Source organism: Salmo trutta, chromosome 17 (genome assembly GCF_901001165.1).
Source record: "Salmo trutta chromosome 17, fSalTru1.1, whole genome shotgun sequence".
Classification (NCBI taxonomy): Eukaryota; Metazoa; Chordata; class Actinopteri; order Salmoniformes; family Salmonidae; genus Salmo; species Salmo trutta.
In genome coordinates, this window is record NC_042973.1 from 49290829 (window position 1) to 49403281 (window position 112453).

Here is a 112453-nt window from a genome sequence, read left to right on the forward strand (position 1 = left end):
TCCACTGCATAACAGACAGTGTGCAGCACCCCAGTACGAGTGTGTAAGTCTTTTGTGTTTGTGATACATATGCCCACTAGATGTCATTCTTGTAGCGGAGGCTTCTCAGTGGAGGAAGGAGAGGACCATCCTCCCCAGTGAAATTTCATAAAAATAAAAATAATGAAACATTTAAAAAGTTATCCTTTTTAGATAAAACTATACTAAATATATTCATATTTCACCAAATAATTGTTTAAAATACACTGTTTTGCAATGAAAGTCTACAGTAACTTCAACAGCACTGTCTGGGCTTGCACTATGGTGTAGCCGGAGGACAGCTAGCTTCCGTCCTCGTCTGGCTACATTGACTTCAATACAAAACTGTCACGACTTCCTCCAAAGTCGGTCCCTCTCCTTGTTTGGGCGGCGTTCGTCGGTCGACGTCACCGGCTGCCTAGCCATCGCCGATCCACTTTTCATTTTCCATTTGTTTTGTCTTTGTTTTCTACACACCTGGTTTCTATTCCCCAATTACATGTTCATTATTTAACCCTCTGTTTCCCCCATGTTTGTGTGTGTGTTTATATATAATGTTCAGGTTGTTACATGTTGGCTGGTATTGTTTGCCAGGTTCGTTATTACGCCCATTATTTACGAGTGACCGGTAATTTCACGCACCTTTAGTATTTGTTTTATACTGGTGCTGTTTGTGGAATAAATTACCTTGTACACTCATCTCTGCTCTCCTGCGCCTGATTCCATGCACCAGTTACCCACAGCCTGACAAAAAACTAGGAGGCAGGTAGGCCTCACCCCCTTCCATAGACATACATGGTAATTATGACCACTTCCGGAGGACGTCCTCCAACAATCAAAGTTTTTGCAGTATGAACTGACATGTTGTCCATCCAATCATAGATGTAGGATCAGAGAACGAACTTAGGTTGTTGTATTGGGATTGTGCCACAGAGCATTATGGGGGTTCTACGTGTTGGGAAGCTTGGTGACATTGTTGGATAGAGATTAAAAGTGAAGAGTGGTAGTTGAGAATTTCTGGGACATTATTCGATACATTTTTTTTTTTTTTTTTACAGGAGATGTACTTTATATTCTAAATTGTTTTCTGTGTGTAGAAATTTAATTTTGTGTCCAGTTAGTGCAATTTATTTCAATTTGCCTTGCTAACTTCAGTAGCTAGCTAGCCAGCGAGAGTGCCAGCGAGAGTGCGCAGTTTTCTCCGCCAGAATGGTAGAATGCCCTATGCTACCGTTCTACCATTCTAAACATTAGAAATCTGACATGCTGTATGGGATGAAAACGACACAATTTTTCAGTCTGATCAACTGTAGGTTACTAATAAGAGCAGCTGCATACAGCCTATGCACCCTGTCCGTCTGGTCAGGGTAAACTAATTTGTAACGTTATGTATATATAATTAATTTGTGTGTCAGGAAAAAATTTGAATGTGATCTAAATTGGGCTGGCTAGGCTGCCTATACGTTTTTAATCCAAAATTATTACCTGGAATTAATCAATCGACATAAAAGTGATGGCATAAAGCAAGCTCAGCCCTGTGAGTTCTATTGTCCATCAGTTGTTGTCTATGTGTCTGGGTAGAAGAAATCCCCCTCCTAATCTAGTCTAAATATGATTTATATGAACAAATATAAGGCAGCTGCAGTTTGACAGGTATTTTTCAGGAGTTTCTAAAAATTTGTTTTGGAAAAACTGGTCCCAATCACTGTCATACCTTATAGGGTCCAGGCCCCAGGGTGTAAAAATTGCCCCACCGCTCTGGGACCTATGGCGCCACCAGTCTGCATGCAGTTGTCAGTTATCGTCAGGAATGTGGATGATCAGGGCTTTATTCAGGAACATTTCTTCGGCTGCTTTGATGTGTCAAGTGGGCGAGATGCGCAGTCTGTGTTTGTCTTTATGAATTTTGAGATGTCTGAGTTTAACTTCATAGAGAAACTCATTGTCAAAACCTACGATGGCACAGCTTTAATGGAATGTATCTGCTATTTGTATTTACAGCTACAGTATGTCCCCTCTTGTTCCCTGATTAAGAGGTGATGACTACTCCACTCCGCTACCATTGTCAACTTTCTCCTGACATGAACTGAAGCCACAACGTCTCATGTGCGCACTCATCCACTGGCACGTTGAATGTTTCCCTTCCAAGCACTGTGAGTACCCTTATCAATTTTCTCTCATTACTGTATGTAGACTCAATCACATACACAATCACATTATTACACATCAAAGATTTTACTCCTTGCTTGGACTAACTCATTCTTAGCTCTTTTGTCTGACTGTGTAGTGTCTTGTGTTATTGTTTTTTTGTCTTCCCAGTAAAATCCTGTCCTGCACTGGTCAAGCCTCTGAACACCTCAACTCATGCCACATACCCTCATTCAATCACTGCTGTGATCCATTTCCAACATTGTGTAAATAGCCCCCTCATTCCCTTTCCCCATAATATTGTACTATAAAGGCCTTTATTAAATGCTTTACATTAAAATAATTAGTCTTTGATGATTTTTGGAACACACTCTGGTCTCCGTGTGTGGGTCTCCCATCCTCCTAAATTTTTTAAGTCACCAGCCTCCACTGGCCTACACATTTCTAAGTTACCAAACAGTACACAAGCTCTCAGTTCCAGTTACTGGCTAATAAAGAAATTAACTCACATCATCTTCATCATGTTCATCAGCAGATGAGGAAACGTCTTCCTTCTCAGAATGATCTAATTCAACATCATCAGAGGAGTTGTTGATGCTCAGTTTGCTCCTGGTCTTCTTGATTGACATCCATGTTATTGCAGCGTCAGGAAACACAGAGGCGAAATTTTGACAAAATGTTGCTGTTATTTTTTTGTCTGTGTTTTGAACACTTTGTTAACCTGCTTAATTAACCAGGAGCGTGCAAATAATTCCATCTGCATCTAAATGGAACTGTGGTCACTATGGAAACCTAGGAAAACACTATGGAGCACCACTAACGACAAACCAGGGTGTTGCCAGATAAGATTTATTTTCTGTTATTTTATACCTCAATGTTCTCTACATTTCATTGCTAGACTACTCCGAATCATAGAGTTGGCTCTAGCTTACTACTCCACAAATTGTTATCCTTAAAAAAAATCCACACATTGACTTTATGTTTCAAAGAGCTTTAGCCGACTACTTGAGTAAATTTGGTGTGGAAAGTACATTGCAGTCATGGCTGTCCTCTTGTGGACATTCAGAGCTATGGAGTTGATAAGCTATTGTATGGGCCTCATGTGCTGTGTGAAGTTCTCTCTCTCTCTCAATTCAATTCAGTTAAATTCAATGTACTTTATTGGTATGACATAACAATGTACATATTGCCAAAGCTTACTTTGGAGATTTACAATATTAACATAATTAAAATAATAATAATCAATATTGTCAACGAGACAACAGTAACAACAATAATCAAGGGTCAAAATAACCATACCTTGAGCAATAACAATAAGAATAAGCATAGATAACATGTACAGGTTGGTTGGTCTGTCAGACACTGTCCCTCATCTTATGGCAGGCAGACATGTAGTGCGCTGCCAACATACAGCTCTCTGCGTCCTCCCCCAGCAGGACGGGTATACTATTCTCATCAGAGTGGTCTTTGAAACCTTGAATACGTTTTTCAGATTTGGGGAAATTACGCTCTCTAATTGTTTCATATTTTTTACATTTTGTCAGGAAATGCAGCTCTGTCTCAGGTTCTGCTGTGGTGCAGTGGTTGCACAGTCTTTCCCCTACAGGGAGCCAGGTTTCCCTGTGTCTACCCTTCTCAATGGCAAGGCTGTGCTCACTGAGCCTGTACTTTGTCATGGTTTTTGTAAGGTTTTGATCAGTAACCATGGTCAAATAGTTTCCATGGTGTACTGTCGATTTAGGGCCAGATAGCACTGCATTTTGCTTTGTGCTTGTGTTTCCCAATAAGTAATGTAGTTTTGTTTTGACTGTGTTGTATTTTGGTTTATTCTGATTGATTGGATGTTATGGTCCTAAGGCTTCAGTGTGTTAGTAGAACAGGTTTGTGAACTCAGCCCCAGGACCAGCTGGATGAGGTGACTATTTTATTTGCTCTGCTCTTGGCATTGCAGGGCTTGGTAATGATATGAGAAGGGGTCACTGTATTTTAGATGTTTCTAAAACTTAATCGTTCTTTTTTTAGTGTTTATTATTAGTTGATATTGACCTAATTCTGCCCTGCATTCATTGTTTGTAGTTTTCCTCTGGATATGTAGGAGAATATCACAGAACTCTGGATGTAGGGTTTCAATTGGGTGTTTATCCCACTGGGTGAAATCTTGTTTTGCAAGTGGACCCCACACCTCCTTTCCATAAAGTGCAATTAGTTCAATGACACATTCAATTCATTTTAGCCAAATGTTTATAGATATTTCAATTTGAATGAGCTTTTTAATGGTGTAGAATGCTCTGCGTGCTCTCAGTTAATTCACTGCCTCATTAAGGTGTCCAGTTTAGCTTATTTTTAAATCTAAGTAATTGTAGTGTGTGCAGTACTCTATATATTTTGTATCAATTGAGAACTTTGGTCTAATTCCCTGAGATCTGGATCTTCTCTGGAAAATAATTTTTTTTTCTATTTTGAGGGTTTACTTCCAGGGCCCAGGTCTGGCAGTACTGCTCTAGCAGTTCCAGGCTCTGCTGTAGGCCATGTTCTGTGACAGCAGGCACAGGTCATCTGCGAAGAACAGGCATTTAACCTCTGAATTGTGGAGACTAACACCAGGGCTGAGAATGTTTCTAGAACAGTTGCCAATTCGTTGATGTAAATACTGAAGAGAGCAGGGCTCAGATTGCAGCCCTGGTGAAGGCCTTGCCCCTGGTTAAAGAATTCTGTTCTTGTCTTTCCAATTTTGATGTTGCACGTATTGCCAGTATACATGGATTTAGTTATGTCATGTTTTACCCCCTACACCACGTTCAATAACTTTGTAGAACAGTCCTGTATGCCAAATGGAATCAAATGCTTTTTGGAAGTCGATAAAGCAAGCGTACATTTTGGTATTATTTTGGTGGATATATCCATCTATCAGGGTGTGTAGGGTGTAAATATGATCAGTCATGTGATGTTTGGTATACATCCAATTTGCCTTTTACACAAGACATTGTGCTTATTAAAGAAGTTTAGAACTCTTCATTTATAATACTACAGAAAACCTTCCCAGGCTACCGTTCACACAAATGCCTCTGTAATTGTTTGGGTCAAATGTGTCTCCGTTCTTAAAGATTGGGGTTATGAGTTCTTGATTCCAGATGTCAGGGAGTTAAACAGTTTTAATATAGCCAATTTGAATTTTGCACCAGTGAATTTGAGTATCTCATCTAGGATGCTATCAGGTCCGCATGCTTTTTTAAATTTGAAGGCCTGAAGTTTCTTATAGAGCTCCTGGTCAGTAATTGGGGAGTCCAATGGATTTTGATTGTCCTTTTTAGCTTTTCCTAATCCATTCAACTTGTCATGAATTTGGCATTGATCTGTGTTTGCATCAATTTGAACAGTGTTGTAGTGTTTTAAAATGGGTTGTCCATATGTCACCATTTGTTTTGCTAATTCCATTCATTTCGATTTTTTCGAAGTTATTTTTGTTTATGGACTCCTCAATTAGTGTCAGCTGCTTGCCGTTGTACTGTTCTTTTGGGGTTCTGAGTGTACGTTTATAGAGTTTTAAAGTCTCACAGTAATTAAGGTGTAATTCACCATTATCTGGGTCTCTGTGCTTTTGGTTTGATAGTGTTCTACGTTTTTTCCTTATAATTTTACAATCTGCATCAAACCAGTATTTTTTGGGTAGTTTTTTTAATCAATTTCAGTTGTGCTTCTTTTGGCATTTGCCTGAATATATTGTTGATGTTTTTTACTGTTAGATTAATGCCTTGTTTACTGTGAGTGGATGTGGTATCCAGAAAGTTATCTAAGAGTGTTTGGATTTTTTGGTTACTGGTTTATTTCTGGTATTCTTCTGTGCTGTTTTTGGCCCATCTGTATGCATTTCTGATGTTGTACAGCTTACTGGGCTGTGAATGTCTTGTTGTTTCCATGTCTGTTCTTTTGAGGAACAATGTAATTTGTCTGTGATTAGACAGATGTGTTAGTGGCTTGACGGTGAATGAGCTGAGAGAGAAAGGGTCAATGTCTGTAATCATATAGTCTACTGTGCTGTGGCCAAGAGGTGAGCCATAGGTGAATCTCCCAAAAGAGTCCCCTTGTAACCTACCATTTACAAAGTTTAGACCCATGCTTCGATAGATCCCTTCCGTTGTTGTTGATGGTGCTGTCACTGTTGTTTTTATGGGGGAGATTAAGACAGTTAGAAACAGTATGGCCTGTAATAAAACTATCCCCTCGCGTGGTCTTTAGATCAGGTAGAGTTCCTGTGTGCGGATTGATGAGCACATTTCCAGGGCCCTGGAAATGGCACGTGTCATCCTCAAGGGTGGGGAATATCTCCTCAGAGTAATATGGGGATTTTGAGGGAGGGATATATATTGCGCAAAGTAACACATAAGTATATTTTTTTGGAGTGGATCAATTAGATTTTGTAGTTCAGATTTATACCAAATTATGAGTACTCCAGAGTGTCTGCCTCTATTGACAGAGCTGTGTTTCTGTGAAGGCACAATTACCTCTTTGTAGCCTGTGGGATAATGAGTGACAATATCTGCCTTACACCAGGTCTCCTGCAGAATGATGACAGCATCTTTAAGATTTTTTTTTTACTCCAGTGCTAAAGTCTTCAGTCTAAAGGTTTAGGCCCTGAATGTTCCACATGCTAACTGATAGCGATTTCATGTTGCAAAAAGAAAGACAGTCCAAAAAACATTAACTACTAAGTTGTTCAGAGCGAGATAAACAGGATAACAGTAAACATCTGTTCTCTTTTTCTTTTTCCTTCTTCCTATTCATTGAACAAGTCAACTTTTAGTACAATAGCTATGTGTGTGTGTGCGTGCGTGCGTGTGTTTAGTGCAGTTTAGTGCAGATGTATTGGAGGAGCTGTTTAATCCTACAGAGTTTTCCTGTCCTCTGAGGGCCTTTGCATAGCTGCGCTGGTCCTGCTGTTGGGCCCTGTGGAGTGGAGGGGGGCCAGGTCTGGGCCGGGGGGCTGTCTCTGGTCTGGTAGAGGTGGTGGTCTGGTATGGGGTAGTAGGCTGGGCCCGGTCCAGTCTGGCTGCGCCGATGGAGGTGGTAATTCTCTGGTGGTGGGTGGGGCCTGTGGGGTGCACTGGGTCTGGTGTGGCATTGAGGGTGCCTGGGGCTCCTTGGTGGAGGAGTGGTCTGGTAGGGGTCTCTGGGTGGTCCTCTGTCCAGTGCGGCATGGGTTTTTGTCTACCAAGTGCCACGTCCTTTAGAGACTTGGCAAACATCCTTAATGTTTGCTTCCTCAGGTGGGAGTGATCGTGCAGGTGCTCTGGGGTGAATGTTGGGTGGTGAGCAACGTGTACGTTCGGGAGTAGGCCACACCCTCTGGTGATGTCAGCGATGACTTTCTGAATGGTACGGGGATGAAAGTCTTTGCAGGACAGCAGAGTGGAGATGGTGATGTGGGAGTTGGGGAACCACTTAGAGGCCCTCTCTGCTACTCTGTTGACCAGGCTGCCTACTCTCTCCTGCTCCTCTCGCAGGTTGTTGGTGCCGGTGTGTATAATAATGTGGCCTAGTGTGCCAAAGTCAGGCTTTGACAGGATGTGGAGTGCATTCTGCGTTTTTGGGCACCATCTTTTGGACACCTTGTGGTGGGGGAAGAGTTTATCCTCTTGGATTAGATTCCTATTTGAGTCGATGAGGATGGCAACCTCAGTGAGTTTTACCAGAGGGACTCTGTGCTGCAGCACCCTCTTGATGACAGACAACTCCTTTGCCATCTCCTCCTTTACCTGCACTAGCTCTCTCCTCATGGTGGCCTTTACCTCCTCCAGCGCTGTGGTAAGGCTCTCTCTCAGCTCCTGGACAGAGTTCTTCAGCTGTGTCCTGCACTGGTTGATCTGGTTCTGTAGAAGCTCTGTGTCTGGACTGGTGGTGGTGTAGCTGGGGGACTGCTCCTTCAGCTCAGTAACCCATACCTCTAACAGAGCCGGCCTGTCTCTCAGCAGGCTGATGGTGGTGTGGTCATGGCTCTGGAGGTCGTAGGCAGGTAGGGGGGAGGATAAACCTGTTGCGGGCCTGGGCTCCTGCTATTGGAGTGCCTGAGGTGAGGGGAGAGGTCGGGGTGCTGTCCTTGTCCTTTTTGGTTTCCGGTATCTTCCCTAGGGTGGGGAAGTCCTGCACAAAAGAGCTAAAATTGATTATTTCCTTCTCTGATTTGATATCTGCAGGATTTTTTTTTTAAAGCATCTGAAAGTCTACTGCAGGTGCTGCTGGCGCTGCCTCAGTGGCCATGTTGCTATGGTTACCACCAGTAAATAGTTTGAGCTAATAAATTTGAATTTAGCTTGCTAGCACAAGTAAGGAGCTGTTCGTCTGCGTAACTGCCTTTCTCGCTCTCTCTCTCTCTCTCTTTCTCACTCTCCACAGTTGATGGTACAGTAGGGGGCCAACAGCGCAGACAGCAACCTACTGTACGACTCCAACAATATACACTTTCTTCATGACATTTCTGATGACAAAGGAAAGGAACCATTCCCACATGGAGAAAGTGCAGTGCTTGTAGTCCATCTCTCTGAGAAGATTCCAGAGCGGCCCACACAGTTTTCCCACACCCATTCCCTCGGGCTCTCAGAACTTAAGAACGTTAGAACTTCTGCCACCTTGTTCAGTGATTCACTGGAGAACATTGTGTCCTCGCCTTTTTGTGTTCGGACTCGGAGGTAATTGAGTCCTACTCTCATGATTTGCCAGAATTCAAGAACAGCACCAATGGCTAAATGGCGACAGATGAGACCTATTTATTTTCCCTCAAAATACCAACACCAAATTCCGTCCCCCAAAAATAACAACACCATCTATATGTATAATGTATGTACTCTGTCAACAAACGGCACCACTTCACAGTCCCAGCCTTTGACAGGGAGGGTTTTCAGCAGGTCCTGTTGTTGAAGTCAAACTGCCTGTCCCTCTTTTCCATCAGGTCCCCCTAAGAAGCATTGATCAAGATTAATTGCTCAAAAAGACCCCATCAGCAAGCCTTGTCCACTCTGATTAGGCACCGGCAACGTGCACCCCTTTGTCAGTGGGCAAGGTGTCCAGCGCTTTTGTCTGGGAGCACAGAACCCAGACAGAAACCAGACAAGCCCAAGCTGCAGATTTACACAACAGATTACGCCTGTCAATGGCGGCTCCGGCCCAAATGGAGCGCCGGTTTGGATAGTTTGGATAGTCACTGTGTGTTTACTCTGTCCAGGGTTTTCTGTTACTCGTCTGTAGCCATTATCTGAGCTTCTGGGTCCCAGCCGGGCACTTTAAGCCTATCATTTCCATGTGGGGTTGTGGGGAGAGGGGACTGCTGGGAGAAATGAAAAACGTGACAACAAAGTTCTCATGTACTGTATCTCTGGTGCTTCTCATACTGTTAATTAGATTAGACAATGTGCGTGAGATGCAACAAATGAAAAATGCTGTCTCACAATACCTAGCCTAGGGATGTACTGTATTCATTGTAGAATAGGTAGGTGGCCTAGAGGTAAGCGAGGCAGCCCTATATAGCCAGAGTGTTGCAAGTTTGAATCCCAGTCCAGGCACTAAAAGAATGGGAGACTGAACTTTCTGCTGGAGGGCTGCTGGTTTTAGATCTCCTACCCTTATGCTTTGGAGCAAGGAACTTAACATAAAACTACAGTACCTCTAGGGCAGTGCAGTATACTGAGGCTGGCCCTGTGCTCCTATGGAAAGGAGGATGATAAGAGGCTTCTGAAAGTTACTTCTGGGTAATGGTCATTTAAAGATATTAGACTCACGTGAGAGGCAAATATTTGACAGAGATAATCCCTGACGGAAGGCACTGGACGTACATTTTAAGCATAATCACTCTTAAATTGCATTCTTGTGCTTCAAGGCCATCACATTTGATTCACACACAACACAATCCACATCTAGGTCACTCCCTGTTGAGCCTCAAAATGAGCCCTCCCAAATCTCTACGATTCACCTACTGTAAATCTTTAAGGGTAAAGTTCAGATATGAGATTATTATTATTATTATCCATTCATAACATAATACTAACAACAGTGGGTTGTAAGAGATGAGACATTCCTGAAGGGGAGATTTGGGTTGGCTTTCAAAGTTATGATTATGACCTTACCATTTCAAGGGTTTGTATCATTATGGGATTATCTTCTAAAAGTCTAAATCGTGGGGGTGTGGTACTAAGATAACATATGGAATTGTTTCAAAGTGGTTTGAAAAATATATTGAATTTGGCCTTTACTACTATAGAAACGCATTGATTAACACATTCATAAATGGCAAAAAGACAGTTAGAAAATAAATCATAAGGAATAAGGTTTGGAAGTGTCTGTTCTATATCTAGGATAAATATTAAATTGAGAAATATTATCAGGAAATGTTTTTTGTACACATATTTAATCCCTTATTTTTGTTGGCAGAAAACTACTTCCATACCGTTTGTTTGTATGGGTTACCTTCAGACCAGTCCCGCGGTCGTAGAGCGCTGGAATTTGAGAGGTCATAATAGTTTGGACACTGCAGACATTTTCGTGAGAAGACCAACTTTCAGGATGTCTCATGGTCTGACAAAAAACCGCTGCAGCTCTGCCACCTTCTACCGCTGATGCGGAAGGCCACCATAGGCAGATGTGGTAGATTGAGACTCAGCCCATGCAAAAAAACTGATATCGCTAGTTTAAACTGACGGATTGTGTATTATGTTAAATTCTCTACTAATGAGCGTGAGGTTAGAATGGGCCTCCAGGATGCTGATTTCATTGAGGAAATATAATGTGGTGGTGGTCAGAACAATGTGCAGAACAAGGTACAGTAAGGATAACAATGTTTCTGTATGACAATATTATGAAACTGTTATGATGTAGGGCCTATCTTACAGTTCAAATAAAGTGCTACCCAATGTTCTTATGGCAATGCAATGGCGCCATAGAGTAGATTTCATCCCTTTAAAAACAGTCGATTTCAGCCCTTCAAAGTCGAAGAAGAAAATAAAGACAAAGATGGATGGATAGATGGATGGATGGTCTTTGTCCGAATATTCAGCAAATTCCACTGGTGCAGTGTATTGTAACTACTACAATAAAACTATAGATACATCTAAACAGTGTGAGGATCATTTCCTTTCTTTCCATTACAAATAGCTCCCTTCTGCTGTAGCTGACCTATCTGTCTCTCTGCTTCCAGGAGCTGTCCGAATCCCTCAAAGAATCCCAGGCAGCTCTGAGTCTGTACACCCTGGATCCCATGACTTGGATGAGCCCCGTGACACAGGACAGTTCCCAGTGAAAGGAGGCTTTAATATAAGTCCTACACTGTAATTAATCCTCTCTTTGTCAAAGCAATATCCATTTAAAAAAACTTGTAGGCAATTCACTAGTCCATCCCCCCCCTCCTCCTATTCAGTTGATTTAGAAATAGATAATGTGACTACATTATCTATTTCTAAATCAACTGTATAGGAGGAGGGTGGAATGGGGTGGGGGGGAGAATGGGTTTAAGGAAAATTGTGTGTGTGCGTGTGTGTGCATGATGCACCCGAAAAATCTGAGGAGGCACAAAATAAATGAGAATGGCTGGGAGTGGTCCAGAGGCCTTGTCCCTAAATTGGAGAATTTAGCATTTTTTTCAAACACCCGAAACACCTTTTTTTTCCTGCAATCTAGAGCCATAGAATTAAGCATAATTATTATGTAAAAAAAATGTTTATTTTCTACATATCTAAGCATACCTCTTGAGCTGTCTGTATCATCCTGACTGGTGGTTAGGGGGACTGTAGGCAGCAGTCACAAGATTTTCAACTGTGATAAACATCGGAACAATAGACATACTGCGGTGAGGGGATTTAAAAGGCACGAGACTCCAATGATATCATGTGGATATCAGAATTAGGACCAGAGAGGAAGTCAATCTGAAATCTTAACCTTAACCCTAACCCATAATTCAGTGTTTTGCAATGATTCATCTAAAATGTAATTTATTTGATGGGCGATCTATGATTTATTCATAGACATCACATGCCTTATGTTGGTACTATAGTCCACACATTGTCCACTCTATGGGATCAATCCAACCAATCACTTGGCTCAATGGAACAGAATGTGAAGCGAGGACACATGATCATAAGGGCAAGCAACAGATGGTTTGTGTCCCAATTATCTCTCCTTCCTCCCAAAGTTTGCCCTTGTTCACTTCACTTCCCTTCACTGATTTGAAAGGAAATGACTGATATAAGAAATATGGTGGAAACACCTACTAGGAGATATTATTGGCCTACAAAGAACTCTTTTAACATCATCTGAGAGTAGAAGGGCAGATTCCTGGATGTACATTGTTATCTCTACTGTGACGTAAGGAGCGAGACACAACATGATTTGCAGACACGCATAATGCTCCCTCGAGAGTCAACATGTCTTCTCAAGTCCCAATATTATAATTGTTTCTGTTCAAAAAACTTTGGTGTCAAGGCTGAGCAGGCTAACGTCATCGTTCTTGTTTAACAGTTGAGTGTTCTTTCACTGTTTTATCTCAACACATTTGAACTGCATGTGGCCTAGGGAGGCTGCGAGCTGACTGGGTGTACAAAGGGTTAGTGTTTGTTAAAGTACAGTGGGTACCAACTGTTTTGCTCCAGGGAAGAGTCGGAAGAATGGCTTTTGTATAGGCTTTTTTCAATTCAGTTTATGACTATATTGGAAGTAAAATGTGAAGGATCACGAATGTGGTTGATGATAGATAGTACAATGTCAGAGAAAACTGACTGTCTAAGAATAACCTATTCACATTACTCATTTATCCTTGTTACTTTTCTTCTCAATGAGAATGCTACTATGGTAAACAAAAGAGCGTGTGGGTTATGAAAATTACATTGTGAAAGCCAATGCCTAAACTTTCCAATGGCTGTCGGGCATTCACACTCGTGACGGCCTCATGGAATCGGGTTCCTTTGTTAGGTTAATTAGTTATCCCATGAAGAATTCAACAGGTAAGGTTCACGGCAAACCACCAACTGTGACCGGCCCGGTGTTTACCATCCCAAGATCACAACAGATCAGTTTAGAGAAAGGTGTAGAGGTGATGTTATAAAGTCATCATATAAATGGGTAACATTTTACTTAAAGACAACAGGTATGATCCATTCTGATCTGGTTATGATACATTGTAAGACATGCCATAAGCATATAGCCTATGAGCCCTTTTTAATGTATTATCTCCAGTGTAGACCTGTCATTCAGGGCAAAAAAAGCCCCACATGTTTTGGGTGTGTGGGGCTTGCCTGTTTTGCGTGTTATTTTGGCATTAATACATGTAACATATCAGTTTGCTAACAATGTAAAAAAAAAAATGATATCATTGAGTTAAAGCCGCATGCAAACATGGTCTCCAAAACGTAGGTGTTTCAGCCTAGCTCAGTGCTTTCTGTGGTGGGGCAAGCCAGGGCTTGAAAATTTGAGCCCTTTGGTTGCTGCCATAGAGTTACATTAGAAGTGCCCATCCAAGAAGGCTCAAGGTCATTGGCCAGAGATAACATTTTGTCAAAATCACGTTATATCTACAGTAGCTTGGATTGGACTGATAATGTCAACATCATACTTTCAAAATCGTAGCTAGCAGTCGTCATCATGAATCAAGTCGTCAATCTACTGGCAAATCCTTTTTAATACTTGTCATATGAAGAGAAATAATGAAGAAAATTATAGATAAAATGTATCGGTGCTCATGAGTTGCAAATTCAACAATGAGTGGTTTGAAAGAAATCAGTGACAGTGGCTGTGTGGTCCCAAATTTGGGATTAAGTGTCATGGTTGTCGTAAGGAGAAGCGGACCAAAGTGCAGTGTGTGTCGTTCCACATTTTATTTACACTGTGAAACTATGCAATACATAAACATAAACTACAGAACAAAACAACAACCCGTGACGCAGAGGTGAAACATACACTACTCAAAAACAATCTCCCACAAACCAAGGTGGAAAAAAACCCTACTTAAGTATGATCTCCAATTAGAGGCAACGAGGACCAGCTGCCTTTAATTGGAGATCATCCCAAACAAAACCCCAACATAGAAATACAAAACTAGACCCTGACAACCTAGAAATAGAAAACATAGAGAGAAAAAAACCTGTCACACCCTGACCTACTCTACCATAGAAAATAACATCTTTCTATGGTCAGGACGTGATATTAAGGGCCTCTTTTCCAAGTTTAAAATGATAAACATTCAAAATTGGCCATGCTGTCAATGAAGCATGATTTTTGCCGCGCTCAAAACAACTGTTAACTCAGAACTGCGAAAACTTGACTTCAGTGAGTTCAAGACAACTGGGAAGTCGGGAATAAATGAGCTCCGACTGGGAAAATACGTTTTGAGCGGTCATCCAACACAGAATTGTAAATCCGGCCTTTTTCTAGAGCTACGACCTGAAGATCAATGACTTAACATGATTCAATTTAGTTTTTTTTCAAAGTTCCAAGTTGTTTTGAAAGCACCATAAATCCAGAGAATGCAAGACTTTGACAAAATTTGTCCACGAAGGACCGCCACGCCACCTTGCTGTTCAAGTAAGCACAGCACAACAAGGTGCTGCATAAATTATGTAATATGCCAGGGAGATATGTATACTGTAGCTAAGAAAGTAATACTAAGTGTATGCTGTGTAGTAAGATGTTAGTAGCCCATGTGCCTCACCCTAATAATTTGGCATTATTACTCCTCTTAATTTCGCCTACTGTTCTGACTTGGTGGTGCACATGTAGCCTATAACCTGTAATCATCGACTGCTTATATGCCCCCTTTATTTATCCTACGGTTCTGACTTGGTGTACAGGCAGAACACTTTAATAAGAACGGCCCATATTCTGAATTCTGTCGCTGTACATTTCATAAGTGCTAAACAAAAAGTTATATTGACTATGTCCATCCTAGCTCACTCGTTAATGTCTTAATCAAAATTATGGACTGCCTCTTATCTGCTTGTTGTCCCCTTATGCCATAGTTTGTACATCTCAATTGTAATTATAAACCATATTTGTTTAAGCAAGTCAGCCATATCAGGTATGTTTTTGTAAAAGGCAGTCAATGAGGCTAATAATATCAGTTAAATTGGTACAGCACTCTCACTACACACAGGTGTAACAAATGTGGTAGTAGTGCCCCAATTATTACATGTGTATAGGGGACACATGCTGGAGTGAGTAGTCGTGCTGTTCTTCGCTCCGCGGGTAATATTACATTTCCTTACATTCCTTACATTACAACGGAACGATTTGATTAGTGTAATGTTAACTAGTTAGCTACATAGTTGTCTTTGCATCAAGGATAAAGGTGTAGCTAAAGGTGTAGGTGTAGCTTTGAGAAACTAACTTTGAGAAACTAACAAGGTTAGCTAGCCAGCTGTATTCGTTCGTTCGCGCCGTTTTCCAAACGGAGTCAACATCACAACACCACAGCCACTGCTAGCTAGCCAACTTTACCAACTAGCGGTATTGTAGAAACTAAATACATTACAACGGAACGATTTGATTAGTGTTAGCTAGCTACATAGTTGTCTTTGTATCAAAGATAAAGGTAAACGCAGCCACTGCTAGCTAGCCAGCTCTACCAGCTAGCAGTACTGTATCATTTTTTGTCAATAAGATTTTTTGTCAAACGTAAGCTTTTGAGTTGTGTAATCCACTTGTGTAGCTAGCAGGATTGACTTTGTGTTAGCTAGCCAACATTTAATTACTTCTGCGTTATGAAAGGAACTAGACACGGACACGAATGATCCATTGGTAGTTTGTTGTAACCAAGTATTGGTGCTAACCGTGTGTTATTGGATGCTAGCATGCTAGTTAGCTACGGCGTCATAAGACACGATGCACTGGGTGGGTTTCACGAAAGAATACTGTACCAAGTTATCTAGCTGAATAAACTAAGTTTGAGCCTATTCCTGGAAACATTGAACCACTGTAGTTTACATCAATTATAATTTCTAAGTGGAAGTTGGAATAGTTATATTTGAGTGTTTCAGCGAATGGTTAGTGAGGGAGGACCTGCTCTCTCCCTTCCCCAGTTGTTTAGTTAATTTTCTTTCCAATCTCCTTTGCATTAGCGTAGCCTCTCCTGCAGCCTGTCAACTATGTGTCTGTCTATCCCTGTTCTCTCCTCTCTGCACAGGCCACACAAACGCTTCACACCGCATGGCCGCTGCCACTCTAACCTGGTGGTCCCAGCGCGCACGACCCACGTGGAGTTCCAGGTCTCCGGCAGCCTCTGGAATTGCCGGTCTGCGGCCAACAAGGCAGAGTTCATCTCAGCCTATGCTACCCTCCAGTCCCTCGACTTCTTGGCGCTGACGGAAACATCGATTACCACAGAAAACACTGCTACTCCTACTGCTCTCTCCTCGTCTAACCACGTGTTCTCGCATACCCCGAGAGCATCTGGTCAGTGGGGTGGCGGGACTGGAATCCTCATCTCTCCCAAGTGGACATTCTCTCTTTCTCCCCTGACCCATCTCTCGATCTCCTCCTTTGAATTCCATGCTGTCACAATCACTAGCCCATTCAAGCTTAACATCCTTATCATTTATCGAGAGAGTTCATCAATGAGCTTGACGTTCATCAATGAGAGTTCATCAATGAGCTTGACGCCTTGATAAGTTCCTTTCCTGAGGATGGCTCACCCCTCACAATTCAGGGGGACTTTAAACTCCCTACGTCTACCTTTGACTCATTTTTCTCTGCCTCCTTCTTTCCACTCCTCTCCTCTTTTGGCCTCACCCTCTCACCGTCCCCCCCTACTCACAAGGCAGGCAATACGCTTGACCTCATCTTTACTAGATGCTGTTCTTCTACCAATCTCACTGCAACTCCCCTCCAAGTCTCCGACCACTACCTTGTATCCTTTTCCCTCTCGCTCTCCTCCAACACTACTCACTCTGCCCCTACTCGGATGGTATTGCGCCGTCGCAACCTTCGCTCTCTCTCTCCTGCTACTCTCTCCTCTTCCATCCTATCATCTCTTCCCTCTGCTCAATCCTTCTCCAAACAATCTCCTGATTCTGCCTCCTCAAGCCTCCTCTCCTCCCTTTCTGCATCCTTTGACTCTCTATATCCCCCATCCTCCCGGCCGGCTCGGTCCTTCCCTCCTGCTCCGTGGCTTGACGACTCATTGCGAGCTCACAGAACAGGGCTTCGGGCAGCCGAGCGGAAATGGAGGAAAACTAGCCTCCCTGCGGACCTGGCATCTTTTCACTCCCTCCTCTCCACATTTTCTTCCTCTGTTTCTGCTGCTAAAGCCACTTTCTACCACTCTAAATTCCAAGCATCTGCCTCTAACCCTAGGAAGCTCTTTGCCACCTTCTCCCTCCTGAATTCTCCTCCCCCTCCCCCCCTCCTCCCTCTCTGCGGACGACTTTGTCAACCATTTTGAAAAGAAGGTTGATGACATCCGATCCTCATTTGTTAAGTCAAACGACACCGCTGGTCCTGCTCACATTGCCCTACCCTATGCTTTGACCTCTTTCTCCCCTCTCTCTCCAACAACCTGCCCGCTTGACCCTATCCCCTCCTCTCTTCTCCAGACCATTTCCGGAGACCTTCTCCTTTACCTCACCTCGCTCATCAACTCATCCTTGACCGCTGGCTACGTCCCTTCCGTCTTCAAGAGAGCGAGAGTTGCACCCCTTCTCAAAAAACCTACACTCGATCCCTCCGATGTCAACAACTACAGACCAGTATCCCTTCTTTCTTTCCTCTCCAAAACTCTTGAGCGTGCCGTCCTTGGCCAGCTCTCTTGCTATCTCTCTCAGAATGACCTTCTTGATCCAAATCAGTAAGGTTTCAAGACTGGTCATTCAACTGAGACTGCTCTTCTCTGTGTCACGGAGGCTCTCCGCACTGCTAAAGCAAACTCTCTCTCCTCTGCTCTCATCCTTCTAGACCTATCTGCTGCCTTTGATACTGTGAACCATCAGATCCTCCTCTCCACCCTCTCCGAGTTGGGCATCTCCGGCGTGGCTCACTCTTGGATTGCGTCCTACCTGACAGGTCGCTCCTACCAGGTGGCATGGCGAGAGTCCATCTCCGCACCACGTGCTCTCACCACTGGTGTCCCCCAGGGCTCAGTTTTAGGCCCTCTCCTATTCTCGCTATACACCAAGTCACTTGGCTCTGTCATATCCTCACATGGTCTCTCCTATCATTGCTACGCAGATGACACACAATTCATCTTCTCCTTTCCCCCTTCTTATAACCAGGTGGCGAATCGCATCTCTGCATGTCTGGCAGACATATCAGTGTGGATGACGGATCACCACCTCAAGCTGAACCTCGGCAAGACGGAGCTGCTCTTCCTCCCGGGGAAGGACTGCCCGTTCCATGATCTCGCCATCACGGTTGACAACTCCATTGTGTCCTCCTCCCAGAGTGCTAAGAGCCTTGGCGTGACCCTGGACAACACCCTGTCGTTCTCCGCTAACATCAAGGTGGTGACCCGATCCTGTAGGTTCATGCTCTACAACATTCGCAGAGTACAACCCTGCCTCACACAGGAAGCGGCGCAGGTCCTAATCCAGGCACTTGTCATCTCCCGTCTGGATTACTGCAACTCGCTGTTGGCGGGGCTCCCTGCCTGTGCCATCAAACCCCTACAACTCATCCAGAACGCTGCAGCCCGTCTGGTGTTCAACCTTCCCAAGTTCTCTCACGTCACCCCGCTCCTCCGCACACTCCACTGGCTTCCAGTTGAAGCTCGCATCTGCTACAAGACCATGGTGGTTGCCTACGGAGCTGTGAGGGGAACGGCACCTCCGTACCTTCAGGCTCTGATCAGTCCCTACACCCAAAGAAGGGCACTGCGTTCATCCACCTCTGGCCTGCTCGCCTCCCTACCTCTGCGGAAGCAAAGTTCCCGCTCAGCCCAGTCAAAACTGTTCGCTGCTCTGGCACCCAAATGTTGGAACAAGCTCCCTCACGACGCCAGGACAGCGGAGTCAATCACCACCTTCCGGAGACACCTGAAACCCCACCTCTTTAAGGAATACCTGGGATAGGATTAAGTAATCCTTCTAACCCCCCCCCCCCCACCCTCCCCCCAAAAAATATATAGATGTACTATTGTAAAGTGGTTGTTCCACTGGATATCATAAGGTGAATGCACCAATTTGTAAGCGTCTGCTAGATGACGTAAATGTAAATGAGTGGCAAAAAGCCACTGCTAGTGATGGGGAAAGGAAGCTTGTGACTACTTTATTTTTGAGAATCTTCAGGAGTGTCAATAATTTTGACCCCTATCTTTTTAAGAAAAAAAGTATTACTTGTTAACAAAATCACTTTCATACAATGTAGATCAGTTTTTTTGTTATTTATTTTATGCAGTATAGAAGGTTGCCAGGTGACGTATGACCCCTCCTGGCGGCCATGTTGGAAAACCCCTGCATCAATTCTTAAGACAATAACAGTGGCTACTCCAAGCTGCATGATATAACAGTGCCAAAAAAAAGTTGATTCATCATCATGGTCAATTTCTGTGCTGTATTTGGCTGCTCTAACGAGGCAGGAAAGACAACGGGAATGTTTTTATTCAAGTTTTGGAGGAGCTATTTTTTTCCCCATAAAAATGCGCCTTATAATACAGCATTGCATTCATCTATCATCACATTTTCAGACTGTGTAAGACTACTATTCCTAATGTGATTGGATAGTCATAATTTATTAGGCTAATAATATAACTCAGTCTAATCACTGTGTATGGCTGAGCGCGTAGTGGCATAGGCCTATAGACTACAGTATTTCAGAGACTTTTCTTTTCTTTCCTTTACACTGAAAAAAATGTGGCCTTCGATAAACACATTTAATGCAATTCTACTACACTTTATATGACTGGAGACATTAGCAGAATATTTTTTTATATGACAAATCACAGGGTTGCCTACTCCGCTGACACTGACAAACAGATCAATAAAATTGACGTCTTGAAAGCAACCATCTAATAATATAGGCCTATGAAAAGGGGAGACACACATTTTACAATATGACATCCATCTATCCTGGAGAAGGACATTATTGTCCAAAAAAACTCCAGTGGCACTGAACCAATGACAAATTGTTGAGAACTTTATCCATAAGAGAAGGAAAAATGTATGGACATTACAGCGTATGACAAAGACCTCAATGGGATAAGACAACCTGCAGTGTTGACTATTGGTTGTTCCAGCCCAACAATAGATTTCATCTTTATATGACACTAAAACACCTGAATGAATTAAACACAACCAAACAATCAGGAGCCCTGGTGGTATAGGTGACCTGAAGAACTGATATTCTAAAACCAGGTGTGCTTTTCATTTGTTTATGTACTGTAGGTTCACCAGCTGACCTCTATCAAGACACCTATGTCAATTGGAGTCCCACTGTGAAGATGACACAATTCTGCAGCAGCATCAGTTTCTACTTCAACTACTTTGTCCTTATCCAGATATGAAAGGAGAAATCCCTCAGTTAGATAAAATGGTTGTCATATGCTGTGCCTTGGTCAATCTGAATGATTCTGTTGTTCCATTTGAGTAGAGAGCACCTTCACCTTGTCGTCATGACCAAAGTGCCTCGAATGAAGGTTGTAGCAGAAATTGCATTAAACAGTAACACAGTCTCTGTGTAATTTATTGATGTACACATATATGAATATATCAAATGAAATTAGGAAGAACATGTAAAATACTATTGTTTATTATATTGTAAACATACTGTACTATAACAATAGGCTATATTGTTGTATGGGTGAAATTAAAAGTATTTTGTGTGTCATCTCTGCTTTGCCTTGCCCCATTGAATAAAATGCATTTCTTATAGCCTAACTATTATTTATATCTTTTACAATTTAAACACATTTAGCATATGTAAATGTTGTGGTAGTCTTAGGCAAACCATCTTCATTAATTTTAGTGTCACAGTGTGCCACTCAGGCTTTCTGTGAGAAAAGCATCTGGCATTGAACTCGGTAGTAGTTCTGTGTACATTTTAAGATAAGGATCCCATCATCTCCTACTTCTAGACATTTCACTACCTAGGATTGGATTTGCACTAAACAATTTCATGTCCGCACAAGGAATGTACAAAATCTATACTGAGTTAAAATACAGTTCATATAAGGAATTCAGTCAATTTAAATTAATTCATTAGGCCCTAATCTATGGATTTCACATGACTGGGAATACAGATATGTATTTGTTGGTCACAGATACCTTAAAAAAAGGTAGGGCCGTTGATCAGAAAACCAGTCAGTATCTGGTGTGACCACCATTTGCCTCAAGCAGCGTGACACATCTCCTTTGCACAGAGTTGATCGGGCTGTTGATTGTGGCCTGTGGAATGTTGTCCCACTCCTCTTCAATGGCTGTGCGAAGTTGTTGGATATTGGCGCGAACTGTAACCCGCTGTCATACACGTCGATCCAGAGCATCCAAAACATGTTCAATGGGTGACAAATCTGGTGAGTATGCAGGCCATGGAAGAACTGGGGCATTTTCACCTTCCAGGAATTATGTACAGATCCTTGCGACATGGGGCCTTGCGCTATCATGCTGAAACATGAGGTGATGGCGGCGGATGAATGGCACGCCAATGGGCCTCAGGATCTTGTCACAGTATCGCTGTGCATTCAAATTGTAATCGATAAAATGCAATTGAGTTCATGGTCCATAGCTTATGCCTGCCCATTCCATAACCCCACTGCCACCGTGGGGCAGTCTGTTCCCAATGCTGACATTAGCAAACCGCTTGCCCACATGACGCATGGTCTGTGGTTTTGAGGCCGGTTGGATGTGCAGCCAAATTCTCTAAAACGATGTTGGGGGCAGCTTATGGTAGAGAAATTAACATTCAATTCTCTGGCAACAGCTCGGGTGGACATTGCTGCAGTCAGCATTGCTTTTGCTCGCTCCTTCAAAACTTGAGACATTTGTGGCATTCTGTTGTGTGACAAAACTGCACGTTTTAGAGTGGCCTTTTATTGTCCCAGCACAAGTTGCACCTGTGTAATGATCATGCTGTTTAATCAGCTTCTTGATATGCTACACCTGTCAGGTGGATGGATTATCTTGGCAAATGAGAAATGCTCTCTAACAGGGATGTAAACAAATTTGTGCACAACATTTTAGAGAAATAAGCTTTTTGTACATATGGAAAATTTCGGGGATATTTTATTTTAGCTCATGGAACATGGGACAAACACTTTACATGTTGCGTTTATATTTACAACTCTGCTGCCAGTATAATGGTGTAAATGTACAGGGGAAAGTTTTACAGTGTGTATACTGTCACCTCCTCACCCCCTACCCTCAGATGACTCTATGTGACCATTTACGATGTCATCGTTACCTTGTTCTCAAAGATCCCTTGGGGCATTACCACTGTTTTCATTTTACTACTAGCTGACATCATAGTGGTTCTGGGGTTGTCTAATGAGTGAAGTCACCATCCTATTCCAAGAACAAAGGGTTATTTTTTCAGTCAGTACCATAACAATCTGCCTGAAACACACACACACACATACTCACACGCACACACTCACACACACAAACCCAAACAATTCCAACTTCCAAGAATGGTGCGCCTTTGACATATCTGACATAACTTGTGTCTGTTTGTGTCGATGCGTGGTTATCAAATCTCGCTGTTATGAAAATATGACCCTCAGAATGACATGTAGGCTTCCTCTCAAACAGACAGACAGACAGCTGACGCTACCCTGACTCTCTTGCCTAAAGATTCGCTCCTCTTATGAGCTCAAACACTAACAAAGAGAAGAGCAGTTACAGAGCTTCGGGTTAGTGGTCAATTGAGGAGTAGAATTCAAACATGATTTATACATTTTTCAATCAGCTTTTTGAATTGAGAAAGTTCTCATTTGATTGACCTTAACCATGACAATAACTAAAGCGAATGGAGTCAAATATATCCCTATCTTGGTCTCTTGTAGAGATAAACTTACATGGATACTGTGTTCTATCAAACAGCTTGTGAGCCTGCAGGACCTTCACTTGCTAAAGCAGTGGATGCTGTGAACAGAAGGCTGCCCTACATATCACACAAACTCTATTAGGAACAATCAATAAGACTGTCTGCTTAGGCTGCAGTTGCTGGGCTCCAGCAGAGGGGCGGGAGAGTGTGTGTGTGTGTGCATACACTGCTTGGTAATTTATTCAGACAGGCAAGTCAAATTGTGGCAGAAGGGGATAGGGACACAATGCTCTGTGAGCATGAGTTAAACCTTGTACCACAAACTGAGACATGAAGGAAGGAGTATAACAATAGATAATGTTGAAATTGAAAAGATGTTTGAGAAATAAATACACACAAGCACAATCTAACTAATTCTAGTTCACTATAATCCAGTTAAACATACAGTACACAAAAAACTGCCACGATCTTGATCCCTCGCTCTCTATCTCTCTTTTTCTCTCTCACAGACACAGACACAGACACACTGACAGACACACACATACACACACACAGCACCCTGCCTGTTTCAGAGTGCACATGACACCTACTGTGAGAGAGAGCTATTGTATGTCCTTGAGGCACCTGACAGTGCATGGTCATCAGAGCAGGTGCTGAGGTTACATGGGGACAGGGAGCATGGGAAGGAGGCTGGGAGGGAGGCTGGAAGGGCAGCCTTGGGCCAAGCTACCAGGCTCAACACACTGATATGTAGGATAGCCCTAGGTCTCTTTCAATGGTCGGGAGAGGTCACTGTGCCTCAGCTTTCTTTAAAAGGTTTTCTAATTGGACATTTGGTACTTTGTGCCCTTAATTGCCCACATGCCAAATAGTCTCAACGGCTGAGAGTGGTACATAAACAGAGGCTACTCCATTTAAGATGTTTAAAGGGAAAGGAGATGCCCAGTCAGTTGCACAACTGAATACATTCAACTGAAATGTGTCTTCCGCATTTAACCCAACCCCTCTATGGGCTTATATTTAATGTGAATAGGGATTTCCATTTATTTCTTTTTTAGGGGGGATTTAAGCACAACCAGTCGCTAATTATTGATTAATAAGGTAGACTAGCTGTAATATCCATGAGGGTTTGTATTTGTATTTTAGGGATCCCCTTTAGCTGATACTCTTCCTGGGGTCCAAACACACTAAGTAGCATCCCACAAAAAGCTACAAAATAAAACAGTACATCATATAACATCACTACATCACCACATATCTATAACACAACATGTATAATACCACCATACACAAATATTACAATGTATGTTTGTGTAGAGTGCATGTGCTATCATGTGCCTGTGTGTGTTTGTCTCTCTTCATAGCCGCGTTGTTCCATAAGGTGTAGTTATATCTGTTTTAAATCAGATTTTACTGCTTGCATGAGTTACTTGATTTGGAATAGAGTTCCATGTAGTCATGGCTCTTAGTTCTGTTAATTTCCCAGAGTCTGTTCTGGACTTGGGGACTGTGAGCTATGTGCTAGTCATTTGAACAGTAGTGATGCAGTCAATTTATCCTCTACTTTGAGCCAGGAGAGATTGACATGCATGTCATCGATGTTAGCTCTCTGTGTACATTTAAGGGCCAGGTATGCTGCTCTGTTCTGGACCCACTGTAATTTTCCTATGTCCCTCTGTGGATTCAGAACATGAAGTGAAATGGAACAAAAAGTACAACCTTGAATTCAGTGAAAATATACATTTAGTGTCAGACGATGATGCTACAGTAGGATATATCTGTAGGACAAACATAAATATTGTTTTTTACATGCTATAGCATATAGCCTAAATGCCTAGGTCTACACGCAATATGCATCATTGAAGCAGCTTGCCCAAGTCAAATAGCCTTCCAAAATAATAAAATGTGTGTGGGACCTGTTTAGGCTGGTCATATAGACCTGTTGTAGGCTATAAACTACACTAGACTGTATGTTAAAGTGCATTCGGAAAGTATTCAGACACCTTGACTTTTTCCACATTTTGTTACATTACAGCTTTATTCTAAAATTGATAACAGTATTTCTTTCCCGCATCAATCTACACACAGTGCCCCATGACAAATTATTTCCAATGAATTGAATTTACCACAGGTGGACTCAAATTAAGTTGTAGAAACATCTCAAGGATGATCAATGGAAACAGCATGCACCTGAGCTCAAATTCAAGTCTTTAATTTTTTAGAGATTTGCTAAAATTTCTAAAAACCTTTTTTCGCTTTGTCATAATGGGGTATTGTATGTAGATTGATGAGGAAAAATAAATGTTGAGCAATTTTAGAATAAGGCTGTAACATAACAAAATGTGGAAAAAGTGAAGGGGTCTGAATACTTTCCGAATGCACTGTGTATACCCCTTCAAATTTTTGGATTTGGCTATTTCAGTCACACCCATTGCTGACCGGTGTATAAAATTGAGCACACAGCTATGCAATCTCCATAGACAAACATTGACAGTAGAATGGCCTTGCTGAAGAGCTCAGTGACTTTCAACATGTCACCCTCATAGGATGCCAATTTTCCAACAAGTCAGTTTGTCAAATATCTGCCCTTCTAGAGCTGCCCCAGTCAACTGTAAGTGCTGTTATTATGAAGTGGAAACATTTAGGAGCAACATCGGCTCAGCCACGAAGTGGTAGGCCACAAAAGCTCACAGAACGGGACTGCCGAGTGCCGAAGCATGTAAGCTCGTAACAATCGTTTGTCCTCGGTTGCAACACTCACTACCGAGTTCCAAACTGCCTCTGGAAGCAATGTCAGCACAAGAACTGTTTGTCTGTAACTTCATGAAATGGGTTTCTATGGCCGAGCAGCTGCACACAAGCCTAAGATCAGCATGCGCAATGCCAAGCGTCAGCTGGAGTGGTGTAAAGCTTGAGCCATTGGACTCTGGATAAGTGGAAACGTGTTCTCTGGAGTGATGAATCACGCTTCGCCAATTGGCAGTCCGACGGACAAATCTGGGTTTGGCGGATGCCAGGAGAATGCTACCTGCCCCAATGCATAGTGCCAACTGTAAAGTTTGGTGGAGGACGATTGATGGTCTGGGGCTGTTTTTCATGGTTCGGGCTAGGCCCTTCAGTCCCAGTGAAGAGAAATCTTAACACTACAGCATACAATGACATTCTAGACGATTCTGTGCTACCAACTTTGTGGCAACAGTTGGGAAAGGCCCTTTCCTGTTTCAGCATGACAATGCCCCTGTGCACAAAGAGAGGTCCATACAGAAATGGTTTGTCGAGATCGGTGTGGAAGAACTTGACTGACCTGCACAGAGCCCTGACCTCAACCCCATCAAACACCTTTGGGATGAATTGGAACGCCGACTGCGAGCTGGCCTAATTGCCCAACATCAGTGTCCAACCTCACTAAAGCTCTTGTGGCTGAATGGAAACAAGTCCTCGTAGCAATGTTCCAACATCTAGTGGAAAGCCTTCCAAGAAGAGTGGAGGGTGTTATAGCAGCAAAGTGGGGACCAATTCCATATTAATGCCCATGATTTTGGAATGAGATGTTCGACGAGCAGGTGTCCACATACTTTTGGTCATGTAGTGTATATAAATTATGCAACTGATTGTACACTAGGCTCATGTAGTTAGATGGCTGCATCTTTTTCAAATGCATGGCAAGCAGCACATGCACGTGGGGTATTTAAGTTCTGAACGACGTCTGACAGACAGCCCTGACTCCCAGGCTGCGTGCCACCACACTGACAAGAGCCAATCGCATGCAAGGAACAACACAACTTTTTAGCTAACTTGTTTGCTATGAAATCTTGTTCGCAAGCTAGCTAGTTATCCATACTGATTGTTAGCTTGCAGTCAAGGTGCCTTGTAGACTTATACATATGATCTAGTGGGTGATCTATTTTCCTGGCAGGCTGATCAAATTCAATAGCACCCTGAGAGGCTGATAAGTCAGGATGCTGCCTTGTAGGCTGTTTCCTTGCAGGCATATTAGCAGGCATATTAACAGTCAAAGTGCCCTATAGGCTGATTCATATATTCAAGTAGGTGAGCTCTATTTCTGGAAGGCTGATCAGATTCTATAGCAGTCTCAGAGGCTGATAAGAGTCTGCTAAGCAGAATTCCTGAATTATTAGCCTCTGAGGCTGCTTATGAATCTGATAAATTTCTGAGGCTGAAAGCTAATCTGATCCTTCTGTTAGAAATGGAGCTCACCCACTTTGTCAATTTAAATATTAGCCAAAAAACATGAAGTGTCCTTGATAATTATACACATTTCATTTATGCAAGTTAACAACCAACATATGTTACTAGCTAGCTTGCTATCTAGCTAACAAGACTACCTAGCTAACTAGCTAATTAGCAGACAAGACTAGCTAGCCATGTTAGCTAAAAGCTGACATTGTTCCTTGCATGTGTTTGGCTCTGGTCTTGGGGGCAGCACACAACCTGGGAGACAGTGCTCGTGGCATGCCCCATGAGCCGCACAATGGGTGGCATGTCTGGTGAGTATGCAGGCCATTGAAGAACTAGGACATGTTCAGCTTCCAGGAATTGTGTACAGATCCTTGTGACATGGGGCTGTGCATTATCATGCGGTGATGGCGGCGGGTGAATGGCACGACAATGGGCCTCAGGATCTCGTCATGGTATCTCTGTGCATTCAAAGTGCCATTAATAAAATGCAATTGTGTTCATTGCCCGTAGCTTATGCCTGCCCATCCATAACTCCACCGCCAACGTGGGGCACTCTGTTCACAACGTTGCCATCAGCATACCGCTCTCCCACATGATGCCATAGATGTGGTCTGCGGTTGTGAGGCCGGTTGGATGTACTGCCAAATTAACAGCGCTGGTGGCAACAGCGCTGGTGGACATTCCTGCAGTCAGCATGCCAATTGCACGCTCCCTCAAAACTTGAGACATCTGTGGCATTGCATTGTGTGACAAAACTACGCATTTTAGAGTGGACTTTTGTTGTCCCCAGCACAAGGTGCACCTGTGTAATGATCATGCGGTTTAATCAGCTTCTTGATATGCCACAACTGTTAGTTGGATGGATTATCTTGCCAAATGAGAAATGCCCACTAACAGGGATGTAAACAAATTCTGCACAAAATTTGAGTGAAATAAGCTTTTTAGACATATTTTATTTCAGCTCATGAAACATGGGATCAACACTTCATGTTGGGTTTTTTTCAGTGTAATGTTAGGGGTTAGTAGTGGAGCATACCAAGTGCAAATAGGGGAGATTAGACATTTTAAAAATGATTATTTAGCTTATCGTGCGCATTAACGAAGGGGTTTGAATATAAGTATACCATGTTAAATCCACCTAAATATATAGAGATAAATTGAGCAAAAAATAATGGGCATTTGGATCAAATATTGACAAAGAGAGAAGCCGAGCACCCCTATTACCGCGCTGCCTGTAACCTATTGCTAAAACGCAGACGAGTCGAAGGACTTGAGTTTGTTTCGCACAGCACTACACCGGCGGTATAGGACCAGAGACGCAACACGAGTGATGATGTCTGCCCCGTGCATGTGCTTCTGTCACAATTTCATTCCTTGAGACGCTTCTTTCCGAAAAAGACCAACATCTCAATTTTACAGAAGACGAATCTATACTAAAGGTAAACATCATTTAGAAGAAATATATGTTTTGGGCTGAATAGAATGTTGTTGCATTGCGCAGGATGTGGGCAGTGAGTGTATGATGAAATACCGCACATGGATGGCACTACAGAGGAGATGCGGCTGGGCGGGGAGGGATAGGAATTAATTTATGTTCATTCCTGTAACAAATTGTCTCTTGAATAAACAACATGGCGCCAGGTATTCCTCTCATCCATTACTTTTTCGACATGTAGCCTATGTATTTAATCATGTATTTTTATTTTTTGTATTCACATACACATGCATGTCTAGCCTTTTTAATAGCTTTATTTAGCCCTTCATAGTGGAATATGCCATACGGCGACGTATTCAATAGGAACATGGAACGATTTCTTATTTCATCATAGATGGAAATGCACATGTACATTTAATACAGTAGTCAAATGTTATTATCAAGACAATATAAATAGATGTAATCTTTCTGTATATAGGCTACAACCTAGTTTACTATTCCACCTACACCCTACAAATGTACGTTTATTACAATTGACGTTTATTTGCTGATGAAATGAAGCCCATACTTAGTGAATGAACAAGGCTAATCTGGAAGTGGTCAAATGAAATAAGTGAATCACTTAAACCACGGGTCGGTCAAAAGGGATAGAGACTACTATATTCTGCACCATTGTGGGTTTATTTTATGCACAATGGGGATTTTAAAAACTATCGGCCGAAGCATGATCACATCACAACTATTATACTAATACCTTAAGGGCTATATTCTGGGTCTTTTTTTGTTCCATTTTTCGTCTGTTGATTTTCTCTGCTCTCATGTTGAGCTGCGAGGACAATGCGTGTTTGGGTTGGTATGCAAATTGCCTCGTGCTTGGCGTTTGGGGTTCAATTATTCAGAGGCGTGGGTACCATCTCGATATCAGACCTGTCATAGCAAAAGTCCATTCCATGTTTCAATAATGATGATTTCCTTGTGCGGAATTGATTATTCATGCTAAGATATTCAGTAAATTAAAAACAGGAACACAAAGAATTGATGTTATAATTATTTGTCCTCAACAATTGCCCAAGGCAAGTTTTCTAACATGTGCACACACCAGGTTGGACACCATCCAGACTACCATGTCTGGCTGATGAAGTATGAGGGGTGATTCTGTTCAAATCAAGTGAGGTCACAGACTGTGGATAGAAAGGAAATTACATTAATAAAATTAGTTTTGGTTTAATTGATAAGAAGAATGGAAACTTTTTGGTTGTTGTTGACAGGCCCAGACCCCCCCCTACTTCCTTCCTCCCTTACTTCCTTCCTCCTCCTCCTCTCTTTTTTCTCTTCTCTTCTTCTTTAAGTAAATATTTCTATGTGCATTGTTGTGATGTCATACACAGACTGTATCTCATTTCTTAAAAACATGAGATCTGTGTCACCATCAGAGAGTGGTGAAATCACCAATACGCACTCTCATTCTGCCTTTACTGGAGTTATGGATATTGTACCCTAGTATTTTCTTTGATTTCCTTTTGCCATATGCTGATGATGAAAAGTTCAATATTGGAGTCTAATTTGCATAAAACATGGGTCCTGTGTTAACATCTAACAGTTATTGCATCGCCATGAATCATACACCCTCATGATGTTTTCCCGGAAGTAATGAATATTGCATTTTTTTATATTTACATTTGTACCCTAAGTCATTTTGTTTTTGGATTTCTTTCCCCTCAGGCATTTTGTGATAATGAAGAAATAAACAACTCCTTCTCAACCCTCCATCACAAACCTCCAAGACGGATACTTTATCCAACCCCTGACAGACCACCTCTAAGCCCTTGCCTTGTAAAGACAGTACCCTGATCTCAGAATAACTACCAGAACTGCACTGTTCCCACACCCCTCCCGCTACTAACCCAAAGACATTCCATCCCTCGCCCTGGTCTGCTTTATCAAATGCCCAAAAACTGCAAGGCCGTCAAGAGAGAGCTTGACGATGATGTCAGGGAGTCCGTCAAAGACCTGCTATCCAACGAGGACACTTGTGATGATTCCTTTAAGAAGAGCTCGCTGATCGTGGGGAGCGGCAGAGGTGATGGGGAAGGGAAGGAGCTTAACCTTAACGGAGACATGGACGTGGAGGACGAAGGCTCGGATGCAGAAAATGAAGCAGCGAGGCCAGCCTGGAACAGCAAGCTGCAGTACATCCTGGCCCAGGTGGGCTTCTCTGTAGGCCTGGGCAATGTCTGGAGGTTCCCCTACCTGTGTCAAAAGAACGGAGGGGGTGAGTGGCTGTTGTTCTTATTGGTTAGGGTATAGAAGTCGCCTGCCCATGGGTTTAGGGTTCGGAGAGGTTAGCCTGCCACATTTTGTGTTTGTGTGTTTGTGTGTGTTGTTCTTAAGGGTAAACCTCCTACTGATCAACATCACAGTGGTCACATGACTATTTGAGTGTCTCTGTCTCTCCTCTTTTAAAAGCAGCGTACCTAGTAACAATCACCAAATGACACAATGAACCACACTGCAATAGGCAACAATAACAGTAACCCCCCAAATAAGAGTTATTTTAACCACACATCAATAACAAAACACCTAGCACATCATCGGTGTCCACAACTACACCAGCACAGCAACAACTGAATATCAACCAAAACAACATCCATAACTGAACCAATACAGCAACAATATAATCCAAAAACAGCAGTATATAATATAGCCAGAGAAGTTATTACAGCCTCTTGCCTTTTTAACCCCAGGAGTCTAGTTCATCTCCATTATATTACAGACAGTGTAAATAAGGCGTAATGGCCGTCATACTGAAAAGCTCTGATCACGTCTCCATGTGTCACAAGACACCTGTCATCTACATGTCATGTAGATTTCTACCTGGAGATTATCATCATCCAAAGCGTTTTAATGATGGCTAAATGAAAGCTGAATTCCTAGCAGACACTATTATATCTAGCTCTCTCAGACAGTGTGGGCAAATACACAGTAATGCCTATCCCTAGTTCATGCGTGTTTGATAAATGTTGTCGGTGTGAATTTTATTGGATTTCCCTGCCTAAATGTGTTTGTCCGAAAGGGTGTGTGTGTGAATGCATGTCTATGCATGTGTGGATCTGTAAATGGTTTCAGATAGGTTGCCATTAGCCTCACCTTCTCTGTATTTAATTCTAACTGCATTTTGATGCAGAGCTATAAAAGCAGTTCAAAACTTATCAAAGCCGTTTCTTAGCGGTGAGCGGGTTGAATTGTCTCCAAAACCACACCCTGAACATGTTTTTATGAATGAATCTAGCCTCAGTGACATGGCCTCAAGACCCACCAGTTCCACTAACTCAACCAAACCACCAACCCTGCCTGGGTTTACAAGTGGCATCAGTGGTTGTGACGTCAAAGGGAGGCAGCCTGGGCACCACCACAGGATGACTCAGTGGTTTTGTTTTTAAGGAGTGGGGAAAAGTGGGAATAACACCAGTCTCAACGTCAACAGTGAAGAGGCGACCCTGGGATGCTGGCCTTCTAGGCAGAGTTCCTCTGTCCATTGTCTGTGTTCTTTTGCTCATCTTAATCTTTTATTTTTATTGGCCAGTCTGAGATATGGCTTTTTCTTTGCAACTCTGCCTAGAAGGCCAGCATCCCAGGGTCGCCTCTTCACTGTTGACGTTGAGACTGTTGCTGATAATGGGCCTCTGTACGCCTATGTAGATATTCCATTAAAAAACAGCAGTTTCCAGATACAATAGTCATTTACAACATTAACAATGTCTATGCTGTAATTCTGATCATTTTAATGTTTTTTTAATGGTGTCACGGTTGTCGTCTTCGTCTTCTGACGATAGTGCGAAATCGTCATCAGAAAAGGTAGACCAATACGCAGCAGGTACGTGTATGCTCATTTTGACTTTTATTTAACTATCAAAAAGAACACTCCAAAACAACAAACCACGAAAACGAACGAACAACAAACAGTCTGGCAAAGCCTAGGGCTGAACACAGAACAATCACAAACACAAACACACCCTTAATTATGGGACTCTCAATCAAAGGCAGATAGACAACACCTGCCTTCAACTGAGAGTCCCAACCCCAATTAACCAACATAGAAACACACTCACCAGACTAGACATAGAAATACATACACAGACTATAAACCAAAACCCCGGAAATACTAAATCAAACACCCCCTTTGAACAAACACACCACCCTGAACCACATAAAACAAATACCCTCTGTCACGCCCTGACCAAACTACAAAACAATTAACCTTATATACTGGCCAGGACGTGACAGTACCCCCCCTTAAAGGTGCTACCCCGGAAGCACCTTAACAAAAAAAAATAACCCCAAACAATACCCCAAAGAAAAATTCCCCCTTACTAAAGGGAGGGAAGGGAGGGTGGCTGCCGTCAACGACGGCACTGTGCTACACCCCCCCTCCCCAACCCACCTATTTTTTGGAGGTGGCTCCGGCTCAGGCCGTTCCAGGCTGTCTGGGCAGTCTGGCAGCTCGGGACAGTCTGGGCAGTCTGGCAGCTCGGGACAGTCTGGGCAGTCTGGCAACTCGGGACAGTCTGGGCAGTCTGGCAACTCGGGACAGTCTGGGCAGTCTGGCAACTCGGGACAGTCTGGCAACTCGGGACAGTCTGGCAACTCGGGACAGTCTGGGCAGTCTGGCAACTCCGGCAGTTCAGGGCCGTCTGGCCACTCCGGCAGTTCAGGGCCGTCTGGCCACTCCGGCAGTTCAGGGCCGTCTGGCCACTCCGGCAGTTCAGGGCCGTCTGGCCACTCCGGCAGTTCAGGGCCGTCTGGCCACTCCGGCAGTTCAGGGCCGTCTGGCCACTCCGGCAGTTCAGGGCAGTCTGGCCACTCCGGCAGTTCAGCGCAGTCTGGCCACTCCGGCAGTTCAGCGCAGTCTGGCCACTCCGGCAGTTCAGCGCAGTCTGGCCACTCCGGCAGTTCAGCGCAGTCTGGCCACTCCGGCAGTTCAGCGCAGTCTGGCCACTCCGGCAGTTCAGCGCAGTCTGGCCACTCCGGCAGTTCAGCGCAGTCTGGCCACTCCGGCAGTTCAGCGCATTCTGACCACTCCGGCAGTTCAGCGCAGTCTGACCACTCCGGCGACTGTTGACTGGCGGGCAGCTCCGACGACTGTTGACTGGCGGGCAGCTCCGACGACTGTTGACTGGCGGGCAGCTCCGACGACTGTTGACTGGCGGGCAGCTCCGACGACTGTTGACTGGCGGGCAGCTCCGACGACTGTTGACTGGCGGGCAGCTCCGACGACTGTTGACTGGCGGGCAGCTCCGACGACTGTTGACTGGCGAGGCTGGGTTTACACACTTTCAGTTTAGTGCGGGGAGCGGGAACAGGACGAGGCGGACTGGGTGGACGTACTTCCGGGTCCGCACGAGAGACAGGAGCTGGAAACCCAGGGTTATGGAGGCGCACAGCCGGTCTAGATCTTACCTCCTGCACAACCCGCCTTGGCTCGATGGAACTAGTAGCCCTGCACGAGCGGAGTGCTCGTACAGGGCAGACTGGGCTGTGCAGGGGCCTGATGGTAGCCGTGCGTAGAGCGGGAGTTGGGTAGCCTGGTCCTCGGAGGCGTACCGGCGACCAGATGCGCTGCGCAGGCATCCTCCTACCAGGCTGGATGCCCGCTCTAGCACGGCACCTGCGAGGGGCTGGAATAACTCGCACCGGACTGTGCGTGCGTATGGGTGAGATAGTGCGCTTCTCAGCGAAACATAGCGCTCTCCACCCCATACGCTCCTCCATATAACCACGGGTAGCTGGCTTCTGGCTCTTCCTTCGCCTAGACAAACTACCCGTGTGCCCCCCCAAAAAAATTATTGGGGGTGCCTCTCGTGCTTCAACGCCAGTCTTGTCCCTCGGAAACGTTCCCGGTCCATGCCCGCCTTACTCCTTTCCTCTCTCTCGCGTACCACCTGTTTCCAAGGCAGGCGATCTTTCCCTGCTTGGATCTCCTCCCAAGTGTAGGAGCCTTCTCCCTCCAAGATCTCCTCCCAAGTCCATCGCTCTTGTTTGTCCACTTCGAACTTCCTCCGCTCCTTCCTCTGCTGCTTGGTCCTTGAGTGGTGGGTGATTCTGTCACGGTTGTCGTCTTCGTCTTCTGGCGATAGTGCGAAATCGTCATCAGAAAAGGTAGACCAATACGCAGCAGGTACGTGTATGCTCATTTTGACTTTTATTTAACTATCAAAAAGAACACTCCAAAACAACAAAACACGAAAACGAACGAACAACAAACAGTCTGGCAAAGCCTAGGGCTGAACACAGAACAATCACCCAACACAAACACACCCTTAATTATGGGACTCTCAATCAAAGGCAGATAGACAACACCTGCCTTCAACTGAGAGTCCCAACACCAATTAACCAACATAGAAACACACTCACCAGACTAGACATAGAAATACATACACAGACTATAAACCAAAACCCCGGAAATACTAAATCAAACACCCCCTTTGAACAAACACACCACCCTGAACCACATAAAACAAATACCCTCTGTCACGCCCTGACCAAACTACAAAACAATTAACCTTATATACTGGCCAGGACGTGACAAATGGACAATTTTTTTTGCTTTTCTTTCAAAAACAAGGACATTTCTAAGTGACCCCAAATTTTGAACGGTAGTGTATATATAATAATAATAATAATAAATATATATATATATATATATATATATATATATATATATATATATATATATATATATATATATATATACTGCTCAAAAAAATAAAGGGAACACTGAAATAACACATCCTAGATCTGAATGAATGAAATAATCTTATTAAATACTTTTTTCTTTACATACTTGAATGTGCTGACAACAAAATCACACAAAAATAATAAATGGAAATCCAATTTATCAACCCATGGAGGTCTGGATTTGGAGTCACACTCAATATTAAAGTGGAAAACCACACTACAGGCTGATCCAACTTTGATGTAATGTCCTTAAAACAAGTCAAAATGAGGCTCAGTAGTGTGTGTGGCCTCCACGTGCCTGTATGACCTCCCTACAACGCCTGGGCATGCTCCTGATGAGGTGGCGGATGATCTCCTGAGGGATCTCCTCCCAGACCTGGACTAAAGCATCCGCCAACTCCTGGACAGTCTGTGGTGCAACGTGGCGTTGGTGGATGGAGCGAGACATGATGTCCCAGATGTGCTCAATTGGATTCAGGTCTGGGGAACGGGCGGGCCAGTCCATAGCATCAATGCCTTCCTCTTGCAGGAACTGCTGACACACTCCAGCCACATGAGATCTAGCATTGTCTTGCATTAGGAGGAACCCAGGGCCAACCGCACCAGCATATGGTCTCACAAGGGGTCTGAGGATCTCATCTCGGTACCTAATGGCAGTCAGGCTACCTCTGGCGAGCACATGGAGGGCTGTGCAGCTCCCCAAAGAAATGCCACCCCACACCATGACTGACCCACCGCCAAACCGGTCATGCTGGAGGATGTTGCAGGCAGCAGAACGTTCTCCACGGCGTCTCCAGACTCTGTCACGTCTGTCACATGTGCTCAGTGTGAACCTGCTTTCATCTGTGAAGAGCACAGGGCGCCAGTGGCGAATTTGCCAATGTTGGTGTTCTCTGGCAAATGCCAAACGTCCTGCACGGTGTTGGGCTGTAAGCACAACCCCCACCTGTGGACGTCGGGCCCTCATACCACCCTCATGGAGTCTGTTTCTGACCGTTTGAGCAGACACATGCACATTTGTGGCCTGCTGGAGGTCATTTTGCAGGGCTCTAGCAGTGCTCCTCCTGCTCCTCCTTGCACAAAGGCGGAGGTAGCGGTCCTGCTGCTGGGTTGTTGCCCTCCTACGGCCTCCTCCACGTCTCCTGATGTACTGGCCTGTCTCCTGGTAGCGCCTCCATGCTCTGGACACTACGCTGACAGACACAGCAAACCTTCTTGCCACAGCTCGCATTGATGTGCCATCCTGGATGAGCTGCACTACCTGAGCCACTTGTGTGGGTTGTAGACTCCGTCTCATGCTACCACTAGAGTGAAAGCACCGCCAGCATTCAAAAGTGACCAAAACATCAGCCAGGAAGCATAGGAACTGAGAAGTGGTCTGTGGTCACCACCTGCAGAACCACTCCTTTATTGGGGGTGTCTTGCTAATTGCCTATAATTTTCACCTGTTGTCTATTCCATTTGCACAACAGCATGTGAAATGTATTGTCAATCAGTGTTGCTTCCTAAGTGGACAGTTTGATTTCACAGAAGTGTGATTGACTTGGAGTTACATTGTGTTGTTTAAGTGTTCCCTTTATTTTTTTGAGCAGTATATATATATACTGCTCAAATATGGCGGATGGTCTCCTGAGGGATATATATATATATATATATATATATATATATATATATATATATATATATATATATATATATATATATATAAAATGTCTACAGAGCCTTTTCATAAGTCCACTCAAGTTTCTTCAACTGCCTTCTGACTCTGATTAGAGCGATGTTGATTGCCTTTGCCGAATGCTCATCATCTTCAACTATCAGTGAGTCCATCTTAACGAGTCCACCAAATGCATTGTTTTCTAACCACAGCTGGATGGATCCATAACGAATTACTATGGGAATAAACATCACTGAATGACAGAAATATTGACGTAAAGTAGGCTAATAAAGGCAACAAATTGTTGCTTACTGTAACAGTCAAAGTCATCCAATTGTTATAATAGGATTTGAAGTAGTAGCTTATCCACGTGATCAACTATTTCAGCACCGTTTCGCACTGCTCTGAGACATGCAAGACTACTTAATACACATATACATTTTAAAACTGTTTTTAAAATCAAATTCAATAATATATTTGTCCTATTGTAAAGTGTAGGCTAAAGGCAAAAATAGTCAAACTTGAGTACTCTAAAACCACGCTTGTGAAAAACAAAATGCCTCCAGCTGTCCATCACTACTGTAAATAAAAACACAGAATATCTAAGGGGATTTTATATAATTATAATGCAGGGTTAATAATAATAACAACAATCATTGGATAACAGATCACTATCACAATATTAACTTTCAAATGCATTCATGAATTATATTGCTTTAGCTGATATGTTGCGGTTCATCTGATGAAGGTGCACATTGGTTAGAGATTATAAGAGTACATGGCCATAAAGGCTAGATATCAATGATATATCAAATGATATAAACAGTGGTTATAGAGGGTGCAACTGGTCAGCACCCTAGGAGTAAATGTCAGCAAGTGTGTGCGTGTGAGTGAGTGTGAGAATTGAAACACACATGGTAAAGTGTGTTAATGAGTTCCGAGAGCCGATCTGTTATCAAACAATTAGTTTAATAGCCTGGCTACTGTAGGTGTGAAAATCCGCCCAACAAGCAATAGCCTACCCGCATGTGGTCAACTATTTCAGCATCGTTTCGCACTGGTCTGAGACAAGCATGACTACTTAATAAACATATACATTTTAAAACGTTTTTTTTTTATTAACCCTGCATTATAATTGTATAAAAGCCCCTTTGATATTAATTTAGAATCCTCTAAATTGAATTAGTTCTAGGTACAAAAGTATCTATATCCACAGTAAAACGAGTCCTATATCGACATAACCTGAAGGGCTGCTCAACAAGGAAGAAGCCACTGTTCCAAAACCGCCATAAAAAAGCCAGACTATGGTTTGCAACTGCACATGGGGACGAAGATCGTACTGTTTGGAGAAATGTCCTCTGGTCTGATGAAACAAAAATAGAACTGTTTAGTCATAATGTTTGGAGGGAAAAGAGGGAGGCTTGCAAGCCGACGAACACCATCCCAACCGTGAAGCACGGGGGTGGAAACATCATGTTGTGGGGTGCTTTGCTGCAGGAGGGACTGGTGCACTTCACAAAATAGATGGCGTCATGAGGCAGGAAAATTATGTGGATATATTGAAGCAATATCTCAAGACATCAGTCAGGAAGTTAAAGCTTGGTCGCAAATGGGTCTTCCAAGTGGACAATGACCCCAAGCATACTTCCAAAGTTCTGGCAAAATGGCTTAAGGACAACAAAGTCAAGGTATTTGGAGTGGCCATCACAAAGCTGCAGGGTAATGTCAAAGTTGTGTTTTTTAAAGATCCAATATGTAATATTGTACACTTATCATAATTAGGTTTTAGTCCAGAGAGGCCAGAAAAGTTATCTAGATCTTCAATGAGATATTGCAGGGATCTAGCTTGCAGGCTTAAAACTTGAGTCATTGACATACATGGACATTTTTGTATTTAAGCCTTGGATTTGTAATCTTCTAATGTTGTTATTTGATCTGATTTTAATAGCTAGCATTTCGATGGCCGTAACGAATAGATTTGGTGACAGCAGACCCCCTTTTTAATGCCTTTTGACAGTTCAAAACTCTCTGAGAAGTAGCCGCTATTTACTATTTTACACCTGGGGTTGCTATACATTACTTTTACCCATTGAATAAGAGACTCGCCAAAAAAATTTAAATCCAGGCATTTATATATAAAATCCAGTCTTACTTCATCAAAGGCCTTTTCAAAATATGCTATAAATACCAGGCCTGGCTTCTTAAATGTTTCACCATTTCTAATAGTTGTCGTATATTATCTCCAATGTATTGTCCATGTAAAAAACCTGTCTGATCAGTATTAACAATACCTGGAAAAACATTTTTAATTCTGAATGCTATGCATTTCGCTAGTATTGTTTTGTGTAAGAGGCCTCCAGTTTTCTTGCTGGACTGGATCTGTATATTTGCCATCATGGTCTTGTTTTAATAATAGTGAAATCAGACCTTCCTGCTGAGTACCTGAAAGGCTACCATTTCTATAGAAGTAGTTAAAACAAGCTAATAATAGAGATTACCGGTAAGTCATCAAGCCCTGTGGCTTTTTCCAGACTGAAAGGATTTATAGCCTCAAAGTTATTCCTGGTCTTCGCACTGATATTTTTGTGCATTTGTAAAAAAATAAATAATATTATTTACAAATAATTCCTTACAGTAATCATCATTCAGAGGGTGCGGAGAAAAAGAAAATATGTTTTTTAAATATTTAGCTTCCTCCTTAAAATTGTCATTCAGAGACTCATGGAGTACTCCGTCTTTAGTAACGCGTTTCTGCAAATAATTTTTGAAAGCGTTGAAGATTCAGGAATAATTAGGTACATTTTTCTCAATATTCCATCCAGTTTGATTTATTTTTGTAATAGATCACATTAGATCATTCTTGCAGAAGTTCCTCCACTTCTTTTTGTTTTTCCTCTAACTTGTTTTCTATCTCTGTAGTACCATTTTTATTGATATCTACCTGCACTATTAGTTCCTGTATTTCCCTTGTTAGTCTTGTCTCTTTAGACAAACTGAATTAAATAACATCTGAAGGTACATTTAAAGGTATCCCAATCAATAAAGGGATTTGCTTAACTTATATCGCACGTGGAAATTCGGTAAGTTATGTGAAGGCCAATTAGATGATGGCCAATCGCATTCTGTCTCCTATCAATACTTTTGAACATTTGATGCAAGTGAGAAAAAGACAAGACGACTAGCTTGATTAAGTCTGCATGTATATCTCAATGTCAGGGTTGTAGGGATTTCCTTTACGGTACATTGATGTACTTAACACTGTTATAGTCTCCCACCATAACGATTGGATCGTATGTTACCTGTAAGTTCAATAGATTGGTATAAATATTTTTGAAAAAGTATGGATCATCCTGATTTGGACTATATAGACAAGTTTGACATTAGCAAACTGCTCGCCCTCACGATGCCATAAATGCTGACTGCCATCTGCCCGGTACAATTGAAACCGGGATTAATCTGTGAGTACGCAGATGACCTTCCCTGAGACTGTTTATGAAAGTTTTTGCCGATATTCTTTGGTTATGCAAACCCACAGTTTCAAATGTCTGGTGGCTGGTCTCAGATGATCCCGCAGGTGAAGAAACCAGATGTGGAGGTCCTGGGCTGGCATGGTTACACGTGGTCTGCTGTTGTGAGGTCGGTTGGACATACTGCCAAATTCTCTAAAACGGCATTATGTTAGAGAAATGAATATTCAATTATCTGGCAACAGCTCTGGTGGACATTCCTGCAGTCAGCATGCTAATTGCACAATCTCTCAAAACTTGAGACATTTGAGGCATTGTGTTGTGTAACAAAACGGCACATTTCAGAGTGGCCTTTTTACTGTCACCAGCACAAGGTGCACCTGTGTAATGATTATGCTGTTCAATCACCTTCCTGATATGCCACACCTATCAGGTGGATGGATTATCTTGACAAAGGAGAATTGCTTACTAACAGGGATGTAAACTAATTCGTGACCGACCGTCTTGATTCGGTCTTATGTAGCAAAATTTTAAATAGTGTTTTTTTTTACATTGAATTAGCTCAAGCTCGTCCTCCCCAATTAAGGTACCACCAATCTCCTGTGGTCTACAACCATTCAGCATCTTAAACCTTCACCCCAACCATCTCTTTAAGAATTCATATGTGAGGCCATGTGCTAAACAGAGTGAGTAAGGTAGTGTAATAAGCATCCAAAGATTAAGACTAAAAGTGGTGAAAGTAGTTGTGTCACGACTTCAAATCAAAATCAAATCAAAATCAAATCAAATGTATTTATATAGCCCTTCGTATATCAGCTGAAATCTCAAAGTGCTGTACAGAAACCCAGCCTAAAACCCCAAACAGCAAGCAATGCATTTGAAAGAAGCACGGTGGCTAGGAAAAACTCCCTAGGAAAAACTCCCTAGAAAGGCCAAAAACCTAGGAAGAAACCTAGAGAGGAACCAGGCTATGAGGGGTGGCCAGTCCTCTTCTGGCTGTGCCGGGTGGATATTATAACAGAACATGGTCTGCCGAAGTTGACGCCCCTCCTTGCTCGGGTGGTGCTCAGCGGTCGACGTCACCGGTCTTCCAGCCACCATTGATCAGTTTTTCATTTTCCATTGGTTTTGTCTTGTCTTCCTACACACCTGTTTCCTATCCAATTAATCATGTGTATTTAACCCTCTGTTTCCCCTCATGTCCTTGTCGGTGATTGTTTGTGATGTTATGTTACGTGAGCTTGTGTATCGGTATGCGACGGGTATACTTTACCCATTTATTTTGTACTTTGGTTTTGGAGTTAGTTTTTTTAATTAAATACTCCATATTAACCAACTTGGTTTCTCCTGCGCCTGACTTCCCTGCCACCTACATACACGAATATGACAAGTAGCAAAAATACACTTTATCTAGTCCTTGGCCTATATCCTAATCTAACTTTGGTGCAGGTCATGTTGTTCTTCACATTACCGTCTCTGGTAAATACACTATCAAATAAAATCAATGTTGATCACATGCACAGGATACAGAAAGTGCATAGTAGCAATATAACAATTTGAAAGTGTCCAGATAAATATTGTGTACATATTTTACCATTATTAGATGATTCTTATCCAGACAAATGTTGGACAATCCAGGTGTGAAAGACTCAGCTATAAACGCTGCCAAAGGTGATTCTAACATGTATTGATTCAGGGGGTTGAATACTTATCTAATCAAGATAGTGCCTTCAGAAAGTATTCATACCCATTGAATTATTTCACATTTTGTGTTACAGCCTGAATTCAAAAAATGTTTTCACCCGATTACAGCTGTGAGTCTTTCTGGATAAGTATCTAGGAGTTTTTCCCACCTGGATTGTACAATATTTGCATTATTCTTTTCCAAAATCTTCAAGCTCTGTCAAATTGGTTGTTGATCATTGCTAAACAACCATTCAAGTCTTGCTATAGACTTAAGTCAAAACTAACTCGGCCGTTCAGAAACTCACATAGATTTGGCCTTGTGTTTTAGGTCATTTTCCTGCTGAAAGGTGAATTAATCTTCATGTGTCAGGTGGAAAGCAGACTGAACCAGGTTTTCCTCTAGGATTTTGTCTGTGCTCATCTCCATTTCATTTTTTTTTTATCCTGAAAAACTCCTGTCCTTGAAAGGTAGTAGTCATCCTATTTCCCAAGTAAAAATAGCCTTTGAATGACCAAAACATCACCCATAATATTTTTACACAAATAAAAAGCTCAGAATTGAAGAAATTGTACCCTCTAAGAACAGAATGAGTGGGCGGGGATCTTTTATTAATAAGTTTGCCTTGACTGACAGCTCTTTGAAACGCTCATGTGGTTGTTGCCAGGTAACAAGGTAAACATGCACACATGTCATTGATGACCATGTAAATAATGAGCCACATGTCATTCCGAACAGAAATAGTGTACCTCACCCTATTTCCTCAGCAAAATGCTAACATGGTCAACAGAGCTGATCGTGGACTGTTGGATCAGACAAACAGCAGCAATAAACAATGCATTTCTATTGTTTTGTAACTAATTAGTTCACTGAATACACGTCACAATAATTAGTAAAGCCTGAGTCACTTTAGAAGCTCAGACATAAGGGAATGTACTTGAAAAGAGCATACAATAAGTGATCTGGACAATTTATTGGTGCCTCTATTAGCGTTATAAATTACAATATGTATTGATCAGACATTTATTTGATCAGTTACAATAGGCAAGCATAGCCGAAATATTGATCAACATGAAATAAATGTGAGAAATAATGGTGAGACGTCATTTGACATAAAAAGATTAGAATCATAAGCCTAATAGTATAGGCACACAGCTGACCTACAGTGTGCAGGACCCATTGAGTTGTACAATTTGTAGCACTCATGTCCCATCCAAATGCTTGAAAATAACAATGCAAATTAACAAAATGTGATATATCACGTAAAAGTGAATTACTTAGGCTTTAGAAAATGCAACCAACTACAGAGATTGATTAACATTTGTACATTTTATTCATTTAGCAGACGTTCTTATCCAGAGCGACTTAGTTAGTCCATTCATCTTTAGATAGCTAGGTGGGACAAACATATCACAGTCATAGTAAGTAAAAAATTTTAGGGGGGGGGGGGGTTCTGTGGGATTATTTAAGATACTCTTTGAAGAGGTAGGGTTTCAGATGTTTTCGGAAGATGGGCAGGGACTCTGCTGTCCTAGCTTCAGAGGGAAGGGGAGGGGAGAGTTGAATTATGAAATATTTGGTTGTGCACTTTTTGGAGTGTGTGCCTGAAATGCTCAATTGAAATGAATAACTATGATATACAGCATTCCTGCAGCGGTGGTTGCCTGGGAAGCTGTGCAGACAGTAGAATTTCCTAAAATGTCCATCATTAGATTGATGATAGTGGAAAGACAAAAGGAGATAGAAAGTGAAATAATAATAACCCACCATCATGATTAGCCCCAATGACACAAGATGCATGAACTGTAAGATAACCCACACAATGGAATGGCAAAATTTGATTTTCAAGGGTGAATTACAAATACTACACACACACCGCAACTCCTTTTGTGGGCAACATTCCTTAATGTCAGCTGTGTGCTGGCAGTTCTCAGACTCAATGTAGGGGGCTTAGGGATGGAAGAACAAAAACCATATAGTGACTATCAGGTGTGCTACAGAAAATATATCGTTCACAAGTTAAACCAGCCACTGTGTCAGACTCAAACTCTAATACTTACATTATGTGGAGTAACTGCAATATTGATCCATCCTCAGTTTTTTCCTATGACAGCCATTAACCCATAAGATGATACGCCCTGTCTAAGCCGGGGGAGGGTGGGAGGCGAGGGCGTTCTAATAAGCTATATGGTATTGTTTTAAGGTCATACCACGGATCAGTTTGCTACTTGATTTTGAATTGTAAGACCCCTTGAAGTATAAAAGATAAAACAATTTAATGAAAAATATTATTTGGCCTTACTGCTATTGGCTCATAGGAATAACAGATTCAATACATGGAACATGTAGTCCCCCCCAAAAAATATCTAAAGGAAGTTTGTTCTGAAGTGTCTATCCTATAGCTGAGAAATAAGAAAGATCAGGAAACCTGTATTAACTGCATTAAAGTCACCATTGGCCTCGTGGTGAATTCCCTGAGTGGTTTCCTTCCTCTCCGGCAACTGAGTTAGGAAGGAGGCCTGTATCTGTTAAGCGGAGCAGCACAGGGGAACCCAAGAGAAGACTCAGACCAGGAAACAGGGATGAATGAAGCAAGATATTTTTTTGTAACACAGGGAGAGATGAAGTGCAGATCCAGGGAAGCTTGGATGAGTTGTAGGAAACCAGATGTGGAGGCTGAGGTTGGAGTGAGCTGGATTGAATTAATTAGGTAAAATATTTGAAAAGCATCTTTCCACGTTGACATTATGGAGTATTGTGTGTAGGCCAGTGACCAAAAAATCTCAATTTAATACATTTTAAGTTCAGGCTGTAACATAAAAAATTGTGGAAAAAGTCAAGGGGTGTAAATACTTTCTGAAGTCACTGTATATTAATAGAAAGATGTATACAACAGTAGTTATGTATATAGGATGAGCCATAGCTAGAATAAAGTATATACATATAAAGTCTGTAAAACCGTATGTAAACATTATTAAAGTGACCAGTGTTCAATGACTGTATATACATAGGTCAAAGCAGTCTCTAAGGTGCAGGGTAAAGTACCGGGTGCTAGTCGGCTAGTAACAGTGGCTAAGGTTCAGGGAAGAGTTCTGGGCGGGGGCTGGTTAGTGGTGAGTATTTAACTCTCTGATGGCCTGGAGATAAAAGCTGTTTATCAGTCTCTCGTCCCAGCTTTGATACACCTGTACTGCCTCTTAAGATGGTAGCGGGGTGAACAGGCTGTGGCTCTGGTGGCTGAGGTCTTTGATGATCTTCTTGGCCTTCCTGTGACACCGGGTGCTGTAGATGTCCTGGAGGGCAAGCAGTGTGCCGCTGATGATGTGTTGGGCTGACCGAACAATCCCGGTTGCAGACGCTGCAATTGCCATACCAGGTGGTGATACAGCCCGACAGGGTGCTCTCAATGATGCATCTGTAGAAGTTTGTGAGGGCCTTAGGGGCCAAGACAAACATTTTCAGCCTCCTGAGATTGAAGAGGTGCTGTTGCGCCTTCTTCACCACACTGTCTGTGTGAAGGGACCATTTCAGGTCGTCAGTAATGTACTTGAAGCTTTTGATTCTCTCCACTGCGGCCCCGTCGATGTGGATAGGGGCATGCTTTCTCTGCTGTCTCCTGTAGTCCATGATCAGCTCCTTTGTTTTGTTTGAGAGAGAGGTTATTTTCCTGGCACCACTCCGCCAGGGCTCTCTCCTCCTCCCTATAGGCTGTCACATCATTGTTGGTAATCAGGCCTACCACTGTTGTGTCGTCAACAAACTGGATGATTGAGTTGGAGACGTGTGTGGCCACTAAAGGTTAAATAAAGGTGAAAAATAATCAGTGGGGTTGGAAACATGTTGAGCAAGTATGAGAGAAGATACAGTAGGTTTCATGTGATAGATACATTTCCAACGTGCTTTGGTTCCTGGTTGACGAGTAGGCCTATCTGCCATTCCGGGCCAGCTAATCTTCGTGAAGCTGAAACCAGTGACTTTTCTTCTGTTTTCCAGACAAGAACAAACTTGGTTTTGAAACTATAGCTTATTGTCAGATGTGATATCCTTATTTCTGATTCACAATGAGTGACTTTGCAGTTCAATTAGTTAGAAGCAAAACAGTTAATAAAGACTTGGAGGTTTGTTTTTATTCACGTGATCTACTGACTATACATTGTATTAATCTCTTCCAGTTACTTGTGGCAATATGGCTCTGGCAGTAAAAACATTGAAAGATTATAGTACATGCTTAATGCCAACCACCATTTCCTTTGAACAAAGGTTTTTATGTGATCTCTATCTACCATGTGTCCTCCAGTTGCAGTCTCATGTCTTCTGAGTATGTTCTGATGCCCTGAGAGTATCTTCCCAGACAGACCGACCCTGTGTTCTACAGAGCTGTGCTATTACGGTCTGTGTCTTAGTAATTCTTCCTATTCTCCCTATAAAGGAAATAAGGAATGTTATCTCTCTGATGTGGACTCAAGTAACCACAGCTCAATTTGGGTAATTTGAGACCTGAGTAAATTCCAACTTGATATACTATTTGGTGGCACCACACACCACGATGAGGGAATATTACTTGAGTCATGCTAGGACACAACGAGGCAGAAACTGGTGTGGTGTGCAGTCACTACATGGTGTTTGTGTGTGTGCGAGAGATACTGTTTCTGACCCTGGTGTGTTTCTTCTTCTTCACAGGGGCGTACCTGGTGCCCTATCTGATCCTTCTGATTGTGATTGGCATCCCCTTGTTCTTCCTGGAGCTGTCAGTGGGGCAGCGGATCCGCAGGGGCAGCATCGGGGTGTGGAACTACATCAGCCCTCGTCTTGGGGGCATCGGGTTTGCCAGCTGTGTGGTGAGTCAGCGGCACTGCCACTACCACTACCACTGTGGGCACCACACCTTAGAAAAAGGGCGAAAGCACACACACACGAGAAGGATTTTTTTGCATGCACACACACAGAGAGACAGACAAAGGACAATAATTGACAAAGGACAAGACAAGCTGCTTTAAAGAGTAACAGGTTAGAGCAGAGGAAATTCTGGGTATTGAATAGGGCACGACACCTTTCTGCGAACTAACTGGCAGCACGTGTCCACCATGACAACACGTGTTGGTTGAGCATGGTTTCATGTAGATCAGTATTCTGTATTCAGGATCTGTGTTGTTTAACTAGGGCGTTGCCTTGGCCTTGCTCCTCTGGGGTTTAGGTTTGGGTTGCTGTCAAGTTGTTTTTATTGATAAAAGCATTATAACGATAACTTTAGATGGATTTGATTGTGTTCAGGTAGTAATGATGATTTGGATTGTGCACAGCAAATGTGTGGTTAAAATCTCTGTGTTCAGAATTCCCTGATCGGTGATGTGGAGGTGGGGAGAGGGCATTCGTGGCAGGTGTGCCCCCTACCCAACTCTATGGTCACGTGAGGATGGAGGGCACTCGTTGAAGGTGTACCCGCTATATAACGCTATGGCCAGATATTTAAACGGGCAGGTTTGAGGGCGCCTCTTTTCAATCCGGGGTGCTTCACCCAGACAAAGTTGAGCAATTGGGCACGTCATACAACTCTCACCAAGAAACAGTATGCGTCATTGAAATAGAAGCCATACAAACATACTCTACGGACCACAGGAGGTTGGTGGCACCCTAATTGGGGAGGACGGGCTCGTGGTAATGGCTGGAGAGGAATAGGTGGAATGGTGTCAAATACATCAGACATGGATTCCTTGTGTTTGATGCCATTCCATTTGCTCCCTTCCAACCATTATTATGAGCTGTCCTCCCCTCAGCAGCCTTCCCTGCTACAGACCCACCAGCTAGTCCATCCAATTACATTTACATTTTAGTCATTTAGCAGACGCTCTTATCCAGAGCGACTTACAGTAGTGAATGCATACATCTCATACATTTTTTTCCCCCGTACTGGTCCCCCGTGGGAATCGAACCCACAACCCTGGCGTTGCAAACAGCATGCTCTACCAACTGACCCCAACTCTACCAACTGAGCCAGTTGGTAGACAAAGTCTCATGTCAGCAACTGTCAATCATTCCATGCCATGTATTATCACCTGAATATATAAAGACTCTTAAACCTCTTACATCTAGATGTTCCGCTAGCGGAACGTCTGCTCCAATATACATTGATGGGCGGGGCGCGAAATACAAACTCCTCTAAAATCCGAAAACTTCCACTTTTCAAACATATTACTATTTTACAGCTATTTAAAGACAAGACTCTCCTTTATCTAACCAAACTGTCCGATTTCAAAAAGGCTTTACAGCGAAAGCAAAACATTTGATTATGTCAGCAGAGTACCCAGCCAGAAATAATCAGACACCCATTTTTCAAGCTAGCATATAATGTCACAAAAAACAAAACCACAGCTAAATGCAGCACTAACCTTTTATGATCTTCATCAGATGACACACCTAAGACATTATGTTATACAATACATGCATGTCTGTTCAATCAAGTTCATATTTATATCAAAAAACAGCTTTTTACATTAGCATGTGACGTTCAGAACTAGCATTCCCACCGAACACTTCCGGTGAATTTACTAAATTACTCACGATAAACATTCACAAAAAGCATAACAATTATTTTAAGAATTATAGATACAGAACTCCTCTATGCACTCGATATGTCCGATTTTAAAATAGCTTTTCGGATGAAGCACATTTTGCAATATTCTAAGTACATAGCCCGGCATCACAGGGCTAGCTATTTAGACACCCAACCAGTTTAGCCTTCACCAAAATCACAGTTCCTATAAGAAAAATGGTCTTACCTTTCTTGTTCTTCGTCAGAATGCACTCCCAGGACTTCTACTTCAATAACAAATGTAGGTTTGGTCCCAAATAATCCATCGTTATGTTCCATCAACGACGTTTTGTTCTTGCGTTCTAGACACTATCAGAATGCTAAATCACGGTCGCGCGCATGGCGCAGAATGTGACAAAAAATGTCTAAATATTCCCTTACCGTACTTCGAAGCATGTCAACCGCTGTTTAAAACCAATTTTTATGCAATTTATCTCGTAGAAAAGCGATAATATTCCGACCGGGAATCTGCATGCCTGTAGACTGAGGGAAAAACCGAAAGCCGGGGGCGGGGCGGGTCGCGAGCGTAAGCATTTCCCCACTGAGAGACCACTTAGCTTTTGCTCTCCTTTGTTTCAGCCAGGGCATTGAATTACGTCATTCCTGTTTTTCCCGGGCTCTGAGAGCCCATTGGAGCCGTGGGAAGTGTCACGTAACAGCAGAGATCCTTAGTTTTTGGAAGAGATGTCAAAGAAAGCAAATAAATGGTCAGACAGGGTACTTCCTGAACAGAACCTTCTCAGGTTTTTGCCTGCCATAGGAGTTCTGTTATACTCACAGACACCATTCAAACAGTTTTAGCAACTTTGGAGTGTTTTCTCTCCAAAGCTAATAATTATATGCATATTCTAGTTTCTGGGCAGGACTAATAATCAGATTAAATCGGGTACATTTTTTATCCAGCCGTGAAAATACTGCCCTCTAGCCATAAGAGGTTAAACCAAATTGCATCTCTGCCTCTGCCTGCTCTCTAACCATATTCTGACAGTAGATGGGCATCACCATAACCTAGTTGTAAACCTCAATCAGTTACACTCGGTGTTGAGGTAAAAGTGTTGTGAGCATTAGATCTGAGTGATGATTCTAGTGGGGTTAACACCAGTGGGATTGAAATTGACGCCACCTGCAGTGAATAAATGAAGTGTTCATTGAATCACAGATGAATCAACACTTCGTGGTGTGGTTGTTTCTCAACTATGTTGAGTTCATTTCCGTTAACTCTCTCAGAGTGAAAAATACTTGGGAGGGGTCTCATTATCCTATTTCCCAGCATGCTTTTTTGCAGGTAGATTTTATAATATTTAAAAAAAAATGTTATATCTTTCTGCATGCACATTGATTGATTAATTGATCTAAGATAAATAACAGATTTTTTTTTAATCCAATCTGTAAGTGGTTGGGCTTATTGCACCCATTACTGAGACTGTTCTTCCAGTTTAGATGGTTTAGGTAATTTTGTTTGACAAATTACCATAGCACTCATTGTGAATGCAGATTATGGGTGATAAGAAGTTTCAATATCCTCCCTATGGCTGGATTCCAATAGGAATTACAACATCCATGTCTCTGTCACAAGTTGGCATTTGCAACTCCCACAGTGTTAGGGATCCAACCCTCTGGGGGTGTTAGTTTATCAACACTTTGAAAAGTTTTAGTTTAACACTGTTTTGGTGGGTCAAATATAATTTCTAAGAAAGTGTTAAATTTAACATTGTGGGTGTTAAAATTCTGATCTCAAATGTGATATGTGTGTATTCAACACTATAACTTTTTGTTCTGCAGGTGTGCTTCTTTGTGGCCCTCTACTACAATGTGATCATTGGGTGGAGTCTCTTCTACTTCTCCCAGTCCTTCCAGCAGCCTCTGCCATGGCACGAGTGTCCCCTGGTCAAGAACAAAACCACAATGTGTAAGATACACACACTCACCTTCATCCAGCACATGCTCTTCATTACACAAGAGGCAAGAGCTATACAGGTGGCTCTTCATAACTAGCATACAAGTTCATAAAAAACAGGTAATAAAGCTATAGTGCTTAGACACTTCCCAGTGGAAGCGATACAGTAAGCCATTAGCCATACTGTAGACACACCGTAATCCATTATAAAACGTGCTCTAGTCTAATCAGTAACAACCACAATTTTGTCTGTCCCTCCTCCCTCCAGTTGTGGTGCCAGAGTGTGAGAAGAGTTCGGCCACCACCTACTACTGGTACCGTGAGGCTTTGAACATCTCTGACTCCATATCTGAGAGCGGAGGCCTCAACTGGAGGATGACCATCTGTCTGCTGGCCGCCTGGTCCATAGTCTGCCTCGCCATGATCAAGGGCATCCAGTCCTCCGGGAAGGTGAGAGAGAGTGAGAGAGTAAAGGGGGGGGTGGTAATGAGATGGGATATTGACTTAACAGTCTGCAAGTAAGAAAGAGTGAAAGAAAGAGAGCTTGGTGTAAGGGAGCAAGTTTGTGAGAGAGAGAGCTTGCTAGATAGTTACTGTATACCTGGTTTAGTCAGTCAAATGTGAGTCATGAGGGAAAGCTTGTTAGTTACTGTATACCTGATAGACCTTGACAGGTCTTCCTAATGATAACTGACTGGAAATGATCTGGAGCTCATGTGATCCGGGTGTGGATGTTACTGTAGCCAAGTTGACAGTACCGTGACTAGCATCCGGATGGATTAGCCAAACAGGCTAACAGTCGACATTGATCTGCATCCGCTACCATCTTCTTTAGCAGGTCATCTTGATCCTTTATCCATGTTTTCTCTTGTCATATGACTACTATTAGCTGGCCAGTTACAAGGTCAGAGTCAAGGTCATTGGTTAAATACCTAACACTTTTTTTTTCTAAGGCTTTAATCCCTATCGGAAAATTCTATGATGATAACGTCACTGTTGTTTTTAGCGTTAACCCTTCATTCCGTGTCAGGCTGGAGCCAAGTCAGGAGAAACTGTGTCAGGTCGTTCTTAATCTACCCAAGGTGTGAAAAACGTAAAGTTATTTGCATAACTCCGGTTCTCTGATAATATGAGTGAGATGTATCACATGTAGGGGTTCGCTAGGACTGCCTACTCTCTCAGAAGTACCGATCAAAAGCATCTGTTGGAGACAGACAGGTAAAGTGGCGAAGGAGGGGAGACCCTCACTTCCATAAAGGAGCCAGTCTCCTACCCTCTGGTTATTCTCAAGCATGCTTCTCTTCCTTACGCTCTGAATGTGGCGCTACATCTCACTCATGTTATTAGATAACCGGGGTTACGCAAGTAACCTGAAGTTCTCTTTCAAATACTCATTTCGATATATCACGTGGGGATATGGCCAACTCCCGTTTTGCAAAACAGGCTCTCCGAAGCCAGGGAAGTCCCAACATCAGCCACCATCAGAGGTCCCGAAGCTCTGAGAAGGTGCAGAGATAATCCATTGGGAGAAACCTTATAACAAAGTGAGGGGAAGCACAACATCTCAGTATAATGAGACGGCCCAAAAACAGTGTCCAAGAGGTAAACCCCCTGTAGGAGAGGGCCCTTCCTGGCCCCTCTGATGGCTATCACCCTTGCACTATTATAAATAAATATTATGGTCCCATGATTCGGCAGGATATTGTCGAAAAGAGAAGGGCCCACCCTCTTCTAAGGGTGGTTGCCCAATGAGCAAAGAGCATGACACCCTTGCCCGACCTCACGTACAATCCAAGTAAATGTGAACCGTACATACTGGACAACGACAGGGATGTCCTTCTAGGTAAGGCAACAGGCGAGAAGCCATAGGCTCCAAGGTGCGACAATGGGGAAAAAGTTGACCGGGTCAAAGATTGGTTAAGTATATTAACCTGAAAAATCCCTGGGCAGACTGTGGGCTTGAACATTTGCTGGTCAAGCACAGTCCACCCATACATTTAGGGACGCCAAGGGCAGTAGTAAAGCAAAAGGAGTAATATGCCGTCTCCACGCTTTTCAGTGGCTAATAGCCGCTGTGAAAGGATTTAAGCACATGTCCCACGACAAGCTAAAAGCTTAGACTGGTCTTAAGCGATGTGCCCCCTTAGAGACTACACTACAGTTATGGATAAACTGTATCACTGTCAGGGACTTGGCAGGCCGAGAAAGCGGCAAAATGAACTTAACAAGATGAACCTTCTCTCAGTCTAAAAGATCCTGCAAGGAGCATAGGATCATGGAAAACAGAATGTAGGATAGAACAATCTGTATAGTCACACAGCTTTTCCACGAGAAAAACACACCAACTGAGTGTGCATTAGGGTCTGGCAGTCTTTTCAAGACTCACAGGCCTGTCTCTTTCTATAGTTTTTTTTTTATATACTGTATATATTTTTTTCTTTCTCACCGGCTATGTCCCGAATGCTAAATCATCTGTGTGAGGATGGAGAATTGTTTCATCGCTGGGGCATGTTTTCAATATTTTTGGGGCAGGGAAACCATTTTGTGATAGCACATTCATCAGGGACCCCCTCATAACTCGAGGGAGACAGAAATAGCATACAAGGAGTTTTACTATGACTTCAGCAGTGCATGGCCAGACAAACCAAGTCTCGGGCCCTAGGAAGGAACATTTTAAACGCCCCCCCCCCCCCCCAGCTAGCACATTTGGTTCCTTAGAAGTTGTGTGAACGTTGGTTCTGAGAATGAAGCCATACGTTTCCTGACTGGTGAAACAGAAAGGTTTTTAAATGTTCTGAGAACGGAAGTGATTTTACTTTTTATGGGAACGTTCATTTTTTGGTTGCAGAAAGGTTCTGAGACTGTTTTACTATGGTTCCCTCAAAGTTTTATTAACGTTCTGAGAACAGATATTATAGGTTATTTGAAGGTAATTATATAATGTTCTGAAAATATGTTTCAATAAGACTTTTAATAACACTCCTAGCTTAGTTCAACTGTTATGAACTCCAAGCACAGATAGGACACATCGTAATTAATTTGCTTAGGCATTAATCATGCAAACACATTTCTTTTTTATTGTGGCATGGCATCAGTGAGGTTTAAACCTATGATTTTCTGCTCTCTATCCATGTAATTAGTCCACTAAGCCACCAGGATGGCGCTAGCGAGCTGTGTTCTTTTTTAAAGACTGTTCATTTTAGTCTATGCAAACAGACCCCATTTCAAAGGAAATGAGCTTTCATTAAGATCAGGTGTAGACAATTAGTGTGCGTGGCCAACACATGAACGCACTTAACAAGATAGAGGATAGAGATTAGTTTTGTCGACACTGAGAACGTAATGTATATGTTTTTAAATAACATTCTTAGAACGTTCTTTGAATGTTATTAACGTTTTCTTGTGTTTTTTTTTATGGAAAGTTTTCTTAATGTTCTGAGAATATGACTTTAAATAGAACCATGAGGACACCTGTAGGTAAGTACTGAAATTCCCACCTAAGAAACATGTTTCTCAGAACGTTATTTACTAGCTGGGTATCCTACACCATTCCCAGAATGTTGTGGGAAGGTTATATGCAAAATAACCATTGGACAACCACGCTCTCACCAAGCTCCAAGAAACATATGGTTCTCAGAACGTTATGTACTAGCTGGGCCACCTTGGTATCAAGAGAAAATATTCCAGTTTTCAAGCTAATTTCCTGCAATTCTACAATTCTACACACCTCTGTTTTGGTAAAAAGCTGAGGGATGGGTCTGGAGAAATGTAACTACTCTCAAATTCATAGACAGAGCTATGGATGCAATCACTGACCATCCATGGTATCAAAATGATATATATATATATATATATATATATATATATATATATATATATATATATATATATATATATATATATATATATATATATATATATATATATAAAAAACAAGCTTATATTTTGAGTTCTGATGTGGTATGACAGTTGAACTAAGCTCATGAGGCATTTGCAAGTTATATTCTTCAAGAATCAATGGTATTATATATATATATATATATATATATATATATATATATATATATATATATATCAATGGTATATATCATGGTATTCCATACCAAAAATGGATGTAGCAACTAAGGATTATAGCTTTAAATGACAGTGCATTTATGTACATTTTGTTTTACATAATATTAAGTTGAATAATTGGTGGAGCACTGGATACCAATATCCCTCTGAGCCTCCCTGGCCCATGTTGTCCAGGGTTAAGAACATCAATTGTAGATTAATAATATGACATTGTGTTGTATTGCATTGTATTTTATAACACCCTTGGCCAAAATGTGTTTCATCTGTTGTTGCTATAAATATTCATAAAAATAATGTAATGGTTTGTTATTACAAAATATATATATTTGTATATTTTGAGATCTGCCTGCGGACCCCCTGCTGTACATCCGCGGACCCCACTTTGAGAACCTCTAACGCTAGAGTATAAGCCTTGCATGATGATAGCTGCCAGGACTGGATGTAAGCGGGGTTGTACACTGCCAACCGGAAAATCACTGGTCATCAAGGGTCTCAAAGATTAGGAGGGAAAGCATACGGCATCATCCACCTCTCTTGGTTGTGTCAGCTTTTCCACCCCAAACCGCATGGTTACCATGTTATGGGATGGGGTCTCCCCTGGCCCTATAGGATTGTTGCTTCTACCAGGCTGCCGTAAGTCAGTCTGGATTGATACAGAAAGCAAGCTCTTAGGACAGAGCATCCAGCGTCATGACATAAGACGTCAGGCAAAAGGAAGAAGGAAACACCTGCAGCGCAGTATTCCTAATCCTGGGCAGTAGGACAGCTACATAACTGTTACGTCTTGACCCTGCTCCATGGAGAAGGGGGGGGGGGGGGGGGGCTTTGGCTTCCTTTTTGCGAATGTCACACTTCTGCCACACAGCTGCGACAATAGGCTCAAACAACTCCTTGGGTGTCACTGGGGCATCCAGAAGGTCCACTTTTCCCGTATCTGTTAAGCAGGATATGCTCAGCCAAAGTGCCCTTTCTCCCTCCACCGCTAGGTTCATGGTACGACCACAGCCTTGGATGGCACTATGGGAGGCAAGGAAGCTCAGGTCTGTAATCATACATATCTCCACCCATACATTTGGGTCTAGGGTCTCTGAGTCCAGTTGCTTCCCCACCTCCTCCAAGTAGCCTGATATGCCAACAATAAAGAGGTCACATTGAGAGCTCTAATTGCTTCGGCTGATGCCTTGTACCTTTTTCTGCGAAACGGAGGCAGTTAAGCACTCTACCTTCCCAGGGAGTGAGTCATTAATAACACGGCATGAGGGGCTGAGGTGGTGAGTCAGTGATGGCTACACCATGGGAGGGTTGCCAAACCCAGATTCCTCCATGATGTGTATGTCCCTCCTGCTAGTGAGGGTTTTTTCCACACGCTCTTAGCTTCCCTGAGGCAAGCTGGTACTGCAGGGAGTAGTTCCTTTATCGGGGCTGTTTGGGACTGGAGTCACTTCCCATCGTATATGTTCCTTGCCAGCCCTGAGCCCCAAAACAAGACTTGATGTCGAGTCTGGCCGTGGCCCACTTGCAGACATGAAGGAGGCCAAACTCCACTGAAGGAGGGGCACCTCCACTGCACTCAGGTCTGCATGTGTGAGTGGGCGGGAGACATCAGTCCCCAATTCCTGCGCTATCTCGTTGATCTTCGTGAGTCATCCTCGTCATCCCCTAACTCGCCTTCCCATGACACTACGTCATCAGATAGTGTGGGGAGGGAGACAAGGCTATCAATGACCTCACCCCTATCAATGACCTCACCCCAGTTGCGGAGAGCTGAGCCTCAGCTGTCGCTGTTGGCTCTGAGGCAAGAGGGGCTATCGAGATAGAAGCACGTTTCAGCCTCTTCTTCAGACCTTCTCTCGTAAGCTGTCGAGTGCTCACTGGTCCTCGAGCGCCTCCTGGCCATGTTCCCTATGTATAGAGGATGGGCATCTTTCACCCGCTATCATGGAGCCGCAAGCACAAGAACATGCTGCTGATTGTGGTGCTGATCCAGTTTCTGCGGTTCTGCCTGCAGCTAGACCTGCTGTTTTAACTCTCTCTATCTACCACACCTGCTGACTCAACCTCTGAATGCTCGGCTATGAAAAGCCAATTGACATTTACTACTGAGATGCTGACCTGTTGCACCCTCTTTAACCACTGTGATTATTATTTGACCCTGCTGGTAATCTTTGAACGTTTGAAAATATTGGAGAACAATCTAGCCTTAATGGCCTTGTACTCTTATAATCTCCACCGGGCACAGCCAGAAGAGGACAGGCCACCCCTCAGAGCCTGGTTCCTCTCTAGGTTTCTTCCTAGGCTCCAGCCTTTCTAGGGAGTTTTTCCTAGCCACCGTGCTTCTACATCCGCATTCTTGCTCGCTGTGGTTTTCGGCTCGGTTTCTGTATAAGCACTTTGTGACAACTGCCTATGTAAAAAGGGCTTTATAAATGAGTGATTGGTTGATAGGGCTTGTCCTTGGACAGGATAACAGTTGTCATTGCGAGGGACAAGGCTTGCTAGGGGGATCGAGCAACTCCTGTTGTAAGAACAGCATATAGACGGCATAGTTAGATGGCATAGTTATAAGCCCTGATGCTGGTAGCTAGCAAATAGTAGCTTGTGTAAACGGTGTACCAAGCTATATACAGTTCATTCTGAAAGTATTTAGACCCCTTGACTTTTTCCATAATTTTTTTCCCCCTCATCAATCTACACACAATACCCCATAATGATGAAGCAAAAACAGGTTTTTATAAATGTTTGCTAATTTATTAAATACATATTTTTAAAATAGCACATTTATGTAATTATTCAGAACCTTTACTCAGTACTTTGTTGAATTACCATTGGCAGCAGTTACAGCCTCGAGTCTTCTTGAGTATGACGCTACAAGCTTGGCATACCTGTATTTGGGGAGTTTCTCCCATTCTTCTCTGCAGATCCTCTCAAGCTCTGTCAGGTTGGATGGGGAGTGTCGCTGCACAGCTATTTTCAGGTCTCTCCACAGATGTTCGATCGGGTTCAAGTTTGGGCTCTGGCTGGGCCACTCAAGGACAATCAGGGACTCTTGCGTTGTCTTGGCTGTTTGCTTAAGGTCGTTGTCATGTTGGAAGATGAACTTTCGCCCCAGTCTGAGGTCCTGAGGTCTCTGTACTTTGCTCCGTTCGTCTTTCCCTCGATCCTGACTAGTCTCCCAGTACCTGCCGCTGAAAATCACCCCCACAGCATGATGCTGCCATCACCACGCTTCACCATAGGGATGGTGGCAGATTTCCTCCATACGTGACGCTTGGCATTCTGGCCAAAGAGTTCAATCTTGGTTTCATCAGACCAGAGAATCTTGTTTCTCATGTTCTAAGAGTCTTTATGTGCCTTTTGGCAAACTCCAAGCAGCCTGTCATATGCCTTTTACTGAGGAGTGGCTTCCGTCTTGCCACTCTATCATAAAGGCCTGATTGGTGGAGTGCTGCAGAGATGGTTGTCCTTCTGGAAGGTTCTCCCATCTCCACAGAGTAACTCTGGAGCTTTGTCAGAGTGACCATCAGGTTTTTTGTCACCTCACTGACCAAGGCCCTTCTCCTCCGATTGCTGAGTTTGGACAGGTGGCCAGCTCTAGGAAGTGTCTTGGTGCTTCCAAACTTCTTCCATTTAACAATGATGGAGGCCACTATATTCTTGGGGATCTTCAATGCTGCATAAATGTTGCCGTACCCTTCCCCATATCTGTGCCTTGACACAATCCTGTCTCAGAGCTCTACAGACAATGCACTATCAACTGTGGGACCTTATTATGGACAGATGTGTGCATTTCCAAATCATGTCCAATCAATTAACTTTACCACAGGTGGACTCCTATCAAGTTGTAGAAACATTTCAAGGATAAACAATGGAAACAAGATGCACCTGAGATCAATTTCGAGTGTCATAGCAAAGGGTCTGAATACTTATGTAAATAAATAAAATAAAAACTTTTTAATACATTTGCAAAAATTTCTAAAAACCTGTTTTCACTTTGTCATTATGGGGTATTGTGTGTAGATTGAAACATTTTTATTTTATCCATTTTAGAATAAGGCTGTAATGTAACAAAATGTGGACAATGGGAAGGGGTCTGAATACTTTCCGAATGCATTGTAGTTAGGAGCCTTGTGCCTAACTGCTAACAATATTGATCACCATATTACGCTATAGCCTTGAGGCTAGTGGGGCGTTAGTTAGCTAGCGGCTACCTTGTGGTAAAGGTGTGCCGTGGCTAGCTCAGTGCTGGCTGAAGGAAACCGAGTGATTGAGAATGTTCTCCCGCGACCGACAGTGCCATGAAGGCTGAGAGGGTCGGTGTCGTTATTAACACAATGGGTGAACGCAGGTTAACTAGACTAGAGAAGGGAGCCAGCAATGCTACCACATTGCTGGTAGGGTATGCTAGTGAAGTTAGCTTGCCTCTCAGCAAGATAGCCAAGTTAGCTTTGCAGCATGACTTAACACTGGAGCCGCCATACAGTGGCAAGAAAAAGTATGTGAACCCTTTGGAATTACCCTGATTTCTGCATACATTTGACATAACATTTGATCTGATCTTTATCTAAGTCACAACAATAGACAAACTCAGTGTGCTTAAACTAATAATACACAAATTATTGTATTTTTCTTGTCTATATTGAATAGATAATTTAAACATTCACAGTCTAGGTCGGAAAAAGTATGTGAACCCCTAGGCTAATGACTTCTCCAAAGCTAATTGGAGTCAGGAGTCAACTAACCTGGAGGCGAATCAATGAGACGAGATTGGAGATGTTGGTTAAAAAAACACTCACAAAATTTGAGTTTGCTATTAACAAAAAGCATTGCCTGGTGTGAACCATGCCTCGAACAAAAGAGATCTCAGAAGATGTGTTGCCTTGCATAAAGCTGGAAAGAATTACAAAAGTATCTCTAAATGTCAGTCCACGGTAAGACACATTCAAATTTCAGCACTGTTGCTACTCTCCCTAGGAGTGGTCGTCCTGCAAAGATGACTGCAAGAGCACAGTACAGAATACTCAATGAGGTTTTAAGAAGAATCCTAGAGTGTCAGCTAAAGACTTACAGAAATCTCTGGAAGATGCTAACATCTCTGTTGACGAGTCTACAATACGTAAAACACAAAATAAGAATGGTGTTCATGTGAGGACACCGTGGAAGAAGCCACTGCTGTCCAGAAAAACATTGCTGCACGTCTGAAGTTCGCAAAAGAGCACCTGGATGTTCCACAGCGCTACTGTCAAACTATTCTGTGGACAGATTAAACTAAAGTTGTGTTGTTTGGAAGTAACACAACACTATGTGTGGAGAAAAAAAAGGCACAGCACACCAACATCAAAACCTCATTCCAACTGTAAAGTATGGTGGAGGGAGCTTCATGGTTTTGTGCTGTTTTGCTGCCTCAGGGCCTGGACAGCTTGCTATCATCGACAGAAAAAATGAATTCCCAAGTTTGTCAAGACATTTTACAGGAGAATGTAAGGCTATCTGTCCGCCAATTGAAGCTCAACAGAAAGGTGACGCAACAGGACAACAACCCAAAAGACAGAAGTAAATCAACAACAGAATGGCTTCAACAGAAGAAAATACACCTTCTTCAGTCCTGACCTCAACCCTATTGAGATGCTGTGGCATGACCTCAAGAGAGCGGTTCACATCAGACATCCCGAGAGTATTGTGGAACTGAAACAGTTTTGCAAAGAGGAATGGTCCAAAATTACTCCTGACTATTGTGCAGGTCTGATCTGCAACTACAGAAAACGTTTGGTAAATATATATTTTTTTACCCAAAAATAATAACAATGTCCTGCTCCTTCCCTGACTTTTGTATTTTGCATTGCTCATTTGTCCAAATTTTGAAATTACAAACAGAAATGTATTTGGAGCCTTTTTTCCCTTTTTTTCACACCTATTCCCAACTTAATCTGCCAAGACAATGCGCTGTAGTAGGACGTTGGTACCCAGCCAGGCACTAATGTGTCAGTCTTTCCTCGCTCAATGAATGACAAATGGATGAATGGGTGATAATTGTGCACGTTATTTCACAATTTAATTTAAATTAGGTGTAATGATGAGTTTGTTTTATGCCTATTTACCAGCATTGGAGCACATGTTAATGATTTTATATCATTCCCTTTTACATTTTCTTTGTAAAAATAAGCTGTTACAGGACTGTTTTATTTACTATAACTCTATTACTAATCACATTTATTGTAAGGGAAACAAAATATTCTACTTGTTGCAGTAGGCCTTTAGAATAATGTAGAACATCCTTGACTCTATCCAAGTTGATGAGCGAGGGGAAACAAACGATGCCAGTCAGCTTGCACAGCCAGTCCATCAAATCTACACCTAAACTATACCTAAACTAATTTCACACATAATAAAAGATAACCTAAAGACAAGATTCATTTGAAGATAGTCTGATGAGTACAAATATTATCAATTGTCAAATTGTACATGAAGAGATTGGCGCAGCTTGGAGTTGACAGAAGCAGGGAAAGGAGCACCACTTTATCAAATGCAGGTAAAATGTTTTGATGCAGGTAAAATGTAAAAAATGTTGATGCAGGTAAAATGTTTTGATTTCTATATAGTATCATAAAGAGCATATTCTGCAGTTTCTATGACACTTACCTTCGTCAAATAACTCTCAAAATGCAATAAGTGTATTTCTTTTTCCAAATATTATTATTTGCAAGAATATCCGCGCTGACCATGCATTCAGCACATGACCACTCGCATAGCGGCATTGCTCTGGCTACTAAGCAAAGACTTGTAACATAATAATCTTAAAATATGCTATTCTGTTTTTGTTTAAATACACAATGTTTCTTTAGACCTGCCAAAATTAAATTATACTGTATTTCTTTGTGACGGACTTCAACTATTGTTTTTTTGTTTTTACTGATAGTCAAGAGTAACATAAACTAATGAAAATGCTATTTTGTTCTTTTGAAGTAATATTTTTTTTGTATTCTAATATTACCTAAGACCTTCATAAACAAAACCAAATGATTATTCTTCCGATAGTATACATGAAATAAATAAAATTGGACTCTTAGAATATTGATGCGTCAATGCTTGGAAATGTCGAAATTTGGCTTAAGGCCTACGTTTTTCACTAGGACTTTGAAGAATTATACAAAACATATCCTTGACTCTATCCTGAGTGGTGCAGCGGTCCAAGGCACTGCATCTCACTGCAAGAGGCATCACTACAGTCCCTGGTTCAAATCCAGGCTGTATTACATCCGGCCGTGATTTGGAGTACCCGTGGGCGGCGCACAATTGACCCAGCGTCGTCCGGGTTTGGCCAGGTAGGCCGTCATTGTAAATAAGAATTTTTTTCTTAAATGACTTGCCTAGTTAAATAAAGGTAACATTTTTAAAAAATCAACAAATAACTATTGTTATATTTTTACATGGGTATATTTCCACAAATATTTCTTCATACAATTCATCCTTTATAATTGTTTATGCACTATCAAGCATTGGTGCTTATGTTTGCACAAATTGCGGGTTGATATACATCTGATGCGTATAGTAATGGGGACACCCAGCAACGTTCTCAACGTTTTCTAGTGGGTACTTATAGGCTGAAAGGCCAGGCGGTTCTAGTGTCAACCAAGTCTCAATAGCTAGCAGTGACGCTAGCTACCAAAGGAGACTGAGAAGTAGAAATGTAATTTCTACTCGTAAACAAAAACCTTGCAGTTACTACTCAACCTCTCGACAGGGTCTGAAGACATACACTCAGCAGCAATATCCTTCACGGTTTGATGGTGAGCAGATTAAGCAGGCAAACAGGTATACAGTCGATATGAGAAGAGCTAGAGTAGTGACACTCTTCGTGAGGACAACCAGAGGTCCGGACACTGGCTTCTTTTATGGAAGTGAGGGTCTCACCTGTCTGTCTCCGACAGATGCTTTTGTTAGGTACTTCCGAGAGAGTAGGTGGTCCTTGCAAACCCCTACGTGATACATCGAAACAAGTATTTGAAAGAGAACACCATTGAGAACACCATTGGGTCCTTATCATCGCTTGTGCGTCTTAGCAAAGAAAGTTTCTACTCCTTTTAGAGTATTGTTCCTTGAGCATTTTAGAAAAGACCATTTTCACTCGCTTTAGAGTATTTCTGGTCTTATAGGAACATGGCCCTATCCTGTGCTATCTTAATTAATGCAGCATTTGATCCGGCCTTTGTCCCTCTCCCTGGTCTTACCCAACCGCTGTCTGGTGTTTGCTTGGTTCTATTCAAGCCCCTGTCTCCACAACAAACACAGACAAAAACAGTCTCCACAACACACACAGACAAAACAAGATGGATGCCCTGGCCTCTCAAACAGACAGAAGTGCTTTAATCTTGGTTCTCTGCCATGGCGATGGCACGACAACAGGGAAACCGTCTGTAGTGTCCCAATCCCCCACGTCCTGTTCGTCTGTCGCCTAGCGTGAGGTTATGAAAATGGCCATGCACTTTCCATTCCCCTCCTGGTGAAGGGGCCAGAGTGGGAGACCCTTTGAAGCTTAATCAGGGCTTTACCACACAAAAGAATATTAATGTCGCTTTCGCCGCTTGTTCACAAAAGCCTATTCCTAGGCTGTGATCTACAGTTTCTTTTTCATTTCTGTGTGTGGGTGTGAGGGTGCAAGAGAGACCGAGGGGGAGCATGGTTGCCATGGTTATACGCGCTCTTTTACTTTGTGTGATTGTTAGGGGTGTACTCACAAAAAATGGAAAGAAAAAAACTTTAATCATGTGTATTAAATGGCTTATTAATTTTCCACTCAATCTAATTTGGGCTTGCATTCTTGATAGACAACAGTTCTGTGCAGCTACAAAAGAACACCTCAAAGTTAAAGCACTTACAGTACACATGATTAAGATTCTTTTTTTATCATGACCTGACAAAGTATAATTTGAGTTGCATAGCAACAACTTGATGATACATAGCCATAATGATAGATGGCTCCTACTATCTGTGACTGAAATGACCTCTCCTTACATAAATTACATGCTATCTAATGGGATAAAGATACAAACTTTGATAGGTGAGGCAGATATACAATATTTAGATATGGGTGGCAGGTACAGTAGTCACTGCACCTATCTGGTGTATGTGACAAAACGTTTTTGCATTTTTGTTGTATTTTTTTTTTTTGATTCTCTGAGCAGAAAGGAGCTTCTTTATATAGATAGTGACCAAGGTTGTGATTTTCCTATTTTATGAATGGTTGATACAGTGTGTAGAAGATGTTCAAGAGCAGCTCAGCTGCATAGTGACATGGTTAGGGAAATGGAGCTTCAACCCATACAGCAGGGGCTGGCAACTAGATTCAGCCCCGGGCCAATTTTTGTCGGAGTGAATGGTCGGGAGGCCGGAAAATAATTATAATCATTTGTAGACCACAACTAAGCCCGAAAAGAGATTGCGGTGAAAAATAACAATCATTTCATACCTTGATTACATTGAGGCACGATCACATAAACGTCCTCTCACTGTCAACTGTGTTTATTTTCAGCAAACTTAACATGCGTAAATATTTGTGTGAACATAAGATTCAACAACTGAGACATAAACTGAACAAGTTCCACAGACATGTGACTAACAGAAATGGAATAATGTGTCCCTGAACAAAGGGGGGGTAAAAATCAAAAGTAACAGTCAGTATCTGGTGTGGCCACCAGCTGCATTAAGTACTGCAGTGCATCTCCTCCTCATGGACTGCACCAGATTTGCAGGTTCTTGCTGTGAGATGTTTCTCCATTCTTCCACAGAGGCACCTGCAAGTTCCCGGACATTTCTGGGGGAATGGCCCTAGCCCTCACCCTCCGATCCAACAGGTCCCAGACGCGCTCAATGGGATTGAGATCCGTGCTCTTCGCTGTCCATGGCAGAAATCACGCACACAACAAGCAGTATGGCTGGTGGCATTGTCATGCTGGAGGGTCATGTCAGGATGAGCCTGCAGGAATGGTACCACATGAGGTAGGAGGATGTCTTCCCTGTAACGCACAGCATTGAGATTGCCTGCAATGCCAACAAGCTCAGTCCGATGCTGCTGTGACACACCACCCCAGACCATGACGGACCCTCCACCTCCAAATTGATCCTGCTCCAGAGTACAGACCTCGGTGTAACACTCATTCGTTCGACAATAAACTTGAATCCAACCATCACCCGTGGTGAGAAAACCGCGACCCTTCAGTGAAGAGCACTTTTTGCCAGTCCTGTCTGGTCCAGCGACGGTGGTTTAGTGCCCATAGTCAACCTTGTTGGCGGTGATGTCTGGTGAGGACTTGCCTTACAACAGGCCTACAAGCCCTCAGTCCAGCCTCTCTCAACCTATTGCGGACAGTCTGAGCACTGATGGTGGGATTGTGCATTCCTAGTGTAACTCGGGCAGTTGTTGTTGCCATCCTGTACCTGTCCCACAGGAGTGATGTTCGGTTGTACCAATCCTGTGCAGATGTTGTTACACATGGTCTGCCACTGCGAGGACGATCTGATGTCCATACTGTCTCCCTGTAGCACTGTCTTAGGCATCTCACAGTACAGACATTGCAATTTATTGCCCTGGCCACATCTGCAGTCCTCATGCCTCCTTGCAGCATGCCCAAGACACAGTCACGCAGATGAGCAAGGACCCTGGACATCTTTCTTTTGGTGTTTTTCAGAGTCAGTAGAAAGGTCTCTTTAGTGTCCTAAGTTTTCATATCTGTGACCTTAATTGCCTACAGTCTGTAAGCTGTTTGTGTCTTAACGACCATTCCACAGGTGCATGTTCATTAATTGTATATGGTTCATTGACCAAGCATGGGAAACAGTGTTTAAACCCTTTGCAATTAAGATCTGTGAAGTTATTTGGATTTTTACGAAATATCTTTGAAAGACAGGGTCCTGAAAAAAAGTTTATGTCCATTTTTGATTTTACAGTCCTTTTTGTCCAAAAACTACCCCCCCCAAAAAAAGAAAAGTGTGTGTATATATATATATATATATATATATACATACACGTCACCGATTGAAACGCTATTAGCGCGCGCTAACCGCGCTAACTAGCTAGCCATTTCACATCGGTTACACCAGCCTAATCTCGGGAGTTAGGCTTGAAGTCATAAACAGCTCAACGCTTGAAGCACAGCGAAGAGCTGCTGGCAAACGCACGAAAGTGCTGTTTGAATGAATGCTTACCAGCCCGCTGCTGCCTACCATCGCTCAGTCAGACTGCTCTATCAAATATCAAATCATAGACTTAATTATAACATAATAACACACAGAAATACTTTGGTCATTAATATGGTCAAATCCGGAAACTATCATTTCGAAAACAAAACGTTTATTCTTTCAGTGAAATACGGAACCGTTCCATATTTTATCTAATGGGTGGCATCCCTAAGTCTAAATATTGCTGTTACATTGTACAACCTTCAATGTTATGTCATAATTATGTACAATTCTGGCAAATTAATTACGGTCTTTGTTAGGAATAAATGGACTTCATACAGTTCGCAACAAGCCAGGCGGCCCAAACTGCTGCATATACCCTGACTGCTTGCACGGAACGCAAGAGAAGTGACACAATTTCCCTGGTTATAAGAAATTCATGTTAGCAGGCAATATTAACTAAATATGCAGGTTTAAAAATATATGCTTGTGTATTGATTTTAAAGAAAGGCATTGATGTTTATGGTTAGGTACACATTGGTGCAACGACAGTGCTTTTTTCGTGAATGCGCTTGTTAAATCATCACCCGTTTGGCGAAGTAGGCTGTGATTCGATGAGAAATGAACAGGCACCGCATTGTTTATATGCAACGTAGGACACGCTAGTTAAACTAGTAATATCATCAACCATGTGTGGTTAACTAGTGATTATGTTAAGATTGATAGTTTTTTATAAGATAAGTTTAATACTAGCTAGCATCTTGCTGCCCTCGCGAAACAGGTAGTTGGCCTGCCACGCAGGCTCCTCGTGGAGTGCAATGTAAGGCAGGTGGTTAGAGCGTTGGACTAGTAACCAGAAGGTTGCAAAAACAAATCCCCGAGCTGACAAGGTAAAAATCTGTCGTTCTGCCCCTGAACAAGGCAGTTATGCCACTGTTCCTAAGCCGTCATTGAAAATAAGAATGTGTTCTTAACTGACTTGCCTAGTTAAATAAAGGTGTAAAAAAAAAAAATATATATACAAATTCCGCCACAATCGGTGTCCAAAAATACCGATTTCCGATTGTTATGAAAACTTGAAATCGTCCCTAATTTTTCGGCCCTTCCGATTAAATGGTCACCTCTAATATGTATATAAATATACAGTTGAAGTCGGAAGTTTACATACACCTTAGCCAAACACCTTAGCCAAATTTAAACTCAGTTTTTCACAATTCCTGACATTTAATCCTAGTAAAAATTCCCTGATTTAGGTCAGTTAGGATCACCACTTAATTATAAGAATGTGAAATGTCACAATAATAGTAGAGAGAATGATTTATTTCAGCTTTTATTTCTTTCATCACATTCCCCGTGGGTCAGAAGTTTACATACACTCAATTAGTATTTGGTAGCATTGCCTTTAAATTGTTTAACTTGGGTCAAACATTTTGGGTAGCCTTCCACAAGCTTCCAACAATAAGTTGAATGTTGGCCCATTCCTCCTGACAGAGCTGGTGTAACTGAGCCAGGTTTGTAGGCCTCTTTGCTCGCAAACACTTTTTAAGTTCTGCCCACAAATTTTCTTTAGGTTTCAGGTCAGGGCTTTGTGATGGCCACTCCAATACCTTGACTTTGTTGTCCTTAAGCCATTTTGCCACAATTTTGGAAGTATGCTTGGGGTCATTGTCCGTTTGGAAGACCCATTTGCGACCAAGCTTTAACATCCTGACTGGTGTCTTGAGATATTGGTTCAATATATCCACATCATTTTCATCTATTTTGTGAAGTGCACCAGTCCCTCCTGCAGCAAAGCACCCAAACCACATTATGCTGCCACCCCCGTGCTTCCCTATTTGGATGGTGTTCTTCGGCTTGCAAGCTTCCCCCTTTTTCCTCCAAACATAACGATGGTCATTATGGCCAAACAGTTCTATTTTTGTTTCATCAGACCAGAGGACATTTCTCCAAAAAGTATGATTTTTGTCCCCATGTGCAGTTGCAAACCATAGTCTGGCTTTTTTATGGCGGTTCTGGAGCAGTGGCTTCTTCCTTGCTGAGCGGCCTTTCAGGTTATGTCAATATAGGACTCGTTTTACTGTGGATATAGATACTTTTGCACCTCTCTCCTCCAGCATCTTCACAAGGTCCTTTGCTGTTGTTCTGGGATTGATTTGCGCTTTTCGCATCAAAGTACGTTCATCTCTAGGAGACAGAACGTGTCTCCTTCCTGAGCGGTATGACGGCTGCGTGGTCCCATGGTGTTTATACTTGCGTACTATTGTTTGTACAGATGAACGTGGTACCTTCAGGCGTTTGGAAATTGCTCCCAAGGATGAACCAAACTTGTAGAGGTCTTCAATTGTTTTTCTGAGGTCTTGACGGATTTCTTTTGATTTTTCCATGATGTCAAGCAAAGTCACAGAGTTTGAAGGTAGGCCTTGAAATACATCCACAGGTACACCTCCAATTGACTCAAATTATGTCAATTAGCCTATCAGAAGCTTCTAAAGCCATGACATAATTTTCTGGATTTTTCCAAGCTATTTAAAGGCACAGTCAACTTAGTGTATGTAAACTTCTGACCCACTGGAATTGTGATACAGTGAGTTATAAGTGAAATAATCTGTCTGTAAACAATTGTTGAAAGAAAATGACTTGTGTGATGCACAAGGTAGATGTCCTAACCGACTTGCCAAAACTATAGTTTGTTAACAAGAATATTGTGGAGTGGTTGAAAAATGTAAACTTCCGACTTCTACTGTGTGTGTGTGTGTGTGTATATATATGTATATGTATATGTGTATATATATATATATATATATATATATATATATATATATATATATATATACACTGCTCAAAAAAATAAAGGGAACACTTAAACAACACAATGTAACTCCAAGTCAATCACACTGCCAGAGCCCTGCAAAATTACCTCCAGCAGGCCACAAAGGTGCATGTGTCTGCTCAAACGGTCAGAAACAGACTCCATGAGGGTGGTATGAGGGCCTGACGTCCACAGGTGGGGGTTGTGCTTACAGCCCAACACCGTGCAGGACGTTTGGCATTTGCCAGAGAACATCAAGATTGGCAAATTCGCCACTGACGCCCTGTGCTCTTCACAGATGAACAGGTTCACACTGACCACATGTGACAGACGTGACAGAGTCTGGAGACGCCGTGGAGAACATTCTGCTGCCTGCAACCTCCTCCAGCATGACCGGTTTGGCGGTGGGTCAGTCATGGTGTGGGGTGGCATTTCTTTGGGGGGGCCGCACAGCCCTCCATGTGCTCGCCAGAGGTAGCCTGACTGCCATTAGGTACCGAGATGATCCTCAGACCCCTTGTGAGACCATATGCTGGTGCGGTTGGCCCTGGGTTCCTCCTAATGCAAGACAATGCTAGACCTCATGTGGCTGGAGTGTGTCAGCAGTTCCTGCAAGAGGAAGGCATTGATGCTATGGACTGGCCCGCCCGTTCCCCGGACATGAATCCAATTGAGCACATCTGGGACATCATGTCTCGCTCCATCCACCAATGCCACGTTGCACCACAGACTGTCCAGGAGTTGGCGGATGCTTTAGTCCAGGTCTGGGAGGAGATCCCTCAGGACACCATCCGCCACATTTACATTTAAGTCGTTTAGCAGACACTCTTATCCAGAGCGACTTACAAATTGGTGCATTCACCTTATGATATCCAGTGGAACAACAACTTTACAATAGTGCATCTAAATCTTTTAGGGGGGGGGGATAGAAGGATTACTATATCCTATCCTAGGTATTCCTTAAAGAGGTGGGCTTTCAGGTGTCTCCGGAAGGTGGTGATTGACTCCGCTGTCCTGGCGTCGTGAGGGAGCTTGTTCCACCATAGGGGTGCCAGAGCAGCGAACAGTTTTGACTGGGCTGAGCGGGAACTGTGCTTCCTCAGAGGTAGGGGGGCCAGCAGGCCAGCGGTGGATGAGCGCAGTGCCCTCGTTTGGGTGTAGGGACTGATCAGAGCCTGAAGGTACGGAGGTGCCGTTCCCCTCACGGCTCCGTAGGCAACCACCATGGTCTTGTAGCGGATGCGAGCTTCAACTGGAAGCCAGTGGAGAGAGCGGAGGAGAGGGGTGACGTGAGAGAACTTGGGAAGGTTGTACACCAGATGGGCTGCGGCGTTCTGGATGAGTTGTAGGGGTTTAATGGCACAGGCAGGGAGCCCAGCCAACAGCGAGTTGCAGTAATCCAGACGGGAGATGACAAGTGCCTGGATTAGGACCTGCGCCGCTTCCTGTGTGAGGCAGGGTCTTACTCTGCGAATGTAGAGCATGAACCTACAGGATCGGGTCACTGCCTTGATGTATATATAAACTGGCTGTCCACGTCCCCAGTCCACCTGGTCGTACTGCTGATCCAGTTTCTACTGTTTTGCCTGCGCTATGGAACCTTGATCTGTTCACGATGTATATATAAATAAATTACTGAAAACTTTGGAGGGACAAAAAAAAAGGACTCGCGGGCCAGTTTTTGGAGAGAGAGAGAGTTGGGAGAGAGTTGAGAGAGAGTTGAGACAGCAGGTCCGGGACAAGATAGCACAACCGGTGAACAGATCAAGGTTCCATAGTGCAGGCAAAATAGTAGAAACTGGATCAGCAGTACGACCAGATGGACTGGGGACGTGGACAGCCAGTAGTCGTCAGGCCAGGTAGTCCTGAGGCATGGTCATAGGGCTCAGGTAATCTGGGAGGGGAGGGGAGGGAGAGGGAGAGATGGGAGAATTAGATGGAGCATGCCTAAGATCACACAGGACACCAGATAAGACAGGAGAATTGCGCCAGTGTCAGTCAGACAGACTGACCCTAGACCCCCGGCACGTAGACTATTGCAGACTGAGATGGGGGTGTCGGGGGACACTGGGCCCGTCCAAAGTTACACCCGGACAGTGCCAACTAGGCAGGATATAACCCCACCCATTTTGCCAATTACAGCCCCCACACCACAAATGGGATATCAACAGGCCACTAACTTACTACCCTGAGACAAGGCCGAGTATAGCCCAGGAAGATCTCCCCAACCACACAAGCCCAAGGACAGGAAGGATGGGAGCCATTGACTCAGCCCCCATAATAGGGTCAGAAGCAAAGAATCCAAGTGGAGAGAGGGGAGCTGACCAGGCAGAGACAGCAAGGGTGGTTTGTCATTCCAGTGCCTTGCAGTTCACCTTTGCACCCCTGGGCCAGACTACACTCAAGAGATGAAGAAGAGATGAGTCTTCAGTAAAGACAGAGTTGAGACAGATTCTGTGTCTCTCACATGGATCAGCAGACCATTCCATAAAAATGGAGCTCTGTAGGAGAAAGTCCTGCCTCCAGCTGTTTGCTTAGAAATTCTAGGAACAATAAGAAGGCATGCGTCTGTACGGCAGGACCAAATCGACTAGATAGGTAGGAGCAAATCCATGTAATGCTTTGTAGGTTAGCAGTAAAACCTTGAAATCATCCCAAGCCTTAACAGGAAGCCAGTGTATTAAGGCTAGCACTGGAGTAATATGATCACATTTTTGTGTTCTAGTAAAGATTCTTGCAGTCGTATTAAGCGCTAGCTGAAATGTGTTTTGTGCCTTATCTGGGTAGCCGGAGAGTAGAGCATTGCAGTAGGTGCCATGTGGCTCAGTTGGTAGAGCATGGCACTTGCAATGTCAGGGTTGTGGGTCGATTCCCACGGGGGACCAGTACAGGCGGAAAAGTATGAAAATGTATGCACTCTACTGTCAATTGGTCTGGATAAGACCATCTAATAAAATGTAAATGGGTTCTAATCTTGAAGTGACAAAAGCGTGGATTAGCATTTTTGCATTATTTTTGGACAAATTGTTTCACATTTTTGAAATGTTAGGAAGATTGAAAAAGGCTGCTCCTGAAAAAAAAAAAAAATGTTATTCTAAAGAGAAATCAGGGTCCAGAGTAACGCTGAGGTCCTTCAGTTTTATTTGAGACAACTGTACAACCGTCGAGATTCATTGTCAGATCAGACAGCAGATCTCTTTGTTTCTTGAGACCTAGAACTAGCATCTCTGTTTTGTCCGAGTCTAAAAGTAAAACATTTGCCGCCATCCACTGAAACACAGACTTCGAGGGTGTCGTCTGCATAGCAGTGAAAGTTTACATAGAATTTCCAAATGACATCACCAAGAAGTAGCATATATAGTAAAAATAATAGTGGTCCTAGAACGGAACCTTGAGGAATACTGAAACTTACCATTGATTTTTCAGAGGACAAACCATCCAAAGAGACAAATTGATATGGATCTAAACCAGGCAAGAACTTGTCTGTGTAGACCAATTATGGTATCCAATCTCTCCAGAAGAATGTGGTGATTGATGGTGGCGAAAGCGGCACTAAGGTCTATGAGCACGAGAATAGACGCAGAGCCTTGGTCTGACGCCAAACTATTAAGGATTGGACCTTTTTTTCAATTTTCGCGTAAAGTGACATACCCAAATCTAACTGCCTGTAGCTCAGGACCGGAAGCAAGGATATGCATATTATTGATACCATTTGAAAGGAAACACTTTGAAGTTTGTGGAAATGTGAAGTTAATGTAGGAGAATATAATGCATTAGACCTGGTAAAAGATAACACAAACAAAAAAACATTTGTTTTTTTTCTTTATTTTTTGTTCCATCATCTTTGAAATGCAAGAGAAAGGCCATAATATAATATTGCAGTTTTAGGCACAATTTAGATTTTGGCCACTAGATGGCAGCAGAGTATGTACAGACTGATCCAGTGAAGCATTGCAATATATCAGAAAATGTTGTATCAAGTCTGCCCAGAGGTGCCGAATTGGTCAATTAATACATTTTCAATTACATCACTATAGAGAACATACAAAAGTGATATGGTAATAAAAAAGTTACGTTTACACACTCCCAGGAAGGTCATACATGATGTAAAGTTAGCTTCCCTTCAGAAAAGACGCTGACACATCTAGTTTGCTGGGCGGGGTGGGTGTGGGGCCAGAAACAGCAGGGGTTCAAACTTTAGAACCCAGTTGAATATAAAAATGTATTTTATCAAACAAAACTATGCTACATTTTATCTCTGGGACCATCAGGATGACAAATCAGACAAATATTACTAAATATAAGTACATTATTTACCTTCAGAGGTGAATGTATCAAACCAGTTGCCATTATAAAAGTTTTTTGTTGTTGTGCACTCTCCTCACACAATAGCATTGTATTTTTTCACTGTAATAGCTACTGTAAATTGGAGAGTTAGATTAACAAGAATATAAGCTTTCTGCCAATATAAGACATGTCTATGTCCTGGGAAATGTTGTTGTTACTTACGTCATGCTAATCACATTAGCGCATGTTAGCTCAACCATCCCGGGGGAGGGACACCAATCCCGTAGAGATTTAAAAGGTATTTACCACCTTCCCCAGTGTGGTCTCTGTACTATGATGGGGTCTAAAACCAGACTGGAACATTGTCTATACATTATTTGTCTTCAGAATGGCAGTAATTTGCTGAGCAACAGCTTTTTCTAAAATGTTTGAGAGGAATGGGCAATTCGATATCGGCTGATATTCTTTTCAATTTTCCAGTTCAAGGTTTGGCTTTTTCAGGAAAGGCTTTATTACTGCCACTTTTAGTGAGTTTGGTACACATCTGGAGGATAGGGAGCCGTTTATTATGTTCAACATAGGAGGGCCAAGCACATGAAGTAGCTCTTTCAGTAGTTTAGTTGGAATTGGGTCCGGTAGACAGCTGGAAGGTTTAGAGGCCGTGACTATTTTTGTGAATGTTTCAAGAGATACAGGATTAAAAAACATGAGTGTTTCCACTCAATTTACTCCCCCCACCCACACCACCCTCCAATCCAAAGTTCCCTAGTATCCTCCAAGATAGTACAGTATATCACGAAGCAAGGAGGCCTCGCTCTCTGTCAGTTTAGTGGGACAGTGAGACAAAAGCTCTTGTGTGGGCCCCGGCCCAGATGCAGGTGGGCACCTATAGCAGTTCAGGAGACTACACTTAGAAAAAAAGAGTTCCAAAAGGGTTCTGCGGCTGTCCCCATAGGAGAACCCACTTTGGTTTCAGATAAAACCCTTTTTGGTTCGGGGTAGAACTCTTTTGGGTTCCATGTAGAACCCTCTGTCGAAACAGTTCTACATGACACCTAAAAGGGTTCTACCTGGAACCAAAAGGGGTTATTCAAAGGGTTCTCCTATGGGGACAGCCAAATAACCCTTTTTGGTTCTAGATAGCACCTTTGTTTTTAAGAGTGTAGACCTCCCCCAGGAGAGGGCCTTTCTGTTGCATCACACCTACTTGCTTCTTCCTCTGTATTCTTCCACTCACTGTGGTCCGCATTCCGCAAGGCTGTGTATTTCTCTGTGTCCACAGGTCAGGAGTAGACAACAAGAGGCAGCCTCAGAGATCCGTTTAGATAAAGCACAGAAGTCATCAGTGCACAGGATTTATCTCGTTATAAATCCCAAACTTTGGGTCTAAGCCAGACTTGTCAATAAATCCCTTTAGTCAAGTCTTTGAGCACAAGTCAGAGTCAGAGTATTTTTTTTAACACGAGTCAGGGTCAAGTCTCAAGTCTTTGAGGATGTTTTCGGGTCGAGTCTCAAGTCAGCCTCTCACTTTGTAATGTATGAGTTATAATAAGGTTGTTCTTATGTTGTGGTTGTTTTACAGGTGATGTACTTCAGCTCGTTGTTCCCCTACGTAGTACTGATCTGTTTCCTGGTCAGGGCTCTGCTCCTCAAGGGATCCGTGGATGGGATCCGACACATGTTCACACCCAAGGTACAGTATCCTAACCCTAATGCTTACCCAAGGTACAGTACATTGCAGGGGTTGGAACCAGTTCAGGGAACAGAACAGAAAACTGGAAAAGAACAACATTTTCAGAGGAACAGAATCAGAACCGGGAACGAAAGTGATCTATACTGTTCCGGAACAAAACCGTTATTTTAAAAGCATGGAAACTGGTTAATAACATTATTTTACGTTTCAGCATTTTTTTCCAGTCTCACAAAACTCTGTCACTCAGAAACGTAAGCCTCGTTTCCATTGGCAATTTGAAGTCAAGCCAGGTTGGGCTGGCCTTGGTGGGCTAGCTCAAATTGCATTTCCACTGCCCCCAGAAATTAGAAATGATGTAATGTTGCTAGGTTGCCAATATGTGACTGCAGCTGGCTTCGCTAATGTTGCTAGCTAGCTTGGAAGATGTTGAAGAATTTAATTAATCCTCACCATGCTGTAACTAACCCTCCCCTATACTCCTGCCAGTACCGGCCAGACTCAGAGCAATGTATTTCGCTTCCTAACGTTAGCTAGCTAGCTAAATGGTTAGCGTCATTGCTAGAATAACAGGCTAGCTAGCTAAATTCCTACCTTGCTTGCCATGGCATTGGTTATTAGCTAGCTAACTAAGCAAACGAGACAACAGGTTTGATATGATGTAGCTAGCTAGCTTTCGATATGACTTGGCCAGCTAATATTCCTGCTAGCTCACATTAGCTAGCTAGCTAGCTAGCTTGTTTCAACTCGGATTTGCTGGCTAACATTAGGTAGCAAGCATTTAAGGGCTGAATGTTCTTATAAAAGTTTGTGTAGTGCAAAAATGTATGAAGGATCCAGCTATGGTGGTTATTATAATGGCTGCTAACCAACTGTGCTGTTTTGTTTTGTTTTTTTCGCATTGTTTATAACTCATTTTGTACATAATGTTTCTGCTACCATTTCTTGTGACCAAAAAGAGCGTCTGGACAGCAGAACTGCGATTACTCACCTCGAACATTACAAATCTTTTTTATTTAATGAGTCTGATGCAAAGGATATAGTGCTTTGTCAAGACAAGGCCCAAATCCACGTCATCAACATGAAGAGGAAAAGGGGGAGGAGGGTGGGGTGCCTTGTAAGAATTTGCAGACAAGTAGGTAAACTACCACTTCCCAACATGCAATCATGGGAAAACAAACTGGACGATCTACGATTAAGACTATCTGACCAATGGGACATTAAAAACTGTAATATCTTGTGTTTCACCGAGACGTGACTGAACGACGACACATAATATAGAGCTGGCTGGCTTCGCCGTACATAGGCAGGACAGAGCAGCTACGTCTGGTGTCAGAGGAAGGCCCAAAAAAATGTCAGACTCCAGTCACCCAAGTCATAGACTGTTCTCTCTGCTGCTGCACGGTAAGTGGTACCAGAGTGCCAAGTCTAGGACCAAAAGGTTCCTTAACAGCTTCTACCCCCAAGCCATAAGACTGCTGAACAATTAATCAAATGGCCACCCGGACTATTTACATTGACCCCCCCCCCCCCCCCCCCTTTGTTTTTACACTGCTGCTACTCGCTGTTTATCATCTATGCATAGTCACTTTACAAATGACCTCGACTAACCTGTACCCCCGCACATTGACTCGGTACCGGTACCCCCTGTATATAGCCCCGCCTTATCTCAGCTCACTGGTCACCATAGCAGCACCCACTCGTAGCACGCGCTCCAGCAGGTAAATCTCCCTGGTCACCCCCAAAGCCAATTCCTCCTTTGGCCTCCTCTCCTTACAGTTCTCTGCTGCCAATGACTGGAACGAACTGCAAAAATCACTGAAGCTGGAGACTCTTATCTCCCTCACTAGCTTTAAGCACCAGCTGTCAGAGCAGCTCACAGATCACTGCACCTGTAAATAGCCCATCCAACTACCTCATCCCCATACTGTATTTATTTATTTATCTTGCTCCTTTGCACCCCAGTATCTCTACTTACACATTCATCTTCTGCACATTCTACCATTCCAGTGTTTAATTGTAATATTGTAATTACTTCGCCACCTTGGCCTATTAATTGCCTTACCTCCCTTATCCTACCTTATTTGCACATGCTGTATATAGACTTTTTCTACTGTATTATTGATTGTATGTTTGTTTATTCCATGTGTAACTAACTCTGTGTTGTATCTGTCGAACTGCTTTGCTTTATCTTGGCCAGGTCGCAGTTGCAAATGAGAACTTGTTCTCATCTAGCCTACCTGGTTAAATAAAGGTGAAATTAAAAATTAATTTCTGTAATTTTATTGTGTTACTTTTGGATTTTATTTCATTTAGTAAGTATTTTCTTAACTCTATTTCTTGAACTGCATTGTTGGTTAAGGACTTGTAAGTTCTTCACCTGTTGTATTCGGCGCATGCGGCAAATACAATTTGATTTATTTGTGTCTTGTCTGACTACTGCAGTACTGCTTGTCCATGTGCTAGCTAACAGCAACAAGCCCAGACGAGCTAGCTAAACGTTGTGTCAGCATCCAGCAGTGATCAACTTGGCGGTTGCATAGTAATGGCATCACCTGCCCAAATTCTAATTGAGCTGGCACCAGTTGTGAAACTGGGCTGTGCTGGCCCGGGATTCCCTCGATCCAGCTCGAATTTGAGATTTCCATTCAAGCCACCTTGAATTTGGCCCTAACTTTAATTGCCAGTGGAAATGTGGCTTTACTCCAGTGTCTGCCTGCCAGCTGGAAATCTTTGCCAGTGTGTGTGTGCATGTGTAGGGTACCTCCCCCTCCCCCTCTGAAGCATAGGCTACTGTACCCTGCTGACATTACAAGCGTGATTCATAAATTGGGGGGAGAGATTTTTAATTAGAGAACAATAGATTCACTTTTTCAATGCTAGTTAAGGATACTATATTTATCACATTTCGCATTGGATTTATTAACTCCAAAAAGTTAATTCTGATGCTGCTCTGCACACACAAGCTTGTTAGCTGACTAGCTAGCTCTGGTTCAACGTTAAGCCAACTCTCGTAAGTTCAAAGACATTCAAAGTTCCTCCATAGAAGCCGCTCATTCGTATGTATAATTCTGTGGGACTAATTCTGTCAGGTGTGTGCGTTCTGGTAGCGAAGTCAGGTGCAGGAGAGCAGAGAGTTGTGACCAGGCGCACACTTTAATGAGGCAGGAGAAACCAACAGATGGACGCAACTGCGTCAAAACCTCCAGCCCATAGGCAAAAGTGCAAAACGCGCAAAAGTCAGAATAATTTATGTTTAACAATAAACATCTTCGTGAACAACACGGTATAAGCAAACCAGTCTGGCGCGTCAACAATAAACGCGTAACACAAACAATTTCACACAAAGACATGAGGGGGAACAGAGGAATAAATACATGCAGTGTGATTGGGGAATGAAAACCAGGTGTGCAGGGAACAAGACAAAACAAATGGATCAATGAAAAATGGAGCGGCGATGGCTAGAAAGCCGGTGACATTGACCACCGAACGCCGCCCGAGCAAGGAGAGGAGCCGACTTCGGCGGAAGTCGTGACAAATAGCAGATAATGCATGTCATAACAAGATGCCCAGCGCTTCAGGCCAAGCCCCTCCACCCTATCTCGCTCTCTCCCCACCCGCAAAATTTAAGTTGCATCTCACGCCCCGCACTTGTCTGTCCAATGCATGTATACAACTATCGTCACCATAATGCTGCTCCTTGGTTATACCCAAGGTACAGTACCGTACAGTCAGCACAATTCTTCTTCACACAGCCAACATACTGCACTACACCCAGTCAAGGACCCAGACTTGTTTGATCCAATGCACTAGTTTTATCCAATGCATTTGTTTGATCTAGTTATGGATCAATGTTCCGTTGTTCACTTTACTGAAATGGGAAGGAAACCAAATTGACTGAAAATGTGCCAGAAATATGTTTTTTTAATACTTTAGTCTTCGGTCCACGGCAACTGAGTAGCCAATGGCAATTGGAATCATTTCATTTGGCCTCTGCTGTGGTGGCACACTTCTCACCCTGGCAACAGGAGTTGCTGAGCGCTCCTTGCTTTATGTAACTGTCACGTTCGTTTTGAAAGACGGACCAAGGCGCAGTGTGTGTTGTGTTCCACATATTTTAATAAACAGTGAAACTTCCGCAAAACAATAAACAAACAACGAAACATGACCTAACAGGTGCAACAAGCACATACACAAAACAATATCCCACAAAGCAGGTGGGAACAGGGACACCTTAAGTATGATCCCCAATTAGAGACAATGAACATCAGCTGCCTCTAATTGGGAACCATACCAAGAGCAGCAACATAGAAATTAAAAGACTAGAACACCCCCTAGTCACGCCCTGACCTACAACACCATAGAAAACCAAGGGCTCTCTATGGTCAGGGCGTGACAGTAACCCCCCAAAGGTGCGGACTCCGGCCACAAAACCTGAAACCAAATGGGGAGGATAGGGGGGTGACTAGTGTCGGTGGCGGCTCCAGTGCGTGTCGCCGCCCCCGCCCAGACCCTGGATCCGGCCATGGCGCAGGGCTCAATGCCATGCCTGGACTGGGCACCAGTGCAGAGGAAGGGTCCGGCCTTGGAGCGGGACTAGATGTCGTGCCTGGACTGGGCACCGGCGCAGAGGAAGGCTCTGGCCTTGGAGCGGGACTGCAGGCATGCCTGGACTGGGCACCGGCGCAGAGGAAGGCTCCGGCCATGGAGCTGGGTTGGACTCCGTGCCTGGACTGGGCACCGGCGCAGAGGAAGGCTCCGGCCTTGGAGCGGACTGGACACCGTGCCTGGACTGGGCACCGGCGCAGAGGAAGGCTCCTGCCATGGAGCGGGACTGGACACTGTGCCTGGACTGGGCATCGGCGCAGGTTGCACCGGACTGATGACACGCTCCTCAGGTCGAGTGCGTGGAGCCAGCCCAGGACGCACCGGGCTGGAGAGGCGCACTGGAGGCCTAGTGCGTGGAGCCGGTACAGGTGGCACCAGACTGTTGACACGCACTTCAGGGCGAGTGCGGGGAGCTTGCACAGGACGTACCGGACTGGGGAGGCGCACCGGAAGCCTGGTGCGTGGAGCCGGCACAGGTGGCACCGGACTGGTGACACGCACTTCAGGGCGAGTGCGGGGAGCTGGCACAGGACGTACCGGACTGGGGATGCGCACTGGAGGCCTGGTGCGTGGAGCCGGCACAGGTGGCACCGGACTGGTGACACGCACTTCAGGGCGAGTGCGGGAAGCTGGCACAGGACGTACCGGACTGGGGAGGCGCACTGGAGGCCTGGTGCGTGGAGCCGGCACAGGTGGCACCTGACTGGTGACACGCACTTCAGGGCGAATGTTGAGCAGAACACACTTGACCAACATCTCTCTCCTCTCTCTCTCCCCCAACTTCTCCATCGCCTCCCTGACGGTCTCTGGCTTTTCAGGGCGAGTGCGGGGAGCTAGCACAGATGGCACCGGACTGGTGTCACGCTCTACAGCACGCCTGCGCTGCAGCATACTCCTCGGCAAAGTCATTCTCCGATATCCCTCCTCACACTGCTCCATCGACTCCCAGGCGGGCTCTGGCTCTCTCCTTGGCTCAGTCGACCACCCCTCGTGCCCCCCCCCCCCCCAAAAAAATAAACATCTTAGGGTTTCAGTGGTCGCGGTCCCCGGCGTCGTCGCTGTCCCCCTATGCTCCTTGGCGACTCAAGGAAGGGTCTCGTGTCCTCCCATGATTTCTTCCCAGGTCCAAAACTCCTTTACCTCCGTCACTCACTGCTTGGTCCTTGCTGGGATATGGGATATTCTGTCACGTTCGTTTTGAAAGACGGACCAAGGCACAGTGTGTGTTAAGTTCCACATCTTTTAACAAACAGTGAAACTTCCACAAAACAATAAACAAACAACGAATCGTGACCTAACTGGTGCAACAAGCACATACACAAAACAATATCCCACAAAGCAGGTGGGAACAGGGAAGGGGTCCTCTTGAGCGTCTCATCCCGTTAGCGGGATCAACATCCAGCGAAAAACTCCTAGCGACATTAGCATAACGAATTATTTTTTTTTTTTTTAAATATAGGACCGTCTCATATCGTTTTATAGATACACCTCTCTTGAATCGACCCTCGTCGTCCGATTTCAACAAGGTTTTACAGGAAAAGCACAACATTAGATTATGTTAGAGGAGTACATGGTAAAAGTAGCAACATTTGAATTTTCCGACCAACCACATGCATCACAAATAACCAAAAAACAGCTAAATGCAGCACTAACCTTTTACAAACTTCATCAGATGACACACCTAGGACATCATGTTACACAAAGCATGCATTTTTTTGTTCAATGAAGGTCATATTTATATATAAAAACAGCATTTTTACATCGGCGTCTGACGTTGACTAACTATTTTCCCTCAAATGCGTCCCGGGAAACAGTGCTACAATTTACTAAATTACTATTCGAAAACGATTTTTTAATTTTATATTGTCAATCTAAGATTTATAGATGAATATCTCTTGAAAACACCTGTCATACCAGATTTTAAATTAACTTTACTGGGTAATCACACTTAGCGATAAAAGGGGATGCGATACTCAGAAAATGAGCTAGTAAAACTAGCTCAGCGCCATCTTGGAACAATCGCATATCACATCTAATCTTGTATAATATTCTCAATAATCCCTTACCTTTAGTTGTCTTCATCAGAAAGCACTTCCAGGGATCCCAGGTCCACGACAAATGTATTTTCGGTCGAAAAAGTCCATCCTTTATGTTCCATTAGCTTGCTGTTGTTAGCGCGTCTGAAGGCTGTATCCAAATGCCAATCCGGGCGCGGGACTGCGGTTTCGAAAAATAACTTTTTTCCCTCCTTTAGGTTCGTTCAAACATGTCAAACGTTGTATAACATTAATCTTCAGGGCCTGTTTCAACAAGAGAGCCAATAAGATTCGAGTGGGACGATTGTATTGTGTTTCAAAACGTTTCCAAAGGTGGGGGTAGACACGGCCGCCGACGTCACAATGCTGATGGCCCTCCTACTGTGACCAATTGCCACAGCGTCTCATTCATTGAGTTTCGACAGTAGAAGGCTCAAAACACTTTGTAAAGACTGGGGACATCTAGTGGAAGCAATAGAAAGTGCTCAATGAACGATAGCTCACGTTGTGAATAATAGGCAAAGCTGTGAAGTCGAGTCCACAATTCAGAATTCCACTTCCTGTTTCAATCGGTCTCGGGGTTTTGACTGCCATATGAGTTATGTTATACTCACAGACACCATTCAAACAGTTTTAGAAACTTTAGGGTGCTTTCTATCCACAGGTATTAATTATATGCATGTCCTAGCTTCTGAGTTTGATTAGTATGCCGTTGAAAATGGGTACGAATTTTTTTCAAAATGCGCTGTGGCGCCCCCTATCCTAGGGTAACGTCGAGGTTTTAAGACAACATCCCTGGTCATCACTACTGAATCTGATCTGGTGGACTCACTAAACACACATGCTTCATTTGTAAATTATGTCTGAGTGTTGGAGTGTGCCCCTGGCTTTCCGTAAATAAATAAAAAACAATAATATGGCTCCATTTGGTTTGCTTATTATAAGGAATTTGAATTGATTTGTACTTTTACTTTAACTTTTGATACTTAAGTATATTTTAGAACCAAATGCTTTTAGACTTTTACTCTAGTATTTTACTGGCTGACTTTCACTTTTACTTGAGTCATTTTCTATTAAGGTATCTTAACTTTTACCCAAGTATGACAATTTGTGTACTTTTTCCACCACTGTCTAAATGTGCATTCTTAATTTATTTCCTTCCAGTTGGAGATCATGCTGGAGGCCAAAGTGTGGCGCGAAGCAGCCACACAGGTCTTCTTCGCCCTGGGCCTGGGCTTCGGAGGGGTCATAGCCTTCTCCAGCTACAACAAACGGGATAACAACTGTCACTTCGACGCAGTGCTGGTCTCCTTCATCAACTTCTTCACCTCTGTGCTGGCCACCCTGGTGGTGTTCGCCGTGCTCGGCTTCAAGGCCAACATCATGAACGCCAAGTGTGTCGCACTGTGAGTAGTACACTATAAGCCACTCACTTTTAGAACTCCGGAATGTAGCCTAATCCCCCAAATCGTAACCCTTTGGTGATTATACTGTAAGCAAATATGCCTGTTTTGATTGTGAATCTTTTATCGATCGTACATTTCATAGAGACACACATTAAATTCAATGCAATGTATGTGGCCAATACTTGAATCATGCTGTAACCACTGAGCCATGTGATGGGGCCGATAAGATATTAGCATGGTCTTGTACGATAGAATATCCATTTTGATCTGGTCTTGTATTATTTTCAATCTCTCAGGAACACAAAGAAGATAGTTGCTTTGCTAGGGAATGAGGTCAGCCACGACTTGATCCCCCACCACATCAATTTCAGCGCTACTGTGAGTGCTGAGGACTACCAACAGATGACAGAGATCCTCCGAGGGGTGATGGAGAAGGATTACCCGCGTCTGGGCCTGGACTCCTGCAGCATCGAGGAAGAGCTCAACAAGGTGAGGGTCCATTGTCTTCCAACAGCGACATCCTTCTAATGCAACGAGTTGGTCAGTGCAGACGGCCGTCGCAACATCTGACATAAGGCAATGGGTGAGGGGGCTCGTAGAATGTATAATGGTAATATTGTATCTTTTTGCATCTTTCATGATCATAACAATCACTTTTAGGTAGCAGTTTACTTCAAGAAAACACATAAACAGTCATAAAAATTGGTGTCAGACATGGTATCATCACAACAACTGACTTTGCACTGTCATGTCACAAACCAGGTTTAGCTACTCCCAGAGCCATATATTTAGAGAGTTGGGCCAAAATGTTGAATGGACGCCATGTTTGCACCTTTGAGCATTCTATTTATCCATACATGATGAGAATTTGGAATCTTGTACATAGCATTGTTTAAAATTCAGAAAATTCTGTGAACTGCTCTTGGTCAATATAGCCCATGGGGAGCTAACATGGCTGGCCTGGAATGTAGTGTAATGTAAATGCATCACAATGCAAAAAAAACATAGTTAAATTGTTGCCAGCAGCACAGTTACAGTCAATAACACTCTAGATAATATGAAAACAGCCTAACCAGCTCTGCTAGAGCGATTAAAATGGTCAGAGTGGGGTGTTCTCTCATTTATGTCTGGAAGTAGCTAGCAAACTAGCCAACTTTAGCCAGTTAGCTTGGGTGCTTGACTGCCGTTGTGAGGTCAGAAATCCTTCTAATCGGCCAGAGCGTCCAGTGTGCACTCTAAGCGCTCCGAGTGCGAAACACTCTGAATTTACAAAACGACCCAGAGCACACGCTGACATATTGGAGGCAATTTACGAACACACCCTAAATATATGGCTCTGGTTACGCCTATCCAATGAACATTCTTTGTGTCATAACAGTGCAATGTGAACTGTTACGGAATACTATGTTCCACAGACTGTGGTAGACTTGCCTCTAGATGTTGTCTACACACGTCAAGATTTGTCTTTCCAATCATGTGAAACCTTAGGGCAAATAGTCTTACTAGAAGTGGATATTAGTGACTAACATACGTAAAACCTTCTTCTTCTTCCCTGTCATCCTTCTCCTCCCTGTCCTTCTCCTCAGGCAGTGCAAGGTACAGGCCTGGCCTTCATTGCCTTCACAGAGGCCATGACCCACTTCCCGGCATCTCCCTTCTGGTCCGTCATGTTTTTCCTGATGCTGGTTAACCTGGGCCTGGGCAGCATGTTTGGTACCATCGAGGGCATCATCACACCTTTGGTCGACACCTTCAAAGTCCGCAAGGAGTTCCTCACAGGTCAGTCCAAGATGGGATGGAGGAATATATAGCTCATTATATCTCAATTCACCTTTCTGCGATTCCTCTTGGCTTATCTCATTGTTTCCTTCTCAATCTTATTGGAGAAGGTCCCTATCGTACCTTCTTCCTCAATGCATTGTGAAGGAGGACACAAGGAGAGAAGATGCAAGGAATTGAGGAAAAATAAAAGAGAGAAAGCCTGTGTTAGGGTGTGGAGGTAGACCTTTTTCCACAATGTATCCTCAGCTGAACTATATTGATGTGTATTTGCTATAGTAACAGGTCAATTAAGTATTACCTATGTGTTTGATGTATTATGGCTCTTTGCTTTAATTCTTTTGGATCAATAATGATTGCATAATACTAATCTAATGCACAGTAGATGCGTGGCACCAAAGAGAATTTCATAATTAGCGCAACCACATGTTGATCAATATTGTGCATGAATTTTGTTAATGAGGTTGGGTCAATCTTGAATTGCGGTGATAAACACTTTAAAATGAAAAAACAAATGGGACAAAATACATTTTCCGTTTTATTCAACTGTTATTTAAAAATTAAACAAACAGTATGTGACCCACCACCTGCACAATACTTGCAATGAAAATGACTTTCTGACAAAATTAGAAACATAAAATATCTGTAATGCAGCTAGACTCTTACCCGTATACATGGATGAGCACTTCTCCCTCTCTGTCATGGATGCCTGATTGCCCTTAGTTTGAAGATGTAATCCGGAGACAGGTGTTTTATTCAACAGCCTTCTGTGTTCTCTTTTCGACTGACTCCCTGTGCATTTTCAATCATACTCTGCTTCCACCGGCATTCCACTGATTTCAAAACTCTGTCAACTTCTTCCATGACAACAACATTGTTGATCGCCGTTTCTTCCCCATCACTGTCATCAAAAGACTACAATGTCTGGTTCAAGGAAAAATGTTGACCTAAATCAGGGATTTCCTCATTATCTGATTCATTTTCAGAGTCAGAGAGAGTCAGCATGGCATGATCGTCCTTCAGAAAGTAGTCCATCTCAAATTTTTCCCAATGATCCTTGTCGATGGCGCCTGTTAAATTCAGGGCAGCAATGTTGAGAGCAATAGCAACACTTTTGCAGTTCTTCATATCTTTCAAAAAAGCTGTGGTAGAAAGGATTATCTACACATACTGAGCAGTTCATGTTATAGACACAAGCATTCTACATGGCAGACCAATCCGAACTCATCTCTCGTCCAGCCCATCCATTATCTCAACCAATCACGGCTTGCAGGAAGGTTCCTGTATTTTTCCATTGCCAAACCAACTAGGCTCGTAATTTAACAATTGTATTTGCATTTACAGATGGTATACAAGTTTGTTATTAAGGAACTTGAAAGTTCACGTTCCAGAAGGCTTTTCTGACAAAAATCGCATTTTGATAAACAAAAAAAAGTTTACGTTCAAGTGCCTCTCCTGTGAAGTAGTGACGTGCGACATACACCTAGCTTCTTGAAACGGGTCACATATGTAAGTCTTTAATATTGCAAAACATCTACTTGCATGCATTGTAGGAACTACTTGAGGATAGCAAATTGTCCCGCTGGTGATGTGTAGAGGTGGAGTGACATGTTTTGGGGGTTTCGAGATATCTTTCTATTATTTGGAATGCTAGAAAACAAAGAAGGCTATTCAAATACCTTTTTTTTACTAGTATAATGTGTCCCTCAGTTTTATGTCATTGGTGTTAACACCTTGAAAATCACTGATTACAAAGATATACAAGGATCCAGTGGCAAACTGTTATTGAGGGAGGGGGTCTATATTTTGTCATACATTTGAGGATTTTTCATTTATCATTTGGTGTGTCTAAATCCAAAGTGTCACTTGGTGTTAGAACATTTTAATGAAGGGAAATAACATTGTGAGTAAAATAATTAATCATATTAATGTAGTAAATTATTTTTAAAAGTGTGATTACCTTAGATTTTAGCATTTGTGGCCTCCATTTCAGAAAATCCAAATTTATCTAAAATGTATCATCGGTGTTACCATCATTGGTGGTACTACTCCTACTGGTGGCACATTGTTATTATAATGGTACACATTTTTTAAAGTCATTAAGCTACCATATTAGTTGATGTAGAAAGGGAAGATAAAATCTAATATTTTTTCTCCAAAATGCCATGCCCAAATGCCACCGTAATTCAAGTACGACCCAGATGGCATTTCTCCCCCTTGTCCCTTTTTACTAATGTCCATGTATTCTCCCTCTTGTAACAGTGGGTGTCTGTCTGCTAGCCTTCTTCATCGGCCTGCTGTTCGTCCAACGATCTGGGAACTACTGGGTGGCCATGTTTGATGACTACTCCGCCACACTGCCCCTGCTCATAGTGGTTATCCTGGAGAATGTGGCTGTTGCTTGGGTCTACGGGACTGACAAGTATGTATATGTCAAATGATATACAGAATGTCAGTAATCTGTGGTTTTCTTGACCATAATTCCAAATTCAAAGCTGTCCATCCAAATACAATGACAAATATTCTTTCAATTCAGTATTCAGAATTAGTTAACCATGAAAAGTGAATGAACAACACTTGACTTAAACATTACCTGCTATCACCTCTGGTATCCTGTACAGGTACTGTATGTTAAACATAATTGCCAAACTCAACACAGTCTAAAGTGTGTACCATTATGTATCCTCACCTTCTGTGGGATTCTTTCCCTGCATCTCCCCTGTTCCTCCGCCCAGGTTCTTTGAGGACCTGAAGGACATGCTGGGCTTCACTCCGTTTCGGTTCTACTACTACATGTGGAAGTACGTGACCCCCCTGCTGCTCATCCTTCTGCTGGGCTCCAGTGTGATCCAGCTGGGAATGACCCCACCCAGCTACAGTGCCTGGCTAGAGGACATGGTGAGGTGTCTGCGGTCTCTGGTGCAGCTGTCAAATACAGTATTTTAGTTCAGTGGACCTTCGGTTCAATTAATGGGATACTCAGGCTTTTGTTATACTCCAGCACCAAAACAACAATTTAACTACACATCAAGATCTCTTTTCGCTTTTTCTATAGTCCTATATTGCCTCCTGTACTCGCCTTCTTTCCTTTATCCACACTAATTTTTTATACCTGGATGGTTACTTGATAGTCCTCTGCCATATTAGCTTCACCAATCCTCTTGGATTATGAGATCAGCACAGATTTGAGGAGAGGACTTTACACTTAAAACTGATTTAAGATGCGACCTATTGTCACATGGGCCCAACATGGTTTTAGTGTTAGTATCAGTTTCAGGCCAGTGAGAAGTAATATACAGTAGTAACTTCTTGCTCTCCTTCCCCCATGTGAACGAGGCCAGTGAGGAGTCCCTGAGCTATAATGATATACACTAGTACTAGCATTAGTAATACTATACAGTTCTAACCTCTCAATCCATCCCGGTCTCTCCTAGGCCAGTGAGAAGTCCCTTAAATATCCCCCTTGGGGCCTGGGTGTCTGCATCTCCCTGGTGGTGATGGCCATCATGCCCGTGCCCGTGGTCTTCTTCCTCCGCTACTTCAACATCATCGACGAGAACGCTGGCGTGGTGTCCACCATCTCCTACAAAAAGGGCTGCATCATCAAGGAGAGCGTCAGGCCCGAGGAGGACGATGATGCCAGCCTCATCCACGCCAAGTCGCCCGGCAGCGAAGCGCCCTCTCCCATGCCTGGCAACAGCATCTATCGTAAGCAGAGTGGAGGGGTCCCCGATGCTGCGCCCAACGGCCGCTACGGCATCGGCTACCTGATGGCTGACATGCCAGACATGCCCGAGTCAGACTTATAGAGCGACTTGTAGGGCGATGTCTATGGTCCTCCCACCCTACTGGCTGGCCAACCAATCCCTCTTCGTTGCGTTTAGTCATGGGAATCATCATCTGCATATTTATATTTGTAGTGTTTCTGTATATTCTTTGTAGTTATCATAGCCTTCATGTTTTCCTCGTCCCCTTTTGCCCTGAAAACGATTAAAAAGGTGTGTCCACTGTACATATGATCTCATTTTGTCTAACCCCACCCAGTCGCTCCTTGGCTCAGTCCAAATATATCCTCTCTAGCTCCCAGTCCTGGAGACCTTGTTGACTCCCCCTAGTGGACAGAACAGGACAGTATTGGGGTTGAGCAGTAAGGTGGAATCAAACTCCACCAAGCCTACTATAGTGCTAGGCAGGATGGGTGTGAATTAAATTCTGTAAATTCAGTAAGTAAAGTGAAATTAAAATGGTCTTTATTGCTTCTCTATGAAAAAAAATGAATTTGAATTTCTGTCTACTTTCTGAATTGATTGAATTTAAATGGACTTGATTCTAGGCTCTGCCAGGGAAAGTCAACAAGGGTCATAGGCTATGGACCAGTGAGGGATCCGTTTGGGACTGGATCTTCTGTCCACAGTATCTCTTGGAGATGTGAGATTACTCCCCCCCTCACCCCACTGGCTGTGTACATTATGACTTCACCACTGGCCCAGAGTACTGAGATTAATAGAAGTGTAGGTGCTTTGGATGACATACTTGTTGACAATGATGCTATACTGACCACATTTCTTTGGTGTAAGTACAATATAGTGCAAACAGCGAAAGGATGGCATTGAAACTGAAACCTCCCCCAATGATTGTTCTCAAAGAAAATGTGTGCCTAAACTTCTGATGATATGTTTATAGAATACATGGTGGACATTGTATATTTAAGGTATTCTGTAAATATAATATAGAAATATTATAAATATATTTATCTGAATAGTTTGGATATCAGAACACCTTGTTTTTTGGTAAGAAGTGCTACAAATCCTTAACTCTGGTCTGTTTTTTTGTTTACTGATGTGCTGTCGGTCTATGTAAAGAGTTTGACTCCTCTTGATAACTTGTAAATACTTTTTTCCATGAAATGGCTTCAAAACACAATGTATTTTTTTCCCTTTCGAGATTAAAGATCAAACTTGGTCCATGCTTGGCACTGATGTCTATGTAGTTCAGTGTTGTCCTCATCTCACCGTTTGTCTGTCAGGGAAATGTCAACCATGAGTCAGATCAAACAACAGATACAGACAGACTCATATTATATTGAGTTAAGGCTACATCAATAGGCAGCCTATTTAACTGTGTTGCACTGCTCTCTAGTGTGCATCATTTTTTATTTATTTATTTAACCTTTATTTAACCAGGTAGGCTAGTTGAGAACAAGTTCTCATTTGCAACTGCGACCTGGCCAAGATAAAGCATCGCAGTTCGACACATACAACAACACAGAGTTACACATGGAATAAACAAAACATACAGTCAATAATACAGTAGAATAAAAAGAAAACAAAAAGTCTGTATAGAGTGAGTGCAAATGAGGTAAGATAAGGGAGTTAAGGCAATAAATAGGCCACGGTGGCGAAGTAATTACAATATAGCAATTAAACACTGGAATGGTAGATGTGCAGAAGATAAATGTGCAAGTAGAGATACTGGGGTGCAAAGGATCAAGATAAATATATACAGGGTGGGGATGAGGTAGTTTTATGGGCTGTTTACAGATGGGCTATGTACAAGTGCAGTGATCTGTGAGCTGCTCTGACAGCTGGTGCTTAAAACTAGTGAGGGAGATATGAGTCTCCAGCTTCAGGGATTTTTGCAGTTCGTTCCAGTAATTGGCAGCAGAGAACTGGAAGGAAAGGCGGCCAAAGTAGGAATTGGCTTTGGGGGTGACCAGTGAGATATACCTGCTGGAGCACGTGCTAGAGGTGGGTGCTGCTATGGTGACCAGTGAGCTGAGATAAGGTGGGGCTTTACCTAGCAGAGACTTGTAGATGACCTGGGGCCAGTGGGTTTGGCGACAAGTATGAAGCGAGGGCCAGCCAACGAGAGCGTACAGGTCACAGTGGTGGGTAGTATATGGGGCTTTGTTGACAAAACGGATGGCACTGTGATAGACTGCATCCAATTTGTTGAAAAGAGTGTTGGATGCTACTTAATAAATGACATCGCCGAAGTCGAGGATCGGTAGGATGGTCAGTTTTACAAGGGTATGTTTGGCAGCATGAGTGAAGGATGTTTTGTTGCGAAATAGAAAGCCGATTCTAGATTTCATTTTGGGTTGGAGATGCTTAATGTGAGTATGGAAGGAGAGTTTACAGTCTAACCAGACACCTAGGTATTTGTAGTTATCCACATATTCTAAGTCGGAGCCGTCCAGAGTAGTGATGCTGGACGGGCGGGCAGGTGCAGGCATTGATCGGTTGAAGAGCATGCATTTAGTTTCACTTGCATTTAAGAGCAGTTGGAGGCCACGGAAGGAGAGTTGTATGGCATTGAAGCTCATCTGGAGGTTAGTTAACACATTGTCCAAAGAAGGGCTAGAAGTATACAGAATGGTGTCGTCTGCGTAGAGGTGGATCAGAGAATCACCAGCAGCAAGAGCGACATTATTGGTGTATACAGAGAAGAGAGTCAGCTCGAGAATTGAACCCTGTGGCACCCCCATAGAGACTGCCAGAGGTCCGGACAACAGGCCCTCCGATTTGACACACTGAACGCTATCAGAGAAGTATTTGGTGAACCAGGCGAGGCAATCATTTGAGAAACCAAGGTTGTTGAGTCTGCTAATAAGTATGTGGTGATTGACAGAGTCGAAAGCCTTGGCCAGGTCAATGAATACGGCTGCACAGTAATGTCTCTTATCGATGGCGGTTATGATATCATTTAGGACCTTGAGCGTGGCTGAGGTGCACCCATGACCAGCTCTGAAACCAGATTGCATAGCGGAGAAGGTACGGTGGGATTCGAAATGGTCGGTAATCTGTTGGTTAACTTGGCTTTCGAAGACCTTAGAAAGTCAGGGTAGGATAGATTTAGGTCTGTAGCAGTTTGGGTCTAGAGTGTCTCCCCCTTTGAAGAGGGGGATGACCTCGGCAGCTTTCCAATCTTTGGGAATCTCAGACGATACGAAAGAGAGGTTGAACAGGCTAGTTATAGGGGTTGCAACAATTTTGGCAGATCATTTTAGAAAGAGAGGGTCCAGATTGTCTAGCCTGGCTGATAAGGTAAGGTCTTTGTAGATCTTTTTAAGGCCTTTTTGGAGTCATGGGGTAACTGCATACATGGAATGTCTCTGGAAGTGGGCGTATCAACAGAAGTGGAAGGATCAACCGAATTGTGTGTTTGGAAAGCGAATTAGCTAATGGGCAGATGTTTTGCCACTAAAGACCGTTTTGCGTGGCTGTTTTCTAACTTTCCGAGTGTGGTCTTAGTTGGACTCGGCAGAGATGAGAGTAAGGAATTTCAGTTAGACTAACGTTTTTGCCATTCACTTTGAGCTGTGTCATTGGTGTAGCTACCTAAGTTCTTCATTTTTTGTATTGCCATCTAAGATTAATGTGGCTATAATCGACCAAACTAACGTTAGCTAACCTAGCCTTTTAAAATTAGCTATCATCACTGAGCGTTCTGTTTGCCGTGAGCGACTGTTAACTAACATTATCAACTCATCTAGCTAACTTAGTAAACTATTTTTCATTTATGTTTGTTTGACAGCATGTCACAGTTTTGTAAGTTGCTGACGGCCGCATAGTTTTATCCCAGTGCTAATTGTATCATTGCCCCTTCTGCCAGCCCTCTATTATCAAGCCCCAAGACTATTGCAGTTTGTGGGCACACATTTAGTGGTGGGAATTTGACTCCAAAATAATCGATTCCTCGACTCCTTGCCCGTCAACTCCCATTTCTGGGTGTCAAGATCCGATTCTGCTTGGAATCGACTCCAAAGATTCAGTATTTTATTTTTTGCAAGGGAGGAAACTATTTTTCATAGTATACTTCGACAACACAATATCTCGCATCTTTTTATGTAGCCAGAAAGCTGCCAAAATGTTGAACGTATGTATCGTTAGGATCGTAAGAAAAGCCATGCTTGAAACATGAAACATAACTGTTAAATTACATCTGTAAACATACAAACCCAATGTTACGACTATGAATGAACTTTTACATGTTAAATTCTTACTTTACGTCTCCCTTTACTCGGTTACAGATCTTTTTTATACATATAAACCTTTGTCAGGAATGTGGCATCTGCAAAGGATATGAGCCGAACATAGCTAGTTGAAGTTAGCTAGTCAGTCAAGCAACTCTTCTTGTATGGTATATTGATGATCACACAATAGAATTCCCCCCAAACACGGAACTACCAAAAAAGGATAAAAAAAAAATAATAATAAAATAAAACAGATCTGATCCCTACACAGGCTCAAGGGGAACCTGGGAGGGTGGGTCTTCTGGTGCCAGTACCCCTTGAAAGTTTTCAGATGTAAAATCCCAAAAACCTTTCTGCCGCAGCCACAATAATGTCCAGTTTCTTTGACTTCTTTGAGACTTGTGCTATACAGTTTAACTGTGGCAATGAATGCAACAAAATCCACCTTTTTAACACACAAGGTATATTTTGTCTGGAAGCAAACATTTACTACAGGCTGTGGTGTATCCACTACCATATATTCACTAGCATCACTTGTTTTCTCAATTATTTGAAATCGCCTCCGCGTAGGTGATTCGATGGACCTCACTAACTTTTTCCACCTCAATTTCCTTCACCCTTACAGGGCACTCCAGGAACTCAGGACAATGATCCCCACCACAATTGAAACACTGTCGTCCTTCTACACAAAGTTCTTCAGTATACTCTGTTCGCCTGCACACACTTGAAACATGGCCAAATCCTTTGAAATTCTTACACTGCAGTGGTTTGGGGATGAACGCTCTTACAGCGTATCTTACAAATCCGAGCTTCACATGCGTAGATATTTGCTCTTTATCAAAAAACAACAGAATCGACAGACTTTCTTCTTTTTTCCATTCACCCAGCGGTTCAGACGCGGGCACCAACCACACCAGTAATTGTACAACTTTGTTCTAAGGCTGTATCCGTACCCATTGGATGCAGTGATCACAATATTGTGGCTATATCCAGGAAAGTCAGTTCCAAAAGCTGGGCCGAAATAGTGTATAAGAGATCATACAAATGATTTTGCTATGACTCTTATGTGGATGATGTTAAAAAATATTTGATGGTCTGAATTGATTAATAAGGAGCATCCAGACGCTGCACTTGATGAATTTATGAAATTGCTTCTTCCAATTATTGATAAACATGCACCTGTTAAATTACGAGCCTACATGGTTTAGCCAAGGAAAAAGACAGGAACCTTTCCGCTAGCAGTAATTGGCTGAGATAATGGATGGGCTGGACATGCCAAGAGATGAGTTCGGATTGGTATGCCATGTAGCATGCTTCTGTCTATAACATGAGCTGCTCAGTATACTTTCGAATGCGTCTTTTTTGAAAGATATCATGAAGAACTGCAAAAGTGTTGCTCATGCTCTCCAGTTTCTGAAAGATGATTGTGCCTTGCTGACTCTCTGACTGAAAATGAATCAGACTATGAGGAAATCCCTGAATTAGGTAAAAACATTTTCATTGAACCAGACATTGTAGAGTCTTCTGAAACAGCAATCCCCCCCCCCCCCCCCCCCCCCCCCCACAATTCACCTCCCAAATGTTGTAACAATGTGGAGGCCTCTGTTTAGCTCTGCATTGTCATGATTGGTTGAAGGTACAGTAGGTGGGGAGGTACATCCTGTATAAATTCAAACTCACTTCCTTGACAACAGCTCTGCACTGCTCCGCTAAGTGTAAGAAGTACCTGTGATTGTCCTGACTTCTGCTGAGGCCATATCACCATGAATGCTGCATGGCCAATGGAGACGTCAGATTGACCATGCACCCAGATGAACAACGCACTTCTCTCTCCAGAATGCACCCTCTCACGCCAATTTGTGCTCATTTATTGTTTCATAACTTTATTGTGTGAATTGTTTGCGTTTGGTTGTTAGTGTATATAAATTCCCCATTACATACTATATCAGTAGTACATTTACCGGAAAATCTTATAATTTCTAATCTACGATGTTTGTTACTTTGGTTACGGTAATTTATTTTAATGCATTCAATATTATTATTCCAGTTTTCATTGTCGGCGTGGACACATTGTTTGCAAAGTGCAGAACATATGTTAGAATTTATTTATTTGTATTTTTTTCCATTTACGAGTTTTGACAATATAGTCATTGTCTTTTTTTGGAGAGTTCTTGTTAATGTTGAGTTAGGATGTGCACACATAGCCAAAGTGTAAATTCAACTAAATGTGTTATTCAACCATCTAACAGCACAACTAAATTCCAATGGAAAAACAATGTCTGATTTCTGGTTTAGTTGTCACCCAAATGTCTATCATTGTGCTTTGAACCATTTTAAAGCGCAGCAAAGTTCAAATAGGAATACAGTGTCAGATATTTTGTTAATTTATACAACAGATTACTGATATATCAATGTGCTTCATCTAATAGCAGAACCAAATAACCTGGATTGCAGTTGAGATTACATAAAAAAAAGGCATCAATGAAGTTTGAGATACTGCACAGATTATTACAGCAATTGTGAAGATTTGTTTTTATTTTACTAGGCAAGTCAGTTAAGAACAAAATCATTCTTATTTACAATGATGGTCTACCCCAGCCTCCCCTAACCCGGATGAAGCTTGGACAATTGTGTGCCACCCTATGGGACTCCCGATCACGGCCGGTTGTGATTCAGCCTGGGATCAAATCAGGGTCTGCAGTGACCCCTCTAGCACTGAGATGCAGTGCCAGTCAGGAGCCACAAGATCGCCACAGACATGTGATGACTTATGCATGCTATCTTGAACACACAGGCTTTATATACATAAGAAGAAATGTATAGTTACAGTAATCTCAACATGTGGCCATGGACGTTTTAAGGTTGAATGTTACATTAGTTTGCAAGATAGCCTAAATTAAAGGCTCTTTACTGTATTACAAAAGTAGGCCTAATATTGAATTGCTTGGTTGACAATGCAACCAAATGTCAAAATTTAAAGGAGCTGTATCTACTGCTTGGATAGTTGCATCTGAGCCTCTGGCTTGATCCCATTCTTTACCTTATACATTTGGTTGAGTTGGAGACATGAATCTAATATATCATTTTTGTAACATGTCGACAAGATAACATTTGAAAGAGATGTATCTTCTTCTTGGATAGTTCCATCTGTCCAGTCTGGCTTTAATTCCAGTTTGTCCACCAAAAAAATGGTTGTTGGATTCATGACTTTAATCGAAATTATGGAATAGGACTAAATCAAATCAAACTTTAAATGCACTTTAAATAAAGTTGGATTTGATTTAGTCCTATTCTTAAACCAAGATTTGTGAATCCAACATATACATTTTTAATTTGTAGATAAACTGGAATTAAAGCCATGTTAAATCAATGGCAAAGATGGAACTACCCAAACAGAAGATACATATCCTTCAAATGTTGATATTTGGTGGCGTAATATCATTGTATTTGAAATCAACCAGAGTTGAAACCCTATGCCTATTGTATTGTCTATTTTTAGTTGAATTCTGGGTTAAATTCAAACAAATGCTGTTGATGACTTTGCCAATGCTAAATAAGCCTAAATATCATCATTGATGATTGATAAAGTACGGTCACATTTCATTTTCTCTGTTAAATCTTTGGAGCAACTTTGTCACCAACTGTCAGTCGATTTAGTATTTAAGTAGAGATCTCTCAACAATCATTCTCATGATAGCACATTGTCAGTAACAAATATCATAGCTGGTGGGCTGGGTAGAACTTTGAATGGGAGACCCAAGCGTAACTACAGTACAAATAAATAGATACATTTTCCAGTAGGATGTGCTGCCCAGACAGTTTTTTTATGATATTGGATACAACATTAATCTGATCTTGTTTTAAAGGTACAAATTCCACATTTTTTTATAAAAGTTTTGTCTATGTTGAAATTTGGTTACCATGATGACATAATCCTGTGGTTTAAGTCCAATGTATTTTCCATGTAGATAATTTTTTTTAAAACAGTCGTGACCAAATATATTGCCACCTTTGAACTTTTCTTAAATCATTTCATATTTCTTCTGGTTGAAAAGCCAATAAAAAGGTCTCTTCACCTCATTTTCAACATTGCAGAACCAATTTTACATGTTAGTCATTTAGCAGACAAGAGCGTCTTACTCTACAGTAGAAAATGCATACGTTTTCACACTTTATTTCCCAACTGGTCTCCCATGGGAATTGAACCCACAACCATGGCGTTGCAAAAACCATGCTCTACCAACTGAGCCACAAGGCATTCTAATTGTAATATTTGTATTTAGATGATTGGCACGCCAGAGCTAGTACTTGTTTGCACAGCCTTTGGGCAAGATAACTGCCAACAAATGCTTCTTGTAGCCGTCATTAATGAGCTTGCTGCACCTTTCAACTGCCAATTTGGCACACTCTTCAACAGCAAACGTCTCTAATTCTTCAATGTCTGAGGGATGCCTTTCAACAACTGCTGTTCCCACATGAAAAAATATTACAGTTTACTACTACACTTTACTACTACTACTAATACTACTACAGTCCTTACTATATAATTCTATAGTAAACTAGAGCACTGTATAATACTATACTACACACTGTGACTGTTGTTGTCACGTCCTGACCAGTAAATGGGGTTATTTGTTATTGTAGTTTGGTCAGGACGTGGCAGAGGGTATTTGTTTTATGTGTTTCGGGTTGGTGGTTTGTTTAGTAGGGTATTTGATTTATGTATTCCGGGGGTTTTGGGCACTGTTATATGTTAGTGTATTTCTATGTTCTGTCTAGTCTTTTGTATTTCTATGTTTTGTTTATTGGGGTTGGACTCTCAATTGGAGGCAGGTGTTTTCTAGTTGCCTCTGATTGAGAGTCCTATATATAGGTGTGTGTTTGTTGAGTACTTTGTGGGAGATTGTTCTGTGTATAGCCTTGTGCCTTACCAGCATGTGATTAGTTGTTGTGTTTTCTTTGTGTTTGTTTTGGTTCTCCTTCTTGTCCGTTTATAATAAAGAAGATGAGTGCACATTTCCCCGCTGCATTTTTGTCTATATCCGACGACAGCCGTTACAGAATCTCCCACCAACCAAGGACCAAGCAGCGGAGGAAGGAGCAATGGGTGGACTATAGGGAGCAGCACCTGGAGTGGAGAAAGCAGCGCGCTCGGGAGGAGATGGCATCCTGGTCGCTGGAAGTATTGGAGGCAAGGATTGACTGGACGTGGGAACAATTACTGGACCATTGTGACAACCTGCCTGGGAAGCAGGTAGAGGTGGAAAGGCAGCCCCAATAATTTTTTTGGGGTGGGCACACGGGTAGTTTGGCTGGGCCAGGCAGTAGACCTAAGCCAGCTCCCCGTGCTTTTTATGGGAAGCGTTTGGAGTGGATAGCGCCGAGGTATGCGGAAGTGCGCACAATCTCGCCCATACGCACGCATAGTCCGGTGCGAGTGATCCCAGCCCCTCGCAAGTGCCATGCTAGAGTGGGCATCCAGCCTGGTAGGAGGATGCCTGCGCAGCGCATCTGGTCACCGGTGCGCCTCCTAGGTCCAGGCTACCCTACGCCCGCTCTACGCACGGCAACCATCAGGCCCCTGCACAGCCCAGTTTGCCCTGTACCAGCACTCCACTTGTACAGGGCTACTAGTTCCATCCAGCCATGACGGGTTGTGCAGGAGGTGCGATCGAGACCGCCAGTGCGCCTCCACGGCCCGATACCTCCAGTACCAGCACCACGCATCAGGCTTCCAGTGCGTAATCCCAGTCCAACTCAGCCCGTTCCTGCTCCCCGCACTAGCCCTGAAGTGCGTGTCCCCAAACTGGCACAGCCAGTAACAGTACCGCACATCAGGCTTCCAGTGTGTCAGTCCAGTCCAGAGTATCCGGCGACAGTGTCCAGTCCAGAGTATCCGGCGACAGTGTCCAGTCCAGAGTATCCGGCGACAGTGTCCAGTCCAGAGTATCCGGCGACAGTGTCCAGTCCAGAGTATCCGGCGACAGTGTCCAGTCCAGACTATCCGGCGACAGTGCCCCGTCCAGACTATCCGGAAACAGTGCCCCGGCAGGACTATCCGGAAACAGTGCCCCGTCCAGAGTATCCGACGACAGTGCCCCGTCCAGAGTATCCGACGACAGTGCCCCGTCCAGAGTATCCGACAACAGTGCCCCGTCATGAGTATCCGGTAAGAGTGTTAAGTCCGGAACCGAGTGAGACGGCCTACAGTTCGGAACCAAGGGAGACGGCCCACTGTGCAGAACCGAGTGAGACGGCCCACAGTTCGGAGAGGGGTGAATGGGTCTACAGTCCGGAACCGAGTGAGTCTGCCTGCGATCCGGAACCGAGTGAGTCTGCCTGCGATCCGGAACTGTGTGAGTCTGCCTACAGTCTGGAGGGCAGTAGACCAGAACCTGAGCCACCTCCAGTATAGGTGGGTTGGGGAGGGGGGGTGTAGCACAAGTGCCGTCATTGACGGCAGCCACCCTCCCTTCAGTTTAGGGGATTTATGTTTGTTTTGGGGTCATTTGGTTTTTTTGTGTGAGGTGCATCCGGGGCCTGCACCTTTGGGGGGTGGTACTGTCATGTCCTGACCAGTAAATGGGGTTATTTGTTATTGTAGTTTGGTCAGGACGTGGCAGAGGGTATTTGTTTTATGTGGTTTGGGGTGGTGGTTTGTTTAGTAGGGTATTTGATTTATGTGTTCCGGGGATTTTGGGCACTGTTATGTTTGTGTATTTCTATGTTCTGTCTAGTCTTTTGTATTTCTATGTTTTGTTTATTGGGGTTGGACTCTCAATTGGAGGCAGGTGTTTTCTAGTTGCCTCTGATTGAGAGTCCTATATATAGGTGTGTGTTTGTTGAGTACTTTGTGGGAGATTGTTCTGTGTATAGCCTTGTGCCTTACCAGCCTGTGATTAGTTGTTGTGTTTTCTTTGTGTACGTGTTTGTTTTGGTTCTCCTTCTTGTCCGTTTATAATAAAGTAGATGAGTGCACATTTCCCCGCTGCATTTTGGTCTATATCCGATGACAACCGTTACAGTTGTAATATACTGTGGAATACTATAGCATACTGCAGTGTTATCCACAAAAAAAACACTGTATTAAATACTACATTAATGTCCGCAAAAAACACTACAGTCCGCGAAAACACTACACTTTTTAAAACTCTAGTAAAAACTACAGTTTCTTATTTGCATATACCCTGCCCATTTCTATCTCCCATTATGCAATTTGGGCCACCCATAAGTAAGAAACCTACATGCCAAGTATAGACTATATATTGTGTTTCCCATAGGTTATAGAAAACAGCAGAAGCTCTGAACAATCCATTCAAACCCCAGCTGAAAATGTGCTCTTTTAGAATTTCTTCAGCAGGTTTCCTGAAGGAGAAAGCATCCACCTCTATGTCAAAGGTAATAAAACAAAAACACTATAATAAATACTACAGTATTGTCTGCAAAAACACTACAGTATACTACAATAATTGTCAACAAACATGAGACCCCTTGACTTTTTCCACATTTTGTTACGTTACAGCCTTATTCTAAAATGGATTAAATAAATACAAATCCTAAGCAATATACACACACAATACCCCATAATGACAAAGCAAAAAAAGGTTTCTAGAAATGTTTGCAAATATATTAAAATAAAAACAGAAATACATTATTTTCATAAGTATTCAGATTCTTTGCTATGATACCCGAAATTGAGCTCAGGTGCATCCTGTTTCCATTGATCATCCTTGAGATGTTTCTACAACTTGATTGGAGTCCACCTGTGTTAAATGAAATTGATTGGACATGATTTGGAAAGGCACACACCTGTCTATATACTGTAAGAGCCCACAGTTGACAGTGCATGTCAGATCAAAAATCAAGACATGAGGTCGAGACAGGATTGTGTCGTGGCACAGATCTTGGGAAGGGTACCAAAAATGTCTGCAGCATTGAAGTCCCCAAGAACACAGTGGCCTCCATCATTCTCAAATGGAAGAAGTTTGGAACCACCAAGACTCAACCTAGAGCTGGCCGCCCGGTCAAACTGAACAACCAAGAACCTAATGGTCACTCTGACAGAGCTCTAGCGTTCCTCTGTGGAGATGGGAGAACCTTCCAGAAGGACAACTATCTCTGCAGCACTCCACCAATCAGGCCGTTATGGTAGAGTGGCCAGATGGAAGCCACTCCTCAGTAAAAGGAACATGACAGCCCGCTTGGAGTTTTCCAAAAGGCACCTAAAGACTCTCTGACCATGAGAAACAAGATTCTCTGGTCTGATGAAACCAAGATTGAACTCTTTGGCCTGAATGCCAAGCGTTACGTCTGGAGGAAACCTGGCACCATCCCTACGATGAAGCATGGTTGTGGCAGGATCATGATGTGGGGATGTTTTTCAGCGGACTGGGAGACTAGTCAGGATCGAGTCAAAGATGAACGGAGCAAAGTACAGAGAGATCCTTGATGAAAACCTGATCCAGAGCTCTCAGGACCTCAGACTGGGGCAAAGATTCACCTTCCAACAGGATAACAACCCTAAGCACACAGCCAAGACAATGCACAAGGGGCTTCGGGACAAGTCTCTGAATGTCCTTGAGTGGCCTAGCAAGAGCCCGGACTTGAACCTGATCGAACATCTCTTGAGAGACATGAAAATAGCTGTGCAGCAACGCTACCCATCCAACCTGACAGAGCTTGAGAGGATCTGCAGAGAAGAATGGGAGAAACTCCCCAAATACAGGTGTGCCAAGCTTGTAGCATCATACCGAAGAAGACTCGAGGCTGTAATCCCTGCCAAAGGTGCTTCAGCAAAGTACTGAGTAAAGGGTCTGAATACTTGTGTAAATGTCATATTTCATTTTTATAAATTAGCAAAAATTCCCCCCAAAATGTTTTGCTTTGTTATTATGGGGTATTGTGCGTAAATTAATGAGAAAAAAAACTATTTAATACATTTTTGAATAAGGCTGTAACCTAACAAAATGTGAAAAAAGTCAAGAGGTCTGAATACCAGCCTTTCAAAGCACTTCATGGCTACCGACGTGAGTGCCACTGGACGGTAATCATTTAGGCAGGTTACCTTCGCTTCCTTGGGTACAGGGACTATGGGGGTCTGCTTGAAACATGTAGGCATTACAGACTCGGTCAGGGAGAGGTTGAAAATGTTAGTGAAGACACTTGACAGTTGGTCTGCGCATGCTTTGAGTACACGTCCTGGTGATCCGTCTGGCACAGCGGCTTTGTGAATGTTGAACTGTTTAAAGGTTTTGTTCACATCGGCTACCGAGAGCGTTATCACAGAGTCATCCAGAACAGCTGGTGCTCTCGTGCATGCTTCAGTGTTGCTTGCCTTGAAGCGAGCATAAAAGGCATTTAGCTCATCTGGTAGGCTCGCGTCACTGGGCATCTAGCGTCTGGGTTTCCCTTTGCTAGTCCGTAATAGTTTTCAAGCCCTGCCACATCCGGCGAGTGTCAGAGCCAGTGTAGTAGGATTCGATCTCAATCCTGTATTGACGCTTTGCTTGTTTGATGGTTCATCTGAGGGCATAGTGGGATTTCTTATAAGCGTCCAGATTAGTCTCCCGCTCCTTGAAAGTGGCAGCTCTAGCCTTTATCCCGATGCGGATGTCGCCTGTAATCCATGGCTTCTGGTTGGGATATGTACGTACAGTCACTGTGGAGACGACGTCATCAATGCACTTATTGATGAAGCCGATGACTGAGGTGGTGTACTCCTCAATGCCTTTGGATGAATCCTGGAACATATTCCAGTCTGTTCTAGCAAAACAGTCCTGAAGTGTAGCCTCCGCGTCATTTGACCACTTCCATATTGAGCGAGTCACTGGTACTTCCTGCTTTAGTTTTTGCTTGTAAGCAGGAATCAGTAGGATAGAATAATGGCCAGATTTGCCAAATGGAGGGCGGGGGAGAGCTTTGTATGCATCTCTGTGTGTGGAGTAAAGGAAGTCTAGGATTTTTTTCTCTGGTTGCACATGTGACATGCTGGTAGAAATTAGGTAAAATGGATTTAAGTTTGCCTACATTAAAGTCCCAGGCCACTAGGAGCGTCGCTTCTGGGTGAGTATTTTCTTCTTTGCATATGGCCTTACAGAGTTGGTTGAGAGTGGTCGTAGTGCCAGCTTCGTTCTGTGGTGGTAAACAGATGGCTATGAATAATATAGATAGTGTGGTCTACAGGTTATCATAAGGTACTCTACCTCAGGAGAGCAATACCTCAAGACTTCTTTAATATTAGACATCGCGCACCAGCTGTTATTGACAAATAGACACACAACCGCACCCCTCATCTTACCAGAGGTAGCGTCTCTTATGCCGGTGCATGGAATATCCCGCTAGCTCTACATTGTCCATATCGTCGTTCAGGCACATCTCGGTGAAACATAAGATGTTACAGTTTTTGATGTCCCATTGGTAGGATAATCTTAATCGTAGGTCATCAATTTTATTTTCCAATGATTGCACGTTTGCAAGAAGAACGGATGGTAGTGGGAGTTTACTCACTCGCCTACTGATTTTCAGAAGGCTGCCTGATCTGCGGCCTGTTCCAGTGAAAGCAGGATATCGTTCTCGCTGGACTCGTTAAAGGAACATTTTCTTCCAGTCCGCGGTGAGTAATTTCTGTTCTGATGTCCAGAAGTTATTTTCGGTCATAAGAGATGTTAGCAGCAACATTATGTACACATTAAGTTAAAAAATAAGTTACACAAAACGCTAAAAACTTACAAAATAGCACAATTGGTTGTGGGAGCGTAAAACGTCAGCCATGTTCTTCGGCGTCATCCTCAGTGAGAAATACAGTAAATCTACCACATCCATCAATAGACTTACCTGCTGTACAATTAGTCAACCAGGAGATGGAGCTACTTGCCAACCTGAGGTACCTGAGAACTCTGAGAGAACCATAAACCGTACAGAGAACCATTTACCTCCCCAAAATGCAATGCTTCCATAGAATCCTTCTGCAGGATATTTGAAAAGTATGTAGGTGAGCTATTGAAAGACAAACAGAATAATCTTTGTAGAGATGAGAGAATGTCTCTTAAGGGCTAACAATCAGATCTCTGTCTATTGTCCCCAAAAAAAATTGACAAATGAGGAGGAATTAGTTTACAAAACAAATGTGACTATGTGAATGAATGTCGCTGACAACTATTTAGTTATATGTTTATTTGTATCCCCATGAGCTTTTACAGAAGCAGCAGCTACTCTTCCTGTGGTCCACAAAAAAAACACAAAACATGACAAGTAACAAAACACTCATACACTGATAGACAAAGGACAGTGACACACATTTAAAATACTACAATATACAAACAATAAAACTAAAAAGAATGTATGCGTTCGTTTGTGTGTGTCCCCTCATAGTCCCTGCCGTTCCATGAGATGTTGTTAATTCTGTTTAACTATCTAAAAAGGTGACTTCTATCATAAACTGAACTATGACCCTACCCTAGAATTCCAGCAGAACATCACATCCACGGTGGAAAGTTGTTTGGAAACAGAACAAATCAGTAAAAGAGAATGTGAATTTCTATATGTGAAATTTCCTAACATACCAAGTTATTATACAGCCGCTAAATTACACAAACAAGTGTCTCCTCCCCCAGGTAGACCCATTGTAGCAGCAATCAACTCTGTGACATCGAACATTTCCAAGTTTGTGGACCACCACATCAAACCGATGGTTAAAGAATCTCCCATCTTATGTCAAAGACACTAGTCACATGATCTCATTGATAGAGGGCATAGGTAGGATACAAGAGGGCACTCTGCTGGCCACTTTGATGAGGAGAGCTGGTACACTAACATCCCACACACTGGAGGCTTGCGGGCGCTGCAACACTTCCTCCAGCAGAGAGACCCTACCCTTGCTCCATCCAATGAATGTATCCTGCAACTCACTTAACCTCCAACTTACAGGGTGTGGCCATGGCTCCCTCTTTGCTCCTAACTACGCAAATCTGATTGCGGGACAATTTGAGGAAGCACTCATTTAGATGTTTGATTGGATTCAAGTACGGGCTCTGGAGACTTGTCCCGAAGCCACTTCTGCGTTGTCTTGGCTGTGTGCTTAGGGTCGTTATCCTGTTAGAAGGTGAACCAGTCTGAGATCCTGAGCGCTCTGGAGCAGGTTTTCATCAAGGATCTCTCTGTACTTTGCTCCGTTCATCCTTGCCTCGATCCTACATAGTCTCCCAGACCCAGCCGCCAAAAAACATCCCCAAAGCATGATGCTGCCACCACCATGCTTCACCATAGGGATGGTGCCAGGTTTCCTCCAGACGTGACACTTGGCATTCAGGCCAAAGAGTTCAATCTTGGTTTCATCAGACCAGAGAATCTTGTTTCTCATGGTCTAAAAGTCCTTTAGGTACCTTTTGGCAAACCCCAAGCGGGTTGTCATGTGTCTTTTACTGAGGAGTGGCTTCCGTCTGGCAACTCTACCCTAACGGCCTGATTGGTAGAGTGCTGCATGGTTGTCTTTCTGCAAGGTTCTCCCATCTCCACAGAGGAACTCTAGAGTTCTGTCAGAGTGACCATCGGGTTCTTGGTCACCTCCCTGACCAAGGCCCTTCTCCCCCGATTGCTGAGTTTGGCCATGCGGCCAGTTCTAGGAAGAGTCTTGGTGGTTCCAAACTTTTTACATTAAGAATCTGTGCATTGACACAATCCTGTCTCAAAGCTGTACGGACAATTCCTTCGACCTCATGGCTTGATTTTAGCTCTGACATGCACTGTCAACTGTGGGCTTTGTGCCTTTCAAAATCCTGTCAAATCAATTGAATTTACCATAGGTGGACTCCGATCAAGTTGTAGAAACATTTCTCAAAACCTATTTTCATTCTGTCTTTATGGGGTATTGTGTGTAGATTGCTGAGGATTTTTATTTATTGAATCAATTTTAGAATAAGGCTGTAATGTCACAAAATGTGGAAAAAGTCAAGGGGTCTGAATACTTTCCGAAGGCATTGTATATGTGAAAATAAACATACCAGAATGAACTGCAAAGCACACTGGGTAATAATTAATATTGGCCTTGTTCCAGACAGAGGTCAGAATAATACTCAGCATGCTTTGCAATTGATCATTTTTACAGATAATTTATATTTTGTTAATTTAGCAGACTTCTGATACCAATGCAGGGTGAAAGTGGGCCACAAAATTGTGAACCACGATAAAAAATAGTATAGAAAAAGTGTATTGTTACAAAATACATTGGAGTGTAGTTCAGCCCAGAGTAATACAAATTACAAAATACTCATCAGTAATTGAAATACATACCAAAAGTATGTGGACACCTGCTTGTCAAACATCTCATTCCAAAATCATGGGCATTAATATGGAGTTGGTCCCCCCTTTGCTGCTATAACAGCCCCTCTCTTCTGGGAAGGCTTTCCACTAGATGTTAGAACATTGCTGCGGGGACTGATGGTCAGGCACTGATATTGGCCGATTAGGCCTGGCTCGCAGTCGGTGTTCCAATTCATCCCAAAGGTGTTCGATGAGGTTGAGGTCAGGGCTCTGTGCATGCCAGTCAAGGTCTTCCACACTGATCTCGACAAACCAATTTGTATGCACCTCGTTTTGTGCGCAGGGGCATTGTCATGCTGAAACAGGAAAGGGCCTTGCCCAAACTGTTGCCACAAAGTTGGAAGCACAGAATTGTCTAGAATGTCATTGTATGCTGAAGCGTTAATATTGCCCTTCACTGGAACTAAGGGGCCTAGACCAAACCATGAAAAATAGCCCCAGACCATTATTCCTCATCCACCAAACTTTACAGTTGCCACTATGCATTGGGGCAGGTAGTGTTCTCCTGGCATCCGCCAAACCCAGAGTCGTCCGTCCAACTGCCAGATGGTGGAGCGTGATTCATCACTTCAGAGAACGCGTTTCCGCTTCTCCAGAGTCCAATGGTGGCGAGCTTTACACCACTCCAGTCAACACTTGGCAATGTGCATGATGACCTTAAGCTTGTGTACGACTGCTAGGCTATGTACATAGTGAGTGTTGAGTATTGCAACCGAGGACAGGCGATTTTTACACGCTACATGCTTCACCACTTGACGGTCTCGTTCTGCAAGCTTGTGTGGCCCACCACTTCGCGGCTGAGGCGTTGTGGCTCCTAGACATTTACACTTCACAATAACAGCACTCACAGTTGACCGGGGTTGCTCAAGCAGGGCAGAAATTTGACAAAATTCCATCCTAGCTGGAGGGGTGCTCTCATCTTATCTACGAACATAGACAGGGCTCTAACTCCCTTAGCTCCACAATGAAATAGGGTGGAGGCCAGGCGGCAGGCTGTTAGCCAGCCTGCCAGCTTAATGGAGTCTGCCACTAGCACAGTCTCAATCCCCATTGAGACCGTGTCTGGGCCTCGACCTAGGTTGGGCAAAACTAAACATGGCAGTGTTCGCCTTAGCAATCTCACTAGAATAAAGACCTCCTCCATTCCTACCATTATTGAAAGAGATCGTGATACCTCACATCTCAAAATAGGGCTACTTAATGTTAGATCCATCACTTCCAAGGCAGTTATAGTCAATGAACTAATCACTGATCATAATCTTGATGTGATTGGCCTGACTGAAACATGGCTTAACCCTGATGAATTTACTGTGTTAAATGAGGCCTCACCTCCTGACCATATCCCCCGCGCATCCCGCAAAGGCGGAGGTGTTGCTAACATTTACGATAGCAAATTTAAATTTACAAAAAAAGCTTCTAGTCATGAAATCTATGCAGCCTACTCAATAACTTTTTATAGCTACTGTTTACAGGCCTCCTGGGCCATATACAGCGTTCCTCACTGAGTTCCCTGAATTCCTATCGGACCTTTTAGTCATAGCAGATAATATTCAAATTTTTGGTGACTTTAATATTCTCATGGAAAAGTCCACAGACCCACTCCAAAAGGCTTTCGGAGCCATCATTGACTCAGAGGGTTTTGTCCAACATGTCTCCGGACCTACTCACTGCCACAGTCATACTCTGGACCTAGCTTTGTCCAATGGAATAAATGTTGTGAATCTTAATGTTTTTCCTCATAATCCTGGTCTATCGGACCACCATTTTATTACGTTTGCAATCGCAACAAATAATCTGCTCAGACCCCAACCAAGGATCATCAAAAGTCGTGCTATAAATTCTCAGACAACCCAAAGATTCCTTGATGCCCTTCCAGACTCCCTCTGCCTACCGAAGGACATCAGAGGACAAAAATCAGTTAACCACCTAACTGAGGAACTCAATTTAACCTTGCGCAATACCCTAGATGCAGTTGCACCCCTAAAAACTAAAAACATTTGTCATAAGAAACTAGCTCCCTGGTATACAGAAAATACCCAAGCTCTGAAGCAAGCTTCCAGAAAATTGGAACGGATATGGCACTACACCAAACTGGAAGTCTTCCGACTAGCTTGGAAAGACAGTACCGTGCAGTATCGAAGAGCCCTCACTGCTGCTCGATCGTCCTATTTTTCCAACCTAATTGAGGAAAATAAGAACAATCCAAAATGTATTTTTGATACTGTCGAAAAGCTAACTAAAAAGCAGCATTCCCCAAGAGAGGATGGCTTTCACTTCAGCAGTAATAAATTCATGAACTTCTTTGAGGAAAAGATCATGATCATTAGAAAGCAAATTATGGACTCCTCTTTAAATCTGCATATTCCTCCAAAGCTCTGTTGTCCTGAGTCTGCACAACTCTGCCAGGACCTAGGATCAAGGGAGACACTCAAGTTTTTTAGTACTATATCTCTTGACACAATGTTGAAAATAATCATGGCCTCTAAACCTTCAAGCTGCATACTGGACCCTATTCCAACTAAACTACTGAAAGAGCTGCTTCCTGTGCTTGGCCCTCCTATGTTGAACATAATAAACGGCTCTCTATCCACCGGATGTGTACCAAGCTCACTAAAAGTGGCAGTAATAAAGCCTCTCTTGAAGCAGCCAAACCTTGACACAGAAAATATTTTAAAAACTATCGGCCTATATCGAATCTTCCATTCCTCTCAAAAATGTTTGAAAAAGCTGTTGCGCAGCAACTCACTGCCTTCCTGAAGACAATGTATACGAAATTATTTAGTCTGGTTTTAGACCCCATCATAGCACTGAGACTGCACTTGTGAAGGTGGTAAATGACCTTTTAATGGCGTCAGACCAAGGCTCTGCATCTGTCCTCGTGCTCCTAGACCTTAGTGCTGCTTTTGATACCATCGATCACCCCATTCTTTTGGAGAGATTGGAAACCCAAATTGGTCTACACAGACAAGTTCTGGCCTGGTTTAGATCTTATCTGTCGGAAAGATATCAGTTTGTCTCTGTGAATGGTTTGTCCTCTGGCAAATCAATTGTACATTTCGGTGTTCCTCAAGGTTCCATTTTAGGACCACTATTGTTTTCAGTATATATTTTACCTCTTGGGGATGTCATTCGAAAACATAATGTTAACTTTCACTGCTATGCGGATGACACACAGCTGTTGTAATGGCTGTTGAAGGGAGTAGACCAAGGCGCAGCGTGGTTAGTGCTCATCTTGCTTGTATTTATTAAACAGAGAACACTATAAACAAAGAAACAAAAACAACAGCCCACAGTTCTGTCAGGTTAGACAACTAAACAGAAATTAACCACCCACAAACACAATGAAAAAAACCCTACTTAAATATGGTCTCTAATCAGAGGCAATGAGATTCAGCTGCCTCCAATTAGAGACCAACCCCAAACAATTCCAACATAGAAATAGATACCCTAGAATGAACATAGAAATAGAAGAACATAGAACATAACCCCTTTTACTGGTCAGGACGTGACAGCTGTACATTTCAATGAAACATGGTGAAGCCCCAAAATTGCCCTCGCTGGAAGCCTGTGTTTCAGACATGACGAAGTGGATTGCTGCAATTTTTCTACTTTTAAAATCGGACAAAACAGAGATGCTTGTTCTAGGTCCCAAGAAACAAAGAGTTCTGTTGAATCTGACAATTAATCTTGATGGTTGTACAGTCGTCTCAAATAAAACTGTGAAGGACCTCGACCTCTCTTTTGACAAACAAACATACCAAGATTGTTTCAAGGACAGCATTTTTCCATCTGCGTAACATTGCAAAGATCAGAAATTTTCTGTCAAAAATTAATGCAGAAAAATTAATCCATGCTTTTGTTACTTCTAGGTTAGACTACTGCAATGCTCTACTATCCGGCTAAATACGGCTGCTAGAATCCTGACTAGAACCCAAAAAATGTATCATATTACTCCAGTGCTAGCCTCCCTACACTGGCTTCCTGTTAAGGCAAGGGCTGATTTCAAGATTTTACTGCTAACCTACAAAGCATTACATGGGCTTGCTCCTACCTATCTTTCCGATTTGGTCCTGCCGTACATACCTACACGTACGCTACGGTCACAAGACGCAGGCCTCCTAATTGTCCCTAGAATTTCTAAGCAAGCAGCTGGAGGCAGGGCTTTCTCCTATAGAGCTAAATTTTTAATGGAGTGGTCTGCCTAACCATGTAAGTCTTTATTGAAGACTCATCTCTTCAGTAGGTCCTATGATTGAGTGTAGTCTGGCCCAGGAGTGTGAAGGTGAACGGAAAGGCACTGGAGCAACGAACCGCCCTTCCCTGCGGCTCAGTTCGTAGAGCATGGTGTGTGCAACACCAGGGTTGTGGGTTCGATTCCCATGGGGGGCCAGTACAAAAAAAAATGCATGAAATGAAAATGAAATGTATGTATTCACTACTGTAAGTCGCTCTGGATAAGAGCGTCTGCTAAATGACTAAAATGTAAAATGTAAATGTAAAATGTTTTCCAACTCCACAAATGTTGGTTGAAGCCCCGGGCAAAAACACCTGATTCAACATGATGATTATTTGACAGGTAGAATCAGGTGTGCGGTTCGGGGCCATAAGAAAAATATGTACTGAAAGACCAGAGGACCGGAGTTGGAGCATCACTTTAATTATGGAAAAAATTGTGGTGGAAACGCCTTTATGCAAAATGATTGATATAATTACCATCATATCGAAGTAAACTTGGAGTCACGCGGTGATATGTTGTGTGGTCCTCCCAAAACTACTCGGGAAAGCTACAGATGAACTTCACAGGGTGGTGAAAGTCCACAATGATGTGTGGTGCTCATTTCCAATAAATATCGAAATCCATAATAATCTCATCGTGTACAGTTGAAGTCGGAAGTTTACATACACTTAGGTTGGAGTCATTTACAACTCGTTTTTTAACCACTCCACAAATGTCTTGTTAATGAACTATAGTTTTGGCAAGTCGATTAGGACATCTACTTTGTGCATGACACAAAAGTCATTTTTCCAACAATTGTTTACAGACAGATTATTTCACTTATAATTCACTGCATCACAATTCCAATGGGTCAGAAGTTTACATTCACTAAGATGACTGTGCCTTTAAACATCATGGAAAATTCTAGAAAATGATGTCATGGCGTTAGAAGCTTCTGATAGGCTACTTGACATCATTTGAGTCAATTGGAGGTGTACCTGTGGATGTATTTCAAGGCCTACCTTCAACCTCTGTGCCTCTTTGCTTGACATCATGGGAAAATCAAATGAAATCAACCAAGATTTCAGTAAAAAATTGCAGACCTTAGTAAGCCTGGTTCATCCTTGGGAGCAATTTCCAAATGCCAGAAGGTACCACGTTCATCTGTACAAACAATAGTACGCAAGTATAAACACCATGGGACCACGCAGCCGTCATACCGCTCAGGAAGGAGACACATTTTGTCTCCTAGAGATGAACGTACTTTGGTGCGAAAAGTGCGAATCAATCCCAGAACAACAGCAAAGGACCTTGTGAAGATGCTGGAGGAAACCGGTGCAAAAGTATCTATATCCACAGTAAAACGAGTCCTAAATTGACATAACCTAAAGGGCCGCTCAGCAAGGAAGAAGCCACTGCTCCAAAACCACCATAAAAAGCCAGACTACGGTTTGCAACTGCACATGAGGACAAAGATCGTACTTTTTGGAGAAATGTCCTCTGGTCTGATGAAACAAAAATAGATCTGTTTGGCCATAATGGCTGTCGTTTTGTTTGGAGGAAAAATGGGGAGGCTTGCAAGCCGAAGAACACCATCCCAAACGTGAAGCATGGGGGTGGCAGCATCATGTTGTGGGGGTGCTTTGCTGCAGGACGGACTGGTGCAGTTCACAAAATAGCTGGCATCATGAGGCAGGAAAATTATGTGGATATATTGAAGCAACATCTCAAGACATCAGTCAGGAAGTTAATGCTTGGTCGCAAATGAGTCTTCCAAAGGGACAATGACCCCAAGCACACTTCCAAAGTTATGGCAAAATGGATTAAGGACAACAAACTCAAGGTATTGGAGTGGCCATCACAAAGCCCTGACCTCAATCCTATAGAAGGTTTGTGGGCAGAACTGAAAACGCGTGTGCTGCAAGGAGGCCTACAAACCTGACTCAGTTACACCAGCTCTGTCAGGAGGAATGGGCCAAAATTCACCGAACTTATTGTGGGAAGCTTGTGGAAGGCCACCCGAAACGTTTGACCAAAGTTAAACAATTTAAAGGCAATGCTACCAAATACTAATTGAGTGTATGTAAACTTCTGACCCACTGGGAATGTGATGAAAGAAATAAAAGTTGAAATAAATCACTCTCGCTATTATTATTCTGACAATTCACATTCCTAAAATTAAGTGGTGATCCTAACTGACCTAAGACAGGGAATTTTTACTTGGATTAAATGTCAGCAATTGTGAAAAACTGAGTTTAATTGCATTTGGCTAATGTGTATGTAAACTTCCGACTTCAACTGTGTCAAGTAATTCACC

At 43.0% G+C, this 112453-nt stretch overlaps 1 protein-coding gene across 1 annotated transcript; it reads left to right on the plus strand.

Annotated features, from left to right (window-relative positions):
• The first annotated feature begins 28509 nt into the window (after positions 1-28509).
• On the plus strand, positions 28510-89603 carry LOC115152339 (sodium-dependent neutral amino acid transporter B(0)AT2). The gene is made up of 12 exons (XM_029697109.1): positions 28510-28742; positions 30461-31010; positions 46962-47119; positions 50653-50779; positions 51036-51217; positions 74692-74802; positions 82608-82849; positions 83146-83338; positions 84436-84628; positions 86891-87050; positions 87364-87526; positions 88063-89603. Exons 2-12 carry the CDS (start codon positions 30683-30685, stop codon positions 88435-88437), a joined length of 2232 nt encoding a protein of 743 aa, XP_029552969.1. The 5' UTR covers positions 28510-28742; positions 30461-30682; the 3' UTR covers positions 88438-89603.
• The last annotated feature ends 22850 nt before the right edge of the window (positions 89604-112453 follow it).

Excerpts from the sequence above, each read along its gene's own strand:
- LOC115152339 (XM_029697109.1), top strand. The coding sequence starts at position 30,683 with ATGCCCAAAAACTGCAAGGCCGTCAAGAGAGAGCTTGACGATGATGTC. Across the intron at positions 82,850-83,145 it reads AACGCCAAGTGTGTCGCACT|GAACACAAAGAAGATAGTTG; the intron begins GTGAGTAGTACA and ends TCAATCTCTCAG. Across the intron at positions 83,339-84,435 it reads TCGAGGAAGAGCTCAACAAG|GCAGTGCAAGGTACAGGCCT; the intron begins GTGAGGGTCCAT and ends CCTTCTCCTCAG.